The sequence below is a fragment of the Astatotilapia calliptera genome, chromosome 1 (assembly GCF_964374335.1).
Source record: "Astatotilapia calliptera chromosome 1, fAstCal68.1, whole genome shotgun sequence".
In the NCBI taxonomy this organism is placed as follows: domain Eukaryota; kingdom Metazoa; phylum Chordata; class Actinopteri; order Cichliformes; family Cichlidae; genus Astatotilapia; species Astatotilapia calliptera.
In genome coordinates, this window is record NC_137422.1 from 899362 (window position 1) to 1043229 (window position 143868).

A 143868-nucleotide genomic window follows, 5' to 3' on the forward strand; every position below is an offset into this window, starting at 1 on the left:
AAAGACAAAACTACAACCGCAGACACAGAGCACATGATATGCTACAGCTCAATCCTGGAGACAAAGTGTGGGTCTCAGACATGGATACTAGAGGGACAGTCGTGTCCATGGCAGGCTCACCGAGGTCCTACATCATCGAGACAGCAAAGGGCACGCTGAGAAGAAACCGTTACCATCTTACATGGACACCTGGGGCACCAGAGATTTCTGGCGATCCACCAGAGGCTTCACCTGAGAACTCTGTTCCAGCTGCACAGATTGTGTCGGTTCCAGACACTATCTCACAGGAGGCCAGCCAGCAGACTCCTGAAGCTGGGAGCCAAATCCAACCCAGGTCTAGGAGGCCTCCAGCATACCTAAAAGACTATGTTTGCTCATAGGGCTTGGAACTGAGTGAGCACTGGGGCAGAATAATCCCCACACTCAGGCTGAGGGCTGGGTAGTCTACCCCATCCCTCATAGAGACAATGAGAAATAAAGCAAATGGTTGCACTGTTTAAACATGTTGTTTGTAGCTGCACTGAATAGTTCAGAAATGTGCACTTATGCTTAGTGTTCAGAGTTGTATACTTTGAGAGTTTATTTTTGGACATTCTGAGTAGTCTGGTTTGAAACCAAGCGAGTTCAGTAAACAAGCTGTTACCAGATAAAGCACAAGGACATAGTAATAGTATACTTTAAAGCGTGCGGGTCTAATCTGTTTTCTTGGTTATATTCCAGCATCACATCCTATTTAGTAGGGGGGATGTAGTATCAGGTAAATGTTAAGTGGTAGGAACGTTTCTGCTGGGTTGTTGTTGTAGGGGGGGATGGAAAATAATAAAGGACACTCATGGAGTAATGGCGCGTCTCGTGTGTCTGTGAGTTATGCCTCCAGTCAAATAACATCCATAACCTCAAATAACGGAACAATATACAAACACTCGGCACTCATCCAACATGGAGACTGACACAAATTGACACTGTACACACAATCACACTCCCCAAACATACTCTATACCCCAGGTCCAGGTACCCTCACCCCTAGAGGGGGAAACCGCACCTAGACCCAGGAGATGTTACCCTTTTCCCTGGGGTGGACACAAGCAGACCACCCCTGGCTCCACAGTAGCAGGGAGGCCCTTCACTCCAGATGCCAATCGGACAGTGAGCTCCTCATCCCAGCCCCTCTGCTCCGATGGCTAACAGAGAATGGGGGTGAGTGAAGACCCCAAACCTCCCTCCACCCGCTCATATGTAGTGTTGCTGCGTGCTGTTCTAAAGTGTATTTAAAACATGGGAGGTCATGGTGCTTCCTGCCAGAGGACAACAGGTGTACTTGCTGTGTTGTCGGTTGCAATGTTAGATCACACGATCAGGAAGGGAATAAGCTGGAAAAAGGGCTCTCTTTTTACTGTTTCCCCTCCTGGAAGCAACGGGGGGCTCAGGTATCTGATGTTACCAAACAAAGACGGCAGGCCTGGATAGCAGCGGTGAGACGAGCTGATATCGAGTTCTCTGCCATCCCCAGTTTTTTGTTGGTGTGCTCCCCACATTTTCATTCCGGTAAGTTCTAAAGAAATTCATATTGCTCTTTATAGGCTTTTAGTTTTATTTTCAATGCGCCGAGGTCATAGAAAATTAGAACAAACACCCTAATGTGTGATGCAGCAGAACTATGTTCTGTTTATGGAGTAGCTTATCAACTCCTCCAGAGTAGCAAGTGGAATTTGCCTTTTTTGCGGACGGTGTGTTTATGTTTTCATCTAGAGCAATTTTGGGGGCAGCTGCTGAGGAGAAGTCAATGTTATGTGTAACCTCTGGCTGTATCTTGGTGATATGGTCAACGTACTCACAACGTGGAGGCTTAAAAACGGCCAAATCTTGTACCCAACCGTTTGTGAATTAGATGTGCGCCTCCAGCGATTTATAATTCCGAAACTGATTCGCCGTGTATGCGCTGACTCCACAGACAAGGTACGCGAAGATATCGGGATAGGACAACAGCGTTGGGTCGTCTGGGTTTCCACTCCACTGCCTTATTTCAAACGGGTCCACATTACCGATGCACACTATTTTTTCCAGTTACCGTCTCTTGGCGTCTGAGTGCAATCGGTCGTGATACAGCCCTTTTGCACCTATTATAAGCATGGTTCTGGCAGTCCTATTTCCAACACAGTGTGTTTGTTTTGATTCGTGGCCTTCTGACATGGCGCCGCGATCCTACAATGCACTGCAGCGTGACGTCAACTCCAAAGCCCTATATGTATGTGTTATGAGAGTGTGAGTAATGTGGATGTCTAGGTTGTGGAATAAAATTGAGGCACAGGCAGCCAGAAGAGGACAGAAGGGGAATGCATCCTAGTGACACACCTGCACCCCAAGGCCCTACATTATGGTGGGGATGGGGAGGGAAGAAAGGCAGGGGCCAGTTCCCCTGCTGACTCCAGTAGACACCCCTGCTCTCTGGAATCCACCAAGGTCAGGGGGCCCAGGCCCATCCGAACGGGGGCCCATGGCAGCACCGCCCTGCCCAACAGAACCTGAGGTCAAAGTCTGCCGCATCTGCAGAAAGCAAGTACTGCTCACCAACCTCTTCTTCCTCTGGCCAGCCCAGGGAATATAGTGTCCGAAGTTAAGCATTGTTTCTCCAGCTCCTTGGGGAATCACCAGCTTCAGAAGTGCGCCCACCTTGTTAGGAGATCTGGGTTGTTGACCCAGAGTTTTGAGTTCTCACTATTATTGTACTTTGATTTTGCCTTAATTTATCATTTCTAGTCTTTTGCTTTCTTTGTCAGAGTTCTGCCTTCTGGTTTCTGTTCTGTGTTCCACAGTTGCTTTCTCCCCTGTCTGCTGTTTCCCCTTGTCCCCGCGTCTCTGTGTTATGTTTCCTGTTTTACTTTGAAAGTCCGTGTCTCATGTTAATGTATCTGGTTTTGCTTCCCTTGTCTCGTTAGCCCTGATTTGTCCCAGTCATGTTTCCCTCCTGTTTCCCATTTCTTGATCGCTCCTTCTGTGTATTTAAGCCCTGTGTTTTCTTTTGTCTGTGTCTTGATCTCCATCATCCTACGCTGTGTGTTCTGTCCATTTGCCAGCCAGTTTGTATTCTCAGTTTGTTTAGTTTTCTGTTCTGCCTTGCTATCCAGCAGTGAAGCTGAGTTTGTATTCACGTTTGCCTCCGAATGTCTGCACTTTGGGTCCTCCATACCAGCACTCCTGCCTGCACACATCCCACACATGACACACCTGATGGTAAAGTATGCCATTTTGCAAGACATACTCACTTCTGTTAATGCCTGTCTCCTCTACTTGGTCCTTGTCTATTGCTTGCTGAAAACAGGAAGTTAAACTAGGATCAGCTTTTAGCAACTCTACTATATTGCCAAGAATTTGAAGCCCGAAAGGGAAGTCCGGCTTAGAGTGCACTTCTGGGAGTACTATAGTATGCTGGAACTTTTCCTGTCTCCTTTGTCTGCTACTTTTCTGAGGCTTTCCAGATGCAGCTTCCCTTTCCTCATTAAAAATGGCAAAGCACTGAAAACTTCTGAGGTTTCACTGGACTTTTGAGCTTGAAGTCTAGTAACAGCCACCAGTTGGGGTGAGTGGATAAGCAGTAAATGGTAAATGGCCTGTATTTATATAGCGCTTTACTAGTCCCTAAGGACCCCAAAGCGCTTTACATATCCAGTCATCCACCCATTCACGCACACATTCACACACTGGTGATGGCAGCTACATTGTAGCCACAGCCACCCTGGGGCGCACTGACAGAGAACAGGGGTCCGTTCTTCGTACCTCGCTTACTACATCCAAGATCAAATCATCGCGCTAACTTTGAGCTCGCTATCCTGGTTCTCCGAACACACCTGTTGTTGACGATTAGTACAGCTGGATGAAGTAATGTGAGATCACTGGGTGGCTTAACAGGGGCTACGCATCGATAGTAGAAACATTGATCGGGAACCCTCTGATTGGTCGGCGAAAATGTCAAAGGAGCGTGCTCGGTATTTTTCGGCAGCAGAGCAAGAACTGTTGATTGAGGGATTTCAGGAGTTTCTGTCAGGGCTCTGTGTGCGGGCAGGCAGAGATGAGGATCCAAATGCAGGACTCGGAAAATGGAATGTAACTCAAAAAAACCTCAGCTTTACTGCTGGCAGGAAAACAAACATGAAGTGAGGACGGAACACTGAGACCAAGAACACACAGGCATAAACTGATGGTACGACGCGACACTGAGCATGGGAAAACACAGGGCTTATATACACAGGGTAGTAACGGGGGAATCGGCAACAGGAGGGAGACACAGCTGGGAGAGATCAGGGCTAACGAGACAGGGGGAACAAAGCTGCACATACTAACATCAGACAGGAACAAGAACCTTCAAAGTAAAACAGGAAACAAAACACACTTTACTAAGACACAGACTAGACAGAGACAGACTTGACACTGACCAAAGGCTACTAAATGATAATCATAATCACAACAGTATCAGATCATAAATCATAATATAGAAAAACACCAAGATAACTGAAACACCAAGTACCAGAGAAACATAAAGGAAAATCCATGATGCAAAAGTACCAAAACATAATGAACTCAAAATACTGGGTCCAACGGACCCAGAACCGTGACAGTTTCAGAGTTTAATTAAAACGCAAGGGAACACTGCAAAGGCTGCAAAAGCAAGGAGAGAGGGCTGGCAGAGAGTTGCTGACAAATTAAACTAGTAAGTAATTTAATAATAATAATAATAATAATAATAATAATAATAATGATGGATTGGATTTATATAGCGCTTTTCAAGGCACCCAAAGCGCTTTACAATGCCACTATTCATTCACTCTCACATTCACACACTGGTGGAGGCAGCTAGAGTTGTAGCCACAGCTGCCCTGGGGCAGACTGACAGAAGCCAGGCTGCCATATCGCACCATCAGCCCCTCTGGCCAACACCAGTAGGTGGTAGGGTAGATTTATTATATTATATTACATTATATCCTCTTTCACATTAGAGCCACAACAGGACCCACTAGAACATGGGAACAGGTAAAAGTGAAATATAAGAATATTCTACAGAATGGTAATATTTATCACTTATATTGCTTTTAGTCTCTTGGAAAGAGACCCTGAAATAATCTGTTTGTTTATAACAGCAACCAAGAAAAGGGCAGAGCACAAAAAGACAGGTGGTGGTCCTGCACCCCCTCGTCAACAAGTTGGTTAAGTAAATAATACCCTCACGGGAAAGTCGATATCTCTCTATGAGCACACTGTCGCGCTGAGCTAAAGGATCCTGTCTGTCCCGCAATATACGCTGAATTCTGAGGACTCTCCTTATCAATCTTGCACCTTCCGCAATGGGTGGCTCGCGTATACGGACAGGACATGGCTGCGACAGGCTTCCCAAATCCACCTTCACTTTTATAGCCGTGGTCTCTCATCTTGATTACACGAAGTAATTTACAATTACTACTCTGAAATATGAATTACATCTGTAATAATCACATACATGTAATAGAATGATTAATATGGTAAATGGCCTGTATTTATAGCACTTTACTAGTCCCTAAGGACCCCAAAGCGCTTTACATATCCAGTCATTCACACAGACATTCACACACTGGTGATGGCAGCTACATCAGAATCAGAATCAGAAAGGGTTTTATTGCCAAATGTTGAGCAGGTTTACAACATTAGGAAATTGCTGCGGCGCTTCAGTGCAAACATGCTGTCATAAATTGCGCTTAAATAGACATGAAAAAATAAAAGTGCTACGTAGAAAGATATATACATGAGGTGGTGATCAGTGCCAAAACATGGAATCATGCAGTGAACACAGCGTAGGGTCATGAGTTAGTGGCGGGGACAGTCGTACGTTTATTGTTCATGTGTCCGACAGCAGAGGGGAAGAAACTGTTCTTATGGCGAGAGGTTCTGGTGCGAATAGACCGGAGTCCACATTGTAGCCACAGCCACCCTGGGGCGCACTGACAGAGGCAAGGCTGCCGGACACTGGCGCCACCGGGCCCTCTGATCACCACCAGTAGGCAACAGGTGAAGTGTCTTGCCCAAGGACACAACGACCGAGACTGTCCAAGCCGGGGCTCGAACCGGCAACCTTCTGATTACAAGGCGAACTCCCAACTCTTGAGCCACGATCGCCCAATAGTACATTTCCCTTTTTTTAGGAAATGACCTGTATGTATCTGTATGAAATCAATAAAAGGATCAAGTACTGCATTATCTTTAGTTACATTGATAATATGTATTTATGGTGAAACAGTGGTGGAATATCGCTGTTGCTTTCGTATAAATGAAGCGGACATACCTGCGTGGCTGCAATCTAATCCTGTTTACATAAAGTAAACCTGCTCCCGAGCAGGTTTACGCTTACGGATCTGTTGCTATGACAGCAAGTCCCGTATGAGCTTCGGGGAACCGAACGATCCAGGATCACGCGAAATCGTCAACAATCATATCCAGCTAACTTACTTGGCGAGGTACGAAGAACGGGCCCCAGACTGAACGAGTTAACGAAGGTTTAAAAAAAAAAAAAGGGTCAAACCCATTACTAGAAAAATTTAACTAATAAAGTGTCTGTTGGGCATTGATCAAGCAAAATTGAAAAAAATAGGTTGTTTTTTTTGTTTTTTTTTTGGCCATCATATTACAACACTTTTTGCCAAATGCATAAATAAAAACAGCCTTACATAAGTCTCTTAATTCAGGTAATATAGGACTTTCATAGAATTCCTAATGTACTCAGCACTTGATGACATCAGGAAGGAAAACTGCTGTCTCAAGAGGGCACACAACATCCTACAGGACGGCACACAACATCCTGCAGGACGGCACACAACATCCTACAGGACGGCACACAACATCCTGCAGGACGGCACACAACATCCTACAGGACGGCACACAACATCCTACAGGACGGCACACACCCAGGACAAGCTGCTTCCGTCTGGCAGGAGATTCAGACTGCTGAGGTTGCGCACAGACTCAAGGACAGCTTTTACAACAGGGCAATAGCCCTAATCAATGCTAACAGCTGACCTCCCTGGGCTTTTTTTCTTTTCTTTAATTTTTTTTTTAATGATAACAATGTGCAATAAACATACACTCATTCTTTTTATCTATTGAGTTACTGTGTTGTGCTGATGCAGGACAGTTTCCAATCTTGTTGTACTATTGTACTAGGTATGACTGTGCAATGACAATAAAGTTATTTTATTTTGTCTTATCTACCAAAGTGCACCAAAATACACTCTTGAAGGCACAGTACTTGTACAAACCAGACTAACTGAAGTTATCTTCAGAGGGTATGTTTGTTTATTTTGGGCAAGATAATCTAATGATGATGTAGGAAGTTTACCCTATGATTTCTGCCTATATCAGTGATTTATGTATTCAATGATCACGTCAGGCTCAGGTCACGTCTCTCTAGAAATGTGTCTTGTTTTAACTTCATCTTTCCTGCTGTTTTCATCTGCAACTCAGAGATACCTCTATAGCATGATGCTGTCTTTTAATTCAATGAGAAACTGTAAAGAGTGTTATTAAAAAGGAATGACTCTGAATACCTTTTCAATCCACTGCAAATGTAGTTGTGCAGCAACAAAGGCAGAAAAGTGTGATCAGTCAATAACATGATCAATATAAGGTTACAATTCTTAAAACTGTCAGTTTTGCAAATGTCTGAGAAAGGAAATGCACTTGCTGAGTCTTCAAAGAGAGACTTTGCAACCCATTACATGCACAATATCTTTCAAGTTGTGGTCCAAGTTATGCATAAAAAAATGTATTTTACTGTGGAAACCACTCGATGCCTGTTGGTAGACATAAAATACCACTTAAATTCAGGTAAAGCTATCCATTTCAACTTGCAGCCTAAAATACAGGTGCTGGTCATAAAATTAGAATATCATCAAAAAGTTAGTTTATTTTACCAATTCCATTCAAAAAGTGAAAGTTGTATAATGTGTACATTCAGTCCACACAGACTGATATGTTTCAAGTGTTTATTTCTTTCAACTTTGATGATTATAACTGACAACTAATGAAAACCACAAACTGCAAATTCAGTATCTCAGAAAATTAGAATATTATTTAAGACCAATACATCCTGGCCAACTGTCAAGTATGAACATGAAAAGCATGAGCATGTACAGCACTCAGTACTTAGTTGGGCTCCTTTTGCCTTAATTACTGCAGCAATGCAGCGTGGCATGGATCTGATCAGTCTGTGGCGCTGCTCAGTTGTCATGTGAGCCCAGGTTGCCCACGCCTTGCATACGTCTGTGTGTAGTGGTTCTTGAAGCACTGACCCCAGCTGCTGCCCACTCTTTGTGAATCTCCCCCACATTTTTGAATGGGTTTTTTTCACAATCCTCTCCAGGGTGCTGTTATCCCTATTGCTTGCACACTTTTTTCTACCAAATCTTTTCTTTCCCTTCACGTCTCTGTTAATGTGCTTGGACACAGAGCTCTGTGAACAGCCAGCCAATTTTGCAACGACCTTTTGTGTCTTGCCATCTGTGTGCAAGGTGTCAATTGCCTTCTTTTGGACTACAGTCAGGACAGCAGTCTTCCCCATGATTGTGTAGGCTATAGAACTAGAATGAGAGACAATTTAAAGGCCTTTGCAAGTGTTTTGAGTTAATTAGCTGATTCAATATTGAACCTTTTCACAATATTCTAATTTTCTGAGATACTGAATTTGCAGTTTTCATTAGTTGTCAGTTATAATCATCAAAATACAAAGAAATAAACACTTGTGCGGACCGAATGTACACGTTATACAACTTTCACTTTTTGAATGGAATTGGTGAAATAAATCAACTTTTTGATGATATTCTAATTTTATGACCAGCCCCTGTAGAAAGCTGGTGTTTCAAAATCAGCATTTTTCCTAAAAGACAAACATGCAAAATTTAAATATGAAAATAATACTGACGTCATTGCAGATGACTTGATTTGTAAATGTAACATTTTGGGAAACAGAATTCCACCATGCAAGACAAAGGAAAAATCTTAGCTGCACTGTTTCAACGCCAAATCCTGCATTTTATTTTGTAATAAGTAAAAAAAAAGATTCACAGTATCTCTCCCAGAACACTTAACTGCAAGTTTTTTAATTTTAAGAAAGCATTTCTGCAATAGAAATCAAACACACTGATTCCAAACGTTTCATGTATTTGCACAAAAGAAACATGAGTCACAACAAACAGATCACAATACTTTCCAAACTTTAAATACATTTAGAGATCATTGTTTAAATAAATTCTCCAAAAAATATCTCTTGTTCATGTCACATATTTACACTGATCTTAGCTTCTAGTGATTGTATATCCATGTTACTAATTCAGGACTTTATTATTCTTGCTTCCATGAAAACTTTTCCCCATTAACATGTGAAAGATTGACCTCATGCTTAAATAAGCAGCCTCACGGCTCTTTTTAAATTAGGCAATTTCAATTTTACATATTGGTGTCAATACGTAACAAAGAAAACTGGATGCTGTCACAGTAACAGATTATGACTTTGTAGGTCTCTTGTGAGTTTTATCACAAAGACAGCATTTGTCTTATAAATCCTGCTTCTAATTTACACTGATTGAGACGCTGGTCTGTGCATATTTACTTTGCCCGATGTAGAACAGAGATCATCCTTTCTCAGTGCTCGTGTGCAATGAGTGGGGCAGGATAGTTTTGTATTTGCTGAATAAAATACAGACAACACAAAGACATGACAACAGCAGAGAACTCAACTTGAAAAGGTGGTTACACTGCCAATTCTGACAAGCCATCAAATATCTTAATGTAACCTTGTTCTACCAGACACACGATGTCTGAATCTAGCCATGATTAACAGTTATGTAATTGTGACTTATGCTGGAATGACAGGATGTTGTCACTAGAACAGATTGATCAAACCAGTAATGCTATGAATGTCACATTTGAAACACGCTCAATAACTACATATGGCACAGAAACTGAGAGCCCACCTTTTAAGTGACAGAGTTTCAAGCGTTAACCTCGGTTGCAAAAGTCTATACTGGGTATATTGTTGTGTCATAATAAAGTCAAAATATGTCTGCATAGTCTATTGTTGTCCATGACAAAAAAAGCAATGTTGCACTAAATGTAATAAAAACATATTCTTGCTGCTTTTGTCACAGCATCCAGTAGAAGCTTGAAACCTTTCAATTTATTTTAAAATGAACCTCAATCTGGTTGGACAAGCAAACAAAAAACTAGCTGGTATGAAAGTTTAATTGTTTGGAATAATTTACAACTTGTTTTCATGTTTGTATAGTAGTATTCTACAGGTGGCTACTGACACGATGCTGTTAGCTATAACACAGAATCTGTATTTCCTGCCCACCTAAAGCTCCATATCTTTTCTTACTCCTTTCAAACACACCTTTCATCAATGTGAGGAATACAGCTGAGACAGGCCTGTTGTAAGGAGTGATTCAGAAATGTAAATGCAGTGCCTTTTGGATTCAGGCTCAATATTGTGCAGTAAAACAAATCAGGGAGCGCACTGGAGAATTTGTTGTTTGCTTCTTTAACAATTATAATTAGCATTCATAGCATTTTTGAAATCATTATTATCATTTTGAAATCATAATCATGATCATTGAAGCACTTTGTTTTAAACAAGGTTTAATGAGAAACAAAATGACAATCAATACACTTTGAGTATACCCATGGAGAATAGCATCATGCACATTTACAAAAAGAAAATGAAGAGTAAAAATCCTAAGTGCAGCAAGAATGTTTTCTGCAGTCAAACGAGGTTTCTCTTTTCTACAAAACCACAAAAAACAAACAAACTTGAGGTGTATCCATTTCCATTCTTGGGCAACTTTTCTTATTGTAAAAAGTTTGAATAAAAGTGGGGAAAATGTTTTAATGCACTGAGAACTAGGTGAAGAAAAAGCCCTGTGAACAAGTTCACAATTGGTTTCTGTACCTTTCCTTTCAGATGAGGATGATTGCATAGTCTCTTAAGAGATTTGTCATCTCTCCTATTCTTGTGTTATTGCTTCACACAGTGTCAAACTTGTGTTTTAAATAGTCTTTCATAACCTTTGCAAGTGGTAGATCCTCCAAGAATTTCAAGCTTTGAAGGCCAATACAGTGACGGATTTTTATTCGACACAAATCTTGTAGAGTCCGAGGTTGTCCTGAAAGAAGAATAGAAACAATGACTACACATGACTATCATTGACTCCCAGTAACATGACAGAAACAGAGCAAGAAATATCAACTGAGCAAAATTATTAGCAAGAGTAGATGTCTTGTTATTTAACAATTAATACAGTGACAGTGCTCACATGCCCCCATTAGTGCAACACTTCGAGTTTTAATTCTACTTTATCTCACAGCAGTGTTTGCATCCTACTGCATTCCAAGCATAAAATAAAAACAATAAAATTGAGAGGAAAGTTAGATAATCAATCAGGGTGAAGGTGCACATAACATAATATTAATAATATTATCAAATTTTCTTTTTCTGGAAATCAATACACTCTGCAAAAGAAAAAAAACCCTCACACACGGTCAAAACAGCCGACTGAGTCAAACAAAGGGTTAGAATAGGGAAGAAAGGTCATTCAAATAACTGGATATGGCATGGTTGTTCATCTGCCACACAACCATCTCTCAGGTTTACAGAGAATGGCCTAAAAAAGAGAAGCTAGCAGTTCTCGGTGTGAAAATACCTTGTTGGTGTTGGATAGGGCTGTGCGATATGACCAAAACCTCATGTCCCGATATAAGACATCTATCGTCCGATAACGATATAAATCACAAACATTTAACATTTGCTGTAAATTCTGTGAATCTCGGGCAGCTCGTCTTGCATGAAGTGTTTCCAGCTGCGCGTCATGTAGCTGGAGTCGAGTGTTTTAACCGATGCATTAAAATATACATTTTTAGACAGAAGTTGTAACGGCGCCGTTTCTTTGTGAGTATTTATTACACGGCGTGCTGCGGGGAGAAGCCTGTTCTAACGTTTGAGTCTAAGGTTTATTTTTTTTAGCACCTGACGGCTCTTTTTTGCTTCTCATTTGTAAACTCTGCATACTCATTCACATGATTCAGTTTATTTTGAAAAGTCTCAACGGGCTCTTAAGCTTTATTGTGAAAGGTTTATGTGGAAAACAAACCAGCGGACAGTGGAGCCACGTGATGGTTTTTACCATAATTGTTGCTAACGACAGCATGTAAAAACATGTCTGTCAGTAGTGTGGTTTTATTAAATATAAGAGAAAGAGAGAACTTTAAGGAATGAATACAGCCACTACAGTGACATAAGAACCATGAAAAAATATTGCCGTAAACAGTTTATTTTGCGACACCACGAAACAAACGATAGCTTAAAATGAAACGACAGACGTTTTTATATCGTTATATCGAACAGCCCTAGTGTTGGATGTTTTCAAATATTAAATAACCTCAAATTGGTTCTTTCACCAAGTCCAACAGCCCTCTGTGGTGTGGTGGAATAGAAGGATTTGCAGAGGACAAGTCTGCAGAAACTGTGTAATGCTATTGTGTCAGTATGGTGAAACAATGACTGAGGAATTTTTGGGAACCTTGCTGAATCTAAAGGCAGTTCTGAATAAAAAAAACAAAACGTGGTCCAGACTTGACAATTACTGATTCCTGATCATGCTTCGGTAAGAAACTTAGCTATGTTTGTGGTATGATGTGCATGTAGCGTGCTGTTATGTTGTAAATTGTCTGGATACGCTTGGGAAGAAAAACATTTTTAATTGCATAAAATGGCACTGATCACATCAGCTGATGGGGAAACATTGTTGGTTTTCCTGGAAAATTACCATAAAATTATGCACTACCCACTTAAAATTCATGAAACTGTTCTGAATATCACTTATTTGTTACTTAAAATTATTTAAGTACAATTTGTGTCTCCTTTCCTGTAACCCCCACTAGAGCTGGGCGATATGAGATTTTTTCATATCACGATATGTTTTTTTCATTTCAGGCGATAACGATATCTATCACGATATCAGCCAAATAACTATATTTGTAAGATTTAAATGTGCCGTTGCTCACAAGTAAAATGTGAAATAATCAGCAGCTTGTTTTTATTTAAATATTTATTTCCCATAATAAGTTCAACAGGGTAGATGTACTTAAGGAACATGAGACTTTTTCAGATAGATAAAGGCAAATATTGCAAACTACACAAAAGGCAGCCGCTAAAGCGTTTAAGTTTCAAAATAGAACAAACGAAACAGACTAAACTGTCAATTCCACTTAGAAACAAAATATTAATTCTAAAAATAAATCTTAGTTTGTTTTACAGAAGAACAGATAAAACTGACTAACTTTTGTCAATATCAAATAAACTGAGCACTAAAAGGAAATTCTCAATCTCTCCTTGTTGTATAGCTGAGCTTTTCAAACAGTTTTAACAGTTACGTTAGTCTGACAAAAGCCGAATGACGAATTAGCGCTTCCAGTCAGAGACCGAGGCTACGTCCACACGTACACGGGTATTTTTGAAAACGGAGATTTTCCGTTTCCGTTTTAAAAAATAATCCCGTCCACACATAAAGGCAGAAATGAAGGAAAACGCTGCTATGAACATGCCAAAGCAGCAGGTGGCGCTAGATTCCTAACCGTGCAGAAATGTTGGCCAATCAGAAGTCTAGAAGCCTCGGTGGGAAAAAGTAAACAAAGCTGGGGCATAGAAGCAGAACCAAGTGGTATGTGTGGAGGGACAGTAACTGTGTGTATATGTAAGCATTTAAACACTGCAGAGAGTAGAATTAACAGTATTGTAGAAATTCATTTCACCGAAACAATAACGTGGCGCACAGTGTGACGCATGCACCAGTTTATTGTATTTCCAGACTTGCTTTCGGCACATTTACAGTGCACGCTACTCTGTTTTTTGTCAGACTTGAAATAGCCGAAATACCTTCACACTACGGAGCTTCTATGGCTCTTCCGTTCGACAATCTCTCCGGCGTTGGAACCATCATCTGTTTTCTCTTCGGTCACGCTCATTTCCTCCATTACCCGCTGGCTGCTTCCCAAACAAACACACGTGTGGCTTGGCACTTGTGCTGTACGTAACAAGTCACGCGACGTGACGCTGCGGCTGTGATTGGTTCGGCTCTGCGCTACTTAATTTGGATTGGCTGATCTTTTTTTTTTTTTTTTTTTTTTTTAGAGGACAAGAGCAACGAGGTCTATCGCGATAGCTTAATTTCTCTATCGAGTAAAAGTTATATCGCGATACATATCGTTATCGTTCTATCGCCCAGCTCTAACCCCCACCCCCTTGTACGTATGTAAAAAGGGAAAGGCAGAGACTGTACAAAGTTGCTGAAATATACTGACCCCAAACACACAACTCCAGAGCCCAGAATGATCTCAAGACTAGAGCACAACCATAAAAAGGAGATAAATCAGAGATTAAATGCACGTGCCATGAGCCAGTTGATTAATGTATAGACAACACTGATGAGCCATTTCACCACAGTACTATAGTCATTTTGGGCCTTCAGAAGAAAAAACCCGGAGTAACAAAATCTGCATATCTAGTCGTGTAAAACATGCTGACATGTTTTGTACGCTGTCGAGTCGGTTTTCAACCTTACCTTTTTTTTTCCTTTAAGAAAAACAAACAAACAACCCAAAACTCTGGCAGTTCACCACTTACTTTTGTTCCATTGCAAGCTATTCATTGGACCTGGATGAGTTGAATTGCAATAACTGGAAAAATTGGGGTGTTCTAAAACTTTTGACTGGTAGTCTAAGTTTGCATAGCTAACTTCAGGATGGTGCTGCATGAGATAACCCATTGTTTTATTTAATGATATAAAGAAATACTTTGGTATCCCAAATATTGATACTGAATGCTATATCTATATTTGTTGCACAAAATGAAACAGGCAGAATATTGCAATACTATGTTGTAGCAATTTTCTTTCCTTCACCCCTAATTTTCTTTCATAGTTAAGAATATTTACTTTTTCCTCCTTTATGCAACAAACACAACATTGGCATATTCTTCACAATGCCACCGGACTTATATGACAAAGAGTGTGTTACTCACTTGTGACCTTCTGCAGGAAATCCAGACAAGGCCGGCTAATCCCTGACATGCTGACAGACACAGCCACCGGAGTCTGGCCCTCGTAATTCCTAGTATTGGTATCTGCTCCATACGTGTAGAGCATCTGGGCACACAACACATCATCCCTTAGAGCTGACAAATGTAAGGGAGTTTGGCCATCTTCAAGGCGTCCAAGATTAGTGTCCGCTCCCCTCTGCAGGAACATGCGGCAGTATGAGTGATTGCCTTTGATGACAGCATAGCGTAGCAGGAAGCCATTTTGAATGTCAATGTTGGCGCTGTGGTCAAGGAGGATCCGTACACAGCTGGAGCGCTCGCGGATTATGGCAAGCTGTAGTGGCGTGGTTCCTTTGTCGCTCAGAGGGTCTACCTCGGCCTTGAACTCGAGCAGCAGCCGCACGAATGAGTCTCGACCATAGTGGGCGGCCACATGCAGCGGCGTCCAGCCATCGTTACTTTTTGCATTTATAATGTCACTTCGAAACTCTGACTCCAGCATCAGTCGGGCAATGCGTGCTCTGCCATGCATTGCTGCATAGTGAAGTGCGGTGAAGCCACCAATAAAGTCCTTCACTGTGGGGTCAGCTGTACAGACGAGTGAAAAGAAAAGAAGAGTTAAATGCAGCAGACGCTTCATATTATAGGATTTATGATAAGCCAAGATAGTACAGTCCAAGAATAATCTGCTAGAAAGAATTTTTCATCAATTCGTATTTACAGTGCATTCCTGCTAGACTGTTATACTTTAAGTGGACATGAAACACGAAGCCCTGCTCTCAGAAACTGACAGATTTAACAGTCTGTGAAGTTGCATTTAGAAAATAAGTGTTCAAAGTTAAAGTTTTGAGAACATGTTGGTTGGGTTGCAGCTAATAGGTTTACATTAGTGTATGTTAGCTAACTAGTAGCTGAACCAATACCTCACTGCCCAAAAAGCTGATTCTGTCATAGCGCGGTGGTGGCAATGGGAAATCTTTCAAAGACAATGGCAGACGGCTTAAGTGGAGTGGCCAAACAGTCAACTTTTAAAAGTAGCAACAGGGTTTTACCTGACTTATTCATGTAGCAATTTAAATGTTTAGTTATGGGCAAACTGAAGCTTCGTAAAACACTGAAACATTTGAAGCATTTGTGCTGGAATTGTACTGGTTTTGAAACAATATCAAACCCATCTCCACAGTGACCCCTGCTGGCCAATTTGGATATTGCCACATCTTAAACAATATTCAGTCAAACAGTAATGCAGACAAGCCCAGCACAATTCCTAACAAGGTTTTATTTTTAATTAATTTAAAAATATATAATTAAATGAAGAAAATAAATGTTCTCCTTCTTTATAAAAAGGTAAGATTTATTTTCACAGGCTAATTCTGACCAATTATAACAGTCCATTTTATGCACGAGTTAGGACAGAGTGAGGAACCAACTTTGAGGGAGAACTGGTGAGATTGTTCTCTCCACCCCGATGATACACCAGGACAAATTCAGCAGTGTAAGAGGAAAAAGAGCTCGCTGGTGCCAGATGAGAGATGGAGAGGAGAACAGGAGAGAATATAAAGACTGTTCTCTCTTTGTAAAGGACCGCTAGAAAGGTTTAACCCTTTAACCCTAACAGGTTAGGGCTACACTGGTGGCAACGTTTCTTTAAACTACTGCAACTCTTGAATGATGTGGGCAATCTGAAAAATGGCAACCGCTCTTGAAAGCAGCAACTCTGCGCTTTTCAGTGATATTAAGAGTCATTACATTAATCCGAAGCACTGCATCACAGCAGCCCCAGGAATGCAAAGGTTGAGAGAGTGAGCGTGTGCAGTGGAGTTGTGCAGAAAACTGATGTTTTGTTGGACACTTTTCTAATTATTTTATTAGTGTGGTGGGTTTCTTTTTCAGCATTTTCTGCCATGTTTTTTCCAATTGTTTTATTTTTTTTAAGTTCTATATATGACCTATCACCCATTACAAAATATACACTGCCCAGCCAACTTCTAACATTTGAAAAAGCATGGTTGCTAGGCAACCCAACCCATTTAACAGCCTTGCACTTCTGGCCTTTAAAGCACCTGGCCTATGCAGACCAGGTAGTTTTTTGAAGGATGCGGGGCCTGAATTGGGGCACACCTTGACTCTGTGTATGAGACTCACTGCTGCTATGTTATCTTAAATCAGTCATCTGATTTGGATGCGCTAGCCCGTCATCTCCAGAGTGTATGTCCATGGTTTTTCTGATTCTAACAGAAGATGCACGATAATAATCATATTCTGGGGTGACAAAATGGTATCTGGATGAATCTTAAGTCATATGAATAATATCCCAAACGTGGATTCTGTTCATCTGGACATGGGTGAGTGAAAAAACTTTTCTCCCATTGAGAACGATAAGTCCAGATGAAAAGAATGAACTTTTGGGATTTGGGACACTTAAACATTTTTTAAGTGTTTAAGGGATATTTATCTGAATGCTATAGAAGTGACTTCTTTTCAAATTTCACCTAACATAGCTGAATAAATGCCCACTTTTTAGTAACACACTGCCCTGTAGCATTAACAGCAAAAACATTTTCAGGTCGTGGGGTTGGGGGTCTGACCTCCATGCTCCAGGAAAACTCGAACACATCTCTCTTTTCCCTTGGCTGCTGAGAAGTGAAGCAGTGTCCAGCCATTGGCATCGCGGATCTTTGGCGAGTATCCTTGCTCCAGCATTCTCCTAACAGTGTATACATCCCCTGCTGCCACTGCAGCCTGGATCTGCAGCTCTTCATGAAGCTCAGGGTTCCTTCTGCAGTGGTGGTTCAACATCCTGTCACATTTCGGAATGGTAATTTTCATCTGTACCTAAGCTCTGTTTAAAATAAATAAATAAAAATCAGTAAATATATTCAGATTCAGATGGTACATTAAGCATGACTGAAATTAAGTTCAGACTTATGGCCGTGGCTTTTAATCTGAAAAGACAACACTAAAATTGAAAAAGTAGTAACGCATTACTTGGTGATAGAAGTGGCCTAAGAGCCTGTGTCAGTTTAAGTGTTGTTTTCAATAAATTGCATGATCAAAAATTTTTTGGCCTCACTCCCATTTCTTCTTGTTGCATGCTGAAGCTCAACTTGGAACCCTGTTAATATCCAACCATGAAAAATATGATTTTTTGCCATTTTTCAAGTATGTGAATGAAGTCTGCCTACCGCCTCAGTGCAACAAAGATCTACAGTTTAAGCAGTTCATTGTAGATCTGACAGACTTGAATGGACATAAATGGCTGACAAAACACAAATCAAGCACACACAGGTGGTGCATTAAAAAAATATCTTAAAAAAAAAATCAAAATCAAAATGTTAAGTCATTTTAAGCATAAGAATAGGAATCAAAATAATACTGAAATGATGTACTAATGATGTTCAGGAGTTTTTAAGGGTTAACATTAATAATGAGCTTCCTCAAATATTGAGGAAGCTCATTATTTGATCGAGGGCTGAGTGATGAGGAAAATCTAATATCTATATCTCATGATATGTTTAAATAACCTCCAGAATCAAATGTTTTTTTCAGCAACATGAGTGCGGAAGGAAAAACTTTTTTTTTTAACAGGAAGAACCCTCCGGCAGAACCAGGCTCTGGGAGGGGCGGGGCATCTGCCGTAACCAGTTAGGGAGATAGAAGGAAGACAGGATAAAAGACATGCTGTGGAAGAGATTAATAACAAGTATGACTCAAAGCAGAGAGGTCTATTAACACATGAAGAAGAAATACTCAAAGCATCATGGGATTTGTTAAGTGTGGATAGTTAAATGCAATTGCAAGTTGTGCCTTGTTCTCAGAAGGACAGCAAGTGGACAGGGATAGGTGAGATGAGGCAATGCAAGGAGGAAGAGAGGCAAAGAGTGATTCAGAGGCAGAGCCTGGTTTATTTCCCACAGCTCGTGTAATCTGTTGCCTTATGGTTCCAAGCGCTGTCACCAATCTTTGCATTTCATTATTATCTCACAACACTTGTTTAATCAGCTACCAGCTCTCCTACAGACTTTTTAAATGTCTACAGTAGGGCTGGGCCATATTATACCGTTCACGGTAATACCGGTATAATGTTAGGCAACGATAGGAAAATGAAATATCGCGATAGAATATGAGTAAAACGCGCATGCGCAGTGCCTTTGTTTTCATACGCACATGGCCGATTGTTGAGTGAAACAGATGAACCAGAATTGGTTTGTAAAAATGGTGCAACTTCCGTGATGTGGAACTGGTTTGGTGTTTGTCCATCAGATACACGACAAAGCACATTTTTTTGCAGAACATGCAAGCGGCCGTTGTTATTGTCGTATTTGTCGGACTAAGATGCTCTTAAATCTGGGAGTAATCTGGGTCCTAAACTCCGTATGCTTCAGGTCAAACAACACTGCAGCATCACTGAGAGTTAAAAACTGTCTAAATTCTTTCATCTTTAATAAAACGATCAGCATTGCTGCTTTACCAGGTGTAACTATGAAGTTTAACTTCCAGGCATCCATGAAAACAAAAGTTATTACATTTAACGGAGTTAGAAGTTAGCAGGAAGCTAGCGGAAGTTAGCTCGCTAGTTTCGCTAGTTACCTAAGCATGATATAGCATGTTCTGACTGAGAGATTTCTGAAAAAATTCAAACGTACAGCTCTGCTATCACTTCCAACATAAATGAAGACAGGAAACTAAACAGCAGTGACGTTTGTAGGGTTACTGAAGTTGGGCTAGCTGGTATATAATGATGTGCTACGTGATCGCTAGCGACACAGCTATGTTAGCATAACATAAACAGTGAAGCTGGAGGACGAACACTAACACTTTTCCACTTATAAAAGTTAACGTGAAGGTTCTTCATGGTTAGAGACAAATGCAATCGCATGGCAGGATGCTGTAAACGGACCAAACTTCAGTCAGGAGAACAACTGAGATAATCCATCCACAATACGAGGTTAGTCATTAATATACTGCAACAACATGGGAATAGAGCAGCTGCCAGAGAATTCAACATTAAGGAATCAATGGTACAGAAGTGGAGGAAGCAAGAAGAATGAGTTTAATAAAGTTTGATTTATCTGACTGCTTTGTTTCGCTTAATGTGCCTTATAATCCCGTGCACCTCATGGTCCGAAAAATACGTACTGCACACTGCAGTTTAATGTTGCAAAGCACCTCTTTTTAACTTCAGTGGATATTATACATGGTTATGCTCAGGATATGTCAGCCCATTTCTAGTGGAAATGCCTTTTGGTTAAACTTTCAGCAAGGAATTTGCATTTGCACTGTTACATTTTTATAAAGCTTTAATGTACATAAAAACCAGCTTCTTGTTTAAGTGAAAATAAATGGAAGGTTGTCTTTTTGCGCTAGTAATGTTGTGGAGTTGTATTTTGTCTTGCATCAACTATATTGTCAGTTATATCGTTATCGTAAATTTTCAAATATATATCGTGATAAATATTTTTGGCCATATCGCCCTGCTCTAGTCTACAGTGTCAGATCAACACAGCCCTGCCCTCCAGTACTATCAGGAGCAGCAGCAACACCTCAACAGCAACATTGTACCCATCGGGTAAGAAATAGGCTACCTTTGCTTTGCCTTGTCCCCGCCTGATAACAGTGATATAAAATGATGTGAATCCATATTAGATTTTTGAAGAATGCGGGTTGTTGTTATTCACCCTGGTCCCATGTGCCCCTTTTTAACTTTCAGTACCCGCCCCTTCAAAAATCTCTACACCGCTCTGCCTGAAAAAACAATGCCGTGGTCCCAGAGTCTGCCGAAAAGCGACAGACTGAGCAGGAGGTGTATTCTTGCCTCGACACCCACCTTTGTTGTAGTGTTTGTGTTGCATATTAATTACGTCACAGGACACTTGGACGCGTTGCTATGACAATGAAAACGCACATTAGGTGGTACTCTATTATAATGGAAAACCAGTTAATCCAATTCGAGTCGTGGTGAATCAAACCGAGCAGGTACTAATGGGAAAGGAGCCCATCTGATCTTGAGCTGCTTTCCTGCTTCTCAATACTTTCCCCATCGCTCTGGTTAAAGTTAATCTTTGTTTTATGAGTCTAAAAATACAGCTTCTTTCCAGCTGATTCTGACAAAGTTGAATGTGATCTTCTTGTTCTTGAGTGTAACGAGTAGTCTGCAAATTGTTCTGTATTAACACTGATGATGTGTATTGATACAGTGTACATTGATGGGGTCTCCAAATTCTAGATGTCGACACTGATACACATGTAGAGTGTTTTTGATGAAATATTGTGAACAATGTTGTTACAGAAATAACTCTGGCACATTAGTTGTCTGCTATGGTCTTTCGGTGTTGGCTGGCTAGTGCACTAAATGTTTTTAAGGATGTACCACTGCCACTGGCCACTGCCAAATTTCTTACCATCTCTCTCTGGTTTATTGTGGGTTTTTTTCCCAGCCTAGTGATGGTGTACCTTGTGTGCACTGCCATCTGTCTGAGACTTCTATTCAAAAATGCAAAACTACAAATACAAAATCAGCTCTATGAGTCAACTTCAGGCATCTGCTTCATTTGTGATGACATAGCAAGGAAACAAGCCCCATCTGGCAATGAAACTGCTTTGGAGTCAACTGTCCAGTTAATTTTGAGCAGCTAAAAACAGGGGACTACAAGAAAAGGGTGTAAGCCGCTTCTTACTGTACTGCAGCTAGGATAGGCTCCAGCCCCTCCATCACCCTAAATTTCTCAGCAGTTAATCCAAACTCTGAAAAAACACTGACTTAAAGCTCAAAGTCTGCACTTGAACACATTTGACTTAAAATCCAGAGTGGTGGAGTATAGATGGTAAACGGACTGGTTCTTATATAGCGCTTTTCTACTCTGAGCACTCAAAATGCTTTACAAAACTTGCCTCATTCACACAAGCATACTGTACTGTTTCTATCTAAGCTTCCTATCTAACATTTACACGCATTCACTGACGGATGCATCTTGCCCAAGGATATTTGGCACGCAGACTGGAGAGACGAGGATTGAACTACCAACCTTCTGATTAGCAGGTGCTCTACTACCTGAGCTACACTTCAAAAGACCATCAAATCATTTTTTTATTAAATTATTAACAGTTTGAAAATTTGGTTGATCTCAGAATTGCACAAATAATGTATAAAGCAGCAAACAAATCTTTACTCCACGACATTCAGAACTTAGGAGTAAAAACTATAATTTATTAATTTTCTTTAATTCAGTCTTACTGAATAAAAAGCAGAAAACTTGGAATTTAAATAATATAGAGGCAAAACTATAAAAGTTGTATATATTCCCCCCAAAAATGTAATTATAAATGAAGTTATCTGAAAATGTACATGTTTGACGTATGTTCAGGCACAACAGTGGAATTTCAGAGACAGTCACTTTTTTGCTTCAGCTAACAAAGGCTTAACCATTACTTGATGAAGAGGTCTAGCAAGTTTTTTTGGTTTCCTTGTTGGGAGAAATTATGTTGATGTTAAAAGAAAAGAAACAAAAGCTAATGTTTTAGATATTAAAATGTACCTTTGGACCAGCTGAAGAGATAGGCTTCTTTTAGTCATATCAGAGCTGCTTTGCAGATGTACTGGTGCACACTGTGAAGAACTGAGAATTTGTTTCCCTGTGGCACACAAACACAGTCATCAAAAAGAGATTAGAGGCAATGAAGAGTATTGTGAACGCTAACGGACAGAGTCAATTGATTATGGATACACCCCATTTATTGCTGAAAACCACAACAGCCAAACAATAGTAACAACCAGAGAGTTAAATACAAAAAAATAATGATATGCATATACACTACCCAAAGGTAAACTTACTAATTACACTATTTTTTAGCCAACCTGGGAAAACTTTGCAAATGAATGAAAACGTAACTATCTGTCATTACCTTAAAAGTTTGGCTCGTTAGTTTAACTCGTTTGTGATAAACAATAGACATCACCGTGGCTTTATTTGCTAACATGACCAATAATACAAAGCACGCACAAGTATAACTTACAAAAGCTCGGCGGTGAAGATAGCTCGTTTCCACCACCCCAGAAAGTGTAACGACAGTAGATCCTTTTAGAATAACCCATGGTCTACGGCTGTACGTTCTTAGAAGGTTAGCTGAAGCTAGTTAGCCAGAAAGCTAACAAACTCATTCGCTCGTTTTTAATTTTATTTGGCTTCATTTGACTTTTTACACTATTATAATTGGGTAGAAATAAACCCCCAAACACAGCGCGTGTGGATATTAAAAGGAATTCTACGCCTTTATTGACAAAACAGCAGCTCTATAAAACAAAGACTTACTTGTCAGACGCTGAACCGACGTGTAACTGAGCCAATCAGCTTTCAGGTATACGGAACGATTGAAGTTGTCAAAGCTGCATTATTCCGTTACTTTCAGCACAAATACAATACCAAACAAAGAAGCTAGTGTCAAACTTTTATCCATGTCTTTGTAGGTAATGACAAGAATAATCTAACTGTTCAACACTAAGACTTAATCAAAGAGTGTCTGCGAAGAGCTTCACCAGCGTGACTCCATCAGCAAAAACAATAACACTTCCGTCTGCAGACTTTCACAATATAAGTATAATTTCCACAGCCCCAAGCACGTCAAGAACTACCATTTGCAAAGCAGACGTATGAAACTGTATTTTAGGATGCAATTAATTTAAAATAAATCAGAAAGGCAAGGAAACGTGCATATATGATGATGCTATTCTGATTAATCAATTTGCAGATTAATGATCATAAAACTAACCTCACGGCCCATTGTTAGTCAGTGGAGCTAGTTTCCATCATTATTCTGCAGTCAGCTGAGATTAAAGGAGTGGTTTGGATGAAGAAACCTTTCTCCTACAGAAAACGTCCAGTTTGACAGAATGAACTTTCTGAAACTAGACACATTATATAAATCCATGGTCATTGTAGTAAATAAAGTGCTAGTATTATATTCACTATTATATATTCCCCACAATGTAAAAACAACAACAACAATATAAAGTTGTGTTTTCATTTATTAGACTTTTTTGTTTTATTTTGGTAATGCTTCACGTATTTTGTAGGGGTACTTCCGTGTATATCACGTGGGAGATCCACGCGGAAGTAGCCGCGCAATGGAGGGCAATATGAGTTGTAAAGACGAAGACCTGTCCGTAATGACAGGGCTTTTTAACTGTTTGACAGAAGCGTACAGATGCTTTCTTGCGGGATCGTATCCCCCCCAAAATGCTGCCGATGTAGCGGGCGTAATATATTCCGGCTTTTGTGGACCTGTCCACGGGAAAGGCAGAGAAGGTTCCCCCTCAGAGTACTGCGGTGAAAACAGTGCGGAGCTGACTTGCATGTGCATGTCTTTCCTCGGGAGGGTTTCTTCCAATCTGACGTCTCAGGGGCTGCATCCAGACGTTAGGTTTTATTATGCGGAGGTCCTAAAAGTATTGCTTGAAGACATGGATCTCATCACGCACCTTGTAAGTGCTACCACTGCTCAGGGAGTAAAGACGTAAAGTTATCTTAATAATTGATTTAATTACCTTTTCCATAGGTAAAGCGGTTCCAAGCCGAGGACCACATTATCTCACATCTGGCTGCAAAGACGGCATCAAACTGTGTTTTTTACCTTATCTGCAAATCTGTAAGTAGTCATTCTTTGGGGATTCGTCTTCAGCAACGACTTTTTGTTTCCGTCTCTGAGATGACCGAAGCGCTTTAGCCTACCTACTGTAAATCACATACTATTAAAAAATATGCAACACTGTTCATTGTGTGTAATGTTAAGAATGGTGAAAAAAGCAACGTTTAAAATAACGTAAAAGGGTAAAACTTCAGCAACTGGTAGGTTGTACGACTAAGACCAGACTGGCCAGCCTGTGCACCACCTGGACTTACAAGAAAGCCTATGACTCAAAACCTCACACATGGAACCTGGAATTCATAGAGCTACACAAGATGAGCAGAACCCTAATAGTAAAAAAAGAGAGGAAAGGTAGTTACTGCAATCCTCTAAGGTCTATCAGAAGGCAACACACTGAAAATAGCCAATTGGGAACCATGAAAAGGCTACTAGGAAAGCTACAACAACCCAGCGAGTAAGGCAGGTCCTGAGAAGTAGGTGAATGGGAAGAACAAGATCAAGGCAATCGCCACCTACACCCAAAGGAGGAGATCAAATCCACTGACATCAAGACAATGAAGCTTCTTACTTATGCATCTAGCCCTCTGAGACTGTACGCTGAGCGGAGGGAAGGAGACCAAGTGTCAGAAGCACTATCCAGGGTGAAACAACAAAGAGCCACATCATTTATTGTGGCCATCAGGAAGATGTATAGTACCATATCACCCCAATGGAGCACTTTGCTCTCAGATTGCAGCTTTACTTGTGGTTACTGGGATATTTAAAAGTAGTATGGGAGGCAGAACCTTCAGGTATCAGGCACCTTGTCTGTGGACCCAGCTTCCAGCTTGGATTTGGGAGACAGAGACCCTTTCTACTTTTAAGATTAGGCTGAGGACTTTCCTTTTTCTGAAAGCTTACAGCTATGGCTGAATCGTGTGACCTTAGCAGTAGACTTAGGCTGCTGGGGTCCTCTCAAGATGCACTGAGCGTTTCTCCTTCTCTTACCCTTTTTTACTCACCATCAACGGCTCTTTCACAGCATGTCTTTTATCTGGTCCCCCGCCCGACTGGTCATGGCAGATGGCTGCCGCGACCTGGTTCTGACGGGTTGGACAACAGTGGAAAGGAACTCCCTTTTAAAATGAAGGTTGAAAGGGAGTTTTTCCTCCCCACTGTTGCCAAGTCCTTACTCATAGGAGGCTATCTGTTAGGGTTTCTCTGTAAAATTTTAGTGTCTTTACCTTTCAGTATTGAGCACCTTGAAGTGACTGTTGTTGTGATTTGACAGTTTAAAATTGAATTTGAGTGCTTGTATGCTTAAATTTCTTAGGGACTTATCAGTCCTGCCTGGCAGAGGAAATGTGAACAAGCATTTCAGAACCCGTGGCCTGGTGCTGAATTAGATGCCTGTTTGTGGTCACTGACTGAAGTCTCCAAAAAACTTCTTAAAGGAGCTCATCGAGGTAAACGGTGTTAGTAATTTTCATTTTCAAGGAGTCCAAAATCCGCGATATCTAAGCTATAATGGTAACAAAAATACAGAAAATTGTAGAAACTGCAGCCAGAACATTTTAAGATTTTGAACATTTAAATGAATTTACTGAAAGATGAGTTTATTGAAATCATTTGTTCTGTAGCTAGGCTAACTCCTTGGGGTAAGATATGGGCAGATATGATGCTTACAGGATGACGGTTGATTTTGTCTACTCTCACATTTTGAATGCCTTTTTTTTCCTTCCATTAGAGCTCATGACACTTCTGGTAGGTTTTGACCTCACTCTAAGTGTTCTATGTTCAAAACTGCTCCCTGAAGAGAAGAAACACATGTCACAGCATTCAGTGGATTTTACCAGAAGCTCACACTGGGGAACATCATTATGTCTACTGCTAGACCTGCTTGAGGTGCTGACTTCTTCTAGTTTGGTATGTGGAGCTGGTGTCCGTTTGAAGAGTCAGAGAGTAACCCACCTTCACTCGTTGGCCCTCCTAAACATCTGCTGCTCCTCAGAGTATTATGTTAAAAAGAGAGTGCTGCTTCTTCTAAAGAGAGCAATCCTCCAGAAGGCTGGAGAGGACTGGATTTCAGGCGATGTGGCGTCAGGGAGGACGTGTGGAAACTGGAGCTCTGATATGAGCATTCTAGCTCGGACTGTGTTAAAAGCAGCTTCTGACAATTGGTTACTGAGTATTCAAATGCAGTCTGGCGCTTTCTTTGGAGGAACCAGGCACATTCTGGGAGATCAGATTCAGAACTGGGATTGCATGATGCTGAGAGCTGTCAGCCTCATTATTCTCAAGTCCATAGAGCTTTGCATCCAAACAGCTGCAGGATCAGGTGAGAGTTAAAAAGAAATACCAGCGTGGTTGATGATCTATCATTTTTGCATGAGTACAATTAAAGATGTTGCTGAACTTTAAACCAATTAAATTAAAAACAAATCATTTGAAGCTCTTCTTTTTGATAACTGTGATAGTACTGGGTTTTTTTCCTCACTCAGAAATCTCAGCAGCACATTCAGTGGAAAAACAATGAAAGAGATGCTGAATGTTTTCACTCAGTGTCTGTTCTCTCCCCTGACCAGTCAAATCAAAGACAAAAATCTGGATGACAAATGCTTTGAAAATGACATTTGATATTTCAAATGTTGTGTAGCCAATGATTGTAAATCTAAAGTTATTAAGAAATGATCAGTCAAAAGAGGGTTTTCAGGAAAAACTGTTAAATGTTCAGTTTCTATGCCATATGTCAGAACAAGCTCCAGAGTGTGATTGAAGTGGTGGGTGGGTCCTTTTACATTTGGAGAGAAGCCGTTCAATAACAGATTAAATGCAGAGTTGAAGCTGCATCTATGTTTAAGTCACCCACAGTAATTATTTTATCTGAACTGAGTGTGATAAATTGGAGAGAAGCTCGAAGTGCCAGGTGGACAATAGATATCAATAAATAAAATGTTTTTTGTCCTGGCTCTCTGCCATCACCCACACCTGGTTATGCGGCAGATGGCTGCTCCTCCCTGGCGGAGTTTCTGACGGTGGTTTCGTCCTTTATGTCCTCCAATGGGCAGGGATAGTTCAGTAGGTAGAGTAGTGGCCCCATGATCGGAAGGTCGGGGGTTCGACTCCACTGAACGGCTACCCTGAGGTACCCCTGAGCAAGGTACCGTCCCTACACACTGCTCCCCGGGCGCTGCACTGGTGGCTGCCCACTGCTTCACTGGGTGAATGGGTTAAATGCAGAGGAACTATTTCCCCATGGGGGACTAACACGCACACTTTACTTTTACTTTTTTTTTTTTGAAAAGAGTTTCGTTTTTCCATTCCACTGTCGCCAAATGTTTACTCAAAGGAGGTTGTTTGATTGCTGCAGTTTTCTTTGTATTATTGTCGGGTCTTTACCTTTAATCGCTTTCTCTAAACAGGCCAGGTTTCACCCAGGAAGTTTACCAATGATCTTAAAAGCCTTTATATGCTTTCTGCTGTGGCTTAGGCGTATGATTATCTTCTCAACACAGAAGTGAAGACTGCAACAGAGGTTCATGCATACATGCAGAGTCTGTGGGGCTTCCTGAGACAGTACAGGTTCAAACAGAGAGAGGTCACTCATCTCTGCTGCTGGATCAGCATGCTGTTTGGAGAACAGGATGATGACATGATGGAGGCAGCTAAAGCTCTGCTCTACATATTTCTTCATTACAGGTAAAACAGATACCAGATTTGGGTATGATATAAAAACTATAATGGTAAAGAGGTCCTGATGTTAGTTTACCATCTTTAAAGATGCTTAAAGATAACTTCTACACATGTAAAAGTATTCAGATTTAAAATATACATGTGTGTGTTTCTGTCACTGTTTACTGATACTTCACTGTCTTTCACTTTACCAGAAGAGAAAAATTCAAATAAGCTGTTAGTGTTTACGTGATATGTTCTAATTAGATTTTTCTCTCATTTTTAGACTGATGTCTGGGATGGATGAATTTGCAGTGCTGGAGACGGCCTGTGCATCTGGCTTTAACCCTCACTGTCACTTTGTGCTTCTGCTTCAGAGCATGTCCTTTGACTATAGCATCCTCCTAGACTTTCTGATCTCAGCTGAAACCTGCTTCCTGGAGTACTTTGTGCAGTACTTGAAATGCCTCCGAGATGATTGGCAGGGCTTCGCTGCAGCATGTGGACGTATCACTATGTCAGACTGTTGTCTTTCACAGCAGAAGAAGTTAGGCGCCGATAGGTCAACATTGAAATGTAAAGGAGAGCCAGATAAAGTAGAATCTGGTTCCTGTGTTATTCCACCAGCTGGAAGGCTAGGTATGGCTTCAGAGCTTCGCCTTGTAGAGTATGATACTTCTGATGAGTCTGATTCTGAGAATACAGTGGAATCTGTCTGTGCCTTGAATGGGAAACAATATAAGTCAACAGCTTTACTGAGTCCAAGACCGGAAGGATTATTACAGCCAGTGTTGCAGAGTGAAGAAACATCACATGCAAACATGGCATCTCTGTCATGGCAGCTTACAGGTGAAATATCAGTCAGAGCAGTCCATTGTTTGTCACAGCTTAGAGAGGTGGTAACGAGGCTGCACACAAAGAAGCTCTTCCCATATAACCCTTCTTCACTCTTAAAGCTCCTAGCGCAAGTAGAGAGCTGTTACCAGAAATCACACCTGTCACAATGCAGTAAATCATGAGGATCACTAGTTTCAGTGATTTTGTTTGTTTGCTGATGTGGTGTGCACTTCCTGTTCCTGCTATTGCACATATAAAAATATTATTGTCGATATTATAAATATTCATCCCTTTATCTGTATTTACATTTTGTGTTTCACTAATTGTTTTATATTTCTAAGTACAAATGCTATTTCATTGACAGTGTTACATTTAGTGCTCAGTCTTTAAAAAATATTACCATGTCTTACTATTATCATGTCATTAAGTAAAAAACGTCAAATTGTTTCTGAAGCTATACCATAGGGTGGCAGCAGAGGACTTTTAAGTGCATTCTCAGAAGGCAATTTTAATGTCACACCGGGGTGGATGTACCTCAGGAAGTTTTGGTGTTTTGGTCCCTGGCTGATCCAGTTTGTTTGAAAGATACCAAAGTTGTTCACAGATGCATTCATCAGGGTCTAAATGTTGGATACAGAATGATCTGACTCAGGAATTGTCCCAGCTTTTAGAAAGCGCTTTGAGTGCACAGATAGAATAGAAAAGTGCCTTAAAGTCCATTTACCATTCACTCCCAGAGTTGCTATTTTTTTTTATTGTAAAGCAGTTTTGCTCTACGATTATGGCTGTCAAAGAGAACCACATTTTGTGCCATTCCGAGTTTTAATTTTTGTGCTATTTTGGCTGCGCTGAACGAATAAAACCCCATATTTGCTAGTAGATATAATTTTTTATTTTCATTTTAGAATTGTTGTCTCATTTCCTTAAATAAGCTTAAAATGGCTAAGCCATGCAAAAGCCGCCACAATTTATCTTCTGGCCAAAACATGTCCCATTTAAACAAGTGAAAATACAATTTTTGATCCCAAATCAACTAACGAATTCCTTTATGCTAAGATTTCATTTTTGACAACTTGCCTTTAATGTTTTGTTTTTATATTTGTCCAACCAAATGGGTGTCTTGCTAATGAAATGATGAACGTGTGCTGCTAATGATGTTAGATAATTTTGTGTGTGCAAGTCTTTTTTTCTTAGAAGGCCACACTGTGTGTCATAAACTAATTCAATAATAATTACTGATAGGTGACCTTTCAGAGCTTCAAAGCTATCTCAGCAGCAAGAACCAAAGCTCAGGTAATTTATGCAACTGCACTGCAGCCATGGTTAGAAGTATGAGCAGTAGTGCAGGAGCACTCTGCAAGAAGATGGCAAGACTTTACAGCACAGAGGAGCCTCTGGAAAAGACACATCATACTCCTCCGGGCTGACATGGAGGAGGCCTCGGACGTAGAAACAGACCAGCTGGAGTCCAACTCTGACTCATCTGAAGGTGAGAGTGAAAATATGGTTGAAGCAGTCACAGGATGGACTCCTTATCCCCATATTTTGGTCTTCAACAAAGACTGCAATGCTCTACTACCTCCCAGTAGCCAAAGGTTTGCACTGCTGCTGATGGATGAAATCCTGCAGCAAATTGTGGCCATGCTAAAACCTTGAATGGGAAACACTTAGTGGCTTATGTAGGGATGCTCATTTTTGATGGTGTTTACAGGGCAAAACTCTTCTTCTTTAACGGGTAAAATCCAAAAACTATAATATTTGATATTTATATTTCAGGCTGAAGTAGTTTTAAAAGACCATTGGTCATTGGTTTTCAAGATGGCAGCTTGTAGTGAGGTTGTACTAGGGAGTGCTAGTACACCAGTTCACTGATTCTACACCCATAACTTTAGAAATGCAATTTATTACAAGTTACTACAGTGACATTATCTGTAAGCCTGGGATGAGCATTAGCAGCTACTTTTTGGGACAGTCTGACAACATGCCGTGAAGGAAAGTTGTAATACCCAACACTGTGGGGGACCCCAACTTGCAGAGCGGAGAGGCAAATGAGGGAACTAGCATGGGAACTGATGCAGAGTTGAATATTGGAACACATCCATTAGTTTGTGAGGTGATTCAGGAAGTAACTGTGAAGTCATTGAAGATAAACTCGAGCCGGGTCTCCCTGCTATTTACAAGCACAAGGGAAACAACTGGAGGACCATGAGACGCACATAAAGGAAGCGGACGCCCGGATCTTGGCTATGGCGGATGTCACGACGGTGACCCTGGGCAAACTCCAATCATTGAAGAAGTGGGTAGAGGAACTAGCACAGCATGCTGATGACTTGGAAAATACAGGGTGGGCCATTTATATGGATACACTGTAATAACATGGGAATGGTTGGTGATATTAAAGTCCTGTTTGTGGCACATTAGTATATGTGAGGGGGCAAACTCCTCAAGATGGGTGGTGACCATGGTGGCCATTTAGAAGTCGGCCATCTTGGATACAACTTCAATAGGAAGAGGGTCATGTGACACATCAGACTTATTGGTAATGTCACAAGAAAAACAATGGTGTGCTTGGTTTCAACGTAACTTTATTCTTTCATGAGTTATTTACAAGTTTCTGGCCACTTATAAGATGTGTTCAATGTGCTGCCCATTGTGTTGGATTGTCAATGCAACCCTCTTCTCCCACTCTTCACACACTGATAGCAACACCGCAGGAGAAATGCCAGCACAGGCATCCAGTATCTGTAGTTTCAGGTGCTGCACATCTCGTATCTTCACACCATAGACAATTGCCTTCAGATGACCCCAAAGATAAAAGTCTAAGGGGTCAGATCGGGAGACTTTGGGGGCCATTCAACTGGCCCACGACGACCAATCCACTTTCCAGGAAACTGTTCATCTACATCATCATGTAGCAATTTCAAATATCCAGTGGCCTTGAGGTTTCCATTGATGAAGAATGGACCCACTATCGTTGTACCCCATATACCACACCAAACCATCACTTTTGTTGTTCCAACAGTCTTGGAGGGATCCATCCAATGAGGGTTAGTGTCAGACCAATAGCAGTGGTTTTGTTTGTTAACTTCACCATTCACATAAAAGTTTGCCTCATCACTGAACAAAATCTTCTGCGTGACCTGAGGGTCCTTTTCCAATTTTTGTTTTGCCCATTCTGCAAATTCTGTGGCCGATCTGGGTCATCCTCGCTGAGATGCTGCAGTAGCTGGAGTTTGTAAGGGTGCCATTTGTGAGTAGCTAATATCCGCCCAAGGGATGTTCCACTAATGCCACTCTCCAGTGACATGCGGCGAGTCGCTGTGGGCTCATGCTGAATGAAGCTAGGACAGCCACTGATGTTTCTTCATTAGTGAGTTTTCTTGCTTCCAGATTTTGACAAATCCAACACTGGTAGAATGTGGACCTTGTCATGATGATCATAGAAGTGGTGGCGTCCATTGCTGCTTTTGTCAGATTCTTGCCGCTTGCCAACAGGGTACGATTTCATAAGCACGTGCAACTGTTTTATGTTTTACAGAAGGCTGCAAGGCTTGTCATGGTGTCTGCTGTTCTTTTCATATTGAGAAACATTTTAAATGAGTCTGAAGGAGACTTTGTGGTTTTTTAACACGAGTTGAGCAAGTTTAAATATTCCATGTACAGACAGTCCCTGCGGCAGGCAATCTGAATTACACATGCCTTTGCAAACACTGGTGAAGAAGGACTGCCTGAAATGCACCAAGTTCTCAACCAAGTAGTAATCTTATGACCTGTTCAGCCTTTTGTCCTGGCCCATCGAGCAGGGGAGATCCCTGCAGTTTGAGGCAGCGCTAAGTTATTCTTTTAGTGTTTCTCTTATTGTTCAATCAAAAACTTTGAAAAAGTATAGAAATATGTTTGCACTTATTTCCCATTTGCAAGTTTAAAACCCCAAGATTTTTTTTTCTTTGCCTTGTACTATCGTACAGGGCAGTAAAGAAACTCGCCAGGACAAATTCTTTATCGCCCTGTACAATACAAATCGTGCCTGTAGCACACCCATTGAGTACCACTGTGTTGCTCAAATATCCGTTCTGTTCTCTCAGATATGCATTGAGATGGCCGAACCTGGTGGATTAACACAGGTGATGGAGAGCAAAGTCACCAAGGACTATTTATCTGCTTGGTAAGTGTGTCCCACGATCAGAAGTGAGAAAAAGAGGAAATTTATTTTACACTGTGTTTCTTCATTTTCTTTAAAGTGTCTTCATGTCTGTCTGACCTTGTGCTTCTTTCTCTCCTCTTCATAGCAGTAAAGCTGGACGTATTGAGTCGTGAGTATCTTTCTTTTTCAGCTTTAGTGGCAGAGTCAAATATACCATACGCTCCTCAAGGTCGTCTGTAGTAAACAGTTCCCAAAGATGCAAAAAGAGCAGCATGTGATTTAGATATAAGCAACTCTAGATTAGGAATTTGAAATGGAATTTCTTATTTCACATGAACATTTTGTGACAACAAACCTCTTTTCGTGGTAACCTACTGGCATCTTTGCTTTTAAATTCAGTTTGAAGAGCCTGAAACAGCGTCTGCAAGACTCTGGTGACAACCTCAAAATGAAAACCAAGAAGACCGCAGAATCGACTGATGCAGTGACCAAAGGTGACTGCCAGGCGGAGAGCCAGAGGACCGAGGAGGAAGCAGGGACCCAGCCCGATGCTGCAGCCGCCCCTGCTGGACAGCAGCCAGAGCCCAAGTGTCCTGATGACGAGACACAGGAGGGAGAGGAGAATGATGGATGGAGCATGGCCGACATTAAAGGTACAAAGAGCTGCTTTAAATCAGCAAAATACACCGCTCTGACAGCCAAAACACAGTAAAGTGAATATAAAAAGACAAGTTGTGATATTTTGTGGCTCTGATCTCATATTTGTGCTCCTCACTGTGCTACAGACATTCAGCCTGGTGGTAGTAATATATTTTATATATGTGGTGTTTAAGAAATGCTCCGTTGGTGCGATGACTATGTCCCACACCATCACCAGCCTGAGATTTTGATACAAGGCAGGATGGATCCAAGATTTCTGACCCTACCATCCTAATGTCACAGCAGAAACTGAGATTCAACAGACCAGGCAGCGTTTTTATTTTACAGCGTTGCTGAGCCTGTGTGAATTGTACCCTCAGTTTTGCGTTCTTAGCTTAGAGAAGTCGAACCCAGTGTGGTCTTCTGCTGCTGTAGCTCATCTGCTTCAGTGTTGGATGTGCTGTGCGTTCAGAGATGCTCTTGTGCATTGTAATAAGTGGTTGTTTGGCTTGCTCTGGCCTTCCGGTCAGCGTGAAGCAGTTATTTCATTCTCCTCTAAACTCAAAAATGCATTTCCTCCAGGGAACTGCCACTCACTGGATATTTTCTGTTTCAGACGGTTTTATGTAAACCCTAGAGATGCTTCTGTGGGAAAATCCCAGCACATCAGCAGTTTTTGAAATGCTAAGCTCAGCAAACATGCCACGTTTAAGTGACTTAAATTATTTTTCTTCTTCATTCTGATGCTCAGTTTAAATTTCAGCAGGTCACCTGACCATGTCTACATACCTAAATCACTAAGTTGCTGCCATGTGATTGGCTGATTAGAGAGTTGCATTAATGAGCAGTCAAACAGGTGTACCTAATAAAGTGGCCGATGAACGTTTCAGCTTTTCAAGTAAATCGAAATCATTTGTTCAATTATTATTGAGTTATAATTGAATGTTTAAATATGTTATAAACCCAGTGGCTCCTGTAGCAGATTCGTTGATGATTAACGTGTCGCTCTTTTCATTTTCAGTTGTGGCTAAACGCAGGAGGGAGCTTGTCGGAGCTGAGGCAAAGCGATCTCGCTCTCAGTCTCCGTGTGTTGTAGCAGATTTCAGACTGCCTCAGTTCAACCCTAACAGCCCCATCGGTCAGACACACACACTCTAAATTCAAATGTGTTGTTAATACTTGTCTAATCTTCCTGTTTCTGCTTCTCTGCAGGTCAGGAGTTTGTGGTCCCTAAATCAGGATTTTTCTGTAACATCTGCTCTGTTTTCTGCCTGAATGAGAAGACCGCCAAGGAACTCCACTGCTGCAGCCAGAAACACTACGACAACCTGCAGGTACGCACGCACATACATATACACGATTCAGCACACAAAATCACACTGTTGGCCTAACGATGTTTGTTTTCTCACTTTTCCCTTTTTTTAGAAATATTATGAGGAACGTCGACAAAGAGCTACAAAAGCTTTGTCTCAGACGTCTCCAGGCTCCGTTTCTGACTGATGGACCTGATCTACTGTATTTTTAACACATAACTGTGCAGAGTGTATATAGGATTAGGAGTAGCAACCGACTGAACAAAACCAATGCTTTTTGGCTTTTTCCATGTGTGAGTTTGCTCTTTGCGACGGAGTGACGGACAACTGGCAATGAGATGGCCAGTATCATGGCAATAAAAGCATTCTCGGACAGTCATGGGGACCTGATCAGGGCGCGTTTGACGCTTAGGAGAAACCCTCAAACTCCTCGCAGGTTTCGACAACGGGGCACATTCACGGCGCACAGCTGAAAACGCAACACGATGGGTCAACACAAACTCATCTGCGAGAACAGCAGCTTTAGACAACGAATCCACCTTTTGCTCATTGATATATACAACAACATTCTCTGGAAGACACGTTTTGAATTCCTCCAGCAGGACCAATTCTCTTAGCTGAGCAAAGTCCTTCACTTTACTTGCAGCTAACCACTTATCAAACAAGAGAGTCTTCTCCCTGGCAAACTCTACATGTGTTTGGTTGGCAGATTTTTCACACGACCGAAACCTCTGGCGATATGCCTCTGGAACTAGCTCATAAGCCCTTAAAATAGTGGATTTCACAATTTCATAATCCAGGCTGTCATCAATAGACAAGCTTGCACACACTTCCTGTGCTTTCCCCACCAATTTACACTGCAGCAACAAACTCCACACATCCTTGGGCCATTTCAAAGTGGTTGCGATGCGTTCAAAGGCATTAAAGTAAGAGTCAACCTCACTTTCTCTGAAAGGTGGCACTAAAGCAATTTGCCTGCTTGCATCAAATTGGTCAGAGGAGAGTGAATCAGAAGATTTACTCACAACTTTACTCACTGGGGTAGAGGTAACATTGCGCTGCCGGGAAGGATCCAGCTCCATAGCCCTTATGCGGAGATGCATAAGCTCAACTTCTTTGGACTTAGTCGCAAGCTCCACCTCTTTCAGGCGAAGGGCGAGCCCAAGATCCTCCGTAACCAATCCTGTTGATTGTCCGGCTGGGCTAACGTTTGGGATCTGAATGGCAGCAGGAGCCTCCGCCCCTGGCGACACCCGTCCACTGGGAGCTTTTGGGATGGTTGCAGCAGCTTCTGCTCCCGCATCCACCACCAAACCTCCAGTCGCCTCAACCGGCCGAGGTTTCGACTCCGCAAATACCCCCTTATCCACCAGCTGAGCTGTCAGGCACTGCTTAATTTCTGCCTTTTTAGCATGTAAAGGCACACTAACATTAAACAAATCTGCCACCAACAACAAATCCGCCTTTGTGCATCGATCCAACTTATCCACGGTGGGTTGTAGTGCAAAATCATCCACATCAAAAGTCACTGTGACTAGATCACCCCCAACACTACAAGAAAACTGCCAACCAAAAACTGCAGACAACCCACAAAATACAATGAGCAAAAAGAATGGCAAAAGAAAAAAAAAAAAAAGGACGAGCCCCCACTTTATGTTACGCCCCAGTCTAGGGGTACAGGAACGCAACACAAGTTTGAAAGAATTGCCCCGCCCTGGTCCCCAAAACCATACACAAAGGGAAACCAATTTCTTAGTGAATCGTGATTTATTTTTCTGCACTGCAAAAATGAAGTCAGGAGGAGGTGTTATCTACAACCCTATGTGAAATCAAATATCAAACAAAAGACAAGCGCTACACCTAACTCCCTAACTGAAATAAACAGGAGAAAACAGTGCAAGGAAAAACAATAAGGCAGCTCACCCCTTCTGTTGCAGTGCTATTTACAAGGCTATTTACAATGAAAACTAATGTACACACTATATACAAAACTCCAAAAAAGTCACAGGCACAAAAGTCTCAGGTTTTGGAGGCCAGGGTCAGGTCTGCTGCTGCTGTCAGTGGCTGCCCCGGGACAACTGCTGGTGAGGGATTTGAATGAAGATCACATGGCCAGGGGACCAATCAGCAGCCGTCAGCTCATCCACTCCGGGACCTGCAAAGACTTAAAGGCACAGACAACAACAGCCACCAAAACAGATTATGGACAGGGCCATAACATGTTTGCGGTTTTGTGATTTGTTTCTTATTTCCTGTTTTACTTTGAAAGTTCATGTCTTATGTCAGTGTGTTCAGTTTTACCTCTCCCCTGTCTCGTTAGCCTGATTTCTCCCAGCTGTGTCTCCCTCCCTCCCGCCCATTCCCTAATTACTCCCCTGTGTATTTAAGCCCTGTGTTTTCCTGGGCTCCCTGTCGCGTCGTACCTTCAACCTGCTGTGTGTTTGTAATGTCCAGTCCTCCAGCACCTCGCTTTAGAGTCTTGTTTTCCTTTTGTAAGTTTTATTTTGTCAATCATTCTTCCAGCAATAAAGCTGTGTTTTCAGTTTCTTCCCGTCTCCAAGAGTCCTGCATTTTTGCGTCCACCGCTTCTGCTCGCCTGCCACACAGCCAACCATGACAATAGCAGAATCTAGTATAACATGGAAACACCTACCTGAAACACAGACTTTATGTATTTTAAGTACTTGAGTAAATGTTCCCACTACTATCTGCACTCACTTCTGAAGATATTTAGACTAGTGAGAGAACTCTGAGCTCCTCCGCTTCATGTGAGATTCACTTTCCACTGTTTCCTTTCTTTCTTTTTTTAAATCCCTTTCCATTGCATTAATGTCTTGAAATACCAGGAAACCAAGCATCTGCCTCTGGAGACTTTTGACTCAAAAGGCAATAAAAACCAAAACAAATGTAAAAAAAAATGAATACAGGAAAAATTCATTTTCACAAATGTCAAAACATTTTTTAATTAAAATTAATCTTTTTTTCCTATTAAAAAGTTGTAAAAATGAGTGCAAGGCCATGATGCCATAGCAGAGGATGTACTTCCTGAGGGAGCTGAAGAAATTCAACCTGCCAACACGGGCGATGATGCAATTCTACACTGCAATCATCGAGTCCATCCTCAACTCCATCACCGTGTGGTACGCTGGAGCCACTATCAGGGACAGTGGCGGTCCTAGCCTGTTTGGCGCCACAGGCGAACACTCTCTCTGCCCAATGGTGTGCTTGGTTATCCTTTCATGAGTTGTTTACAAGTTTCTCTTTGTTCACAGCCATTGATATGTCGAAGAGGTTAACATGTTAGGAGCGGATCGAAATTGTGTTGATATCTGGTGAACGCAGTAACCGGGTCATTGCAGCAGATTTCAATGCAAGACACCCTACGAGACCACCCATCTCCCATGCTACAGTCAGCAAACTGCTTGCTAAGTTTCGTGAAACTGGTTCTACGGTGGCTGGGAAGTGCAAATCGCAACAAATTAAAAAACCGCAACAAATTAAAAAAAAACCACAACAAATTACAAAAAGCCCACAACAAATTAAAAATCCTTGACGGAAAGGGATTGTCTAAAATACCGGAAGTGACACAACGATTAGCCTAATAGGGCTTTGGAGCGTGATGTCACGGGGGTGGGCGTGTTGTGGGGGTTTTGTATTTTGTTGTAGGCTTTTTGTATTTTGTTGTGGGCTTTTTGTATTTTGTTGTGGGGGTTTTGTATTTTGTTGTGGGGGTTTTGTATTTTGTTGTGGGCTTTGTGTAATTTGTTGTGGGCTTTGTGTAATTTGTTGTGGGGGTTTTGTATTTTGTTGTGGGCTTTGTGTAATTTGTTGTAGGCTTTTTGTAATTTGTTGTGGGCTTTTTGTAATTTGTTGTGGGCTTTTTGTAATTTGTTGTGGGGGTTTTGTATTTTGTTGTGAGCTTTTTGTAATTTGTTGTGGGCTTTGTGTAATTTGTTGTGAGCTTTTTGTATTTTGTTGTGGGGGTTTTGTAATTTGTTGTGGGGGTTTTGTATTTTGTTGTGGGGGTTTTGTATTTTGTTGTGGGCTTTTTGTATTTTGTTGTGGGGGTTTTGTATTTTGTTGTGGGGGTTTTGTATTTTGTTGTGGGCTTTTTGTAATTTGTTGTGGGGGTTTTGTATTTTGTTGTGGGGGCTTTGTGTAATTTGTTGTGGGGGTTTTGTATTTTGTTGTAGGGGTTTTGTATTTTGTTGTGGGCTTTGTGTAATTTGTTGTGGGGGTTTTGTATTTTGTTGTGGGCTTTGTGTAATTTGTTGTGGGCTTTTTGTAATTTGTTGTGGGCATTGTGTAATTTGTTGTGGGGGTTTTGTATTTTGTTGTGGGCTTTGTGTAATTTGTTGTAGGCTTTTTGTATTTTGTTGTGGGCTTTTTGTATTTTGTTGTGGGCTTTTTGTAATTTGTTGTGGGCTTTTTGTATTTTGTTGTGGGCTTTTTGTAATTTGTTGTGGGCTTTTTGTATTTTGTTGTAGGCTTTTTGTAATTTGTTGTGGGCTTTTTGTAATTTGTTGTAGGCTTTTTGTAATTTGTTGTGGGCTTTTTGTAATTTGTTGTGGGCTTTTTGTAATTTGTTGTGGGCTTTTTGTATTTTGTTGTGGGCTTTTTGTATTTTGTTGTGGGCTTTTTGTAATTTGTTGTGGGCTTGTTGTAATTTGTTGTGGGCTTTTTGTATTTTGTTGTAGGCTTTTTGTAATTTGTTGTGGGCTTTTTGTAATTTGTTGTGGGCGTTTTGTATTTTGTTGTGGGCTTTTTGTAATTTGTTGTGGGCGTTTTGTATTTTGTTGTGGGCTTTTTGTATTTTGTTGTGGGCTTTTTGTATTTTGTTGTGGGCTTTTTGTAATTTGTTGTGGGCTTTTTGTAATTTGTTGTGGGCTTTTTGTATTTTGTTGTGGGCTTTTTGTAATTTGTTGTAGGCTTTTTGTAATTTGTTGTAGGCTTTTTGTAATTTGTTGTGGGCTTTTTGTAATTTGTTGTGGGCGTTTTGTATTTTGTTGTGGGCTTTTTGTAATTTGTTGTGGGCTTTTTGTAATTTGTTGTGGGCTTTTTGTAATTTGTTGTGGGGGTTTTGTATTTTGTTGTGGGCTTTTTGTAATATTGTAAGCAATACTAATTTAAAATTCAATGACATCAAAATCCTTCTAGTCCTGATGTCGAGCGCTCTTTTTCACTAATGTGTTGTTGTTGTTGTTGTTTATAGATTGTAAGAGCAGGATGGCTAAAAGAAAGGCCAGTCCCGAAAAAACGACCCCCATAAAAAGAAGGAGGGTCACTGAGCAGGCTGGTCCTTCCACCAGCTCAGATGCTCATGTGGTCAGGGGAGTCAAGCTAAAGGTCCAACAAGATGAAGCGGGGACAACCAATACAGCAAAAAAGCGTAAACTTCTTGACCATGTGAGCGGTGACAAGGGGCAGGCATCTTCCTGGTTGGACACTGGTAAAGGTAGGCTAATTAGTTGAGTGAGGGGTAGATTAAGTGTACATCTGGTTGCTAGTTTGAAGGTATTAGTGTTTGGGAGATATTTGTGTCTATTATCTAATAAGCTGACGTGCTTTTGGTGTTTTCCACATCTGCAGACTGCAGCATAGAAATTTCAGAGAGCTGCAGTAAAAACAAAAAGGCTGGCAAAAGGAAAGCTGCGGGAGACACCAGGGACCCACCTAAGAAAAAGAACGTGGACCAGGACAAAACCAAAACTGTTGCCAAAAAGTCAGTGGCTGAACAGAAACGTAAGTAGCAAGCAGCTTAGCTTTTATATTCAGGTGAAGAGCAAAATGAACATTTAGGGTACAGCAGAGAGTAATTTGTGTGACAGCTGTAGTAAAACCCAATTTGTGTTTGTCTGTTTAGGAGACTTCCAAGCGAGATACGTGGAGGAGCACCGGCTTGGAGAAGGAGGATGCGGAGCAGTGTTTGCTGGCTACCGCATAAAGGATCATTTACCAGTAAGTGTTCAGATGGTGGTAGTGAGACAGGCAGTAATGCAGATAAGGGATAATATCGTAAGCTGAGACGTGTGCTGTTTTACACCTTTAATTATGTCATACTGAGGAAATGCTCATCAATGCCCTGTGTCTTTTAGGTGGCCATCAAACACATCCCAAAGGGGAAAGTGTACTGCAAAGTGAAGGTAAATGTGCAAGACTTGCATTGTTTTTACATTAGTGGATTGCATGCAGCGTTCACCTGTGGAACGTCTGTGCCTCATCATCCACTTTGTTAAAATATTTCAGGATGACAACGGGAAGAATCTGTCGGTGGAAGTTGCCATCATGCTGAAGCTTGCAGCTGAAGCAGATGGATCAGTGGAAACATCAGCCCCAGTGTCTCTGTTGGAGTGGTTTGACTTTGGTAGAGAGCTGATCCTGGTGATGGAGAGACCTGTCCCCGCTGTGGACCTGGATAAATACATAGAAGAAAATGGAGGATTTTTGCCAGAGGACAAGGCCAAGGCAAGTTGACTTGCCTTAGAAGAGTCTTAGACTGTACATCATTCAATCAAAGCACAGAGTATTAGAGAAACATTAACCCATTGATTGGTTATTGTCTTTTTCATCGTTTCCAGGTAGGGCTGGGCTATATCACACCGTTCACGGTAATACCGGTGTAATTTTGGGCAACGATAGGAAAATGAAATATGGCGATAGAATATGGGTAAAACGCGCATGCGCAGTGCCTTTGTTTACATATGCACATGGCGGTGACACAGAAAGAGAAGAGCAAAAGTGGATCGTTGAATGAAACGGATGAACCAGAACTGGTTTGTAAAAATGCTGCAGCTTCAGTGGTGTGGAACTGGTTTCGCTTTCGTCCGTCAGATACACAACAAAGCACAATTTTTGGTAGAGCATGCTAGCAGGCCGTCGTTATTACCGTGTTGTATGGAAAATACGGCACACTTAAAATCAATCCTTTGAATTTTCTGAAAGTCGACAGCGCCCCTTATAAACCCGTGTGCCTTATGTATGAACTCTGGTTGTGTTTACTGACCTCGAAACGGTTTTATGTGCACGGCGACTTTGCTAAGCTACAAAGCTGCACCGCTCGATGGATTGTCGGAGCATTACGGCTATCGTAGGCGGAGCCTGGCGGAGTGATACGTACTGCACCTCAACATGATATTACCGTATTGTGTGTGTATGACCTCTTTTTAAGTTTTGTGGATATTATACATGGTTATGCTGAGGATGTGTCGGCCAGTTTCCACTGGAAATGCCTTTTGGTTAAACTGTCAGCGAGGAATTTGCACTGTTACATTTTTATATAACTTTAATGGACATAAAAAAAACAGCTGCTTGTTTAAGTGAAAATACATTGATGGGGTTTTTTGCACTAATAAAGTTGTGGAGTTGTAAAGTATTTTGTCTAGTGTCAGTTATATCGTCAGTTATATCGTTATCGCAACTTTTCAAATGTATATCGTGATGAATATTTTTGGTCATATCGCCCTGCTCTATTTCCAGGTCATTCTGAAGCAGCTGGTTGATGCTGCGAAGCACCTGGAGGATAAACACATCTTTCACCGGGACATCAAGAGTGAGAACATTCTAATTGAGACCGGCTCAGATTCATCAGTCGATGATAGTGTTCGTATCATCGACTTTGGACTCAGCTGCTTTTTTAAGGAGCGGTCGCAGTACCGCCTCTTCTATGGTAACATATTCTGCTCTTGCTCTTCACAGATGTCACAGTTTTCGCCTTTTGTTTTAGAAGAAATTGCAATTGTGTCTGTTTATTAGGTACAGAAATTTACTCCCCTCCCGAGTGGTACGGGCGCAGTTGCTACAGGTGTGGACCCACCACGGTATGGCAAATGGGAGTGGTTCTGTACGAAGCGCTTCATGCGGGGGACTTTGACACCACGAGCTTCCTCAAAAAGCGCCTGAAATTCAAAAGACATCTGTCCAAAAGTAAGAAAACGTCACACTTCAAGACTGACTGATGGCTTGGACCACTGGAACTATCATCTTCATGTTTTTTCTCTTTCCTTTCTTTCCAGACTGCCGGGATTTCTTGGACGCGTGTTTAACCAAAGTCCCGGAGACGCGGCCGACGCTGGAGGACCTACAGCATCACACTTGGCTGAGATAAGCCTATCACACACACACACAAACACACACAATTCAGACGTTATCATTTATGTGTGATGTATGAATTACCTTTCTTTTTTTCAGGAAATAATTTTTTTAATTGGCCCACTTTAAATTTCAGTGTTTTGGAATTCCTGTAACCCTCCCAGCCATCCCAGGAAAGGGGATCTCTCTTTGAATGGGCTTTCCCGAGGTTTCTTCCCGTCAATCTGGCCCCCCCAGGGGAGTTTTTCCTCGTCTTCATAGAGAGCTTGGGCTGGCTCAGGAGCTCCATCAAAACTGTCTTTATTTAATTACTCAAATGTAATCATATACTTTAAAGTAATCAAATAAAAAACAGTAAAAATCTAAGACTTGAAGTAAACTTCCATTAAAATAAAACTTGTTTAGTTCATCTTTGCTGAGGATACTGTGTTATTACTATTTCAAGGATTATGTCAGATACTGGTACCCATCCCTACCCATCACTAGGGAACAGAACAAACCAGACATCAATTACAACAAAAATGACACTGACCCAGCCAGCATGACTCGTCTGCCTTCAGAAATGTTTAGCAATATTACAAATTGGGTGATATGCCTTAAAGTAGCTTGTCATGTGTTCAGCATTGTCACAGGCTACATTTTAATTAAAACCACAATCTAGTAATGTTCTGTCTTTAACCTTCCTAATTTGTTTTTTGTCCTAACCTAACACTAAACTGCCAGTGAAAACAAAAGTTACATAAATAAAGAAAATTACGGTCTCACACAGGAGTCAAACCCTAGTTTCTAAATGATGTCAGTAATAGGAAATTCTATCTTTAAAAAAAACCAAATTGTTACACCACTTTCCCAGATAGCAAGGAAACATTGAAACAATGTTGAGTCAATATCAGGCTGTGTCATTGAATCAACGTTGAAGTGTGACGTTGACCTAACGTCACTCTTGCACCCTTTTTTAACGTTGAAACAACGTCAGGCTTTGATGTTGAATCAATGTTGAAACCTGACGTTGATTCAACGTTATATTTTCTAATACTGCTGACATTGAAACAATGTCAGATTCTGATATTGAAACACTGGTGAGCTATGGTGTTGATTTTCCACCTCTTTCGCATATTTGCTTTTTATTAAAACAACAGTTAAATCATGACTGGAAATCTACCTTTCTTTATAGGTATTTTAACCAATACTAAACTACTGCATGTTTCCATCAATACTTCAACCACCTAAACACATAATTGTACTTATTCCTTAAATTGGACACCCTTTATAAAAAAAACCCCAAATGTCTCACAATGTATCATGTCAATATTAATATCCTAAAATAAGAAAGCATTGCATGTGATGTAAGAGAGAAAAAAAATAAACAAAAAAAGGTCAATAGGCATGTTTCGCTTGCTAAATACTTTATTAAAAGACAGTTTCCTATTTACGTTTATATGATTCACAGAAGTTTGTAATTTTTTGCATGATGTGCGTCCTGCACCACCCAAATGATCTGGGGCGTATCGGAGCCATTTCTGCACTGCTTGTGCAAAGACTAACTCGGACATAGAGTTTGCCCCTAACTGCTGCGTCAGGCTCCAATCAAGGCAAAGCGTCTCACCTATAGACACATTTTAAGAGATGGAATTAGCGTGTCTCATGTCTTAAATGTGTATGCAAGTGCTTGTGTGTTTAACCAACAGGCCGTTGTTATGTATTTAAATCACATCTGACAGCTATTACACTTTATAGTTACAAAGTGTACATAACCTTTATATACTTACCATTGCCTTATTTGCCTCTTGTGATTGAAGAGCTGGCTCTGCATTGTTTAGCTCCTCAATGTTGTGCAAGGGCAAATCCAGAGGCAGTACCCCAGCATCTACCGATTCATTGCAGCCGGTATTGCGGATGGCTCTGACCTCCTCACGGAGTTCGTTAACAGCTCTCGTCAGGTCTGACAGAAAAAGATAAAAAAATTTTAAGTATTTAAGAATACAGACAACTTATCAAAAGTTTCCTTGTGTCACACACAGATATGTACAAAGACACTAGACAGTATTTTATTACCTGGTATTTTCACTCGAGGGGCCTGGGGAAACCATTTCTTTGTGGGCTGCTCATCCTCTGAGTCACTATATGTGTACAGGGGATTTGGTCTAAAGAAAAAAAGTTGAAAACGGTCATAAGTAATTACAAATGTGCTTTTGGAATATTTTTTCCTAAAGTTACAGTTTGATTTATAACAACACACACAGGAAACGGAGATGTGCAAGAAGGTACAGTATACAAGGAATTTTTGAAGTGCACAAGTGTACACGGCTTTGCATTTATAAAAAGTTTACAAGCTTCCACTTTTTGGACTATATTATGTGGTGATATTGCAGTATGCAAGCACCACAGATATGTATAAAAGACAAGATCATAAATTCTTAGCAATCAAAGATATGTTTGTGAAATAAAAAAAGTTTTACTTGTGCTTTCTTTTATGACTGGTCTGAGTTTCAGCTTCGGACTGAAGGTCAGACGTATCACAGTGTTCACTTAGATATTTCTGAAGACTGCGTTCTGCTTCGTGAAATGTGTCTGGAAGTACAAACACAATGTATGGCCAGACATAAATTAGGACACGAAAAACTTGTTATTGTTACATTTATACAACACCAATCCAGATGATACCCACCATGGCTTATTAGAAGTCGGACTGGTGCATAGGTGAGCCATGTTGCACCAGGATGAACTCTCCTCTTTACTGTGTCGTGGATCCTGAATGTGTCTCACGGAGGATATGGAGGCCATGACAATTTCTCCCCATTTATCCATGATCTAGGGACTATTTCTGTACCACCAGTGCTAAACTGCACAATGCACCAGTCTTTCATTTTTATCTTTTTTTTAATTTGGAGTCCTTTTTTGCCCTGTCTAGGATAAACAGGAAACAGATAATTACAATATATTTCATAGTCACTACAAAACTTGATCTATTGATTGAACTAAATAATAAATAATAGCTTAAAATGTATATAGGCAACAATTACAAGCAAGCCCGTATATGTAAGCATTTAAACACTGAAGATAATAAAATTAACAGTATTTTGTCTAAGTCTGCCATTGTAGGAATTCATGGCACCGAGACAAAAACTTGGCGCACAGTGTGGCGTCAAAATAGGCGCACACCTTTGACGCTGCGTTTTCTCCGTCTTCCTCGTCCACACATAAATGCTAAACGCAGTTTACGTGTGGACAAAAGGTGCAAACGCAAGTTAGGTGAGCGTGCAGCGTAAAGTTAGGTGAGCGTGCAGCGTAAAGTTTGAATTGAGTGCGAATCGAAGCGGGTGCTCTCCAATCATTAAAAGTAACAAAGTCATTGAACACATTTATACAGTTACCTTTACGTTTATCAATCATATATCACAGATTTACAATTTTTTGTAGTACTATGCTAAAAAGCAACTACAGAGCGAAAGTCTGGGTCAAGCGCCGAGGTGACGGCAAGAACAAAGGAACCCTCGAAGCGTTAAAGCTAGCTTTGTAAGGGAATATAACGGAAAAGTATGAAACGAAAATGTTTTCTTTGTTGATAGACTTTGTTTGCAGTGCAATTTATTTGTTGCCGGATTGTAAGATGAAAGTAGACACAATTTCGGGCTCCCACATTTTATCCGAAACTTTACATTAACAAGTTTTGTTTTTGTTTTTTTACTGTTATCCAAATGCAACCGTGGAAATAACGAATAGAACAAAAGTCATTCATTCTTACCTTATACTAATCGTGGTGCAGGCCAGTGCAGTGCATGAACTGATGCCTTCTCCGGTCAATTCCGCTGAGAGTAAATCTAATGTCCCGCTCTACTGTACAAGACAATGGTTACCTGGAGGGATGTACCACTGAGAGGGGTGCTGCGGAATAGTCCAAGTGGTAGCAGCTTTAATTTCCCGCTCAACCATAAATCGATGGTTTTTCAACGTGATTGTTGTCACCTTGTCAACTATAAATAGATCAACAATCAACGATGACAGAACAACAGTGAATCAATGTTATTTCAATGTCAGTGTCAGGTTTCATCAGTATTTCAATGTTGTTTCAACACTGGTTTTGTGTTGACATTTCAATCCTGACGATTCTGATGGTTCAGATGGAAAATCAACATCTGTTCAATGTCTCCTTGCTATCTGGGTTGTCAGCCTCGCTGGCGTCAAGAATCATTAGTATGATGCTAAAGCTTTAGTAGAAGTTGCACATCAGTTGGTGTCCCCGCCCCTTATCCCCCTTAAAATCCTAACTTGAAGATGCAGAATTTGCTTCCTAGTAATATGGATGTCATTCATGAAGGTAATACCCAAGCAAATAGCAATTTTATTATGATCTGTGCTGCAGTTGCCTGTTAAAAAAAAGAAGATAATCTTCTCACAAACTGGTGTTTGATTTTGAAACAGGGAAAAAAGTGGGGAAACAACTGAAAAGACTAACATTTGAATAAAACCTGAAAGCAAGTAAATACTTTCTATGCTGCCTTAGGGTAAACTTTGGTAATATTGATAAAGAACAACACTGGCTGATGATGAAATACAGTCAGCTGGCATGGTGACACTGCCAGTATTAACCTGCAGGGCTGGACTGGGACAGAAAATCGAGCATTTTGACTACAGACCGGCCCACCAGGTATTAAAGCCATAAAGCCTTTGAATGGAAACAGATGCTGTTGTGACAGTGATGTACAGTCTTGTTGGTATATGTATGATTTCTATACATTTTACGTCAGATAAAAACTTTGGTTGTAAGATTCAGATAATTATTTAATAACAGTGAGACATTTTAAATGAGAATAAGAAAGTACAGTATTTCTTTGTGCCCCCCTCTCCCTGTTAATGCCCTACCTGCCCCCCTGGCAACACTTTGCTAGACCCGCCCCTGCACAGTTACCAGCTGTCAGCTACATAAAAAAAGGATCCTGGTGTTATTTGTCTCTCAGAAACAGTTCATAACTTCAACTCATTCGTGTCACCTAAAAGGTAAACCTGTTTCTCCATCACCTGTTCAGCTCTGATGATTCAGTAAGGACTAGAGATGGACCGATCCGATATTACGTATCGGTATCGGTCCGATACTGACCTAAATTACTGGATCGGATATCGGAGAAAAATAAAAAATGTAATCCGATCCATTAAATATCACGAAAGCACCTCGCAAAACTTGCAACACGCCGTAACTCACCTCAGAACGTTAGCACTCGGAGCAGTATGCATCACGTGATAGAGCGGCTGTGGCATGCGGGACCTGTCGGTGGTCTGGATAGCATTTGGAGCTTCGCTAGCAACCTGGCATTTCATCTCCGACAAAGTTATCCCCGAGAGAAGTAAAGCAAGTGTGTAAGTCCATCTCTGAATGTTTGTAAAGCATTCCCACGTTAAGCTTAACGAGCGACTGCCTCTCGCTCTCCGGCTGCTACTTCAATCATGAAACTGCTTAATGATCAGCTGATCGGCTTTTCTGTTGCGAGTCCGTGTCTCTAGTTTGTTTTTGGTCCACTTTGCGCCAGAAAGAGGAAACCAGCGGCTGAACAACAGCAGCACGTTTAAGCTTGATAAGCTGTTGTTACAATTTATTTATTATTACTTTCTACTCGAGGATCTTTTTCTATGTAGCTGACGGCTGGTAACTGTGCAGGGGCGGATCTAGCAAAGTTTAGCCAGGGGGGCCGATAGGGCATTAACTGGGAAAAGGGGGCACAAAGACATACTTTTCTTTCTTATTCTCATTTAAAATGTCGAGCTTTTAATAAATAATTATCTGACACCCAAAGTTTAAATTTGATGTAAAATGAATAGAAGTCAATTACTGCATATAGTAACTATTAAGTCTAATATATATACCCTAGTAAGCTATAGTACTTTTTCCTTTGGGAAGGTACCATCTGTGCAGTCTGCAATTTTGTTGAAGAAAGATGTTGAATCTATTTAATATTTCTTGAAAAGTAATTGATTTCTGTGCATTTTTTTTCACACTGCATCAAATTAAGGTTGATTACGTCGATTAAGCATCATGAGGTGGAGCGTGAGGGGTGGTTCCCTATTTTTTATTTATTTATTTTTGTTGTTGCTGGGAGTTGGAACCCTATTAGTTAGGTTGCTTAATATTTACGCTAAGTACTCTTTAAAATACCAGAATAGGGAGGATGGTGTAGGTTTAAGTTTATTAGATTGATCAGTATTGCTGAACTATGAAATATTTTTTTTTGCATACAGGTATAACAGAATAGCTTTAGTGTAGTTGTTGTTTTAAACTTGAGTATGAACTTGCAGACTTGCAAAATGCAGCAAGATATTTTAAAAAACAGTTTTGTTTATTAAAAAACACTATATCGGATTCATATCGGTATCGGCAGATATCCAAATTTATGATATCGGTATCGGTATCGGACATAAAAAAGTGGTATCGTGCCATCTCTAGTAAGGACATCTCCTGGTTTCATCCTCATGTTTCCCTCTCACCACATATCCAAACCAACATCATGACCAGCAGCTTTACAGCTGTGGCTCCAGCAAACATCAGCTGATACTAGAAATTAATATTAAATATATTCTAACAACAGCTGATCAAGCTTAAACGTGCTGCTGTTGTTTAGCGCGACATCCGCTGGCAAAGTGGGCGATAAACAAACAAGAGAGAAAAGCTGATCAGCTGATCACTGATCAGTTTCATGATTGAAGTAGCAACAGGAGAGAGAGGGGAGAGGATGAGAGAAGAAGAGGCAGCTGTGCAGCGTAAACACAGAATAACTCCAGCTTTGTGTCTTTTTTCATTATAGCGAAAGCCCGGGACAAACAGCTCAATACGAAACGTGTAATATTTTCTCTGAATGAGGGACCATTCCATTTTTTTAAGGAGCCGTTGGAAACTCTACTAACTAACCTTATGAATAAAATAAAGTTCACTATCAGTAACATCATAGCACCCACCCAGCTGTACTGTATAAAAACTCCGTCCTGCTAGCTAGCACGCAGTACGAGTTATTGTAACTGACAGTAAAAAGTCAGCATAACGAAAATAAACTCCACCTAAACTTGGTTTATATCTGACCCAGATAGACTGCAGGTCATAACTTCTTACCTGAAGTTCAGTTCACCTGACACTCGGACTGGCGGCTGCCTCGGGGCTCTCCTCCTGCCTCCCCTTCCCTCATCCACCTGCTGGCCTCTGTGGAAGCCCCGCCATAGCCACCACCAAACAACGGAGTTATTTCTACACATCGACCTGCATCTGGCCAATCCACCACCTCTCATTGTTCATGCCATTACAAAATAAATAAAAAATAAGTCACCGGGCATATGCCCGGTATGCCCGATGGCCAGTCCAGCTATGTTAACCTGCAACCAAATCTGCAGCTCCATACAGCAATGTTACGACTTAGATTATATCTTATAACTCATAACTCTTATGTTAGCTGCCCTCAGTAGCATACTGTCTGAAATATTCGACGGCTGCAATAATTCTTTAAGTGTTATTTTTTTCCTTGGTATTCTAATTTCACCGAAGTTTACTAAACTCAACAAACTTAATATTACTTACCGGGACATTTATTCTGTCCTCATTTTCTTTCACCGAAAATAGTTTCCTGCAGTGCGTCTTTCTGCTTGGCTCTCCTACCTTTGCTAACGTGTTAGCGCAGAAGCCGATGCTGCATTCACTTACACTCGGATATCTGAGCTTCACCGTGAAACCATAATCGTACATTTGATATTTGATTGAATTTTATTGTTTTGCCTTTGGGGTGGCACCTGGGGTGGCCAGTCTGGTTGGGGGGGTGGCCTGTGCCCCCCCAGGCCACCCCGCCTGGGGACACGCCACTGTCTGCTTTGACCCATGGTCAAAAAGTTTTTGGCAACCGTGACTTCCTCTGACTGAAGTTCAATATGGTAATGCAGTGCCAGGGCTGACAACCCAGTTTGTTTTGCAGACTCTGTATAGCAGCTTTAATATAGGGAGAACACAACTTCCAGATTGTACGAGTAAAATTTGTTGTTCTTTTTCTTTGCCAGTTTCATTCATTCATTTCATTCATTTATTTGTTCATTTCCAGGCACAACAAATACCTATATTGAACATAAAATGCACAAAACAAAAAACAAAAATTGCCTGAAAAAGGAGTGGGACGAAGAAAACTTATTAAATCCCACCCCTATACTCACTCATCAACAAAAAAACAAAAAACAAAACAAAACAATAAACTTCCCGCAGCTACGCCCATCATTGCATACAGTCCCATCAACAGCCCCGGGCACATACAAGCATCTAAGCGGCAGCTCGCAAACAACAATTAGAGCCTTCATAACTGAATACAGAATATATAAATTATAAATTACATTACCACAGGTAACAGGCAGTAATAACTACAAGTAACAAACACACATACATATACATACATATATATCTACACACACATGTACATATATGCACATACATGCGCACACTCTTTTTTTTCCTTTTTTTTTGAATCCATACCAGCAATGGTAAGAGAACAGACATTACAGAGCACACTAAAAGCATCATTGAGTATACTGTGACCAGACCAACTGTTTGTAGAGAAATTTAAATCTATGAATATTTTTGCATTGTTTCAATTGTAAACTCAGACTGTTCCAGATTTTCACACCACATACAGACACACAAAAGCCTTTACGGGTTGTTCGAGTTCTGGGTAATTTGAATTCTCCAAAGCCTCTCACATTATAAACCTTTTCTCGAATTTCAAATCTAGTTTGTAAATTTGCCGGTAAAAGTTTAGTAAAAGCTTTATACAAAATTATGGATGTATTGTAATTAACCAGATCCTGGAATTTAAGTAACTTTGCCTGAAGAAAGAATTTGTGAGTATGATCTAGATAACCAGCCTTGTGAATAATACGCAGTGCTCGTTTCTGTACTGTGACTAATGGATTAGTTGTGTTTTTATATGTGTTTCCCCACACTTCCACACAATATGTAAGATATGGAAGAACCAGGGTACAGTGCAGAGTATGAAGTGCATCTTTATCAAGGAATTGTTTCACTTTGTTCAAAACTGCGAGGCTTCTGGAAATTTTGGTTTTTATGTGTCTGACGTGGGGTTTCCATGAAATTTTGTTATCAATTATAACTCCCAAAAATTTGTTTTCACTCACATTATCAATTGGTACACCTTCAATGATAATTGGTAATTCTATATTATATTTTAAATTACCAAAAAACATTGCTTTAGTTTTATTTATATTTAATGATAATTTATTTATGTCCATCCATTTTTTTATTAATTGTAGCTCCCTGTTTACGGTCATTACAAGATCAGTATAATCATCGCTACTGAAAAATATGTTGGTGTCATCTGCGAACAGTATGAGTTTAAGTACTTGAGAAACATCAAAAATATCATTTATGTATACATTGAAAGGTTTTGGTCCCAACACTGACCCTTGGGGAACACCACATGTAATACCAAGTTTCTCTGAATGGTAATGCCCTATGCTAACATATTGTTCCCGACCCGTTAGATAACTTTTTAACCAGTTACCAGCTTTCCCTCGAATACCATATCTTTCCAATTTATCCAATAAAATTGAGTGATTAATTGTGTCGAAGGCCTTTTTGAGATCAACAAAAATACCAACTGCATATTTATTTTTGTCCAGTGCATCAGTAATTTCTTCTACTGCCTCAATTAGATTAGATTAGATTAGATAGAACTTTATTAATCCCTCGGGTGGGTTCCTCTGGGAAATTCGATTTCCAAAAAAGCACAGCACCAACAGAAGTTACAGAGTTACAGAATATTTTATTTTTATATATATATATATATATATATATATATATATATATATATATATATATATATATATATATATGTATATAATACACACACACACACATATATATAAATACAGAGAGAAAATATAAATAAAATATACGAAGGGGATAAATAGAATAAATAGGAATAAAAATACCAGTGAATTGCACATTTCAAGTATTGAGTCTATTGCACTGTTGACTATTTACAAAAGTATTGCACAAGGTATTGCACAGTGAGGTGAAGAGGCACTACAGCTTAGTTGTTCCCCCCTCCTTTGTCCTCCTGTCTCCCCTCCCTCTCCCCTCCAGAGAGGAGTTAAACAGTCTGATGGCGTGTGGGACAAAGGAGTTTTTAAGTCTGTTAGTTCTTGTCTTGGGGAGAAGCAACCTGTCACTGAACAGACTCTTCTGATTGTTAATGGCCGTGTGCAGAGGATGCCCAGCATTGTCCATAATGTCCATCAGTTTCTTTAATGTCCTTTTCTCTGCCACTGTCACCAGAGTGTCCAGCTTCATGCCGACCACAGAGCTAGCCCTCCTGATCAGTTTCTCCAGCCTGCATGAGTCCTTCTTTGCTGTGCTGCTCCCCCAGCACACCACAGCATAGAAAAGTACTCCAGCAACCACCGACTGGTAAAACATCCAAATTATCGCCATTGAGGTGGTTCTTTGTGTTCTGAAACCATACTGACCAACATTTATTATTTGATGTTTTTCAAGGAATTTTCTAATCTTGAATTAAAAAGTTTTTCTAGAATTTTTGAGAATTGAGGCAGTAGAGAAATAGGCCTATAATTGGTAAAACTGTGTTTGTCATTACTTTTATATAGTGGTATTACTTTCGCAATTTTCATTTTTTTTGGAAAACAACCTGACTGAAATGATAAATTACAGATATATGTTAAGGGACTAGCAATATTCAGAATAACCTGTTTAACTACAGACATATTTATGTCATAATAATCCATTGAAGACTTACTTTTACATTTTAATGTGATATTTATTTCTTCTTGCTCATTTGTAGCTGAGAGGAACAGTGAAAAGGGATTTGATTTTATATTACTGATATTTCATTTTTATGACACGGGATGTCCGCTGCTAGTTCAGGGCCAACATTTATGAAGAATTTATTGAACCCATCGACAATATTACTCATGTTGTGATTTTCACCATTTGCATCAGTAAAATATTCAGGATATGATGTTCCAGAAGATCCTTGTTTAATTAAGTTGTTTAACACATCCCAAGTTCCTTTTATATTGTTTTTATTTTCATATAATCTTCTTCTATAATAAAGTTGTTTGCTCGTTCTTATAATATCAGTCAATTTATTTCTATATGCTTTATATCTTTGTTCCACTTCTTTTGTTTTTACTTTGATGAACTGTTTATACAGATTGTTTTTCTTTTTGCAAGCATTAATAATTCCTTTTGTGAGCCAAGGACTTTTTATCTTTTTTTTCTTTGTCATGTGTTCGTTTACAGGACAATGTTTATTGTACCACATAGTAAAAATATCTAGGAAATTGTCATAAGCCTTGTCCACATCTGACTCTTCATACACCGAACTCCAATCTTGTTGTGCTAAATCGAAATTGAAGGCATGAATTGCTTCTTCATTTATTGTTCGCTTTGCTATCATGATCTTGGTATCTATTTTTTTTAAATCACAGTCACACAAAGTAAAAACTGGTAAGTGGTCAGTTATATCACAGACAAGCAGACCACTATTAATTTGGAAATCCATGACATTAGTAAAAATGTTGTCAATAATAGTGGCGCTATGTGAAGTTATTCTGCTTGGCTTTGTTATTGTTGGATATAGTGATAAGCTGTACATCGTGTCAGTAAAGTCATCAATGGCTTTTAACCTTGTTGGATTTAGCAAATCAATGTTAAAATCACCACAGATAAATAGTAATTTTTGGTTCACCGAAGCAACGTTTTTTCTATCCATTCATTAAAAGTGTCAATACTTGAACTGGGTGTCCGATATATACAACTTATTATAACATTTCTCTTTTTTTCATTCATGATCTCAATAGTCAAACATTTCAAAATTCCATCAATAGCCATAGACATAGTTGTTACAACATTATAGTTTATAGAGTTATGAACATATATAGCAACCCCGCCGCCCGCCTTATTTAATCTATTCATGTATTTTAAATCATATCCATTCAAACAAAAATCTATTCCTTTATCGACATTGAACCAAGTTTCAGTGATGGCTATAACACTAAAGGGGCGAGAAAATTGTTGCAAATAGTCCTTAATGAAATCAAAATTAGAGTACATACTTCTGCTGTTAAAGTGAATTAATGAGAGCTTCCCGTCTAGGTTAATTTCTTTTTCATATTGTTCCTGAGTGAAATAATTACAATTTTTAACAAAAGTAGAGAGAAAGTTACTTCCAGAATCTATTTCTGGATCTATTATATTATGCTCCTTATATTCACAATCTAGATCAATTACTTTCTGTTGAAGAATTAATTTCAACGTGTCCATGTCATTTCCTGGTGTAATTAGAGATGTTGGTGTATTTATCATTTGATTGTCATTAGAGTTATATATTACCTCGATACATTAGTGTCAGTTGTACTTGTCCAGATCCTCCATGTTCCTCACTATCAGTACTTTTGCCTCTTCTGGTGTCCCGTTTAGCTTAATGAAAATCTTACAGTTTGTTACCCATGTATGTTGTATTTTACCGTTCTTCTTCAGTTGCCTTGCCTTCCTCGCGATGTCTGCGTTTTTTCAGTTTAACAGTTTATGTTTTGCCTGTTAGTATTTCCTGTCTGTTTTCTTACCTGGTTCTTCCTGACCTTGTACTTTCTCCTCATGTTCTCCTCTCTCCCTCATTGGACTGACAATCATACACAAATAGATTGTATTCAATTAGATTAAAAAAAAACAAAACTATTAAGATCACTAATAAAAAAAGTCCTCTTAGTGTACTTTCAATCAAAAGGCAAATAACCAAACCACATGTACATGTAATAAAAGATATAAATATTGAAACACTGATCCAACATCCTACACTTTAACCTGAATGTGGCTCCTTTTTTAAAACAACAACAAAAACATATCCATTATGAACCTGGCTGTCTCTCTGCACACACACACACACACACACACACACACACACACACACACACACACACACACACACACACACACACACACACAGCAGGATTTATAAGGTTGATGGGCATCCAGTCAGTTAGCTAGTAAGTACTTTGGGTTTAATAAGATCAGGCTTCAAACTTTCCTTTTTGCTAAAGCATATAGTTAGGGCTGGACCAGGTGACCCTGAATCCTCCCTTAGTTATGCTGCAATAGACGTAGGCTACTGGGGATTCCCATGATGCATTGAGTTTTTCCCTTTCCAGTCACCTTTCTCACTCACTGTGTGTTAATAGAATAGACATTTTCATTCAGCTCTGTCTTTTGCAACTGTGATCGAAGCAGTCTGTTCTCCTCCAGCAGCCGGTTTATTTCTGCTCTGCCCTGTTCACTGCACACACAATCCTTCGTCTGCCCTTTAGCTTCCGTGACGCTGTCTGTCTGATGACCACTGTCCACATTTGCAGCTGGTACCTCAACCTCCACTTGTCCACAGCCTCCACGACATGGTGATTTTGTTGTTGGTCTTCTGTCAGATCTTCATCTATTACTTCTGCACGGGGCACACCTTCAGACTCTGCTGCTGTATAACGAAAGCCTGTAAGATAAAATTAGTGCATACACATAAGGTAAATGTACACCAGTATTCCAGGTGCGTGATTCATCTGAAAGTTATGTGCAGATTAGCGTACAATGAGAGCAATTTGGTACGTTTGGGGGGGGTTTACCTCCGATGGGTGCTCTTTTTCACTTTCGCTGCATTCGCCATGCGTGCAGGTCCGAGTTTGACACAGGTATGTCGCCGTGCCCCATGGGCAGCGTTGGAGCCCAGTCTGGATTTGTTACACCCATTTCATATGCTGGTTTGCCTGCAATAATGCCAAATAATAATAAGCTACTCCGTCAACATGACGTGGTTCTGCAGCATCCCACATTAGGATGTTTTATCTAATGATCTATGACCTCAGCGCATTCAAAATAACACTAAAGCCTATTAAGAGAGATATGAATTTATTTAGAACTCACCGGAAAGAAAATGCCGCGAGCAATGCAACAACAAAAAAAAATTGGGGATGGCAGAGAAGTCGATATCCGCTCGTGTGAGCGCTGCAATCCAAGCCTGACGTCTTCGTTTAGTAATATCGGATACATGAGATAACTCCCGTTGCCTCCAGGAGGGGAAAGGATGAAAAGAGAGGCGATTTTCCAGCTTCTTGCCTTCCCTATGGTGTGATCTAAGGTTGCAACCGACAACACAGCTGGTAGGAAGCATAGCTGAGACTTCCGTGTGCTTTGTTTGGCCTGGTGTCATGGCGGGAGGGGGCGTGGGCCGTGACATGACGCTCCTCCGCCCTATAGTAGACAGAGCGTGAGGGAGTTTAAGTTGGGTGATTAAAGTGGTTGGGTCCCATTTTGTTGTAGGCAAGAAACAAAACAAAACACACTTTTCTTTTCTGTTTTATTGAAACCACTTTACAGAAAGTCTAATTGTTTCCAATGAAGAAAGAAGTAGGTAGCTTTCCATGTGTAATTAGTGTGTTATTGCAGAAGAAGCTTAATGTGTACTTTGTAAAAACAATGAGAAAAAAAGCTGGCTGAAGAAGAAATGATAAATGTCCTTTTTTTCAAGCCTTCTCTGGCCGGCCGTTTGGCGTATGACATGTGGTGGAGGACTCTGCTGCAGAGCGCCCCTCACGAACTCAGTGCCACGGCCCTCGCTTGGGGGGCGGGGAGACGTGCACTGGCGTTTCCTTTTTGCTTTTTCCTGCTCCAGCCAAGTCCTCCGCCCGCTCTACATCTCTCTTATTACCCTTTATTACCTTACACTCATGCCTTTGCCTTTCACCACTTCAAAACTAAGCCTACTTCAATATTACCTTCATACGCTGGCTTTGCTTTTCGCCTTCCTCACGCTGTGTACTCACTCTTGCTAAGTACATGTGAACAGATTTTGAATAAAAAAACCCAAAACAAAACATACTTTTCTTTTCTGTTTTATTGAAAGCACTTTACAGAAAGTACAATTGTTTACAATGAACTGTACATGCAACACAGCAGTTTTATGAATATTCAACAAGAGCAAGTTACATTTGGCCCTGGTTTGACAACCACACTGGGGCACATATTCACCAAAACACAGCACACCTTGACAATCTTATCAAGCAGTGCTGTCTTCATCCTCACATGATATGAGTAATCGGATTGGCATTGTAGAAAAATGACACGCGAAGCTGTCAAACACTCTATTTAAAAACTATTAAAATAAGATATTTCTGCTGATGAATACACTGAGCTGGGTTATAGTGCTGTGGCTTATGTTGAAATCTGCTGTGCTGTAGGGGAACAGGCTGTGTTGTCTTGTTGTGTGCATGTTTGAGTTGTGTTTCTTTTGAGATGGTATATTTTTTTCTTAACAGAAACAGACTGTGTCCAGGGTGAGAAGGGTCAGCTGTGATCTGAGCTGCACGCCCCAGTGTCCTGGAGGTGTACAGGTCCTGCAGAGATGGGAGTTTGCAGCCAATCACCTTCTCAGCAGAGCGCACAACGCGCTGCAGTCTCTGTTTGTCCCTGATCAGTAGCGGTTTTTGATACGGGCGACACGGACGGTTGCCCGGGGCGGCATCGTGGTGGGGGGCGGCATCAGGGGCATCGGCAAAAAAAAAAAAAAATTGCTCGTACTCATGCTGCCCCGACATCAGCCGGCGCATATTGGGAATGGTACAGGCACTGATCGGCTTTCTATCGCCCATTTGCTGGGAGTAAGGGCGCCCTCCGTTTGCGAGGTGCGCCTGCTGCTTGCGGCACAGGGAGGAGAGGGCGGGGCGGCGGGGAGCAGCATCTAATAACCAACTCGCAAAATAAAACAAAATAAAGGCAAAACAACAAACACGAAAACACCAGACATTATGATACAGACTTATAATTTGCACCGATGTTTTTTCGAAATTCTATACACGAAAAGTGAGCGCGAGAGCCCTCGGTGCGCCTGCTCGCTGCTGAAGTCAAAGTAAACTTTATTGTCATCTCCGCTACATACAGTCCAGTATATAGAGAGACGAGACGACGAGGCTCCAGCTACAGCAGTGCAAGTAAACAAACAATAAATATAAGAAGAGTAAGGAAATAAATATAAAGGGTGGCCATTTATATGGATACACTGTAATAACATGGGAATGGTTGGTGATATTAAAGTCCTGTTTGTGGCACATTAGTATATGTGAGGGGGCAAACTCCTCAAGATGGGTGGTGACCACGGTGGCCATTTAGAAGTCGGCCATCTTGGATACAACTTTTGTTTTTTCAATAGGAAGAGGGCCATGTGACACATCAAACTTATTGGTAACGTCACAAGAACAACAATGGTGTGCTTGGTTTCACCGTAACTTTATTCTTTCATGAGTTATTTACAAGTTTCTGGCCACTTATAAGATGTGTTCAATGTGCTGCCCATTGTGTTGGATTGTCAATGCAACCCTCTTCTCCCACTCTTCACACACTGATAGCAACACCGCAGGAGAAATGCCAGCACAGGCATCCAGTATGTGTAGTTTCAGGTGCTGCACATCTCGTATCTTCACACCATAGACAATTGCCTTCAGATGACCCCAAAGATAAAAGTCTAAGGGGTCAGATCGGGAGACTTTGGGGGCCATTCAACTGGCCCACGATGACCAATCCACTTTCCAGGAAACTGTTCATCTACATCATCCTGTAGCAATTTCAAATATCCAGTGGCCTTGAGGTTTCCATTGATGAAGAATGGACCCACTATCGTTGTACCCCATATACCACACCAAACCATCACTTTTGTTGTTCCAACAGTCTTGGAGGGATCCATCCAATGAGGGTTAGTGTCAGACCAATAGCAGTGGTTTTGTTTGTTAACACCATTCACATAAAAGTTTGCCTCATCACTGAACAAAATCTTCTGCGTGACCTGAGGGTCCTTTTCCAGTTTTTGTTTTGCCCATTCTGCAAATTCTGTGGCCGATCTGGGTCATCCTCTGAGATGCTGCAGTAGCTGGAGTTTGTAAGGGTGCCATTTGTGAGTAGCTAATATCCGCCCAAGGGATGTTCCACTAATGCCACTCTCCAGTGACATGCGGCGAGTGCTACGCTGTGGGCTCTTGCTGAATGAAGCTAGGACAGCCACTGATGTTTCTTCATTAGTGACAGTTTTCTTGCGTCCACATTTTGGCAAATCCAACACTGAACCAGTTTCACGAAACTTAGCAAGCAGTTTGCTGACTGTAGCATGGGAGATGGGTGGTCTCGTAGGGTGTCTTGCATTGAAATCTGCTGTAATGACCCGGTTACTGCGTTCACCAGATATCAACACAATTTCGATCCGCTCCTCACATGTTAACCTCTTCGACATGTCAATGGCTGTGAACAAAGAGAAACTTGTAAATAACTCATGAAAGAATAAAGTTACGTTGAAACCAAGCACACCATTGTTGTTCTTGTGACATTACAGAGCGTTCTCACTCCCGAGGCGTAACATGTCGACGTTTTGTCACGTCCCGCGGCGTTCCTGAGGAACGCGAAAGGAGACCTTCGGCGTTCTTATGGTACGCGGCGGGTTATGGCTGGAATCCAGTGCAATGACGCTCCCGCGGTAGTAGACGTTCCAGCCCTGTATTCCAGCCCTAAACCTAACCTTATCCCTAGCCCTGACCATAACCTTATTCCTGACCTTAACCAGGACTTTAATGATGTTAAATAGCGTGTTTCTAAGCGATTTGAAGAAAAAGAGCGAACATGTGTAGGTTCAGTCCAGACGGTTCTCATATTTCCTCTTTTTCCGAGGTCGTCATTTAGGAACGTGGTGGGTAGCCGAAAACGTAATATGGTGACGATTTGTCACCTAGCGTAAAATGTTACGCTTTGGGAGTGAGAACGGGTTGGACATTACCAATAAGTTTGATGTGTCACATGACCCTCTTCCTATTGAAAAAACAAAAGTTGTATCCAAGATGGCCGACTTCTAAATGGCCACCATGGTCACCACCCATCTTGAGGAGTTTGCCCCTCATATATACTAATGTGCCACAAACAGGACTTTAATATCACCAACCATTCCCATGTTATTACGCTGTATCCATATAAATGGCCACCCTGTAGAAAAACCTGACTATATAACATTTTTGGTGGCATTGTGTATCCTTAGGGTAAAAAGAGACTCAGTTTTTTAAGAGTCATCTGAATGTTAAAATTTTTTTTTACATTTTCCTTTGTTATCCTAAATGTTTATGTAGGAAAATGAAAAATGAGATCATGAGATGGCTACAAATGAATAAAAAGCAAATAATATCCTCAGGAAATGAGCTGTGGGTTTATGGCCAGGGGATATTATCTTCTGTATATGTAAATTGGAATAAAGTCAGTTGAATTCAGTTTTATTTACAGAGCGTCAAATCTCAGCAACAATTGCCTCAAAAACCAGTGATGTCTCTGTAGCTGAAAACCAGAACTTATGGTTACAAAACACCTCTTTGTTTGGGAAAAAGTTTTTATATACCATCCTCAGGCTGCAGTGGAAGTCTTGTACAAGACTAACTTGCTCTGTTAATATGTCTGTATGTGTGTACTGACCTCCCTAACAGAACATGAACATTTGGGTGTTTTTGCACAAACTTAATGTTTAAAGGTGTTTGTTTCATTGTATTTGGTCCTAATAGGAACTTTTAGGTACCTTTTCATTTTTATGTTATGTTAATGATTAATTTAGAGTCTCATCAAAGCTCTCTATTGGTTTTAGCTTAGTACAGAGTCCTGGTGCTATTTGTTCCGTCTGTACACACACACACACCCTAAAGTTTAAAAATAAAACATAGGTAAACTTTAGCAAATATTCTTTCTTTCTTTAGTCTTTCTTTTTAAAGAAATATGTCTATTATATACAGTATCTGGGATATTTTTACATTTTCCAGTTTCTATTCCTGGAGGGTTTGTTCTGTCAGAGAACTTGTCTTTTGTATTTTATCAGGAGCACAGTACAAACAATGTTATTAGATCCTTTGAGGGCAGAGAGAAAAAAAAAAGCCTGTGTGTTGTGGCAATCCACTAGCCTACCTCCACTTCCTGAAAGCCCTTCCCAGATAATTGTCGCTGGGTGGGTGTGACCCTAAAGAATATCAAACAAAGACAAGAGTGGCTGATTGCTTGTCATATGGTGGGGGTGGTGGTGGTAAGGTGTGTGAGTGTGTTTGGGGATGGGGTGGGGGCAACGTAGGACTTTCCCATCTGTGTTCATATTCCACAGCAAACACAAGCAGTCAGCTGATGTGGAAAAGTTCCCTTACCTGTTCTATCTGGCTGTGAAAAGGTAAGCTTTTCTTTTACTGTGACCTTGAAATGTGACTAGCAAGCAAATTGTGTGTCTTCCTTTGAATATGAGTAATATTTCCAAGTTTTTGCTAGATATCTATTGTGTTTAAACTAGAACTGTGGGCAGGAGGAGATATTTGATCCAGGCTTTTCTGCAGTAAGTGATGTGGTTTGTAACGAATCGATTCTCTGTTCTCAGCAAGATCACAGTAAATCTGAGTTATGTGGTTTGCCTCCTTGAAATAAAAAAAATAAATAGCGGTAAGCTGTTTAAGAAGCTATATTTGTCTAAGGTCACTTAAAGGATCTGTATAGCATATCACATTTATAAAACCAGCATCTATGAAGAAGGGTAATGGCTTTGACTGTGAAATTATACTTTGACTAGAGGCAAATTTCCTAACCCTAATGTCACTTGAAACACTAAACAAACAGCTAACAGACCAAGCCTGAGCTAATGGGTGAACAAAGTCAGGTGATTTAAAAGTTTCATTTAGTTTTACTTTGACATTATTATACTCTTTTTACTTTTCTGCACATTTAATACATATTCTTACATTTTCTGTTAGTGCTGTGTTTATTAAAGATAAACTTTATAAATGTGTTAAAGTATTCAAAACTACTCTACGTTGATGACAAAACAGCACATTTAGAGATATGTGTTTGTAGCATGCAGGGTGAACATGTCATGCACACCGAATCAATTCTCAGTAGATTTCAGCTGAAGTATTTATAGAGGAAGTAACAACCGTAATGAAAACTATTGTCCCCTTATTGACTGGGGGTTATAATGCGAAGCCTCCTTAACAGTGTGCTAATATGGCTACAGGGAACTGTTGTAAAGATAAATGTGATGCAAGTGAATCTACAGTAGGTTCGTGGGCATTGACACAGTCAACAACGTTTTCTTTGTGAAAGGTTGATCTTCATAGGAGTATCCTGCCAAGGAAGGTCAATAGCCAAGCTTTATTTGCTTTACCTGAAAAACCCAGTAGGATATAACAGGTATGATGTTAGTTATCAACTCTCTCTGTTAAGCTGGGCTTTCTGCTGAGAGGTTTTGTGCAGGCTAACATTAAAAGAGGGTTGTGTTGCACAAAGTTTCAGCATCAGAATAAGCTGGCACTGAAGCTTTCTTAAAATGATCCCTGTGAATGCAGCCAACTCTAAACGGAGATGTTATGAAACACTGTTGAATGAAATGAAACCGTTTGGTGATGGCTTGAAATCAACTTTTCAGCTTCTACAGTAGAGAAGAGTAGATTACACAGTCCTTTTCAGAACTATCTTTGAAATTCACATTATTTTATTATGTGATTATCATCACTTTATTTGGACTTTATTAAAAAAGTGCTTTCAAATGTAATTATATGTTGCCAAGTTGCAAGTGAGGCACTCCTTGCCTGTTTCAGCACTCTTTCTTTCTGTGTTTAGAGAGGCCTTGTTGAAAAAGTGTGGGAGTGATCTCAGGGAAAGGATCAATAAGTCAATATTTGTTTTCTGAACAGATCTGTATGTAGACTTTAGTAACTGTAACATTTTACCATACTGCTGCCCATGTAAGGTAAAGGAAAGTGTGTGTGTGTGTGTGTGTGTGTGTGTGTGTGTATATATATATATATACACATACATACATAGTATATAGTACTACATGACTACTAATATCATGACCTTTGCCTCTCTTTTGTTTGTATAACCTTTTGGCTCCCTTAGGGAGGAGGGATGTTTGACACACTGTATGAATGCTTCTGGTCAGACAGTCTATGGTTGCCTGTGGGCCTAACATGGGCTGACCTGGAAGACAAAGAGGGCCGGGTCTATGCCAAAGCCTCCAATCTTTATGTGACTCTCCCCTATGCCTTAGCCTTTTTACTCATCAGATACCTGTTTGAAAGGTAAGCTCCAAATTGTGCACCTAAACCACCTAACCCTACTCCAGTAGAGGAGTGGGTGGTGGTGGGTTAACACTTCACTTACTTGCTTTTCATTAATCGTTCATCGTGAACCATCAACAGTGTTTGCTGGGAGTAAGCACAAATGTAACCAGTCTTCCTGGTTGTGACAGGTGATACTGTGGCTGGATATAGTTATTGCTACTATAGTTCATTTTGTGTTGCTATGGAAAAATTCAGCTTTAACTTGGAGTGTGGCTCTGATAGATTTGATCCCAGCACAACCATCCAGCACAATCGCTACTGCACACACACATAAAACAAAAAGAACAAAACAAACAAACAAAGCGCAGCCATGGCTACAGACAAAGTAACGGCCCAATATACCTGTTTTCCTTAAAATGTCATTTTCCATCATGTGCTGAATTTCATTTTGCTTATGTCTATGGTACTTCAGATGGATAGCAACACCACTTGCAGTTTCTGCTGGAATCAAGCAGAGAGTCTATCTGAAAGCTGAGGAAAATTCTATCTTGGAGTTCTACTACACTACTCAGTGTCGAAATCCTGCTCAGGTAAACCAAGTCACACACCTTTAGTCCTGACAATCAAAATGTTGTTGTTTACCTTTGGTATTGTTAGGTCTGAAAAAATAATTGTAATAATTGTAAAATAATCAGTTCTCGAGTATGTAGAGTGGGGAGCCGAGAAGGATTAGCATCTCTCCAGATGTCAATAAATACATATTATAATAATGCAACTTATTTTCCATTTTTGCTGTACTATATATGTGCTTTAGAAATTTCTAATTTGGATAGCCTTATATTCATGTCCCCTCCACATATCAGCATTGCTTCAGTTTCAGATCAGCTCAAACATGAGCTTATCGAAAGCCCAGTCATTCCTATAGTTGTGTATATATTGGGGGTAGTGAGTGGAAAACCATCAGTTCTCCATTTTACCAATACATATCGGATCTCCCTATCCCTTATATCAAATAAATATTCAAAACAGATCTGTTGTGATATTAAAATTGCTAAATCTCTACAGTGCCCAGATCTCTGTGATAATGAATAGGCATAGTAACAAAAACCTTGTTCTAGTTTTTTGTGTTCTTTATCTGACAAACGCGTCTGCTGTAGGAGGGCTGCACGAATCATTTCTTTCTTTACCTTAAACAGTATGTTGGACCTTTTTGTGGGCTGACTATTCTATTTACATTAAAGGAGAGGATATTAACAGTGTTTGCCATTTTTAAGATGGAACATTGTTGTCAAAATAAACATAACAATACCGCTTCTCCAAACTGCTCAGAACCACAGTTAACAAGATAACAATCAAACAGATAATAAGAAAATAAAACAGGATTTTCAGGTCTGTAAGACCTGATGTAATAAGTCAGGTGTGGGCTGACCCACACACTTCGGAGTGGGGCCCAGGATTAGAAGTCCTCCTCGCACAATTCTTCCACACTGCACATGAACCACTACTCCTTGCATCTCGATTAAGCCAAGGCAATAGTTCTAAATATTACACATTTGTCTTGTCTCATAACTCAGAAAGCGTGCAGTAATGGACCGAGTAGTGGGAGCGCTTTTCTCTTCATTCCCAACTTTAACCTTCGGTGATTTGTCACTTGAGTTTGGATTGTAGTTTTAATAGCTCCGTAACAGCATCCTGCATTGTTTGAATCTGCTCCTCCATGTCCAAAATATGATTATCTGCTTCCTTGAGTCTTGCGCTGGTTTTGCACACTTTGGCCTTAACTTCTTCAAACTGTTGCACATTTTCTTTTCCGATTCCCTAATTTCCATAAGTATCGCCTTAAAGTGATGAGTTAATATTGACGTTCTCCTCCATTTCATTCTTTTTTGCTAGCATTAGCCCCAGCACTAGCCAAAATGTCGCCATCTTCGTTAGCTTCACTTTCTTCAGTATACATTGCAGTCATAGTTATCACCCTTCTCTTGGTTTTCACCTTGCCGTGTTTGTCATTCACCATAGCCCCATCCTAGTTAGCTTTTTATCTTGTTAGTATTTCGAGCCAGAAGCAGTAGTTCTACGTAGCTACCTCCACTGTGCGACCTGGAAGTCCTTTCTCCAGCATATTTAACACTATACAGTCCCCACTACTGAGAGACTAGTTGTTGCAGATGGGGCTGGACTCCTGGTGTCCTCAATAGCGAACCTCACACAGTTTGTGAGGCTGAGAGACTGCACCTCAGAGACCGTGGTCAGCAGCATTGGTGACCTAAAAATGCTCTCTCAGTGCTCTCTCCTGTCCTTTTTGCCCTGTACATGGCTGACTTCAGCTACAACTCTGCAACATGTCACATGGAGAAGTTTTCTAATAACACAGCTATAGTTGGGCATATCATGGATGGACAGGAGGGAGAGTATAGGAGCTTGATTGGACTTTGTAAACTGACGTAAGGTAGACTTCCGCAGGGCTAGGCATTCTGCACTACCTGTATCAATTGGAATTTGTCAGTACCTACAGGTACCTGGGACTCTGTCTGGATACCACACTGGACTGGTTAGTGAACATAGATATACTCTACAAAAAAGGGCTGGCTGAGCTTCCTGAGGAAATTGGGGTTGTTTACCATCTGCAGCAAATTCTTGTTTATATTTTACCAGTCAGTCATCACCAGTGTCCTCTTCTGTGCGCTGGTGTCCTGGTGAGGCAGCATCCAAAAGAGAAAGAGAGATGCCAACAGACAAGCTGGACAAGTTGTGAAGAAAGCTGGCTCTTTACATTGGTGGCAGGGAAAAGGACCCTGAACAAGCTGCTGTCCATCATGGACAATGACCAACACTTAATCTTCAACAAGCAGAGAAGCTAGTTCATTGGCAGACTCTTGTCACTCTACAGACATGCTAAGGAAGTCCTTTGTTCCAAGGACTATACATCTAACAAAGCAGTCAGGCGCAGGGGTAAGGTGGACTAATGGGCCCCTTCACAACCTCGCCCATACACACTCAAGGACTGTTCATTTTTGCTGGTCGTACATTTCTGGTGGTTAGACTGTCATTGCACTACAGTTATTTACTTATTTCACTTATTTTGGGATAGTTCATCACTGCTCCACAGCTATTTACTGTATTTTAGTTAGGAGGCTAGGTTTGTACAGCTCTTGTACAAATGCTTGTCTTTTCTTTTTTGTAACTTGGTGTAGCCAGTTTGCTTTCTGTTAGTGTATTTGGTACAGTCGTCCCTCATTTGTCGCAGGAGTTACGTTCTAAAAATATTCCGCGATAGGTAAAATCTGCAAAGTAGCCAACTTTATTTTCTACAGCTATTATAGATGTTTTAAGGCTGTAAAACCCCTCACTACACACTTTATACACTTTTCTCAGACAGGCGTGAACATTTTCACACTTTTCTCTCTTGTTTAAACTCTCAAAGTTCAAACCTTAGTAGAAAAATAAGTCCAGTATTAAAGAATGAAACCAAAGGCACCCACAGGGGCCTCTGACAGTGCAAAATCCAGCCACAGGAGACACGGCACGAGATTGATTGATAATTGTCTACAGCCGATCAGGACGCAGAACACAATGCGAAACAGTGAGACCGTGAAAGGTGAACTGCGTTATAGCGAGGGACCGTATATGTGTTTGTGTTCAATAAAGTATCCCTCTACCTACCTACCAACCACCCCTCCCTCTTGATGCATGTTTTTGATGCAATCTCATGTTCCCGTAGAGAGTGGGAACATGAGACCAGACCGGATCTGAACCATGGACTTTCTTGCTGCAGTGTGTACCACTCCACCACTGTGCCACCTTCATTATGAACAAATGTCCAAATATAACATATTTGTTTTAAACTGTACTGGTTTGAGTCAGCGGACATGCACATTTTCCATAAGTGATGTACATTATTAACAGATTACCAAATCACGACAAATTACATCGATACATTTCTGGAGTTCTGCTGACTGCAAGCTACTGTTTCTCGCAGTGAAAGTCAAGGATGTCTCAAAGCTTGCGGATATATTTCTGCTCTTTAATTACCTTCAACAGCCTGAAGTGTGACTCCACACTTTCCAGCGTTTGTTTGCAAATGTGCCTGAGAGATTCCTGCAGTTTTGACAAAACTACATTATTTATGTATCTGAAACGAGCGGGCTAGAGATATACATTTAAGCACCTACACGATACACATATACAAACATGCATGTGTTTTTGTGTCTGTCTGCATGTGTATTTAATACCAGGTTGACATTGATGGGTTGTCTAAGAAAAGCAGTCTGTCCACGAGACAAGTGGAGCGCTGGTTTAGAAGAAGACGCAGACAGGACCGCCCTGGAGTTCTGAAGAAATTCACAGAGGCCAGGTTACTACGCTCTGCTTTTGTGAGTGTGTGTATTTGTGATTATTCTGATATTAACAGCAACTTTATTGTGTCCCAACAGCTGGCGATTTGTTTTCTACCTGTCTGCATTTATTGGAGGAATGGTAGCACTGCATGATGTAAGTAACATAACCATTTCAACATTTTTCCAACTCAAGGCAGTGATGGTTAAATGATTAAGTCTCTTTACTCATTAGGCTTTTGTCTGAACAGCTCTTTATAAGTTAACATTTCACCACTCTTCTTTATTTTGCATTACCTGTACAAATATAATACCTTTTTTTTCTGCAGAAAGAATGGCTTTATGATACTAGGGAAGTATGGACAGGTTTTCCCAAGCAGGTTTGTTGCATACTCTCCCACACCACATGCCATAATCATCAATCAATCATCAAGAGCAAAAACACAGAAAACCACAAAACCACTGAGGAAACATACGGAAAACACAGGCAAGGGCAATAACAAAAAAGAGTAAAAAACAAACTCAGAAAAAAAGAACTCAGAATTCTAACAATTATCCATCATCCAATGGGATGATGGATAATTGGATCCATCATCCAATGGGATGATGGATCCAATTATCCAATCATCCATCCCACACTACTTATAGATGTCCATCTAACATCCGGTTAGGTCCATAGATTTTTGGGCATCACACATTTTTGTAATTTCTCTTCTGTACACCACTACAGATGTGAAGTTCAGCAGACATTCAGACAAAGCAGACGATACATTTATTTATTTTTGCAATCAGTACAAACTGAAAAAACAGGGCTATACTTTGTGAAAGGATTGTAAACCTGCCATGTTTCTTGCCATGTGGGACTTTAATTACTAGTACTCAGATTTCCTTTTCTTTCAGTGTTTAACAGAAGCATCAACCTGTACTAGCATTTACGTGGAAAGCTGCAAATTGGTGTAAACAATAGATTCCTCTGCAGCTTATTTTTAGCCTTAAGGTCTAGGGGAAAAAACAGAACCTTATGGGACAAACCTTTTGTCTGTATAACTGATTATAATTTTGTCCCGTCTTCTTGAATCTGTCTCTTTGTCTCCCTGTCTGCAGACCATGCTAGAGTCTCAGTACTGGTATTATATCTTGGAAATGAGTTTCTATGGCTGTCTTCTCTTCAGTGTTGCTTTTGATGTCAAGAGGAAGGTAAGTAGTGGTTCTTAGAGACCACAAACTTCAATTAGGTTCATTCATCTGCTTTCTTTTTTTCTTTACATAATATGTAATGTATAATTTTAACCATTTCTAAATATGTGAAAGAGTATTAGTATTAAAAAAGGTAGTATTATTTTTTCGAAACTTCAGGCTAATATTAATATTTGAATCTCAACAATACAATACTCAACAAATGCAATTATACATACTGCTCAAGAAAATAAATGAAGACAGCAGACTCGTACTCGTATAGACTGGGTAATTTGTTGGAAAGGATGCTATATTGTTGAAACTGAAATTAAAATGATTAGCCTACAGACACCTGAATTCAAAAGCAGAGAATCAAATTGAAAAAGCGGCAGCGGCAGGCTCGTCCATTTCCCAACATTTAATTGCAGCAACTCAAAGTGGTGCTCAGTGTTCCTGCGTCTCTGGATCTTTGAGTTTGTTGTGGACTCGCGATTCTTTCTGCTGCATCTAAGAGATGACTTAAGTGCTAACTCTGTATAGTTTAGTTTTCTCTGTTGGGTCTGCGTTTATTTCTAGTTTCTGGTTTTTGTTATTCCTAATCTCATCCATGTGTCTTGCCATCAGCGTCTCCTTTGTAGTCAATCTTTTCTTGGTGTCACAAGTTCACTTTCTGTTTCCTGTTTTATTCTGATAATCTCTTGTCTTGTCTGCCTTACGCTCAGTTGTATTGTTACAGTTTTATATATTACACTTCTCTCTCTGCAGTGGGGCTATGAGTTGTGGTGAGAACTACTAGGAAAGGTTTTTGTGTGTCTGTGTGTGAGGTTAAGCACAAGCAATGTCCAAATGTCCACAAATTTAAATCAGTGTATAAAGATGTGGTTTTTATGCAGTACAGGGATGAGGGCAGCATTAAGCTACAAGAGGTCTTTTCAACATAGATATTTCTCGTGTGGTAAATTATCATTGTTATATAATGTATTACATATACTCAGGAAGCAGCTGCTCAGCTACATGACTGAACTATAAATATCTGAAGAGGGTGGGAGTACATAAGTGTTATTTCTTCCCACTCCTCTTCAAACACCTGTTTCACTAGAAGACAGACCTAACCAGAAGACTTCACCCATACCTGGGTATCACTCAGCTCCTCCATGAGGTGCAACCTGGCAGTGTTGGATAAACTGAAACATAATGCCTCAAAGGTGTTCTATTGGACTTAGGTCAGGCAAGCATGGGAGCCAGTCAGTGGTATCAATTCCTCGATCCTTCAGGCACTGTCTGCATACTCTCACCATTTGAGGCCAGGCATTGTCATGCACAAGGAGGAACCCAGGGCCTACTGCACCATGACTTAGTTCAGGAGGTATGGGAGGTTTGGAAGTTTGGTGGTTTGATCGATGGCTGCTCCAGTCTGCCAAGCCAAGTATACTTGGGCAAGATACTAACCCTAGGTTGCTCTCCGATGCATCCACATGAGTATGAATGTGTGTGAATGTTAGATAGAAAGCACTTCTGTGGAGAAATAAAGCATAGAAAAAAGTGCTTGTATAAATAGGTGTCAATTGATAAATGAGGCAAGTTGCATGAAACATTTTGTGTGCTCAGACAGAGTAGTAAAGTGCTATATAAGAACTAGTCCATTTACCGTTTAGCCTGTAGAGGTCTGTTTGTCTCTCCATGGATATTCCTCCCCACACGATCGCTGATCCACCAGCAAACCAGTCATACTGAACGATGTTACAGGTAGCTCAGGTAGTGTTCTCCACTGCTTCTCCAGACCCATTCATGTCTGTCACATGAACCTGCTCTAATCTGTGAAAAACACTGGGCACCAGTGCAGGACCTTCCAATTCTTGTATTGTATGGTGAATGCCAATCGAGCACCATGGTGCTGGGCAGTGAGCACAGGGCCTTCAGGCCACCCTCATGAAGTTTGGTTCTGATTGTCTGGTCAGAGACACACACAAGTGGCCTGCTGGGGGTCATTTTGTTGGACTCTGGCAATGCTCTTCATGCTCCCTGCACAAAAGAGCAGATACTGGACCTCCTGATGGTTGAAGACCTTCTACCAGGGCTCCTAGAGTAACAGCCTATCTCCTAGTATCTCCTCTCTTGAGACTTTGCTAGGAGATACAGCAAACCTTCTGCCAATGGTACATATTGATGAGCCATCCTGGATGAGTTGAAATATCTGTGCAACCTCTGTAGGGTCCAGGTATTGCATCATGCTACCAGTAGTGATACTTATCCTAGCCAAAAGGAAGTAGCAGTGAAAAAACAATCCGAACAGATGTGGAGGGAAAAATGTCAGTAGCCTCCACTTGTAATACCATTGCTACTTTAACTGATCAGTCATAGCAACATGGCAAAGAAAACAGTCCAAGCATCTATTCAATCTAATTTTATTACCTTTAAGACTCGGTGCTTGGTCCCTTTCTTTCCAGTACACACTATAGCCCTTCTGAAGACATATGAGTTGTCTTATCAATGCTACCTGTTGTAGAGAAAGATAAAAAAACAAAACAAAATAAAACATGTTTAACCTATTGTGATCAGGCATGTGAAGAAGTTTCCCTTTCTTTCTAATACATGAAACCTCCTGACAGGGTTTTAATAGTTTTGCAATTTTCATTAGTTTTTATTTTTATTTAGTTTTGACTTCAGATTTTCAAATTTATATCAGTTTTAATTAGTTTTTACCATTTGTTTGCTAGTTTAGTTTTTTTTTTTTTTTTTTTTAGTTGTTTGCAACATTTAAGTGTAACAAAATCCCAGTTTCATCATATCAGTCATGCTCTTCTGCTCATCCTTGGGTATGTTGCTATTCCAGCTGCCATACCCTGCACCCTGGACAGGTCGCAGGGCTAACACGCAGAGACAGACAACTCACATTCCCACCTATGGGGAACCTCTGGGTTCTTAAAAAAAAAAAAAAGGCCAGATGAACAACCATTGATAGCAGGCAACTATAAAAGATAAATCTTGGCCCCAATGAGACTATTAACTTTTGCAGCACCAGGTGTTCGTAATTTTGGTTCAAGTGAATTGCTAAACTTTTTGAAGGCAACTGACTCACACAGTTATGTAGATGTCCCCGTCTCAATAAACATATTCATCAACGCTTCCTCTCGCTTGTGATGTTCCTGCAAATTGACCAACCAGCAGCCATCGGCTCGCTGTTGCAACCACTGCATTAATGTTTTTTGTGGAGTTGTCTCGGGATGCATCACGCTGCCTTGCCCGGGGTTAGCTTCTGTTTCTGGGGATGAGGGTTGAGTGTGCTCCCTTACCTTCTCAAGGTAAGCTAGGTTAGCCTTCTTGTGCAAGCTTTTTTTTTTTTATTTTTTTTTTTATTAATTAATTAATTAATGAATGAATTTTTATTGTATATATGTGTGAGCTTTTCAAGTGCACTTTAAGGTTTGTGGGATTTTTTCCCCTTTAGAAATGTCCCTCATAATTTGTCTCTTTCCACTACAAGACACTTGCTTTATCCAAAACACAGTCATATTCAAAGTAATCCCAAATTGGATTCGACTAACGTGCTGCCACCTGCTGGCATAATGTGACACAGCAAGAAAAAACCCTGAAAACTACACTTCATTTTCACCCTTGACTATTGTAGGACACGCACACATCAATGAAAACTAAACACATTTTCGCTATAAATTTAGTTAATTTTAGTTAGTTTTGTGAACACTCATTACAGTTTTAGTTGGTTTTCATTTTTTTGCAAAGTCTTGTTTTTATTTTTATTTCCGATAACGAAAATGATTCGTTCTAGTTGTTATTTCGTTAGTTTTCGTTAACGATAATAACCTTGCCTCCTGTTAATTAGATTCTGTTGGAGTGTACAAAGATAACTATTAGAATGCAGGAAATGGGGAAAAAGTTCTTCCTGTCTTTTATGGTATTTTTTATATTTCAAATCAAATCAAAATCAAATCAAATCACTTTTATTGTCACATCACATGTGCAGGTACATTGGTACAGCACATGTGAGTGAAATTCTTGTGTGCGAGCTTCACAAGCAACAGAGTTGTGCAAAATACAATAATGTAAACAAGCAAAATACAAGAATGGCTACATCTGAAACTAATAAATATATGTACATATTTAATGGTATTATTATAATTGATGCATTCTGAAACTTGTTCCACTATTATGAAAAGTGTAAATAACGTTAGAAATGTTTATTTATTTATTTATTTTAACTTGGCAGAGTCAGCGCTGTTTTCTGCGTCATGACTTTCTGTATTTCTCTCTCTCTCTCTTTGCTTTTCTTGTCCTTCTGTCATTTAACAACATGTACCTTTTTTTAATATGCAAACATGATTTGTGATGAAACAGTACTCCCTGTGTTGATTGGAGTTTTCTTTGTGTGTTTTTGTGTGTTTCTTATCTCCATCAGGACTTTAAGGAGCAAATCATCCACCACTTGGCCACTCTGGTCCTCTTATCCTTTTCCTGGTGTGCCAACTACATCCGTGTAGGAACACTGGTTATGCTTATCCATGATGCTTCCGATGTTTTCCTAGAGGTCAGTCTCGGCCACATGTTTGGTGGCCACATGAAGGTATAGATTAACCTTTAGTAACTGGACACTGCTTACAGTTCAAAATAAATCCACCTGGTATTGCAGGTAAATGAAAATAGTTGTGACACAAAAGGAATCTTAGCTCAAAAACGAGCAGCATGGGTAAAAATGAGACCTCACCTAAGCAGTAACGTATTCTGAACAATGACCACATGGTGATATTTTTCAAAAATACACTTTTTGAAGTTTTCTCTTGTGAATTGTCAGAAAGCAGATAAAACATGCAAAGTGCCAATACCTGTTTCTGTTACTTTGTGGTGTGCCACATATTAAAGAAAAGAAAATATTTGAGATCTAGAATATGATGGAAGTGTTTCTACTTCACTGAACCCTTTTCACTCTCCACCAGTCGTGGGAGATGGCTGACCTGGTTCTGCCAGAGGTTTCTTCCTGTGAAAAGGGAGTTTTTCCTTCGCTGTCACCAAGTGCCTTCTCATGCGGGTCAACTGATTGTTGGGACTTACTGGGTCTTTATCCTACATAAAACCTGCTGTGTGTATATGTGTGTTGTTAATTAATGGTAAAACTCATTTTTCTTTTAGTCTGCCAAATTATTCAACTATGCCAAATGGGAGAAAACCTGCAAAACTCTCTTTGTTTTGTTTGCCATAGTGTTCATGGTAACACGACTGATCATCTTTCCATTTTGGTAAGCCGATAAATAAGACTTAAGTTGTGTGTTTTTTTCTTCAAATTAAGTCTAAAGTAACCAGTGAACTAAGTTTATTGGTCTTTGTTCATTCATACTCAAGCAGATTTCCTATACATGTATTACATTTAGTATGTAACAGATTTTTACATTTTTGATATGCTTGTGTTTCAGGCTGATCCACTGTACTTGGGTCTACCCTGTTCTCTATTACCCTGCCTTCTTTGGTTACTACTTCTTCAACACAATGCTGGTGGTCCTGCTTTGTCTGCACATTTTCTGGGCCTACCTCATTCTACGCATGATCAGGAAATTTATGTTTGGCACAGTAAGTCTGCTGTGACAGTATTTATCCACGTCTCTCTTTACACCCCACACTCCTAAAGAACACCCACAGGATACTCAGAGGGCCATAAAATACATGTGGACTGGGTGGGCAAACTCGAACGTCCTTGAGATGATAAAGAGCTGGCCCAGTGTTCCCCAACCAGAATTAAAACATGTACCCTGCGTTCAAAGTTTGACTAATGAACAAACTCTGCGATGTTGCAGAGGCATGTCAACCAAGACAGCCCTACAACATCCAGAGCCTTCAAGAACTCAGGTAAAGGCCAGACCATCAAGTAGGTTTTAAGTACCTTACTGACCTAGTTTCCCAGTGATGTAAGAAAGCTAATAAAACATGCAATTTTCAATGAAATACTCCAAACATACCACAAACATGTTTCAAAAGGTTAGTTAGTAACTCAAACCAACACGCCTAGCAAAAATGGATCTTTTAAATAGCAGGTATGTGGTTCTTTGCATCCTATAAATGCAGATCACTCTTACGTGGTAACTTTAAAATGCATCATTTCGTCCAAATATGTCACTACGTTGTTAAAAAACCTGCATTGTGATGAGCAAAATGTTAATATCCAGGCTTCAAAATGCTCAACAAAGCTTTGTGTTTTACATTGAAAGGAAGCCAAACTGCTACCCAGAGTTCTCTGCTGCATCTCAGATTTCAAATCTGCTTTCAAGTAGACATTTTGTCCTCTTTGGCGGCTTTTTTCTAAATACAGTCTCCTTTTCTGTTGATTTTCCCATCATGTTTTTCATTCTGTATTTTTACTGTAATCATTTCATTCAGCTAACCAAAGATGAAAGAAGTGACAATGAAGAGGAAGATGGGGACGAAAGCAGCTCAACACAGGATGAAGTTGAACAAAGGCACAAGCCTGCCGGATCACTGGTGGCTGATAAGAAGTATGACAAGAACGGAGGGTCTAGATCCTTATCTCCACCAGAGAACATCTGCTGGTCAAAGACTGTGTGCTGACTCGTATTCACGACTCTGAGTACAGGAGAATAATCCTGAAATAGACTTTGTGTTTTGCTTATCAAAAAAGTCCAGCGAGCCAAACATATCACATATACATGCATTAAGTAACACAGCCCAACTGTTGCCCTCCACAGACAAGAAAGCTACACTTAAACATTGTTTTCAGATTTTGAAACTCAAAAAGCTCTGACTATGCAACAGAATTCGAGTTTGAAACATGCCTCATGTGAGCAAAACAGACTCTTACACAGAGCACCTCTGCAAAATCGTGCTGTAAATGTGTTTAAAGCTATTTTAAAACAAAAAATCTGGAGAATATCAGGAGAATCAAGTTCCACAATTTTACCTTTCTTACATGCAGAATACATTAGAAATAGCCGAATAAAAACCAGTTTAGGATAGTGTTAAGACAGCATATCGAATGCAGGAGGCACAACAAAAACAGAAATCAGGGAAGAAGCAGGGAGCTGAAAAATTGAAGATTCAGAGCTGTATTTATGTCTGAAAACAACTTCAACACGAACACATGACCAGGTTTAGATGTTTTCAGATTTAAGTTAATTATTTTCCCTTCTTAAATGTATCTATTACAATCCAGTTTTCTATTAGACTTTGCAATACCTGCTTTGGTCAACCACACAAAGATTGCATTATAACAAAAAAGTTTTAAAATGATTCCCATATTCAACTTTTTTTTATTGTACTGGTACTGTGTTTTTAGAAAGCATGAATAGAATGCTGATAATGAGCACATTTGTATCACATTTTTTCTTTTCTACCAAAATGAAACCTGTTTGTTTCCATTCCAAAGTGAAAAAAAAGAAAACAACCAAACAAACTACTCCCACTAACACTTGGAATGATGCTTAAACTTGGGTTGATAACTGCAGTAACTGTCACTGACCAAATCAACTTTGACAACTGTCAACTTCGAATCCTAGCATGTTAGGTATTCATTCAAAACACAGAGAAATCCCACAGTCACCTGATTATGGTCATAACAACATTTTAGTGTAAGTTTACAAGATGAGCTGTAGGGAAAAAGTAGCATCCTTGTTGCCTCTATCAGCTTTTCAGATGTCATGGTCTTCCTGGAAACATAAGCAGCAAGTTCACTGTCTGAAAGAGGCAAGTTACAGAAAAGCAGATGAGTTTTGAAGCATGTGTGCATTAGTAACTCAGGGGAACTGAAATAGTTTGTTTGGGACTGATGTTTTACTTCTTTAATTTTATTTGTCGTCTGTCTTTTTTTTTTAACATCTGGTTCTTATTCAGCGTGACAGTAAGACAACAATGCCACCATGAGGCCAAAGAGAAGCATCGTGCTACTTGTTGCTGTTTCTCCAGTGACTAAAAAAAATAAAAAGTGTTATAGGTTTTAGACAGCAAAATGAAAAAGCTTTTTTTTTTATTTATATGGTCAAAACCCAGTTGTGAGGAATTGTCATTGTCACATTTGTCACAATTTCACCCCAAACCAGAATTTGTCCATAAACTGTTGTGTTCGTTTTCTTTTCTTAAAGGAAGTACATCTTTTAAAAGATGGAATTCGCTTCAGCAGTTGAAATTATAACTTACAATGTGCTGGACCTTGATGTGAACCAGCAGTCTGCTCCACAAAAAGGATGACCCTTAAAGCAGGCGATACAGTTTTATACTACAACAAAAACAAGTATTGATACGTCCTGTACTTCATTCTCCTCTTCCTCTGCCCATCAAGTTTGTTTTGTGCTGTAGCTCATATCGCTGTCACTTCTGTACCCTGGACTGTTTTTTGACATTTGTTGACTATAGTATTCATAGTGTTCTGTATTGTTCAAGAGAGCATCAGCAAACTTGTTAAATTAAATTTCTGGACATTGAAGATTACCTGGCTGATCAGCTGCATATCAGTGTTACTGTATAATGTCAGGAGCCAATGGGCTTTCCAAGTGCAAAAGAAAAAAATCTGATAAAGTTTACTCTTACATTATCCACATTGTGTAAGAGAATTATTATTATTATTTTATTGTCACTGTTTTTCATTTCAAAACTATTTAATTCTATATATTCTATATAATTCTAGGACACATTTCATTTACCTGATCTCACACATATACAGTGTTTTTAAAAGCTCTTTTCCTAACTTTCTCACACATGCAGTAATACTTGCAAAGCAATGGGGTAAATAAGGGTTTTAAGTATCCTTGGGCGAGATATTTAAATCTATTGCAGGAGCCGGGGATCATTTCTGCAACCTGTGGCTCAGTTGACCCACTCAGGTGGCACAATGAGTTTCTGAAAAAAACATTACTTGATTTGAAAAATCTCATTCAGAATGAAAATAAAATGATGAGTTTCTGCCTTTAAGTTCATTAATACTTTTTCAGGGAAATTGCTCTGACTCCAACTCTGAGTTCAGCTAACAGCAAATCCTACTAGACTTTGCCCTTTTTGGGGGTGGAGGGTGTTAAAAACAACTTCCTGCTCTATTTGTTTTGTCAAATCTGGATGATCTCTAATTTCCTGCTTTCAAATTCAGATAAAACTGGGTTATTGTAGCTTTCAGTTTGGATTTGTGAGACTGACACCATCTCTACTTTCACAGTTTTTCCCCATTGTTTGACAGGCCACTGTACTGTCTGTAGTAAGTGTAACACAAAACAAAAAAAGGCTTACAGTAGTCATTATGATGACTGGAGAAGAAATGGTCATAGTATTTTACATTAAGCACATCAGTGTTCAACTGGTGATGGGTTGTGTGTGTCATTTGAAAACAAAATACCATTTTGAGAAGAAATTACATTCTCCAAAAGTTGGTTCTGTTCATCTGGACGTAGCGTTTTCAGTGGGAGAAACATTTCATCATCATCAGGTGACGTCTTCAGTCTCAGCTGACTGCAGGTTTCACCCTTATAAACAGCACATTTGCATAATGACTGAAACCAGCGAATGAAGGAACAATGGGCTGAGAGGTCAGTTCCTTATTCATAATTATGCAAATTCTCATGACCACTGATCAAAGCCCACTGATCAATGGCCATGAGTCCCACTCACAGAGAGCTGGGGAATGGCTGCAATCACAGCAGTGTAAGATGGTGACAGATGTACCCTTAGGCCCCTCCTCCATTCAGAGATGGTCTTTCCCTTTTCACGTAAATGGCCTCCTTGACTCCGCCCTCAAACCAGCGTTCCTCCCTGTCCAGGATGTTACATCCTCATCATTGAAAGAGTGTCCACTGGCCTGTAGGTGTAAATAGACTGCAGGTGACTCTTCTGTGTTGTAGCCAGAGGTTGTTTGGTTTCCCCGACGTATAAATCCTGGCAGTCCTCCTGCACTGAACAGCGTACACCATGTTACTCTGTTTGTGTCGGGGGACCCGATCCTTGGGGTGCACCAGTTTTTGGTGCAGCGTGTTTTGGGGTTTAAAAGCCACAGAGACCTGGTGTTTAGAAAAAATGTGTCTCAGCTGCTCCGATAGTCCTGACATATACAGGATCACTACAGGTTTTCACTTGGGCGGCGGTTGTCCTTCTCTCCTGGATCAGCTGGAGCTTTCTTCAGGTGCCTTCCCAGCTTTGACAAAAGTCCAGCTGGGATAACCACAGTTACTCAGGGCCTTCCTGATGTTCTTCTGCCTCCCTGGCTGCTGTGTCAGTAGGGATGGTGTTCGCTCTGTGTTGTAGCGTCCTGATGACGCCCAGTTTGTGCTCCAGTGGATGATGAGAGTCAAACCTTAGATACTGATTCGTATCCGTAGGTTTCCTGTACACATCAGCTTTTAGATGTCCCCCATTACTGATGGAAATCTCACAGTCTAAGAAGGCTAACCTGCCTCTTTTCATATCCTCCCTGGTGAATTTGATGTGTCGGTCCACCGAGTTAATGTGATCCGTGAATTGTGGTATGAGATTTGATTTTCACCCCGGTGTCATCCACATACCTGAACCAATGGCTTGGTGTTGTTCCAGGGGAGGATAGCAAAGCCCTCTTTTCCACTTCCTCCATGTACAAATTGGCCACGATGGGTGAAACTGGGGAGCCCACGGCACACCCATGTTTCTGCCTGTAGAACTGACCCTTGTATGTGAAGTAGGTGGAATGAAGACACAGTTCAAACACACTTGGTCGGTGCTGAGAGCGGTCCTGTTGCTGAGGTTGGTGTCATCCTGTAATCTCTTACGAACTACCTCCAACACTTCCGTGACTGGGATGCAAGTGAAGAGAGATGTAACGTCGTACGAGACCATGGTTTCATCTGCCTCCATAATGACATCTCTCACCTTCCCAACAAAATCCAGGGTGTTCTGGATGTGGTGCTCAGAGTTGCCCACCAGCGGGTTGTGTCACGGTCCTGGGTCTTATGACCCAGTGTTTTGAGTTTCAGTTCTTTTGATGCTGTTAGTGTATGTTCTAGCTTATTATGTTTCCTATGTGCATCTGTTTATCAGTTCCCCCTTGTATTGTCATACCCAGTGAAGTCTCCCTTGCCCTTCGCTTCGTGTGTTTCTTATCTATGTGTCTTATGCTGTCAGGTCTGCGTTTCATTAGATTTCCTGTTTTATTTTGAAGGGTTCCTGTGTCCCTAGGTTCGATGTTGTTAATGTTACGCTCCCCTTGTCACGTCGTTATGTTCATGTGTGTCAGCTGTTTCCCCATGTGTTCCCACTTTCCTCATTATCCTCCTGTGTGTATTTAGTCCGCGTGCTTTCAGTCATTCCTGGTCAGGTCGTCTGCTCATCCATGTCTCATCTCCAGGTATCTCTGTCAGTTCACTATGCTTAAGGTTTTTCATGTTTAGTTTTAGTTCACCCAGTTTAGGTTAGTGTTTAGTGTTCACCAATGCCCTATTATTTGTACCCTCGTTGCTAGCCTCAATAAACGGCTTGTTTTTGTTAATCCACGCCACGTTTTGGTCTGCGTTTGAGTCCTCTTTTGCAACACATACAGTCTGCCCCAGCCAGACTGTGACAGTACGACCTGACCAGGAATGACTGAAAGCACGCGGACTAAATACACACAGGAGGATAATGAGGAAAGTGGGAACACATGGGGAAACAGCTGACACACATGAACATAACGACGTGACAAGGGGAGCGTAACATTAACAACATCGAACCTAGGGACACAGGAACCCTTCAAAATAAAACAGGAAATCTAATGAAACGCAGACCTGACAACATAAGACACATAGATAAGAAACACACGAAGCGAAGGGCAAGGGAGACTTCACTGGGTATGACAATACAAGGGGGAACTGATAAACAGATGCACATAGGAAACATAATAAGCTAGAACATACACTAACAGCATCAAAAGAACTGAAACTCAAAACACTGGGTCATAAGACCCAGGACCGTGACAGGTTGAGGATTGAAGCCAGAAACTTGGAGATGTTATAGGTGACAGAGTTGATCATACAGACAATCGGTCTTAAAGGTGCACCCTGTTTATGTAACTTTGGTAAACCTTTCAGACTTGGTGTAGACCCCCCTGGATATAGCCTGTGGTATGAGGTCCGGTTGATAGCCTTGTCTTGGTCTAACTGCTTCAGACAGTCTCCCACCCTCTTCTTGTAGCCACTTCCTGGGTCTCGTTTCAGGGGCTCATAAGTATTTTAGAATAGAATAGAATAGAATAGAATTCAACTTTATTGTCATTGCACATGCACAGGTACAGGGCAACGAAATGCAGTTTGCATCCATCCAGAAGTGCTTTAGCCATGATATAGATATATTACAATATATATTATAATATAGATATGTGAGTATATTACAGAAATGGGTCTATTATGGTATGTTATAATGTACACGGTATGAAGTATGTTGTGAATATTCTATAACTATAAGTATGTACAGGCTGTAGTGAGTACAAGCTATGTACAGGATATGAACAGGATATAAATATGAAAAACTATACAGAATATGAAATAAATAACTTTACAGAATCTGAGATATACAGTTATACAGAAATGGGAACTATGCAAGTTGTAAACAGTTGTAGGATTAAAGATTATTGAATGTACAGAATGATTATTTACACAGAGCTATACAGTAGTGCAGTTAAGATAAGTGAGGGTGTAGATAGTTTCTACAGAGGCTATATAAAGTGCTGGTGGTTGTGAGTGGTGATTCAGTCCATGTTATTATTGTGTTTGAGGGTACAGTTGTCCATTGTGGGTGTGTGTATGTTCAGTCCATGAGTTTAATGTGGGTCAGATGTCAGGAGGCAGAGTTCAGGAGTCTGACAGCTGTGGGGAAGAAGCTGTTCCGGTACCTGGTGGTCTTAGTCCGGAGGCTCCTGTGGCGCCTCCCAGAGGGCAGGAGGGTGAAGAGTCCATGTGATGGGTGACTGGGGTCTTTGATGATTTTCCCAGCCCTTTTCAGACACCGCTTCCTGTAGATGTCTTTTATGGCAGGAAGTGGTGCTCCGGCGATGCGCTGGGCAGTTTTCACGACCCTCTGCAACGCCTTCCGGTCCGAGGCAGAGCAGTTCCCGTACCAGACTGTTATACAGTTGGTCAGGATGCTCTCGATGGTGCAGCGATAGAAGTTCACCAGGATGTCTGAGGACAGGTGGTTCTCATGATAGTCTTTTTGGTTTAGCAATACTGTGCACCTACCCTTGTCCGCCAGAAGGATGATAATGTTGTTGTCATCACTAAGTGATGTGAGTGCCTTCCTCTCCTCCATGGTGATGTTGGACACTGGGGGCTTTGCATTGCTGAGACAGGCTAAAACTTTCGTCCGTAGTTGCTCTGCTTCCACTTCTGCAATATTGTTATTTCAAATTGCTGTTTCTGTGGCTGTGATCAGCTCCACTAGCGGGATTTGTCTCAGCGTGACAGCAAAATTCAACCCTTTAGCAAGGATGTTTTTCTCTGTTTGGGTGATCTGTCTGTCAGACAAATTCTTCACCCAGTTGTCCACATCCTCGGTATCATATCCTCCTCTCTTCTGGCTGTTGAGGACACTCTCCGTATTTTGCTGTGGTTTCCGACGTACAACAAGTCAAACTTATTTTGTTGCCTGGTCTTAGACTTCTTGTAAGAAGAAATTACATTGTTTTGAATGTAGAGTTTCATTTTGCAGGACAATTGAAGGGTTTTGCCCATTGTGTGTGTTTTTTTGATTTGTGTGTAGTGAGGCATGCTTTCAAAAAATGTGTGTAAACAATTGGGAAAAACTGTAAAAGCTGATTAAAGGCTCAATTATAGAAAAGGATTAGGGCCACTGGGGAAAAAAAAGTCTTTGTTTTTTGTTTCTTTTCCAGAATTCTGAGAAAAAGTCTGAATTCTGACTTTTTCCCCAGAATTTTTTTTTTCTCAGAATTCTGATTTTAATCTCAGAGTTCTTGGAAAAGAAGAAAAAAAGACATGCCCACTTTTTTTCTTTTTGTGCCCCTAATCCTCTTCCATACTCAAAAGCTCAATGTTTGCTGATGTTTCAAATGCTGTCTGTAGCGCATCTGCAACCACTTAGAACTGAAAGAGTAGGTTGAAGGAAGATTCTCTCTATTAAAATACATTGTAAAATGAGCTATCCAACTGAGTCCCAGCAAATTGTTGGGTTCATTTTCCTTATGAGAGGAGACAAATAAACTCAAAAGCTTTCAGAGTTTGTTAAGTGGTTGATGTTTTGATGTTAAGTTAGTTTCACATGGTACAATGGAACTCTCCTTTAACAGAGTTTTTATAACATGGTGGATGTTAGAATTATTATTATTATTATTATTATTATTATTATTATTATTATTATTTGTAATAGACTCCAAAAATGTACAGACAGCTAATGTTTAGAATGGAGTTAATATTACTCCCCCCCCCCCCCCCCTTTTTTTTTAAATTTTATTTCCATGTACAACAACATCATGCTTGACCAGATGTTTCTGTTTCTGGTGAAAATGCTCGAACTTTGCTCCTGGATTAAAATATTGTCAATGTTAGCTTTAATAAATTGTTAAAATAAGAATAGCACATTACTACACCAAGCAGTTAGGATGAGCAAAGATTAATTTCCAAATTTACCGACAACTCTTGAGTGAGACATTAGGGTTCAATAAAACTAACTTTAATCTTGGCTATAACCGATTTGCTCGGAATCAAATAAAATACTGAAATAAACCAAACATTATTTGTCAGCAATAATGTTTAATTTCCACTGAGTGTTGAAAGCCAGTGGGGGTTTTGAAAACAATGTGCTGGGTCTCAGGTGTTCTCAGCAGGTATCATGCGGCTTAAAACAGCTGGAAACCTGTGTGCTACAGTAAATACAGCAGTCTTTTCTCTGTATGTATTACTTTATAAATTGAGTTATCGCTCACAATAACTCGCTTATTAGCTTGTCAGAAAATACTGAGATGAGCTGGTGATTCACTAATGAGGTAGGTCAGCAATCCAGCGAGGAATGACCCTCGGCCACTGTCTTAAGTAGGGGGTAGTGACTGCTTGTCAGAAACAGGTGGGTGTCGATCCACAGGTGAGGAGGGTGGGGACCTACACATGACAACTGATAAAGAGAGAGACCGCTTTGGGCACACCTGGCTAAACAGCACACTATTTATTTTAGGGAACCATTGCACTGGAAAATGTGCTGTGTATTGTGGAGATAATGAGACAGTACAGCATGCTATACTACACTGTCGAGAGGCATGAGGAAAAAAGAAGACAACTGGTTCAAAGCCTAAATAGAATTAAACTGAAACTAGATTTAACTGAGTTGCTTGGAAATAACTCAAGAAATAAAAGTTATCACACAATACTTAAGACAAACACATTTGTATGATTGGATCTAATCCTTATGCGACATCCAGTCCACACTCCACTCTAGTTGGTGGCAGTAATATACCAATTCGTTGTTTGTTAAATGCCAATAAGCACCAAGAAGAAAAAAAGGTAATAAAGGACGAATTCAGCCTTTATCACTCTCCTCCGCCATTGCTGCGTTTCCGTTTTGGACGAAATGCATTCTGGGATATTTGACTGCATCAAGTCTACACCAATCAGCACCGAAGCGTGCTCGACAGAATGGGAGAACACATAGCAGGCAATTTTTGTTTTTTGTTTTGTGCATTTTATGTTCAATATAGGTATTTGTTGTGCCTGAAAATGAACAAACAAATGAAATGATAGCGAGAGCACATCCGGGAATTTTGAGCGTACTTGGCTACTTGACGCATTCTGGAACAGTACTTGGTCCGCGACTGATGACGTATCACAAGTCCACGAGAAGGCAAATACAAACGGCCCTAGTCACTCAGAATTCTTAAACACCTATAAATTTCCAGCCACGCCCAAAGAATATGCCATATTATTTGATGCAATACCTACGGGTATTATAATGCTTTTTAAAGGTATTCAACCTTGCATATCATCTGTTTCTCTCCCCAACCCTTTAGATTCACACATAGGAAGAATCTGTCTAACAAACCACAGTAAAAGTAATAAGAATATTCGTGCTTTGTTCAGGACAGAATCTCTAACTGTCCCACATGTGGTCTCTTATTGGAATTTCTTTGTCAGTGACATTAACTGGAAAAGAGTATGGACAATTCCTAACAAGTATCTGGTAACGAATAAAGTGAAGGAAGTCTCATTTAAAATACTGCATGAATTTTATCCTGCTAATCATTACATGACAAAGTTCAAAAGGGACATAAATGTGAGCTGTGGATTTTGTGGAAGCCATCCTGAGACTGCAGCACCTCTGGATCTGTTCATACGTTAGAACATTTTGGAAAGACTTCAGTAGATTCATTGCTGGACATCTCTACAAAGACTTTACTGTGAAACGGGAAAATCTTGTATTTTGTTTCTTTCGAAGGCAAAAAAAAGAAGATGTTTACTTTATAATAAACTTGTTAGTTATCTTAGCTAAATTTTATTTTCACAAATGCAAATACAGTAACAAAAAACCTAATTTTAAACATTACTGTAATGATGTTTTATGTTACATAAAATTGATTAGTGGATCACTTAACAAAAAGGCTATGAAAACTATTACTATTTGTAGTAATTACAAATTATTTGAATGTTTGTAATTCTTTGTATTACACCCCCTGGCATATGTTAATTTTGTTCTGATTGTATACATGTTCTGTATACTGTTTCTTAATAAAGTTTAATATTTTGGAAAAAAACAAAAAAACAAACAAACAAACAAACGGCCCTAGTCAGCCCCAAGCAATCAAATTGCATAGATTTTTAGAAGAGTTTGATTTTTCTTAGCCCCTTATTTAAGTTATGTGTCTTGTTTATGGAACCTCACTTTTAGAGATTTTATGATCCCCCTTGTCGTCTTTATTTCTGTTCCTTGTTTTTCATTCTTTTTTTATTGTTATTTATTTTTGTATTGGTTATTCGTCTTTTTATTTTATTATTATGTAGATGTGTGAATATGGATGTGTATGTATGCATGTGTATATGCATATATATGTATATATATGTGTGTGTGTGTATGTATGTTTACTTTCAGTTATTGTCGATTTCATTGTGGTGTACAGGAGATGTGATTCTGTTCTGATTGATTTGTGGCTTGTCTCTTTGAGATTGTCATTGTTATTGTTCTAAATAAAGTTCATTAAAAAAAAACGGCCCTAGTCGATAGTGGCCACGTCATCAGAAGTATGCGCGCGCACCCTTATATGTCGTCACTGTTTAACTGTAAGTATAAAAAAACGCAGTGATGATGATATTCCAACACTCGTGGGGGCAGCAACGTGGCAAAAACGAGGACGAAGTACGTTTAAAATACAAACGAAGAAAGATGTTCGGTAGTGGTGTCCACCACAGCTTTACTGTAACGTTTACGGATCTTTTACGGTTCAGGGCCGTCCTGATTTTACTTCGTTTACTCGTCACAGTGCCAGTCTTGTGTTGATAAGCCTATTAGTGTTTAATGTTGGGACAGTTGCATGAAGCAGAATAGATGTCGAAATCCCGCCTGTTACACAACTCGGCACCAAAGGTTTTGCCAGTAGACGTGCTCAAACGCAATGTAAATCATCTCTTTTCCTTTGGCTTAATTAAATGTTAGAATGGCCGCATTGCGAGCAGCAAAGCAAGCCCTGAGGAAAGAAGTAAAGCGACGGGTTGCCACAGTGACGGACGACGAGAAACGACGGCAGTCTCTGGTCGTTTCACAGAAGGTAAGGAAATGTTCATGGAAATGTTCATGGAAACCAGTCTGTGTGTCTCAGATGTTGCATCCCCAGATTCTAACATTTCTGCGAGTATTATAAAGACTTCGCCGAAAAAGAAGATTGCCATTTTTACATATATGCAAAAACATGTGTATACAGATGTGGCAAAAGCACAGACATGCTGTACTTAAGTAGAAGTAAAGATGCTAGTGTTAAAAAATGATTCCAGCAAAAGCTGAAGTACTTATTCAACGTCTTTACTGAAGTAAAAGTGAAAAGGTGCAAGCTCTGAAATGTACAAAAGTAAGAAAGTTTAAAAAGGACACTTCCACCAACTACTTTCACGCACTGGTAGCTAGACCTTCTCATATATTACTGTAAAACAAAAATAATGTTTATAAGAAAATAGAACTGTTATGTAAATCTAAATTCTAATGCTAATGAATGTACTTATTTTGAAACGTTTATTTATGACACAAGCAATAAGGGAATAGAAAAAAATAGTTGGGGGTGACTTTGCTTCCACACCTAAACAGGAAAATGACAACAGTCATCAGATTTAGCAGGTGGAGTAACACAAAGATCTGTTTTAGTGGCTCAGTGTGGGGAACATGCTAACAGCTCACAATCATTTCTAATGTCAGCTACAGTCGATTTTCTTAGTGGACAGGCTGTGAGCCGCTAACCTGCCGCTACACACGGATCGAGTATCTGTTTAAAAATTATGGCCTTCCAGGTCATTTTAATTGGTACACTTGATAAATTGGTAGTTTATCAAGTGTCACTGAGCAGTCTTTACGTTACATCCTTCACTCCTTTCTCTGTCTGAAAATTCAGCAGCTGGACCTTTATCTAACAATACACTGTGCAACAAACAAACACAAAATGCAGTTTGTAATAAAGGTGTTTATTATTAAGGGGGGGGGGATCCAAACTTACATGGACCTGTGTGAAAAACTGCTGCATTATCCAGAAATGGCTAAAACATGGAACCTGACATGGAGGTCTGCTCCGGGGCCTCCTCCCAATGGGAGATACCCGGAAGCCTGGCCTTGGCCCTGGCTTGGCTACACCTAGAAATTCTGTCTATAAAAATTATGAACAGAATCAGTGACAAAGGGCAGCCTAGGCGGAGTCCAGCACCCACTGGAACAAGTCCAACTTATTGCTGCCAATGTAAACAAAGCTCTTGGTTGTACAAGGACTGATTTTTTCTCATAGTAATGGACAACACACCCAAGGTGAAACTCATCCCATTCTGCAACTCTGTAGGCCATTTATCTGCGTTCACACTTTTGTTTTTACTACATAATTCCATATGTGTTCATTCACTGTTTTGATGACTTTAGTGAGAATCTACAATGTAAATAGTCCTAAAAATTAAAGAAAAAAGTGTCTAAACTTTTTACTGGCAGTGTATCTTAGACCCAAAAACCTTCTAAAGATTACTGCTATAGGAGTGAAATAAATAAGTAAAATTAAATGATATAAATGATAGTAGCAAGTCCTTATTTGCAAGTCGCAAAGAGTGGCCCAACAAGTTAAGTTGGTCAAAAATAATACGTTGAATTAACTCAAATGTAAGAAAATGTTAGATAAACTTGAGCTTTTTGAGTTTTAAAAAATAATTTCACATTAGTTAATTTATTTAATTCTTTTGAGCATTCAGATTTACAGGGTATTTTCAATTAAATTAATAAATTAATTTACTCATGGAAGATTAAGGATTCAGAACCTTGATTTTCTCTTCATCTGCATTTTCTTTCAGTTGTTCAGTCACCCCAAGTACATGTCCTCTCAGCGGATTGCTGTGTTTCTGAGTATGAAGGATGAATTAAATACTCAGGAAATCATCAAGGACATGTTTAAGTGTGGTAAAAGCTGCTTCATTCCTAGATATGAGAGCACTAGCAGTCATATGGACATGTTGAAGGTCAACAGTCTGCAGGACATAGAGACGCTGCCTCTGACCTCCTGGAATATCCGACAACCTGCTAAGGAAGATGACAGCAGAGAGGAAGCATTGGCTTCAGGTTAGCATGCACACACACAAGACACTTTTATTAATAAGAGCAATAGGGGCAGACACACCTTAATACTAACCAATTGTTACACTGAATGTGGGTGGTCTAAAATTCAACTTTCAAATCAAATTCTCTGTTACACTTGATGTAACCTAACCCCGACCATACATATACCATATATATATATAATGTTCTTCCCCCCCCCACTATATTTGCACATGTCGAGGAGCGTGTCAGGTTACATTTCGATGTGTGTTATACTTGTATAACTATGCATGTGACAAATAAAGAACCTTGAACCATGAACACCACAGCCACTGCACACCAGTTCAAGACAGTGCTTTACTTTGAATTCACCACAGTATTGCAAGCTAACGTGTTTATCCTGCTCTAAACCACAGAGTATACGTGGTTTGAGTAACGCAGTTTATTTTGCAGGGCATTTCAGAACATTATATTAAGATCTAATATCAGATTTTTAAAAATCAGGACATTTATGTTTATGTTATGTATTTTCGTTGTTTTTTCCTATCAGCCTACCTTTCTGACATGTCTCCCCAATGTGATGTTTGTGTAAAGTTGGTCAGAAGGTTCCTTTGTAAGTGCGCATGCGCCATTAGCGTGCTGCCTGCTGTAACCCTAATTTCCTTCGGGATTAATAAAGTATTCTGATTCTGCAGAATGTACTATGCAAAACTATACATTACTGAAATAGAAACAGGAAATGGAAATGGCAAAACCAAAATAATTTCTTTGCTTTTATAGAAAAGGGAGATGCGCACCACTTGTAACAAGTGATTAGCGAGGAAGAAACAGAAACAGCCATAAACAGGATGAAAACAGGGAAAAAAGTTGCACCAACTGATGTATATAAAAAAACTAAATTGCTTACCCCGTTCCTAGAGGCGTTGGCCTTCAAAGGTTATCCTTTACCTCCTTCACTATTTACTTTAGCAACTGAACCCTTTGCAATTCGATGCACAACTACGATGCAATAAAATAAAATATATAAAATAAAAAGAGGGACTAAAACAAGAAGACAATAAAAACAACCAAAACAACAATTACTAAGTCTGTTAAAACGAAAAATGTTTGGGTCAATGTGTGCTGAAAGCCTACATTTGTCTTCAGTAATGATTCAAAAAGTTAACCAAACGCAAAAAATTAGTTTTTGGTTGTTTTTTTAAGAGACTAATGAATCGACAGATCTCAAGCTTAGGGGAAGGGAAATCTAGAGTCTGGGGGCCACAGTGGCAAAAGCTCTGTCTACCTTAGCTCTCAGCCTTGTAACAAGTAGGCCCTGATTACATGATCTCAGGGCCCTGCTAGGGACACAGAGTGTAGAATTACAATAATGTAAGCTGGTGCTTGCCCACGAAGAGCTCTAAAAGTCAGAACCAGAATCTTAGAATGAAATGTGAGTTCAGGGTCCATTGCTGCAGCATTTTGAACAACCTAGAGGGAGTTTTTTCTCAGAAAAATCAATATGAATTACAGTAATCCAGATGTGATGAACTGAATGCATCAATACCAATCTACAGTTCAGTGTGTGATACAACAGGACTTGATTTGGCAGTGTTTCTTACGTGATAGAAGCAAAACTGAACCAGAGACTTGACATAAACATCCAACATGAGACCGGAATCAAGGGTTACCCCAAGTTTCCCGACAGACGATTTAGCAAATGTTGAATGGGGACCAAGAGCTTTTATTATCTTGGGCATAAATCTGTCAGGGGAACATACAAAGACTTCAGTTTTTCCTTCCTACATACAGATTAAACAGGAATTTATGAGTTAGGATGTATATGTACAGACACAATGAGAACTTTAACAGTAATTATACTGTCTACTTGCACAATCCAGGAGGTCTGGACCTGATTCTGATGCCAGGGCTGGGCTTTGACCGCGCCAGGAACCGACTGGGACGAGGGAAGGGTTTCTATGATAACTACCTGGAGCATTGCAAAAAACACCCCAAAGGCAAGCCCTACACAATTGCCTTGGCCTTCAAAGAGCAGCTTTGTGAAAAAGTACCTGTTGATAACCATGATGTGCCCATAGATGAAGTACTGTATGAGGATGAAAAATAGCTAGTTGTCACTAGGGCTGGTCTATGAACTCAGGAAGTCCACTAACCCTTTAAACATGGCCTTTCCATTCAACACCAGGGTTTTGTAATTGTTAGAGTGGATGAAATTCGAAGGATGTCGTAATTAATGCCGTTATTATCAATGTTATCACTTCAGTCTGTGGTTGTCCTGATATGAGACAAGCTAAGGTAATATGCTCAAGGCTACAGTCAAGAAGTAACGTGTCATTTATGAGATGCATTGTCTGGTTAGTTTGTTCTTCATTCAGCAGCTCTCTCCAGTGGACTTAATTTCCAGCCAGTTTTCCGAGATGTTGTAGAATGTGATCAGATGTGGAATGCTCATCTTCAATTCAGGTTGAACTGAAGTTCACAGTGGACCGACTTTGTCAAATGAAGTCACCAGGCTGTTTATCTTGTCATAAAAAGCTTTTAAAAGGTATTTTATGTAATACTGTCTAAAATTAAATATTAATTTCCAGATCATAATAAATTGAAAGCAGCAGCAAATAAAGATGTTAGAAAATGTTTTCATGTTGCCTTCTTATCAACCAGTATTTTATATGATGTGTGATTAGCTTGGTTATCTGGTCACTGTCTCCACACAGGCTCACTGAGACAACCACAGTAGTGGGTGTCAGCCAGCAGTTCTGAGGGAAAAGTTCACAAAACATCGTTTCAACTAATTCTTAACATAAAAAGGTCGAATGAATTAATGTGAGCATCATCACACTGTGTGTTTCTTAACAAAAGTCATTGAAATTAATGTAACTAAATAACTTGTCATTGTCCTCCATGATATTATTCCTCACTAACTACTGTTGTTAACTGGATGGAAGCTTTAGCAGTGAGGGAGCACATGCAAGTTACTTGAGAAAAAGGAAAGTATGAATTGTATTTACATTTTTGTAGACTTATTAACTATTCTTACCTATTTACAAGCTTCAAAAACATTAGCAAATGTAACTTAAATCGCTGGATTAGATAGAGCCCACATTTCTTTGCTTTGTATTTGTAAATAGACCTTAACATCTTTTTTGCACACGCACAGTCTAGATGCACAAACATAACATTTTCAGATGTTTTGGTTTACAAGGTTGCAAAACTCGGTTCATAACTACGCAGTCTGATGTACAAGTACAAAATATTTATGAGTTTTTATGAAGTTTGAGCCCATACACCTCTTTCTCCCAACAAGGTTTAAGTGTTTCCTGTGTGAGGTGATCCTGTCCATGCCCTTGCAAATTCACTCAGTAATTTAATGAAAATGGTTTTCTTCTGATATCAAGAGGCATTTCTCACATTTCCATCTGAAGTGTAGCTGTTGGGGTTGATTTTGTTGCACCTGTACCTGGTTCTGGATGCACTCTAACTTTTTAAAAAACAAACTTGTTTCTGCGTCTACTCCACGTTGTGATTCAGGTCCTATTTGAATGATTTCTTGATTGAGAACAGGTGTGGCAGTAATCAGGTCTGTGTGTGGCTAGAGACTCGATTTTCCAAAGACAGTTCATCTATGTTATAACAAGATGGGCAATCAGCTTTTCACGCAGAGCTAGGTTTGAATTTTCTTTCCTGTTAATAGTAAACACATTCATTCAGAAAACTGCATTTTGTATTTACTCGTGTTGTCTTTGTCTAATATTTCAATCTGTTTGATGATCTGAAACATTTTAGTGTGACAAACATCAAACTCAGCACCGTGGGATACCACAGATATACAGTTCATGCTTTGAGCCATTTGTCTAATTCAATTAAAATTTTAGCCTCAGTCTTACTGCAGTTTTTCACCTTACATTTAATGGAAATTAAATATGATTTCTGAATATCATTCAAGTATTTCAAAAGTATAGTGTCATGTCTAAAATATGACCACATGTATTTTGGTAATTTTGCTCAAATTGCTTCTCTTTTGTTGATGTACTAAAACAAAAGTTGGACAAAACCATTTCCCGACCCCCCAATTCTACTAAAAACCCCAAACCAAACAGAGCACAACTCCCCCCAAAAGGCAACGGACATACTAAAATGTATGTTTTTTTTAACACGCTATTGTCTGCCTATTTTCATACTGCAATATGATGACGTCAGCCTGCTTTTATTAAAACATTCTGATGCATGACCTTTAACTTAAGACCTTGAATCATTACAACTCAAAAAATCTATTTTATTATCTTTGCCCAGACTTCCTCCGTGAATTGTGACCCTATTGTAGTGAAGGGGTTTATTTGTTCTTGTTGTTTTGTTTTTTTCTCTTGGACAAAAATACAGGGGAAGAAACCCTTTGTGACCTCAAAGATAAATAAAAGTCATCATATAAGTACAACTATTTTACTGTTCCTTGTGATGTGAGGAATGGAAGAGCTGCACTTATATAAATTCCCTTGGGGTTAATTAAGATTATTTGCTGTTTCTAAATAAACTTTAAAGGGGGTAATGAAACCAGACTTTTTGTCACCAGCATGGCCCAATAATTAACTGGGAGAAAAATGTGTTGGGAAAACTACAGCCTGTTAAGGAGAAATATAAATTTTGACATTCCTCATTGGAGCTTGTCACAAAGTCTCCAGCAGCTGGGAAACAGAATTGTATGGGGAAAGGGAAAGGCCATAAAAACAGGCAGACAGGAAGACTTAATGATCTGAAAAGGTCACAACATTTTAACTCGGACACAAAAGAGGTAATGGGAGGAGAAGTAGGAGGAAAGGGGGGCGGCAGCACTGCTGCACATTGGTAGCAAAGCACATGAATAGAAATGAAGTAATGTCATCCGCTGGCTTGTATAACATTGCATAAACCTAAATAGGAATGCCAGCTGTGCACAGACATTACAAAGCATGTTGCATTTAAATTGAATAGCCCCTGAGACAGAGCAGAAATGCTGACACAAATGAATATGGAATAAAGCAAAGGAAGGCTTAAAGTGTGTACTGTCGTATGAACCTGCAGTAATGAAGTAGCCGAACCATTTGGACAGATGAACAGCTTCAGACGCCTACTGCTGAAAGATCACTGGACCAGCCCTTTATCTTCTCAAGCATATTTGAGGGTGCATGGGAGTTTTCCTGTGATAGAAGGAATCCAACACATGCAGCATTACAGGCACTTGAACATTTTCTGTCCAGTGTTTTTTCACTTTTCTGCTTGTACAGTTTGCCAGCTGCCTCTCTAGTGCAGCACACCACCCTGCTATCAGGTCCCAGCATCCTGTTCATACAGGGCAAGCATGTTACAAGAAGGCACATGGGTCAGGTTCCCCTGACAACCCACTGCTCCACCCCTCCCCTGTAGCTGAGCCACAAACCACACCCTGCCACATACCCCCATTGCCCGAGTTAGGCTGGGGAGCCATCTGTCCTCCTGCGAGGGACACAACCATGTAGGAGTGTGATCTGAACAGAGGGTGAAAGAGCAGTCCATGAGGTAATAACAAAGCTAGTCGACGATGTGAGTGAAGTTGGCCCCCCCACCTTCTTCAAATCCAACAAAAGTGGTATCAAACGTTTGTGCTGCAAAAATTTTCGTTTGTGCTGCTTCTGTTTTAAAGATATTAATAAAAATTTCTAGAGGTCATCAGAGGTCAACCAGCCCCCCCATATTAATGGAATCAAACAAAATTGATGTCAAACGTTTGTGCTGCAAAAATGTTTGTTTGTGCTGCTAACATTTTAAAATGTTAATAAAATAACGTCTTGATGCGTGCTTAATCATCCAGGTAAGTAAATTCCAAAAGGTTGATTCTGTCCATCTGGACATTTTCAGTTGGAGAAACGTTTCATCACTCATCCAAGTGACTCACAACTCTTTTCCAGAATTTTGGACATAAAAGAAAGTTTAGAAATTGGCCTGCAGTTAGAAAGAGCATTTGGATCAAGAGTTTGCTTTTTAATAATGGGTTGCACAACAGCATGTTTGAAAGCATCTGGTAATGACAGGGAAGCATTAGAAGTAAAATACTAGGCCCAATAACGTGAAGAGCTTCCTTGAAAAGGTCAGAGGGAAGAATATCCTGTGGGGGATTAGAAGGTGATCAATGACTTCCTGTAAGACAAAACAAAGTCACATGCTCAAACTGCTGAAGAACATCAGAGCACTTAGCAGGCAGAGGTCAAACACTGCCTGTGAATGTGAGACCTTAAAGCAGAGTTTTCTGGCCCATGCCCACACACACATCACCAAAATAAAACTTAAACAATAAACAAGCATTTCTAGCACTCAAACTTCATCTCTGAATTTTATATGTATCAAACTTTGATTTTGATTTAGCTTTGATTAAGAATAAAAATGCTTTATTATTAGGAAATAGACAAAAGCTCTGTGTTAGCAATCTGATCATTTTTAATCACAAAGGCTGAATATTAATGCCTTTTACGCTCTCTTAGCTGTGATGTAGCTGTGAACTAAGGCATTTGCTTGATTACTTGAATATAAAAATGTTTGGTTAATATAAATATATGATGTTCAAGTTTGTTACATGATTCCTTCTTGTTGGTTGTATTTGAATCAAAGAAAATTCAGAGCAACTAGATCTATATGTGTTCACCCAATAAGTACTTGAAAACAGTGACTCTGTCGTTGCTAATGATTGTGCATGCTCCACACTCCTGAAAAAGCTAACTAATCCTCAGAGCTACCATTTGCAGAAATACTTTTTTGTATCCCTGATGCCAAGGGTATAGCTATAGACCTGAATGTATTTATTTCTGTAGGAGTGAAAAGTAAATGTAGTTATTAAAGTTTTGTAATTGTATAGTTAACAAAGCTAGCTCAAACGTGTGCTTTGTTGTTCTGTTTTCTAGTTTACTCCAGGTATTTTTTCACAAGTGAATAATAAAGAGAAAGACTTTGTGTGGAAATCTATTTGTATTCTCTTGATTAGCTACTGTTAGCCTCTGTGCTATACCTGAGACTTGGCGGGGACTGTTATGGTCACCAGCTTCAAAGGCCAAAGCCCCCCCTCCGATCCTCCTTCCCCAACCCCTGACACACTAGCAGAGGGGCTCAACAGCTTCTTTGCCTAGCTTGAGACCATCCCTCCCCCGGACCCATCACCAGGGTCCAGGGGAGGGATGGAGGGCGAACCAGTTTGGTGATAAAGCTCATCTTTATCACCAAACTGGTTCGCCTTCAGATCCCCTCTGCCATGCCTTCAAACGTTTGAAATGTTGCTACTCTTATGAGTTAGACATCAATGTCTTCATCCAGGATGTGTTGGTCCTCACTTGTTTGTTAGCAATGCCCAGGTGTCTGGTCTGAATAGAATAGAATTCAACTTTATTGTCATTGCACACGTCACAAGTACAAGGCAACGAAGTTCAATGAAATCTGCAGTCACATCTGCTTTAGTTGCAGTTGTTGCAGTTGTTCCCTCGCTCAAAACAAGCATAAAAGTTGTAGTGGTGTTTTGCGTTTTTTAAGCTCCTCTTTAGCTTAGCCCTGGCTGTATGGTAGGCCTGTGCATCCCTGACCTGAAGGCGTTATTGCGGGTCCAGTTCATCCAAAGCTTCTGGTTGGGGTACATGGTGATCTGTTTCTGGGTGGTGACACTGTCTGTAGTCGTGGAGATGTAGTCCAGTACAGATGAGGTGTACTGGTCCAAGTCTGTGTGGATGAACGTATTCCAGTCTGTGGTTTTGAATTGGAGCACGGCATCTGTCCCCTCTGGCCACACTTTAATTGTCTTCACAGCAGGTTTCACGCATCGGATGAGTGGTGAGTACTGAGGTGTGAGGAACAGGGAGAGATGGTCTGTTGTTTGGACCTGAGCCATCCACCAGAGCTCAAACACATGTTTGAAGTCTTGCAGAGGATATTTTGGAATCTTGATGTCATCCAAGATACATCCTCTCAAAGGCTCTTTCTCACCTGTTTATTAAACAGAATTTTACCCCCTCATTTTCATGTTTTTCTCCACAAATGTCTCTTGTAACCAAAACTACAATCTCAATTCAGGTTAATGTGTTAAACCCACTTGATTAACTTGTTTATTTTTATGTATACAAATACAAAATATTTACCTTACACCAGTCCCTTTTATATACAGTATAACTTGTAACTAAATTCTGGTGCCGTCCAGCTTCCAAAATATGTTTGTGGAGGATTGTTAACACTGTGATTAACCTGCTTATTTTTGCACTACCAGTCAAGAGTTTGGATACATGTTCTCACTGAATGGTTTTTCTTTATTTTTACTACTTTCTAGATGTAGATACATGCTGAAGACATCAAATATACAACAATATATATGTGGCAAAGAAAAAATGGATGAATAACTCTAAATGTGTTTTATACTTTAGCCACCCTTTGCTTTGTTGACAGCGTTGCAAACCCTTGGCCTTCTTTCAGTGAGCTTCATGATGCAGTCACCTGAAATGGTTTTCACATCACAGGGGTGCCTTGTCAGGGTTCATTTGTGGAATTTCTTTCTCTTCCTCATCCGAGGGAGCTTTACAGCAGCATACCACACTCAGTGCTACTTCCCCTTTCTGACGACTCTGCAATTTCGTATCCAAAGTAGTGCAATAAAACAAAACAAAGTCCAAAGTTTATTTCTGTGTTTTTTCACTTTTACTTCACTAAAGATGTTCAATGAGTACTTTTCCCAGAGTGCTTTTAACACAATGAACTATTCTTCTTCTTAAGTATAGAATTTCTTTTCTTTTGCCACCTCTGGTCATAGGTTTGCATAAAGTCATCATAAACACAAATATAATAGTAATTTGGGGGCTTTTAATTATTTATTTGAAGTGTTCTTTTGTGTAGTTCATTTTTCTTTAATTACTTAAAAAAATCGGATGTACAAGTTAGAATTTATTTAGGATTTTTTCTCTCTCATATGCATACTGTGAAATGTATACAGTCTGAAATATACATACTTGATACCCCCAATAACCTCAACCAGCTTTTGGTAGCCATCACGAAGCTCCTGGTGCAAATACTTTTCCCCTGTCTCATTTCTCATTAATACATATAACTTAATTTATTGACATCTATCATTGGATTTCTTTGCATATGCAGACGGGTTGTTACCATCATCTGGTGAGAATTTCATTCACATTTTAAACACTGCATAGTGTTGTCTTGTTATTTTGTTTATTAATTGACCAATGAAGGGTTTCTTTCAGTTCAATCTAGCCCGCCTCTCGTTGTCTGTGTTTGGGTCCTCCCTAACACTGCACATGGTCTGCAGCATCTACAGATGCTGTAGTGTCTTCCATTTGGGTAATCTCAGTCTCTCACTGAACATGCTCTTGTGACTAGCCAGCATGTCATGGACTGGGTGGGAGGTATTCTCCAGCATTGTCCTTATCTTGGACAACAACAAAATGTAAAACTGCCCATTTCTAGCATAGTGGTAACACTACACACCTTGACAAAATGTAGTTAGAGGAAACAAAGAGAGGGAAGGTAGCCAGAACTGAGCGGATTGTGCTATGCTAAGAAAGCTACAACCACCAAGTACCTGCAGAGGGTCAGGCAAGTTCTGAGGAGTCAGCTGAACGGCAAGAATGAGATCCAGGCTATCAACACCTACACGCTGCCAGTGGTCAGATACCTGCTGGGATAATAAGCTGGGCAAAGGAGGAGAGGTGGAGATAGAAGCCACCAACATTAAGACAAGGAAGCTCCTGACCATGCATGGAGGGTTTCACCCCAGGTCCATCACCCTGAGGCTGTACGCTTAGCAGAAGGAAGGAGGCCGCGGACTGGTGAGTGTCAGAACCACTGTCCAGTATGACACAACGGACATCCATGAATACATCAGGAAGATGGCCACAACTGACCGTGTGCTAAGTAAATACCTCTGGTAGCAGAAACCCATGAAAGAAGTGGAGCAAGAGGAAGAGCCATAAAGGGAGGCAGGCCCCTGCACAGTATATAACATCAGCAGAAAGAGGAAGTGGCTGACGTTTAGAAATCCTACCAGTGGCTGGACAAAGCTGGACTGAAAGACAAGCACAGAGGCACTAATCATGGCAGCACAGGAACAAGCTCTGAGCACAAGAGGGCAGAGGTCTGCCCCAGGTACAGCGTCTGCACAGCCTTTGACCCCAGGCAATAAAATAAACACATTTAATATATCTCTTACACTAAAAGAGCTGCACTATGTCCATTCTATAAGAATTGTTAATAGTTGTACGTGTTTATGAATTTGTGCAATATTTGTCTGCACGATAGGAAAAATTCCAGCTATGCTGTTAAAGATGGTTAAAAATATATCCTGGTGAATTGCAATGGTGCTAATAAAATAGACAAAAATCTGAGAATGAGCTATATCAGCCTTTTTCAAAGTTTCCTCATTTTATGAAGAATGTAGTTTAACTGGTCCCCAGCCTCTTCGTTTTCCAAATGTGAGCCTCAGCCAAATGAAGTCGAGTATCCCTGCTCTGCTGTATGTGATTCTGTATGGACTGTTATATGTGAGGAATGTGATTCAGCTTTACCAAGTCTGAAAGCCAAAAGGAAAAGTTTGTACCTAATTGTCGGTAGCAGTAGTGAAGTTGTGGAGGTGTTCTGAAAGTCTCAATTCAGTTCAGTTCAGTTTTATTTACACAGCGCCAAATCACAACAACAGTCGCCTCAAGGAGCTTTTTATTGTAAGGCAGACCCTACGGTAATACATACAGAGAAAACCTTACAGTCGTATGACACCAAGCATTGCTAACACCAAAATCATGTATGTATTATTTAAGAATGTCGTAGTGTCTGCCAGGTCCTTTGACTCATTGCTCTACTGTGCCTGTCAATTTCTGGATTAAGTAACAGGTTGAAATCTCTTCCAGTTCAAATAAGTGTGGTGTCAGACTGATCCAAAAATAAAGTGAAAAGGGCATTAACAAAAGGAGGGATCACCAAAATTTATATTAAGTATATGAACTACACATTTTGTAGTGTTGAGTGTGTGTGTAAAGGTGTGTGTGTGTGTGCCTGTGCTTTAATTGTGCAATAACTCACACAGTCCAGCCACCCAAGAATACGTCTGAAATGATCTCAAATCAACAGCAATAACAACAGGAAAAGGCAGATATGTCTATAATAGACACGAAGAGAGAATTAGAAAAAGGCGTTCGACACAGGATCAGCACAGCCATGGAGCGGTGTTCTGGTCACGATAAAGTTGACTTTAACATATAGCGTATCAACTGCAATGACATCATGAGAGCCTCCTTGGACAACTTATTTCAAATCAGGACCGTGCGTTGCTCCAGGATCCCCTTAGGAAACTGGTCGTTGAAGTCCCTTCCTCTCAGTTCCTGGCTGTGGTCTGGGTTTGTGTCAAAGCTGAACAGGTTTTTATCTATAGATTCCAAAATATCGACCATGTCACTGTCTGTGGAGAGAGACCAGTTCCAGGGAGTCTTCCTGGGGGCTTTTCTTTGTGGATGGAGTACCTGTTCTTTTGGAGGGAGTCTCTGTCTTGTTTGGTTTCCCCATGATGACGCACTCAAAACACTCATCAGTATAAAGCTGTAGACTGTCCAGATCATATGTTGTTATGTTTAAAGCTGCCTGGCAGAAGACTGTTGGTGAAAATTAGTGACAGAAATGTTTTTTGGTGAGTATGTTCAGTATGGCCAAGATTCCCAGTGGGTCTCACATTACTACAGTACAGCATCCTGTGCAATTCAACTTTGACAGTTCTGCCTCAGCACAATTTAAAAGACGAGTAAAGGCTGTGTAATTGTGTTGGTGGAAGCACGCCATTTTGACAGGAGGGATAATTTGCTTTTGAGAAGAATTTCCTCTTTAGTGGCGAAGTGTTCTCGGGTATGAATGCAGTGTAGGAATAAGAAAAACACAGATCCATTAACAGTCAGAAGAATTTGTTTTTATTACAATAATTTTTCAATTAACACTTCAAGCTGGTTCAAATCTCAACAATATTTACAGACTTTCACAGTTTACTGCAGCTCCGAGTTCAAAGCAATAGATAGTAAAAGGAGAGAGAAACACGACACAGTGGGTGCCTGCTTAGAGCTGGGTTTCCAGCAGATTGATATGGTTTGCATTGAGGATCTAAAACACAACCATTTATTTAGAAGTATTTAAGAATGGGGAAACTGATGTCCTGATCACTGACAAAAGTAAAGCCAGTTAGCCAGAGGGGTCTGTTGAGTAAACACCTATACAGAACATGAATACTGGATATGTTCATTTTGTGTCTCTAAGTAAAAATAAATAGTTTTTTCTTTTCATATTTTACTGAAAGTGTCAATGAAACTGTAAAAGTTGCTATCATGGCGCGCAGTATGGACATTTCAGCACATATTGTGCAGTAATATATTATCTGTCTGCCCGTATGGCTACTTTTAGAGGCCGTGGAAAAAGCCATTCAACGGGTGGATAACATTCAAATTAAGTTTATAGTTTCAAACAAATGTGAGGGTATTGCATTGGAATGCATTCATTATTAATCCATTTGTGTAATAAATGACTAATATTTTACATATTTACAATAAATTAAATGAACAGAATGTACAGAATTAAAAAAAGTGTAAAGTCAAAAGTAGACTGATAATTTCATCTGTAGTAACATGTATCTGGCAGAATAGCTTGGGTCTAAGACACTGAGTGGAGATCAGTTGGATAGGAAGTTGGAACAGATTAGCGAATGTATGTGAATTGTTTCAGTTGAAAATCTAGCAGAACTAATGTTCTGCTAGATTTTCAACTGTTCAATAAGTTGAAAATCTGTAATGCAATGTTGTAGTCCAATGAGCACCTACACAGCTCATTGGACTACAACATTACAGCTGTTCTGTTCTGTTTACACATTTGGCTTCACTAAAGAAGCTGGTCCAGTTAATTGTCCAGCCCATTTAATCCTCTTAGGTGAGTTCGCTAGCTAGGACACTGATGTAGAAATATTCACTGAACAAATGCCTGCAAAGAAATGAACAAAGCCACAGTTTCTTTTTTATTTAAAGGACATGTGCTTTTGGCTGGTTACAATTCAGAAAAAGAGGAGGAGACTGCAGCAACATTCAAATGTAATTCTCATTCTTCACAAGTAGGCTAAAAGTTATCAATACATTCACATTGGCTGTACAGTCATACTGTACATAGTCATACATCTACTTTGGAGTATAACTGTACTTAGGCTAAAGGACATACATATTTCTATTTAGAAAAATGTGTAGCATAAATGTCATTACTCAAAATGCTTGTTTTTATTGATAAAGATAAATTCTCACAACTAGATAATTAATCAAAAAATAACTTTGAACAAAATAAAGTACAGTAATCATATGAAAAATAAAAAATATATACCCTATCATAAGTTGCTATATGTTGGCTAAAATTACAACAGTTTTGTTATCATGTGCTGTAGTTGTTTAAGATGGACAATTACATCAACTACCTTCCATCTAGCATTACAATGAACTAGAATTGTTAAAATAGATAGATAGATAGATAGATAGATAGATAGATAGTAGGGGTGCAACGATACACAAAATTCACGGTTCGGTTCAATACTTTGGTGTCACGGTTCGAAATTTTTTCGATACAAGAAAATGTTCATGCTTTTTTAATTTGTCATTTATTAAAATTATAAATATATATTTTAACTCAAAAGTACAGTTTTTAAATTTAATGTTGCTGAAACAACAAAATAAAAAAAAAAAAACTATCTGATTGAGGAATCCCTCATCTTTGGAAAAGAGAGTTTATTACAGAGAAATGGCTCTTTCAAAATAAAAGCTATACTATACGCTTCTTCTGGGCTATATTCTCAGCAGCATATTAAACATATCAGGTCCCCATAAGGAGAATCCTGTGCTAACGGCTGTCTAAACGACTCGGCTAAAGTTTGTAGCATGCGTGCTTGTTGTTTTTGTCTGCTTCCACTTGTCTTTGCACTAGGATGATGTCGGAGTAAATGTGCAGTCATATTCGTTGTGTTCCCACTAGTGCTGTCAGCGTTAATCTCGTTGAAATGACCTTAACGCCACAACACGGCAAATCTCTGTTAACGAGCTACCACGGATCGCCCCGTGTGTGGGGCTGGATGGCGTCAACACGTGAACGAGCTAACTGCGCTAACGCACTAGCTCCCACCCATGTAATTGAGCATTGCGTGGCACATCCAACATACTGTTTTACTTTAGTTCATGACTCGCTTACCTTCAGGGTCATACGTCACATGAAGACCAAAATAGTTCCAAACGCCAGATCTGAATGAGGGTGGGGGAGGTTCAATTTGCCATGTTGCAACGAGCTTAGCTTCTGTCTTGCTAGCTTGCCCTGCGCTCAGTGAATCTGTGCTCGACAGTCTAGGCAGAGTAGTCGAACGCAGATCCACTGAGCGCTGAACACAGACAGCATCGTCCGAAGAAAAGTTGATAAAATAAATTAAAAATGTTGTATTGTTCGATACATATGCGTACCGAACCGAAAGCACTGTATCGAACGGTTCAATATCAATACGAGTATCGTTGCACCCCTAATAGATAGACAGATAGATAGATAGATATTATGCACTTGCTGATTTTATAACCTTAATATTTCTACATTGGCAATACTCCCAGATGTAAACACCATAAAAACAAAAAAAACAATGTAAAGTCGTACATTCTCATGCTGTCACTCAGTTTGCTTTGCACTTACTGGTCCACAAAAAGAAAACACCTACAGGTAGAAGTATAACATCCATTGTGCATGGCTACCACCTTTCTCATTTATTCATGATTTCATGGTGCAAATTGGAACAACAATAACCAGGATCACAGTGCAAGTAGCAGCTGCAATCAGTGCTCCAATCTTACACGCCTTGGCCCTCCTAAATTCTGCCTCTTTCCTCTTGAGCAACGAGTCATAGCCTGGGGTGTAGATGTCCTCCATCCAGTACTCCAGATTATTGGGGTTTAACGACTCCTGGGTCTGATGAAAGACACAAAGACTATAAATAACAATTAGGGATGTTTTCCATTTGGCTTTTAAAAAAAACATTTTTTAATTAAATGCTGTGTTGAGGCTGTTATTTTTAGCATCTGCATGGATGTTAAAATCACCCACAATAATTGTTTTATTGTGGGTGAGAAGTCAGACAGAAACTCTGTGTGAGGTCCAGGTGTACCATCGGTGGTAGCAAAGCTGGGGCGGAGGAGGCTGAGCATCAGGCTTTCAGATGAGTCTCTAATTCAATCATCCTGGTATCCAGAGCTTCCAATAGGCTTATTACTATAAACGTCTGAATGAATAGTGAAAAGCTCATATTCTTTAAATTACTTACAGAGTGAAATTATGTATTTTAAATGTCTAAACTCAAGAATTTCAAATGAATAACCAGAATATCTGTTGTGTGTGTATGCGTGTGTTTGTGTGTGCGCATGCATGTGTGTCTGTGCATGCGTGTGTGTCTGTTAGTGTAAGTGAGTGAAAGTGGGGAATTGTTATCAAATGAGCAGGAAAAAAAGTTTTATTTTAAAACTGTGTGTTTGTGGGGAGATAAACTATGTCTGATATCAAAATTATCTGTCATTACCATACATTTAAATTCACCACCCATTGCTAATTAAATAGGTCAATCAGGAGCTGGAATTCCAACCGGACCATGCAGCTTGCCTGGTTGGAATACACCCAAAACTGCATGACCTGCTGGTCAACTGGTCTGCTACCTTTTGAGGCCTCCATATGTTACCAACATCCACTCTGGAAGACCACCCAAGCAGCCTTCCTTTGGACGAAGGAGCAAAATAAATGGCTGCCTGACTGGAACAGGACTACTGCACTTCCCTGTACTCGTCCACCTCGGCCTTACACAGAGTTTGTCTGATTTCTCAGACTTTTTATCTGATTTAGTGCTCAGCTCAGTTAAAACAATTATTGTGGGTGATTTTAACATCCACGTAGATGCTAAAAATGACAGTCACTCTCCCCCTTTCTGGTAATCGCACGGAACAAATCAATTTTTGCCTGTTCAAAGCACAGCACACACCTCTTTTTCTGGGTCACCCCTGGGTACGATAAAAAAACACTGTATTAACTATGACAAGGATTGTATCTCGGGTTGGAGTAATAGCTGCCTTAAGTGTGCCCCTCTATACGTCCAAAGTTGCAAGACCTCCTCGTGTATGGTCTTAATTTATTTATTTGTCAAAGTACTGTCCTTGGTGCTGAAGACTGAAGAAGTCAGTTGATGAGTGACCAAATGTTTCTGGAAACGCTACATCCAGATGAACACAATCAACTTTTTGGGACTTGGTGCTGAATATAAATGGCCAGGATGGATTCTTGGCTCCTTTTGGACAATATCATTGTGTGATTGTATTACGAAACAAAACAACAATTAGATACTCCAACAGATTTCATTACCCACTACTTCTTGTTGCTTTTGGTGGGATTGAAGTGAAATGGTTTCAATAATACATGCATATTTTTGTGAAGATTTTAAGTGATAAGTATGTAAAACACAAACTATATGAGATAGAAGACAGAATTTAATGAGTGACAAGAGGTGAGTGGAGAAAAAAATGCTCAGTGGATCATAGAAGGACCCCCAGAAGCCTGAATCTACAGCAGCATGACTAGGGTATGGTTCAGAAATTAAGTTGCTCGACATTTCATAATATGCAATATGTATGCAGAGCCCAGAACTGTACCTGCAGGTCAAGAGCAGTGAGCTGCTTTTCCTTCTTTCCTGAATTGCGTTTGTATTCCTCAATGGTCCAGGATGGCTGGCCACGTATCCCAGCTGATGGACTGGTGAGCCTTACATCAGCGTACAGAGAGCTGTCTTTCATATGGGCCTTGACAGAAGGGTTGAAGTGATGCGGTGAAAAAACCTGCTCAGTCAGGTAGGAATCCTTTGATTGTTTTTGGAGTCGTTGCACTTGGGGAAGCTCATATTGACGCTTTCGATCTGTCTAAGAAAACAGCGAAGGATAAACACAGCAGATTTTAATCACCGCAGAGAAATATTTACAACCATCTCACAGATATATCATTACGTCCAGATACTTTCAGCACTACTTATGTTCTTTTAAACTTGTTCCTGAGTTAACTTCAATATTCACTCCCTCCAAATGATCGATTTTTAGACACCATTGCTACAAGAATGCTCAGAAAAGTCCTATTCACTTTTCAATTAAATTCAATTTTATTTATAAAGCACCAAATCACCTCATGGTGCTTTATACTGCACGGTCATGACCCCACGATAATACAAAGACAACAGAAAACCCCAACAATCACTTGATCCCCCTTTGAGCAAGTGCTTAGTAACAGTGGAAAGGAAAAACCCAGCTACACACACACACACACACACACACACACACACACACACACACACCCAAGAAACACCTGATTCCAGGTCTCTCTTGGAAATTAGATCTCAATGAGATTTTTACCTGGCTGAATAAAGGACTAATAATACCCACGAACCCACTAATGACACACAAAGACACACACGCACACACTGACAATCCCCCCGGCGGTGCGGTAAGGAGACGTCCCTCTGAAACAGCAAGCCAGGACGCAGCCACAGCGCCCCACAAACGACCTGTAGACCCCCGCACCTGGCAGAGTGTGACACAGTGTGCTGTGGAGTGTGAGTGTATATACGGGATGACTATTACTGTATGAAAACTAGAGTGCTGTTGGGTGGGGGACGTGACACAAACACCCCACTGCTGAACAGCAATACTTACACACATCCCCCAGCCGATGAGAAGAACTTTAAATTGTATTCTGGATTTAACAGGAAGCCAATGAAGGGAAGCCAACACAGGAGGAATCTGCTCTCTCTTTCTAGTCCCTGTCAGGACTCTTGCTGCAGCATTTTGGATCAGCTGAAGGCTTTTCAGGGAGTTTTTTGGACGTCCTCATAATAACAAATTACAGTAGTCTAGCCTAGAAGTAATGCAATAATATGAATCCTACAAAAATGAATACTTCAGTTTTGAATATGATTAGTCTATCTCTATTACCCCCACAACCTCACCTGCAGTCAGCCTGGAATCCAGAGCCACACCACTGTGCCAGCCTCTCTCTTCACATGTTGCCTCCTGTGAGATTCCTGACACCCCTCCCCCACCCATCACCTTCACTCAATACCAGGTTGAGATGCAAATGAGGTGACTTCACTCAGGCAAGTCTGCTGGACCAGACGGAGTGAGTCCCCTTGTCCTCAAGGCCTGTGCCCCCCAGCTGTGTGGAGTCTTTCATAAACTGTTTATGCTGAGTCTGAGTCTGCAGAGGGTCCCGGTGATGTGGAAGACATCATGCCTCGTCCCTGTACCAAAGACGCCACGTCCCAGTGGCCCCCAGGATTACAGGCCCGTGGCATTGACCTCCCACATCATGAAGACCCTGGAAAGGCTCATCCTGGACCAGCTGCGACCCATAGTAAGACCACATCTGGATCCCCTTCAGTTCGCTTATCAGCCTCGTCTCGGAACTGAGGACGCCATCATCTACCTGCTCAATCGTGTCTACACCCATCTGGACCAGCCGGCGAGCACTGTGAGGGTCATGTTTTTTGACTTTTCCAGTGCTTTCAACACCATCAGGCCGACCCTCCTGGGTGATAAGTTAGCAGCGATGCAGGTGGATGCTTCTCTGGTGTCCTGGATTGTTGATTACCTGACAGGAAGACCACAATATGTACGTCTCCCACAGTGTGTGTCTGACAAGGTGATCAGCAACACAGGGGCACCACAGGGGACTGTCCTCTCCCCCTTCCTCTTCACCCTCTACACCACAGACTTCAGCCACTGCACAGAGACCTGCCATCTTCAGAAGTTTTCTGATGACTCTGCGGTGGTTGGATGCATCAGCAGGGATGATGAGACAGAGTACCGGGCTGTGGTCGACTCCTTTGTCACGTGGTGTGAGCAGAATCATCTGCAGCTCAACGTGGCAAAGACCAAGGAACTGATCGTGGACTTCAGGAAGACCAGGAAACACTTGACCCCTGTTTCAATCCAGGGGGTCAGTGTTGACATTGTGGAGGACTATAAATACCTTGGAGTACACATTGACAATAAACTGGACTGGGCTAAAAACACCACAGCACTTTACAGGAAGGGCCAGAGTCGTCTCTATTTTTTGAGGCGACTGAGGTCCTTCAACATCTGCCAGAAAATGCTGAGGATTTTCTATGAGTCTGTTGTGGCCAGTGCGATCCTCTATGCTGTTGCATGCTGGGGGAGCAGGCTGAGGGTCGCAGATGCCAACAGACTTAATAAACTGATCCGTAAGGCCAGCAATGTTGTGGGGATGGAGCTGGACTCCCTCAAGGTGGTGTCGGAGAGGCGGATGCTGTCCAAGATAAAGACAATGTTGGATAACACCTCCCACCCACTCCATGACATGCTGGTCAGTCACAGGAGCTCGTTCAGTGAGAGACTGAGATTACCCATGATGCACCACTGAACGACACAGGAAATCATTCCTGCCTGTGGCCATCTCCCTGTACAACGCATCCACTTAACACACTGTTTGCTGCTACAACTACACATGTTTCTTTTCCAACTATTTATTTATGAGTGACTTATGTATGTATGTATGTATATATATGTATATATTGTACTATTCTTAGTTAGCGTATTGTCTGTCTTGTCTTAATGTTGGTTTAAAATGGAGCACTGTAACAAAAAATAATTTCCCCCAGGGATCAATAAAGTATTCTGATTCTGATTCTGATTAACAGGCTGCATACTACAGGCTTTTAAGCTGGCAGTAAACCATTGCATAAAAAGTGTCTGTGAAGGTTCTCAGTCATCCAGGTCATCGTAGTCAAAGGAGCTTGCAAAGAAAAGCGTCTGGACTTCTTTAAGTTGCTTGAAGACGTTTCACCTCTCATCCTTGCATAAAAAGCCATCACTTGACCCAGTGTCTTAGCTGATTATAGACCAATCTCTAACCTTCCTTTCTCAAAAAATCTCAAAGATTCTTGAAAGAGTACTTGTAAATCAGCCAAACTGATAATCAGAAGAAATAGTATATCAGAAAAGTTTCCCAATTCTTAGTTTCCAAATTATAGAACAGAAACAGTAAAGCATACACGTTCTAACGAGCTACGGTGGCATTACCTTACTCTGCAGCAGCACTGTGAGGAATCTTGGAGTCATTTTTTAACCAGGATATGTCCTTCAATGTGCACATTAAACGAATATGTGGGGTTGCTTTCTTGTATTTGTGCAATATCTCTAAAATTAAAAAAACATCCTAACTCAGAGTGAAGCTGAAAAACCTTCATGGGAGAATTCGAGGCTATATGAAAACCTTTCAGGTGATTTGAAATGCTGCAGGCAAAGTACTGACAGTGACAGGAAAGAGAGCAAATGTCTCTAATGCTGGCTTCTCTTTATTGGCTACCTGTTAAATCCAAAATCGAATTTAAAATGTTTCTCCTCATACAAATTCTTGAATAATGAGGCCACATCTAATGTTAAAGACTTCATAGTAACATATCACATCACCATATCATAGTACCTACACCTTGCCAGTGATCAGATAATCAGCTGGCCAAAGGTGGAGACAGAAGACACTGACATCAAGTGGCTGGACGAGGATGGACTGAAAGACAGCTAAGAGACACTGATCATGGCAGCACAGGAACAGGCTCTAAACACAAGATCCACAGAGGCTGGGGTCTACCACACCAGGCAAGACCCCAAAGATGTGCAACATAACTGGGTGGCCAAAATAATATACAGGAACATCTGTGGTGTTTCCTGGAAGTCAAGGTCAAAATGGGACACGTCCTCTAGTGTGGTTGAGAATGACAGAGCTAAGATCAGGTGAGACTACAGATACAGACACAAACTGGTGATGGCTAACCAACTGGACATTGTAATGGTGAACAAGCTGAGGAAGACAGTGATCGATGTAGCTATCCTGAGTGATAGCAACATCAGGAAAAAGGAACATGAGAAGCTCAAGAAGTACCCAGAGCTGAGAGATGCCAGCTTCTTCCTCTGCAGCTCTGCCATACGTTCTGTATTCCACTTACTATTAAGTCATTCATACTGCAATAGCAACTTCTGTTGTTTGGAGATATTAGAAAACTCTCCTGACATACAACATAGAGATTTCTTAATCCCCTCAATCTCATCCTCAGAGACTGTACCCATCTTTGCTCAATTAAGATATAAACAAACACAGTTAACCTGTTTAGTTGTTGCTTAGCAGGAAGTTGACAGTTGGCTTCCACAATTCACAGTTGTTAAGGAATGCTAGATGTGTCAGCACTAGAGGGAAGCAATAGAAACCTTTCCCCTTTTGATTGTTACGCTAGTCGGACACCACAAAAGTGTGTTACTTGAGAATGTCAAGCAGATTGTTGATATTAGCCGACCTTGTTGGTTTGTGACGCCAATCAGTTGATAATGTGCAAATGACAAGGCACAGGAGCAAAACATAAGGTGCTTTGTGAAGGGAAAAGTAGGAGCATTCACTGTCCACAACCCTAGACAGTCTGTCTTCTGCAAAAATGGCTGGAGGCTAATAAGGAAGCCTGGTCCTGGGCTATTGAAGCCTGGTTGTGGCCTGGTGGCTGAGCTTGGTGACTGCTGGAGGATCCTGGGCCTGATGTTGGATAAGAAGGCCTGACTCACGGTCTCTGCTCTGACTCATGCCAAAGGTGTTCCATCAGTTAGAGGTCTGTCCAGGCCAATCAGATGTTTCTACACCAGGGTCACCAGTAAGACACAACACACAAGCTTGTTAAGGTGACCAAAATGCAGCCAAGACTAAAACAATGACTGGTTTCTTATACTAACTCCAGTTCAGCATAATGCATGATCTAACATCACCTTCACAAGAAGAATGACAGATACAAATAAGAATGTGCATTTAGTTAAGTAGACGAATATCAGCAGTTATACTTATAAACCTACTGCCCCGATATCTCGTCTGATCATACAAGTGATAACTCCAGGACACAATATACATTCCAGATTGTTTCCCTTTAAAAACTCTCTCATGCTTTGTGAATACAATGTAAAATGATTCCATAAAATCTACAAGTGCCATGCAAAATTCTTGTTACTGAATTTGTGTTTCTTTATACAAACACACACACACACATACCTCTTTAACCTTCCGATGCCTATCCTTGTCTCTGTCCTCAGGGTGACAGGAGTAGGACACAGTCCCCCGGTCCTGTAGAGAGTTGGTTATGCTAGCAACCTTCGACTCGGTAGCCATGGGCTCCTCGTTGAGTGAACAGGAAGACCTTCTGAATAGCATGCCTTTCTTCACAGCCTTAATCCCAAGAGTGTTGCTATTACTCCCATCTGAGCAACACCACTCTCCGACATATCCATTGTCTGTTTTCACATTGTGACCAGTGGTGTTGCACTGGTAAACATGGGGTGAAAGAGCAGTACTGTTGAAATGTGGATGTGGGTAGGGTTGAGCCTTTGTCGGTGTGGCATTGGACCTGGATGATGATGATGATGCTTTCTCCCCGTGCCTCCCATTGGCCTCAGGCTCCTGGATCTTTTCATCCAGTTTGTTGAGCTTGGAAAGTACCTGGGATATTTCACTGCGAACCCCCGACAAAGACTCCAACTTCTTCTCAATCTCACCAATTCTCCTCACAAGCTTACACACACTTGTTTTGAGCTCATCATCAGTGTTTTCAAGTGAATGGAACAGGCGGTCTACCTTAGACTTGGCTAATTTGACTGTGTTGCATTCAGGGGAGCTGTCACCTTCTGACTTTACCTGAGACAGAGACCCATTACTATTGTAACATGATGACTGAACAACACCCAGAGAGTCACAAACACTCATATCATCCAGAAAACGAAAAATATCACTTATGTCATCACTAATGACCTCACACTCCTCAACTGAGCGTTTCAAACCGTGCCTTTCGCTGTCGTTATACTTAGATTGGTATTCTTTCAGCTTCTTCTGTTCAATCCGCTCAGTTTGTGTTCCAACACTAGAGGCGCTTTCCCCTTCTTGAAAGGATGCATTCTTCGTATTTTTGTCCCCAAACCTTTTGGCTACGTCTCCATTGTCCAGACCTCCGGGTCCCCTACCCATCAGTGATATATCCTTGGGTTTTATTTCAGTACTTTTCTTTGCAAAGCCAGGTGACGCTGATACCTTTTGCATCGGGGTGTGAAAATATTGCTCACTCTCAGTGGTAATAATGTTACACTGATGGTTTTCTTTGAGTGGTCTGCTGCTTTGAAAAATCCTTTCTGAAACAGGAGGGCCCTCTTCTGCGTTGAGACTGAGGCTCTTCATGGGCCATACTGGCTGTTTCCCTGCTTTGTTAATGTGCTTCTTGCTACTAACACACTCAGAGACGGTGGTTGGACCAAAATAAGTTGACACCTGTAAGTCATCCAGGCTCTCGTGCTTCACCCTCCGTCTGTCCTGTAGGGGGGAGTTAAGTGGCGGTTCAAAGTAGGGGTTACTGTAGGGCAGTTCGAAGCTACGGTTGAAGAAGGTAGCAGGCTTACGTAACTCCCTATTGTGGTAACCTTCAGCAGCCTTACTGCCCTGTTTGCACTCACTGGTGATGACCTGCAACAATAACCAAGACAAAGATGGAGTTGGCTTAAAGGCACAAAAATGCAGCAATTATCAATCATAACTCGGGGATTAAGAAAGTTTAGAATTATGAAATAACACAATACTACAGAGAAATCTGGGCAATAACTGATTTATAAAATACAAATGGACTAATTTGATCTTCGGTGTAGAGAATCTAGTCACATCATCCATTATGTTACTATTTTTTAGCACATCAATCAACTTTAATTACAAGACAATAGAGGTGTCAGGAACATCTGTATCAATAAACTGTACAAAACCGTATACAAAACATTTTTATTATACTATGTGTGTGTGTTATTGACAGGACATCGAATCTTTCATGTTTAGTTCGTTTAGAATATTTGGGATGTGAGATTATTAAGATAACACTATTATTCACTAAATCAAAGCAGGTATTGATAATAGTGGGAGAAAATAAGTAAATATTAAAACACTCTCGTGTGTGTTGTACACAAGGTGCCACTTTAGCTCAGTGGGTGAGCAGGAAACCACATGACCGGCGGGCAGCAGCCCAGGTGTATGACCTGTGGCCTTGTGCTGCATGTCCACCCACTCTCCCACTTTCTGTCTGTCTTTACTGGTTCACAATTCTAAAAGAAGCAAAACATTTTCGACACGGTCAGTTCAGGGAGCCAGCATATGATTAAGGGTCGCAAAGGGGAAAATGCACTCACTCAGTACTTGCATATTCTTTATAATTTGTCTGTTCAGAAAATGGAGGCTTAGGTTAGCACTTGTTGTTTTTGTGACAATGAATATTTCATTGGGTGGCTGTTACATTTCCTGACACCAGCTGTATTTGTCAGTGTGAGGAATGTTTACTTTGCTAAAGCAGAAGAGTCAAAGTTGAGGAGAAATACTTGTGGTGTCATATCATAGTATTGTGTTGTTTGGCCATCAAACTAGTGAGCAGCAAAACACATGATCAAGGCCACCGGCCTGTGGGTCACACTTTAACAACCTTGTATTATTGTTTTTTTTTCATCACTGCATTTCAGAGGACGTAAATAAAATGCCCATAACATTGCCTTCAAATTTTTAAAAATGTTTTACATATATGTTTACGTGTTTGTGTGCATTTTTGTGTGTCTACAAACACGGGTTAGGGTATAATTTAGTATATTTAAATTATGAATCTCCAATAGACTATTCAACTCAAATGAAACTCAAATTTCCATTTCGTTTACTAAACTTGTGTACCATCTCATATGTCACCTGGCCGTCTCCCTATAGACATCTGTCTCAGTAATTCCTTTCAACAGCACCCTAAAAACACAAACCTGTGGTGAAAAAGCCACAAAATTGTGAAAATCCTTCTTAAAATCGTTTCTCTTCTGGATGGAAGTGTGAAGAGAGAAGGGCTCTGGATGTCCCATGTTCTGCAGGGACTCCTGGTCAGTGGTGGACTCGGTGTCTATGTCCATAGGAAAGTAGGTGCTCTGCATTTCACAAGGTGGTGATGGTGGACTGCTGCTAGAGTACTGAGGCAGATGATGCAGCTTGTCCAGAGAGCCTGCTCTACATTTCATGTCTTTCCTTATGCCCAGGAGGAAGTTTGGTCCTGAGGAGACAAGAAAGCGCTGCTGGCTGTTGCAATCAGAGGAATTAGCACAGGGAGGGGCGTTCTGAGCCACAGGATGCTGCTGAGAGTGGTGGTGATGGCGCCCTTCCCTGGGGTGATCCATGTGCTCATAACCAATCCCCCTGTCACAGTCCTGATACTTAAGGTGATCACTGTCAGACCTGCAGAACTCCACTGACTGACTCTTGTGAAACGTGGCTCTTTGAACTATAGGAAGCTTATCTTTGGCTATTCCTCCATTCATGTGGATCAAATTGAACATGGTGACAATGTCCGCTGCAACCATGAGCTTTTTGGACAGCGGGTCCTCAGTGGAACAGCGCATCTTGTCCTTGAAGAGGGTGGCTGGGAAGGCAGGGTCCAGGCAGGCTGTGTGGAAGAGCAGGCTGCGGAGCTTGGCCAAGTGCACCAAGTCAAAGCGAGCACACAGAGACTTGCACAGGTCCTGGTAGGACATGGTGGTGTGCTTGGTGTCCAACTCTTCCAGGATCCGAACCAGGAACAGAGAATACTCTGGGAGGGAGTCCATGGCTGCTGGATGGCAGGAAGAAAGAATCGGTTCTTCCTCAGGAGAGGCTTGACACCTGGAAACAACACAGTCAAATGTTCATTCTGTGCTAATCTGGTTTTCTGTGAAATAAGACACATAACAGAATCAAACAGACACAATGCAGACAGGCCACAGTCACAACAACGAATATAATGGACGAAAAAGTTAACACAATTCCTTCCCATCCAATCGATAACCTACATTCTGACAATAACAGCAATAGTGACATGTCTGTCAAAATCAATAAATACAAATCAACATTTCACGTTTTTAGTTGTATTCAGGGGCGGATCTACTGCGGTGGCAACTAATCTCTTGTCATCCTTGTGCCATTGTAGTTTTGCATATGACAGTGTTGTCTATTGCAGTGAGATTTTAGATTTCAACACTGTAGAAATGGAATGAAGGTGTGCGGTATTAACCCTCTGGGGTCTACGGACACGTCATCGCCTCCAAATCACATGACATAGCAACAAGATGCAGACTGACTGAGTCGTCATTTCAATTTCAATTTCCTTTGACAGTTCAGACTTCAAACTATATAGTAGTTTTTAAATTGTGTTAATACGCCATGTGAAAACAGAGTTATATATATATAGACAATGCTTTTTTCTGAATACTATCGTCACGTTTTGTGCAAGAAGAAATTGTAAAAACTGCATTTTCTAAGGACAGCACAAAACAACAACATGAACAACAACAACAAAACGTCACTACTTTCCTATTGGTGGGAAAATGTACCATGTCGACCTTAGGAAGGTGAGAGAGCTTTGGGAGTGACGATGGTGAGAGCAAGTGAGCGAGAAAGAGGAGACATCAACAGTGTGGTTTGAGAGATTTGTGACATTTAGCGTGTTTGGAGTGTACAGTTAGTGTATAGTGTAGTCATTGTTTTGTTTTGTGTGACACTGAGGGCACTGCTGGATGTCACAGTCGCTGCCAAAAAGTCATCAAAGGCAGATTGCAGTGTAAACGCTGTCTCCAGGTGGGAAACAGGAGTGATACACTTCCTGTTGTCATACCTGCAGGTTTCAGGAGTGTGATGTGCTCCTCTGTCTTGTGGTGGACAGAAACTATTTTTTGGAGTGGCACAAATAATTTGTGTGGCATCTTATTGTGACACAAAACAGTGAAGAAGGCGCAGCAGCGCCTCTTCTTTCTCAGGAGACTGAAAAGATTCGGCATGAGCCCCCGCATCCTCAGGACCTTCTATCACTGTGCCATTGAGAGCATCCTCACTGGATGCATCACCACCTGGTACGGCAACAGCACCGCCTACAACTGCAAAGCTCTCCAGCGAGTAGTGCGGTGCTCTAAACGGATAATTGGAGGTGAGCTTCCCTCCCTCCAAGACATCTACAGGAAGCGGTGCCTGAGGAAAGCGGGGAGGATCATCAAGGACTCCAGTCACCCCAGCCATAAACTGTTCAGACTGCTTCCATCAGGAAGGAGGTTCTGCAGCATCCGGTCCCGTACCAGCAGACTGAGAGACAGCTTCTTCCACCAGGCCATCAGACTGCTGAACACGTCATAGACACCTCAGCTTCACTACTGGAACTTCAACATTATGCACTCCACACTGTATATAAATGCCACTTGTTTTGCACATATTCAACTCTGTATATTTTATATATTTTATTATTATTATTATTATTTTATTTTATTTTTTTTTACTATTTAATTTGTAAAAATGTGTATACACACACACACACACACACACACACACACGTAGGAAAATATTTAGTATACACATCCAGAAATGCATACACTATTATATATTGTACATATATTTATTAGTTTCAGATGTAGCCATTCTTGTAATTTGCTTGTTTACATTATTGTATTTTGCACAACTCTGTTGCTTGTGAAGCTCGCACACAAGAATTTCACTTGCATGTGCTGTACCAATGTACCTGCACATGGGATGTGACAATAAAAGTGATTTGATTCGATTTGACTTGTATAATTTTAGTTTTAGTAGTAGGCTCAAATAGTTGTACAGAAAACACAGAGGCCTTGGCTGCATCTTTAGAAAAATAGTTGTTTATAATTTTATTGTATGCAAAAATTGTGCATAAGTTTTTAAAATTCACAGTTTTCGCTAAACATGTTTGTGGCTTTTACAGTAACAAAATACAACTTTCTTCTACTCAGATTTTGTGTTTTTTGTGTGATTTTAGATTATTGTGCCCATATTATACTATGACAGTATGCCAGTGAAAACATAACTGTAAATTCAGATTGTGCTGAAATAAAAGATAGCACACAAGACAAGGTAAATAATTTTTAAAAGTGAAATACAAAGGTAAAATGAAAAGCAGTCAAAAATGGCCAGTTATACCCTGGCCCTCAATAAATTATGACAAATTAGGTTTAAATTTCAGGTGAAAAATCTTTTCATGACAGTGCAGATTTTGTGTAAATGTAACCTTGTAACCACGTGGTTATTTCTAATTTAACTAAACCACCTCATGTTGTGTAGATTTCTGAATTTTGTACTTATTGGGCTATGTTTATTTATTACACAGGCTATACAGTACATGAAATCTACATTCACTTGTTTTATGTAACAGATATTTTCCATTTGTTTGGGCTAAAGAAAATAAGAACCTACGAAACGTGTACATTTACTGCGTTTGACGTATTTTAACCATATATAATGCATATTACAGAATGTATGTAAAGAAATTGCTTTGATTTTGCCACCCCATTTGATTCCTATGCCACCCTAAGAAAATTTCTTTAGATCCGCCCCTGGTTGTATTTGTACAAAAATCACTTACACGGACTCACTGTGAACAGAGCTGAGAATCATCTGATCAGCTGGGTGCGGGATCGAAACGGCACGGCGCTCGTTAGAGCCAAAAAACGGGAAAATGAATGGAGGATCATCTGGATGTGAATCCGCAGCGCGCACCCCGCAGCATCCAAAAACGCCTTCAGCCCGTTACATTATCCGCCAGCCTACAGAGGAGCAAACCAAACCCACACGCATGACCACAGCGAACTGTGAACACAATGACATTTAGTGTCCCGGTTGGTTTAAACGTTAAACACGGATCCACGCTCCTGCCCACGCAGAGCGGGCTGTAGTGAATCCATTGACCTACGTTTTCCCTCCTGGTTTACTGCTGACTACAGCTGTGGGTCTGTCGCGAAGGGCCTGGGTGGAAATTCAAACTGCCTGCTGTGCGAAGCCTGAGTACTATCAAATTAACTGGACACCAACAGCACTGATTTCCGCTTTCAGAGGAAAAGCTTGAGAAGTAACACAAACACAAAAACACGTTTTCACTTAGAAGCAACAATTCTGATCAGCAGCAAGAATTGCATCAGCAGTTTGATTTATCTTATTGCTTTCCAGCAACGTCATCAGTGTTTTTAATGCATTCATCTATTTGTTTGTTTGCATTTCAGTTGAACTTTGCTTAATTAGAGCAGATTTTATCTGCCAGACACCCATCGTTACAGTATTTAATCGCTTCCTTCATGTTGTTTTGCAGTAACAACATCGCTTTGACATGTAATGTAGCACCCGAAGAACCGCGTTGAAAAGATGCGGGCATTTATTTTGAAGGCGGAGAGTCGTATTTCCGTTCACAGACTGGGTGATGCTGCGGGGTCGCTGCGGTTCTTTGTTTCTACTCAGAATGATGTAACTACACTTAGCATCCGACACAATATGCCGTCTGCGATCTCACACGCGCTATTATTTCACAGGATGCTACACTTGACATCTGTGACTGCTGACCAGTAATCAGTGTAGAAAAATGAATCATTATACAAACAAAAGTGTCATACGTATCTCATTATTATTGAGAAATAGTGCGTTTAGGTTGTTTGTTGCTGTTTTGATTTTTTGCTTTGATTTTAAATCAGTGTGTGACTAACTTTTGTTCCTTAACCATATGCAGTGTACATTTGATCTGCAGTGGGCTGGTCCAGTAAAACCATTGTACATAACCAATAAACATGAAGCATGCTTGAACAGGAAAATAAATAATATGTATTTTGTGCCGTGCAGTGATCGACATTAGGGTTTGATTAGCACGTAATGTTAAAAACTAAAGTTCTTGTTCTATATTTGAAGTATTTATAAATGTACAAATATTTTTACTTTCTCTGAATTCTCTTTATTTAAATTAGTTTGTACCTTTTAAGATGTCAGTAAGCATAAAATCATCTATTTATTTAAGCTTTTTGCTATTTATGGAGGACAACATGACTGCGGTATGACACAAATGTGGGTGTGTCCTCATCTCCCAGAGGAGTCCAAATTGTCATCAAACAGACCAACAGACAGAAAAAAACATTTGAAAATAAACAACCAAACTATGAGCTGTGATTTAATTACTTAATTACTACTTGATTTAATTACTTTATGATCTCTGTGAAAATTTCTTCCACATCATTTACTGTATATTTCACAGCACTGTAGGTGCAGTGAATGCTTAAACTGTACTGACTGGAATATACCTGACATTCAGTGACATTTAGTATACTTTGTTGGGATTTGGCTGGGTTTTGATGAATTCATCATCCAACTTTTGAGTATTACTTTTCAAACTGAAGAAATAAAGACAAGCATCATGTAAAAACATAAAATAAAACCACACATTGTCTTTGATCATCATTTATGAATCTATGCACTCACATATTAAATAAATTAACTTAAATCAGTAGTGCCATCTCCGGTCTTGGCAGAGGGCAGTGATATAAAGAATAGGAGAACTGACAGCTATTCTTAAAAAAATAAAAATAAAAAATCCATTTACCTATTTTGAAAAAACGATTTTGGAAATCGGAAAATGGTTTTTGAAACGAGGTTTTCATTGAGAGTTTAATTCTTTTTTGTGAAATTAATTAATTAATGGATCAATAATTCATCCTTGTGTACAGGAGGTAAACAACACAGACTCAAACACAGGCTGAGATAACACAACTAAGATCACTGAGAACTAAAGAAACCCAAAAACATGAACAACAATAATTAAAGAATTACAAAGACTGAAACACAAATACTGGATCGCAGTTTCAGTACCGTGAGAGTAACAGTGTGTTTTAAACAAGACTTAAAAACAGCCTGGCACTTTTCTGTCACCAAGTGGGTCACAAATCTGGGACACTGTTAACATAAAAATCACACAGCTGCTCAGAGTGATGTCAGGATGCAGGATGGTTGTTTCTCTTTTCTGCTCTCAAATCGTGTACACGTGATGGTGTACCTGTATCTTAAACATTTCTCCCTATATACTCATTGTGTTGACCGACAGCGGTGTCAAGAAGTGTTTGAACCTTTCCTGATTTCCTATTTTTTATATGTTTATCACACATAAATTGATGATCAGCAAAAAATGTAATTGTTAGACACAAGTCAACACAAAATGCAGTTTCTACCACCAGCATATCTCACTGTTTATAAGTGAATTCTAAATTTACGTGGCGAATTCTAAAATATGAAAAAATGTCAAATTTCAAGATTTACATTTAGTCTTAAAAAAAGACCACTTTCTAGGCTTTTCCAGAATTTTCAGCTGCACGTCACAACCTTTTAATCAAGTTTCAGGCAAAAATGTTCATAAATATAAGAGATACTTAAATCACAGCATAAAATATTTTTAATACTTACATACAGTATTCTTCATAGAAAGTATAATTTTCATTTTATTAAATTAACCATCTATGACACGTCTTTATGCATGAATATACAAACAAATGCATGCATACACAAATACCCAGCTCTCAATCAGCACGGTGAAAAACACTTACTATTGAAATTTTATTAATCAAACATGGTGTATGTGCAACTAACAAAGAACAGTACAAGAATAATAAAGAATATTTATACCATAAGAAAAAAAGTATTGTCAAAACAATGGTATCAATCCACCAACAAATAAAAGCAGACAGCCATTAATTGTAAGGATCATACACGGACATAATCTGAATTCCACAAATGTGAAACAAGTTATAAGATAGCACCATTCAACCAACTGTAAAACACGTTTATCATATGATGATATACACACCAACACGCATGTGTTCTCCCTGACTGTATAAGGGAAATGAACTGGCATTCATACAGCACCTTCTAGTCTTACAGCTAAAAGCATTAAAGACCCCATAAAATTCATCAAGTATTACATTTTTTGGCCATTTGAGAAAAAATATTATATCTGGCTATTTTATCTGGATAGTAATCACACTAGTAACTGATGTTCTTTTGAGCACCTCATACTGAGGAAAATAAGTGCTTATAACTTTTGATTGGCAGTTTTAAAAGAGGAAGAAGCAGCACCAGTGAGGTTTGAACAGGCTGAACAGAATTGTCAGCTGTGTCTACAACAAATACTGGTTCTGACTTGTGTTTAGCTGTATATGCAACTATACAGGTTAACTAGCTTCAGGTCTTGGTGCATCTAATCAGATACTGCTAGCGAAATAGTTATATTCTTGCTCCTGATCACTACAGGCAGTTTAAATGATTGAACTGTAAAATCTTACTATCAAACTAAAAAAGATTAGCTGACCTAATTCCTTTGCACAACTTTATAAAAACAAAAACTACCAGGATCAAAATTGACAGCAACTGCTATCACAACTAGAGATCAATGAGGTACATGAACGCTACGGCAAGGGGAAGCCAGGACTTTAGGTCAGGACGAGATATTGTGATCCCCACCCTCTGAGATGGATACCAAGCCCCCCCCAAAAAACTGATGCGTTCAAGGTGTTCAGTATGGCAGCTGGAAAACTGGACCCTTTTGGTCGATTACCAAGAATACGTGAAGTACGCTCCCAAGGTGTGACCACCACCGAAACCAACCAGCTCTGAATATCTCAGGCGGCAGTAACTTGAGAAAGAAGAAGAGCAAGTAGAGGAACCATTTTGGAAGGCACAGAGGCACTAATCATGTTTGCACAGGAACAAGCAAGATTGATAGAGGCTGGGATCTACCACACCAGGCAAGACCTCAGGTGCAGGCTGTGCAAAGAGGTCCCAAGATGCTAGCAGACAGGGCATGGCTGGCATAGTATACAGGGATATCTGTGCCAAATATAGCCTAAAGTCCCAAGGTCAAAATGGAATACCCCCCTTAGGGTGGTGGAGAATGACTGAGTGCAAACCAAACACTACCAGAGCCCCAGAATTTGTTTTCATCGTTATCTGCTACATGAGCTTTCCACACCCGAGTAAGATCAGTGTGTCTTCTATTATAAGCTGGAGTGATTCAGTAGAGTTCTACAGTATTTTACAATGGCTCCTGATCATAGGCACATATTACAGTAATTTATTAATACTTACATAATGTTACTTAAACATTAAAAAAGTGACCAATGATTTGAAATTTGCTATATAACAGAAACAATACAAAAGAAGGAGAGGGGAAAGTTCATGCTTACTCTGAATCACATGTTATTTAGTGGACCTGCCAGGTTATTATATAACACACATTTGTCAGTTGCTGTGTACAATAAAGTTTGTTCTTTGTTTTTGTCTACAGCAAGTAAAATATCAGATATTTTCTAATGTGCATTAAAATTACAAGCTAAATATTCTTGTTTCCAGTATACATTTATGTATACTTACCTTTTTTGTTTTAAATAAAAAAAAACCCAAAGAATTTCTGTAGATTATTTATCAGTATTATATAACATTTAAAAGGGAGTATGTGCTTTTGGTTATTAGCGCTTGTGCAGTATTTTGTTAGCATAAAAGACCCGACAGGTTTCACAGCATCGTTGGTACCACCTCATGTCCTGACAAAGGTCTTTATCCCGGATCACATGACAGTACACTGTCCACCTGTCCCCCAAGCACTTGTAGGTCAGAGCAGCTGTTGGGGTGGAAGAGAAGAAAGCAGCAATTCAGTATATTTAGCAGATGTGAGAGTCTTGTTAAATGTTAATAAAAGTGTACTTCATTAGCAATGACTTCCCAGCAATCAATCGTATCTTTTTACCAGTGTGACAAATTGAGTGGGATCATTCCATTTTTGTTCTAACAATGTCCTCCTAAGCATTTCTTTTAATTCCCCATTATACTACTTTTTCTTGTAATTAAATTATATTGCCAAAAATGTTAACCCACCTAAATAATTGATGTTCTAATCACTTCCACATAACCACAAGCGTGTAAAGTTAAGCAGCTAGGCATGTAAAATGCTTCTACAAACAGGAGTTCATTGAATTCCAGCATGGTGCTGTGATGCGATGTCACCTGTGCATCCCATCGCAGGTGGCATCCCATCACAGCACCATGCTACTAAATATTCCACAGTTAGTGGCAAAGCAGAAGTGACTGTGAATGATAGCAACTCAGCCATGAAGCGGTAGGCCAGCATCCAAGGTCAGTGGATACTGAGGCACATAATGTGCAGGGGTAGCCAATTTTCTGCAAAGTTGCTACAGACCCCTAAACTTCATGGGGTCTTCAGATTAGCTCAATAACAGTTTGGGTTTCTATGGTCGAGCCTTACACCACCAAGTGTAGAGCAGTAGAGGCGTGTTCTCTGGAGTATTGAATCACGCTTCTCCATTTCAGGTTACCAGCTTTGTTGGAACAGTTTGGGAATGCCTCCGTCCTGCTCCAACATGACTGTGCACCAGTGCAAAAAGCAAGGTCTATAGAAACATTCGCAGAGCCAGTTTGGTGTGGAAGAACTTAACTGAGTCCTGACATCAACCAGACAGAACACTTTTAGGAACTAGAGCATATACTGAGAGCCATGCCTTCTGTTTGATCTGAAAAATGAGCTTCTGAAAGAATAGTTTAAAAATTCCCATAAGCATACTCCTATACCTTGTGGAAAGCCTTCACAGAGGAGTTGAAGCTATTATAGCTGCATAGGGTGGGTCAACATCGTGTTAAATAAAGAATGGACTGTCACTCAAGTACATATGCATGTAGAGATGGAATTGAGAACCGGTTCCCAGTCGTCCAACTCCTTGGAACTGCTATCAATCTTATTTACCGGTTCAATTTGCATATGCACTACAATCAGCTGATTTCAATTCTCACTGGCTCAGGCTACAGTATGGATGGGGACATAACTTTCATTTTTATTGCACAAATGGATAAGAGCATGGTAGGTGGAAATTGCATCCAGGACAGAAACAACTCCATTATGCTGCAAACACACATTTGGCTCGTTGCAAGCATCTGGACAGGCAGCATGCTAATGCTAAGTTAGCCAGCTAGCATGCTAACGCTTAGCTAGCCAAGAACCCAGAGTGACGCTAGAGCCGAGTGTTTGCTGACACTAGCCCAACAGCCAGACGCTGAACTTCACCAGGTAACACAAATAAAAGAGCAGTCAGTTGCAGACTCTTTATGCTTAGAACTTTCCTTTTTGCTAAAGCAAATAATTAGGGCTGGATCAGGTAACTCTGAATCCTCCCTTAGTTATGCTGCAACAGGTGTAGGCTGCAGGGGGATTCCCATGAGTATTTCTTCGTCAGTCACCTTTCTCACTCAAAATGCGTTAATACAGTGGTTCCCAAACCTTTTTTGCTAGGCCCCCCTTTGTTTTACAAGAAAAATGTTCGCGCCCCCCACCACCTGGGAACATATTTGGCGATGCTTCATCTCCTGCTTTGCTTTTGTGTGGGAGCCCCGTCAAAAAACCTGTCAATTATGGTGACAGTGTCCTCATTTTTTTTTCTTTTCATACCGCGCCCCCCTGCAATGGCTCTGCGGGCCCCACACTTTGGGAACCTCTGCATTGAATCGTACTTATTATTAATCTCTGTCTCTCTTCCACAGCATTACTTTTGTCCTGTCTTCCTTCTCTCACCTCAACCAGTCATGGCAGATAGCCCCGCCCCTCCCTGAGCCTGGTTCTGCCGGAGGTTTCTTCCTGTTAAAAGGGAGTTTTTCCTTCCCACTGTCGCCAAAGTGCTGCTCATAGGGGGTCATATGATTGTTGGGTTTTTCTCTGTGTGTATTATTGTACGGTCTACCTTAGTGCCCTGAGGTTGTTGTGATTTAGTGCTGTATGAATGAATTGAATTGAACTGAACCACACAGGGGGTGGGTAGAATGGGGCTGTCATGGTGGGAGAATGAATACACACACTGGAATATATTTTGGTTTTTTTTGTGAGGACCTTCACTGAGATTCCTCTTACCCCTAGGTTTCACTAAGAACAAACAAATACTCTAACATAAACAACCCTAGCATAAATCTCATTCTAAATGTTATCTTAACACCAGGCTTTAATCGTCATACATGAGTAAAACCTGGTGAGAGCCAGTCATAAAGTTCTTTTTGCATCTTGCATTTTTAGCATCTCTACAATAACTGATGTTTTGTTCAAATCAATTTTATTTAAACAGCACCAAATCACAACATCAGTTGCCTGAAGGCAAGGATGGTATTATAACCAGTTATTATAAATAAATAAATGTTGCAGTGAACACAAACACAAATTTCTGTTTATTTTTCCAAAAGCTATCATAATTAATCTATGAAACACATTTACATGCAAGTTTAATTCTGACTTTTCTGTATATTTATTAATCAAGCAAATTACTCAACAGACCTTAATCATTTGTAAATTGAGCTTGTGCCTCGGAGAAAGTGTTCCAGTTCTTTAAATTACAAAGCAGCTGTTTTCTTAGTGTTCTACAACTTGAGGAAGCTTTAGCTGTTCAGTAGGTATAGGTGAATCTGTACTGTGTGCAAGATTTCTTTATCCGTTAAAAATGCAAACTGCAATTGCGATCAGTGTCTCACCTAGCCTAGGGGAGGTGATGGTATTCGCATTAATTTTCTCATCACAGTTCCCACTGTGACAGGATCGATATGTTGGTGGTCTCAGTATCACAGAGCAGTTGTTACCATGTCGACCGGTCACCTTGTGCATACACTGAACCACCCGTGACTGCAGTCCCTTTCCACAGGATGATGAGCACTGAAACAGCAAATGAAAAGTGCCAGTTTGCAGAGGTTTTACTAAACTTGGTTGATTTTTAAATGGAACAGTAAAATTATCATTTTACAGGTGAGAACTCTTAAGAGCAAGGAAATACTACAGTAGGAATTAATTTATTCATCTTTTAACAGCATTGTTTTAAACAGAGGTAGATTATTTCAAACACTTATTCCCGAAGCTATAACACAGGGTGAATAGTCTACACACATTCTACCATGGGAGAGATTCATTTGGCAATGATTTATGTACTTCACTGCAGAAGTATATCTGTTGTTGTCATTTTCATATATACACATATTAACCTTGAGCATGATGACGAGGAATGAGGAATAATTTCCTTAGGGATTAATAAAGTATTCTGATTCTGATTAAAAATGTAAAGTGCATTAAAATTATAAATGAAAATCAGGATAGAGTCAAGAATCAAGATTTAGCCAACTTCAACGTTATACAATAATAAGAATATTAAGATTAAGAACCGGTTCACAGCAGTTGTAAGTCTGCTTGCCTATGGATCCTACTTATAGGTTCCACTTGTGCTAAAATCAGCTGATTTCAGTTTGTGAGCCAGAAGTGAAAACTAGTGGTGCAGTCTACAGCGTGGATATAGACATCACTTTACAAAAGGATGAGAGTACAATGGTAAATTGCAAACTGTCCCCAGAACAGAAACAACCACATTATACTGCTATAACTTTAGCTCTTTACTCCAAAAGTTGATTCTGTTCATCTGGACATATATATATATATATATATATATATATATATATATATATATATGTATATATATATATATATATATATATATATATATGTATATATATATATATATATATATATATATATATATATATATATATATATATATATTAGGGGTGCAACGATACACAAAATTCACGGTTCGGTTCGATACTTTGGTGTCACGGTTCGATATTTTTTCGATACAAAAAAATGTTCATGCCTTTTTAATTTGTCATTTATTAAAATTGTAAATATATATTTTAACTCAAAAGTACAGTTTTTAAATTTAACCCTAACCCTTGTGCGTGTTTTTTATTTTGACAGTGAATGCGCACCTGCGGACCACTTATGTGCAGCCCTGGTTATTTAGCTCGTCATATTGCAGCCACAGAAATTCTTTTGTCCATGAAACCATAAAGCTGCACTTTCTTTTTGCCTTATAGTCTGATTTGTCATAACTTCTCCGTTTTGTGGTAAGCTTTTCTTTGGCTGTCACTTCTTCACCCTGACCTGTCTTATTTGGCTCAGCAGAACTGAAATATATATCTGTCTGTGAAGGTTCTCAGTCATCTAGGTCATCGTAGTCAAATATAAATCCTGCTGCTTTTACACATGCACTCACATAAGCTCAGCGATTCTCTGCGCGATCAACCTCTCACATGTTTAAGCTGCGGGAGATTTCACTTGTCATGTTTGCATAGTAAGCTAATGATTAATAAGACGATGTCAGAGGAATTGGTGCACAAATTATCATCACTCACAGATCAGTGCTGTCGCTCTCTATACACAGTTCGCAGGATTGCAAAGTGAAAGCAAAAAAACAAGCGCAAATTCAAACGCGATTTCAATATGTCACATATTGACAGTGGCTCACCGATGCCAATGACATAATTACCCAGCTACATTTCTGAAAGAATGCAAAAGCATTGACATATATTTTTCCTACAATAGCCCGACGGGCAGGGCAGAGATAGATTTTGGTAGCCCGACTGAAAAAAATCGCTAGCTCCGGGACGTCGGGCTAGCGATATTGCGAGCCCTGTATCTGATTGAGGAATCACTCATCTTTGGAAAAGAGAGTTTATTACAGAGAAATGGCTCTTTCCAAAATAAAAGCTATACTATCCGCTTCTTCTGGGCTATATTCTCAGCAGCATAAGGAGAATCATGTGCTAACAGCTGTCTAAATGACTCGGCTAAAGTTAGTAGCATGCTTGTTGTTTTTGTCTTTGCACTAGGATGATGTCGGCGTAAATGTGCAGTCATATTCGTTGTGTTCCCACTAGTGCTTTCAGGTTAATCTCGTTGAAATGACCTTAACGCCACAACACGGCAAATCTCCGTTAACGAGCTACCGCCGATCACTCCGTGCATGGGGCTAGACGGCCAACACGTTAACGAGCTAACTGCGCTAACACACTAGTTCCCACCCATGTAATTGAGCATTGCATGGCACATCCAACATACTGTTTTACTTTAGTCCATGACTCGCTTACCTTCAGGGTCATACGTCACATGAAGACCAAAATAATTCCAAACGCCAGATCTGAATGAGAGTGGGGGAGGTCCATGTTGTAAGGGGAGCTTAACTTCTGTCTCGCTAGCTTGCCCTGCGCTCTTCCTTCTGACGATGCTGTCTGTGTTGAGCGCTCAGTGAATCTGCGTTCGACTACTCCGCCTAGGCTGCACTGTCGACCCTAGGCGGAGTAGTCGAACGCAGATTCACTGAGCGCTCAACACAGACAGCATCGTCAGAAGGAAAGTTGATAAAATAAATTACAAATTTTGTATTTTTCGATACATATGCGTACCGAACCGAAAGCACTGTATCGAACGGTTCAATATCGATACGAATATCGTTGCACCCCTAATATATATATATATATATATATGTATATATGAATTTGCTTTTGTCATACCTTGGACCAGTCTCCGGTTTTCCATTCGTAACATTTGGAGAAGTCCTCACAATATTCTTCTTGAGTTGGCTGGGATAATGGATCACACAGACCCTGAGGGTTTGTACACAACACTGTACGTCTGCGGACACCTTGACCACAATTTGATGAACACTGGAGAAAAGAATAAGAAAGAAATGTCTTGATGCAGTCTCAATCATCCAGGTAAGTAAATCTCCAAAAGTTGATTCTGTTAGATTAAAATCCAAGGGTTTTTTGATCCTACGCTACTTAAAGGAGCTGACATGAACATTTGCATTCTTGACACTGCAGCAAAATTACATCTGAAGGAATCTGGCAGATGCTTACAGAAAAAGGGCGCATCATACACCAAATGACGTGACTTCCAAATATTCTGGGTGAGGAATTTGATTCAGTTTTCAAATCAGTACACCTCTTACAGGATGCCCTTAATCTTACAGATTAAATACATCCGGTATACTCTTAAGGGCTCTTCTTACAGTTTCATGTTTTCTTAAAATTAAAGTACAGAAAGTGTGCATGTGCCATACCTTGGACCATTCTGAAGCCTCCCACGCTGTGAGGCAAAGGCGGCCCTCGCAGCCCTGTAAAACAGGAGGTTTTCCTCCTTGGCAGTACAGGTCCCTGGTGTGGATGACTGAACCATTCTGTAGGTGGTAAAGACACAACACCTCCCTCTGCTGATGACCTTTACCGCAAGTGACAGAGCAAGGCCCCCACTCACCTGTCATCCACCTGTGAAAAATATCAGTTGTTTACATTTTGAGTTCAATCATACCAATGAATGGTAGAACAAACAAGGATGTAACTTCTGTGATGTTATCCACTGGTTAGAGCAGTGTTTCCCAACCTTTTGGAGCCACAGCACATATTTCACATTATAAAAGTCACAGGGCACAGCATCAAACAAAGATGTCACAGAAAGCATATTGATCATTTTTCCCTGTGCACCAGGCGTAGCGGATTTGGTTCGGTTTGTCCCCAGTATACCTTTTTTGCTTTCTTCTGACCACTGCTCATACTAGGGTCTTCATCTGAGTCAGTTTTCTCCAGGACTCAGGTCAGACTGAACACTTTTTCTTTTCAAATACAGTGGAACCCCAACTTACGAAATGAATTTGTTCCAGAGGGTCTTTCGTAAGTCACAATTTTCGTAAGTCGAAGCACCTTTTTCCGTCGCCTTTTGAGTGAGGCGATGCTGGCTGAAGACGAAGTTCTTGGTGGAGGAGGAGGTGGCAGAGGTTGAAGAAAGCATACGTATACATGCATACATACGTACGTGTACATGTACATAACATTATTGAATTTAATTAATTTATTTATTTATTTTCTATTTTATCTATTTCATTACGCGGGCATATTGCCGTTCAGTGCCTTCGTAACTTGAATTTTTCGTTAAATGGGGTCTTCGTAAGCCGGGGTTCCGCTGTATTTATCTATTGCTATTTATCTATCTACTGCGTCGTCTTACGGCGTGACTCATTTAATTAGAACAGGTAGTTGTACTGCCCTCTAGTGGAAGAGAATGTAAGTGTTTTGCCCATCACGCTGATTGCTTACAGTAGTAATCAGGTGGAACCAGATGATCTTCCATGGCACACCTGATCATGTTTCACGGCACACCTACGGGCTCTAATACTGGGTTATAGAATATCCATTGTGAAACCTTGAACTGATCATTTCTGTCATCACTCGGGTGAAGTTATTTTCCTAAATTACAAAACTGCCAGCAGCATCTAGTGCTCTGAAAATGCAATTACAATGACACCTCGGTGGAGAAAAAAAGTAGATTGTGTTATCTCACCAGGATTGGGGCTATTGGGCCCCACCGTGAATAAGGGTCAGACTCAGGGTAGGGACTCCATTGTCCCCAGTTGGGTCACTTTCCTACTGTGGGATTTCCATGCGAATGTGGGAAATAGCCCCATGGTTAGTGAGGGCACACTGTGAAAGTCTGGAAGAGACCCTGGTCTGTGAGAATTCCCACTTCTAGCAAAGCTTCAACAGCATGCAAGTTGGGAGACTGGGGCCATTGAGTCTGAGTGGACCATGATCCATACCTGCACTGTCAGAGCTCTGTCCCCAAGCTCTATAGAGCTATAACGGTTAGTGATGGTGATGGAATCGAGAACCGACTTGCCAGCCTATATCTATCCTGCTTATCGGTTCGTGCACTCTCGCTACGATAAGCTGATTTCAGTTCGCGTGTCGGAGGAGTACAATAACTGCGCGGTTTCCAGCATGGATATGGACATTACTTTTTTTTATTGCACAAATAACAAACAAAAAAACAAAGTGGTAAAGTGGAGACTGCTTCAGGACAGAAACAACTGCATTATACTGTTAACAAAATTTCGGCTCTTCGTGAGCACCTGCACAGACAGCATGCTAATGCTAACCTAGCCAAGAACCCAGAGTGATGTTAAAACTGAGTAAATGCTGAGCCCTGCCCACTACTGTGATAAAGTGAGCCATCCATCTAAAGTCGAATCACCATGGTGATCGCTGTGAAGTCTCTTTGTCATCTTTGAAAACAAACAGGACACAAAAAGAAATTACTTCATCTTATTGTGCTTCATAGTGCAATGAATGCTCCTAAAACCCCCAAAACATTGACCTATTGATAACAAACTCTGTATAGCACTTTGGTCATCCTGTGTTGGTTTTTAAATCTGCTTATAAATAAATTGTTTGATTGACTGAACGAACTACAGTCTGAATATGGCCTAAAAATGATTGAGAAAATGAAGTATGACCCGAGATTTCGTGTGTGTACTGAGTTTTGTAGGGAAGTATACGTATTTTGTTATTTGTATCTTCTGTTATGTTATTATTACAACTACATCATCACTGCTGTAGCAAAAGAATTTCTAAAAATGGGCTAAATAATGTATATGTATTATGTCATACTGTATCTATTCCAATGGCTATTTGTTTGTGTGTGTGTGTGTGTGTGTGTGTGTGTGTGTGTCTCACCGGTACTGGCAGGGGTGAGTGTTGCAGAGACGTACTTGCGGTTGCGGTCGGTTTTCAGGTTGACAGTAACTATTGTTGACAACCTCCATAGTTTTGTTGACTATCCTCATACATGAAACCACTGTCCTCCTCTCTCCTGTACAAAACACACACAGACACACATACAAACACACATATGTGTAAGTGCTATACCTTATCCCACCCGTTATAAAATACCAGAAAAGAGCAGGGAACAAGAATTTCTTTATCCCATTTCTGCTGAGGTACCCATAAAAATCAGCGTGGCTGAGAGAATTGAGTGAGGGACTTAAGGGGGAAAATGCAACACCTTTTTAATAACACCATATTAACTACTTTATATTATAAAGTAGTGTCTGAGTTTTAACTAGTTGGACTTAGTGCTTACTGCTTTTCTAGTCTATTGGAGCACTCATAGTGCTTTATGCAAGATGCCACATTCCCACATTCAATGCAGGAGAGAAGAAAGACAACTGCCATCACAGTGAAAACCCTTAGTGATCCCGTATGTGTCAGGAGTATGGGAACAGTTGAGTTCATTTTGTCTAAACACCGGGTCTCTGTGGCTTTCAAACCCCTAAACATGCTGCGCCAAAAATTGGTCCACCACAAGGATCGGGTGCCCCGACACAAACAGAGTAACATAGTGTACGCTGTTAAGTGCAGGAGGATTGCCAGGATTTAAACATCGGGGAAACCAAACAACCTCTGGCGAAGCGAATAGCACAACACAGAAGAGCCACCTCGTCAGGCCAGGACTCTGCAGTCTATTTACACCTACAGGCCAGTGGACACTCTTTCAATGATGAGGATGTAACATCCTGGACAGGGAGGAACGCTGGTTTGAGGGCGGAGTCAAGGAGGCCATTTATGGTAAAATGACCTTCTCTTTAGAGTAATTAAGTAACATATTGCATTGCTTTTAAGGAAAGTGTAATATCTGTACTACGTAAATTTTTGAGCAGTGACCCTAACACAGATCACAACAACATGGGGAAATACCTCCAACATGCACAAACCAAATAAGCCAGTAAGAACCAAATGAGAATCAAAGGAATCAAATCGAGAGGTGATTTCAATAATTGAATCGTTATTGCTAAATTCTTATCAATTTCCATCCCTACCTGCTCATCTGTTTCCTATTTCCAAATTCATCTCACAACATTTCTAACATTGGCTACAAGTTCCACTTATTTCTCTTCTGGCCTGCTTCTAATTAATGACCTGCCTTTTTGGATTCATCCCTCTGGTTATTTTTGTCTGCATCCCCGTTGACAAAACTCGAGCCAGTTTTTTATCCTTCCAATGTGTCCTGCCTAATTTGGGTCTATCAAGTCTACAGTACACACATATGTTGTCATGGTTGTGAAGGTTTACGCACTGTCTGGTTTTGTTTTATTTTGAATTAATTTGGAAATGTATTTGTTAATTGAATCGTGTTTTTGTTTTCCTTAGTTCCTGGTTATAGTTTTGTTTATATAGTTCTTTGAGCATTTTCCTGATTAGTTATATTCCCAGTTCCTGGTACTTTGGAGTTTAGCTTCATCCTTTTGTGTCAGTTCCCCTGTATTACTTCATTTTTGTTTGTTTCCACAAAGGAAACCAAATAAAGCAGAGAGCTTACCTCCTCCACAATGGACATTACAGTCTTGCCAGCTGCTATGTGTCCAGATGTAGAGATACTCTGGTTCCCTTTGTTCCTCACTGCTCCTGTTCTGACCTGTGTTTAAAGACACTGTGTACTCATAGTGGATCCCATAGCTCTGGTCATGAAACAGCAGTACCTGTTAATATGACATAGAAGGGTTGAAAGACAAGGGAAGTTGTACCTATAGCTTACCAAATTTCTCTACATTTGCTTTTCTAGCTGTAAAATATTGTTGATAAACCCAGTCAAGTGTATAGCTGTTCTTTAAACGTTTCTTTTCTGTTCTTTAAACTTTAATAATAAAGCGCGTCAGAGATTTATAGCTGCACCAGAAGGAAGGTGGCTATTTAAAAAGGTAAAACTCAAATGCCTAATCCATTTCAATAGAGACATAACTTATATCTTTAAAAAGACTGACAAAATCTGAGGGATGCAGATTGACCGGCTGATGGACTGAGATAGGACCACCATAGTCAAAAGAAGACTGCTGTTTCCGTTTGAATTGTTTAAATACAGTAACAACATGGCTGTGTTCTGGGTAGCTGCCCTTCTATAAAGTGGCTAAAATGGTATTTATAATTGTTTATTTGCCAAGTTGTCTGTTAGGGTTATAAAACTGGTCCAACCCTGGAGTTGGGTGCCTTTTTAATGCTTGAATGAATCACAGGTGAGGATTAAGTGGCTTAATAAAAAAAAAAGTCCTCTGATTCAGTGGTAGATACACTGAAATATATATATATATATATACATATATTGTGGAGGTAAGCATCAACGACACAGCTCTCAGTTCTCACTCCTTCTTTATTCGTCTCCAACATCAACTGCACATATCGCGCCACAAAACACAGGAACACACTTCCTCTACACTGGGTGTGAGTGGAGCCCTCTATTGGTCCACCACACATGCCCCCCCCCCCCCCCCGAACACCCAGCAGAACTAGTCCAGGACCCGGGGCTTAAGCAAACGGCCGGAGCGGCTGAACTGGGGGGGTGGGGAACTGACAGAGGGCAACCCAGCCCGGGAGCGAGGCTGGCACTGGCGGTCAGAAAAAGCTGAAGACGACTCGGACTCCGTTGATTTCGGGTCGCTCCTGGGGGAAAAAACAGAATCCATCAGCCCGGTGGCAGGTGGGCGGCCGCGGCGAGGGGCCTGGGCCGGGACCACCTGATCCTCTTGCATAACATGTGCAGGCTTAAGTCTGTCAACAGAGACAACTTCCTGCCGACCGCCAAAGTCCAAAACGAAATGTTTGTTGCCTGGTTTAAGAACCCTGTATGGCCCGTCATATGGTGGACGCAGCGGAGTCCTATGGGCATCGTGCCTGACGAAAACGAAACGAGCAGAGTCCAATGAACTCGGAACAAAGGTGTCAGGCAGGCAGTGGTGCACAGGACCAGGAACAGGAAATGAGTTTCTTGGGGGGCGAAAAGGCAACAAAGAGGTATCGAAACATGGGGGAGGGCTCTCAGGTAAGAATTCCCCGGGGACCCGGAGAGGCTGGCCGAGGACCAGTTCAGCCGGGGAAACCCCGAGGTCTTCTTTAACCGCGCTACGCAAACCCAGCAAAACCCACGGAAGACGTTCGACCCAGTCGCCACTTGTCAAGGAAGCACGGAGCGCGGCCTGAAGTGACCGGTGAAACCGTTCGCACATCCCATTAGCTTGCGGGTGGTATGCTGTGGTGCGGTGGACCTTGACTCCCAGGCCGTCAGCCATAGCAGACCAAAGCTCGGAAACAAACTGGGGGCCCCTGTCCGAGGTAATGTCAGCAGGGGGGCCGAAACGTGAAACCCACGTTGACAAAAATGCCCTGGCCACCGTCGCCGCTGTCGTGGACGCCAGGGGTACTGCCTCCGGCCACCTGGTTGTGCGGTCCACCACAGTCAAAAGGTGCGTGAAACCCTGTGACTGCGGCAAGGGACCAACCAGGTCCACATGAACGTGATCGAAACGCCTACCCGGGACACGGAAAGGCTCGAGGGGTGCCTGTGTGTGCCGGTGGATTTTCGAGCGTTGGCATGGGATACAAACCGCCGCCCATTCTTTCACCGTCTTGCGAAGGCCCGGCCAAACAAACCTGGCGCTGACCAGCTTGACCGAGGCCCGGACGCCGGGATGAGAGAGGGCATGCACCGAGTCAAAAACACGACGACGCCACGAAAGGGGAACCACCGGGCGGGGGCGGCCGGTGGAAACGTTGCAAAGAAGGCGCGGACCGCCGTCCCACACCGGGGTGTCCTCCAGCACGAGGCCCGTTTTTGTTGACTGAAGGGCAAGGACGTCCGGGTCAGCACGTTGCTCGGCGGCCATGGCAGCGTAGTCGATGCCGACATACACCGGAGAAACCAACACACGCGAGAGACAGTCAGCGACGTGATTGGACTTACCAGCCACATGCTGAATGTCTGTGGTAAACTCAGAAATGGCCGCCAACTGGCGCTGCTGGCGTGCGCTCCATGGGTCAGAGACCTTGGACATCGCAAACGTCAAAGGTTTGTGGTCAACGTACGCAGCAAAGTTGCGACCCTCGAGGAAAAAACGAAAATGCCGTGTTGCGAGGTGCAGGGCCAGCAACTCCCTGTCAAAAACACTGTACTTGCGTTCAGCATCCCGGAGCGTACGACTGAAAAAGGCGAGCGGTTGCCAGAGACCTGAAACCCGCTGTTCCAACACTCCGCCCACTGCCACGTCCGAGGCGTCGGTGGTCAACGCGATCTCCGCCGACGGAAGCGGGTGGGCCAGCAGGGCGGCGTCAGCCAGCGCAGACTTGGCTGCGGAAAACGCACGGACGCGTTCAGGCAGCCAGTCAACCGGATCTTTGGGCTGTTTTACCTTTTAAGGCAGCATAGAGTGGCTGTAGCAGGTGGGCAGCTCTGGGGAGAAAGCGGTTGTAAAAATTTATCATCCCCAAGAACTCCTGCAACGCTTTAACCGACGTGGGACGCGGGAAAGCCGAAACGGCCTGGACTCTGTCGGGCAACGGAACCACACCTTCAGCGGAAATGCGGTGCCCGAGGAAATCCAGAACAGGCAACCCAAACTGGCACTTGGAAGGGTTGATGATCAGGCCGTGCGCTTCCAAACGCTGGAAAACCTGGCGCAGATGGGACTCGTGCTGGCTCGCTGAGCAGCTGGCCACCAATATATCGTCCAGATAAACAAAAACGAACGGCAGCCCACGCAAAACGGAGTCCATCAGCCGCTGAAAGGTCTGGGCGGCACCTTTCAGGCCAAACGGCATGCGCAAAAACTCGAACAAGCCGAAGGGGGTAATGACAGCGGTTTTAGGAACGTCTTCGGGGCGCACGGGAACCTGGTGATACCCCCGCACCAAGTCAATTTTAGAAAAAATCGACGTTCCGGCGAGATTGGCAGAAAAATCCTGAATGTGGGGGATGGGGTAACGGTCATTCTCCGTGGCATTATTTAAACGGCGGAAATCTCCGCATGGCCGCCACCGACCGTCCGATTTGGGCACCATGTGAAGCGGAGAGGCCCATGCACTGTTCGAACGCTGTACAATGCCAAGGCGCTCCATGGCTGCAAACTCTTCCCGAGCGACGGACAGTTTCGCGGGGTCGAGGCGGCGCGCGCGCGCGAACACCGGGGGCCCGACCGTGGGAATATAATGCTCAACCCCATGCTTCGTTACCGTGCTAGAGAAATTAGGGACAGACAGCGATGGAAACTCTAAAAGCAAACGCTGAAAAGCATCCCCGGAGGTCACTACATTAGCCCGAATCAGGGGCTCGGCGGCCCGAGTAAAACAGGGTAGCGAAGAAAACGAGAGAGCATCGATTAAACGTCTGTTAGCGACATCGACAAGTAGTCCATGAGCACACAGGAAATCAGCACCCAAAATAGGTACAGAGCTAGCAGCAACAACAAAGTTCCACTGGAAATCCCGGCCATGAAAACAAACAGTCACCAACCTTTCCCCAAACGTTTTGATGGGAGAGCCGTTAGCTGCAATGAGCTGCGGCCCACAGTTCGCTGCTAGTCCGTCGGCAGCGGTAGGGGGAAGGAGGCTCTGCTGGGAGCCGGAGTCCACGAGAAAACGTCTCCCGGAGCGCGAGTCCTCTATGAAGAGCAGCCTTTCTGTATTGCCAGCGGTCGCGGCTGCTACGGCGCGCTGGCGGGTCCGTTTCCCTGGGCCGTGAAAGCGCAAGGCGGCAGGCAGCGACGCGCTCTGTCGCCAAAACGCTGATGGTAGAAACAGATGCTCTTTCCGCGGTGCCGGCGTGTAGCAATCCCTGCCGTCAGCAAGGGGGCGGATGCTCCGGGGGAGGCAGGTGGAGGCGTGGAAGGTGCCGCCGGCGTGTCCGTAGCCAGGGCGTGAACGTCGAAAGTGCGGCTAGCCAGGAGAATGCGATCCGCTTCTTCAGCCAGGGAGCGATAATCCTTCGCAGGCAGAAGCGGAGAGTTCGCGAGGACAGCTCTCACGGCGGCCGGTAGTTGGCGAAGGAAGAGGTGCACGAAGAGGAAACCACCGTCATCCGGCCCGAGCAACGATAGCATGTTCTCCATGAGCTCGAGCGCGGTACCGCCACCCAAGCCTGACAGGTTGAGGAGCTTTTCGGCTCGTTCGGCGTCGGAGAGGGCATAGCGCCGAAGAAGCAGCTCTTTGAGGGCGGCGTATTTCCCTTGGGCGGGTGGGTCCCGGAGGAGCGCCATCGCGCGACGGGTGGCCAGCGGGTCGAGCGAGGTCACCACATGGTGATACTTCGTGTCGTCAGCCGAGATGCCGCGAAGGGCGAACTGAGCCTCCACGTGTACGAACCATGACGGGGGGTCATGGAGCCAAAAGTCCGGCAGTTTCAGCGCCACAGCGAACGTAGCTGCAACAGGAGGCGGAGGTCCGGCGGCCGCTGATGCATCCATAGCGGAGTGTGCGTTATCTACGGCCCGTTGCATGCTCGAGTCAGGGGTCACCAATGTGGAGGTAAGCATCAACGACACAGCTCTCAGTTCTCACTCCTTCTTTATTCGTCTCCAACATCAACTGCGCATATCGCGCCACAAAACACAGGAACACACTTCCTCTACACTGGGTGTGAGTGGAGCCCTCTAGTGGTCCACCACAATATAAGTAAAATATGTGAATTCAAGATATATGAAATTATGAAGCAAAGAATAAATGAATAAATAACTCTGAATATTCCTGAAAGTAGCCACCCTTTGCTTTGTTGACAGTGCTGCAAACCCTTGGCCTTCTCTCAGTAAGCGTCGTGATGTAGTCACCTGAATTGGTTTTCCCTTCACAGGTGAGCCTGTCAGGGTTCATTTGTGGAAGTTCTTGCCTTCCTAATGCAGTTGGGAACAGAAGTCAGGTCGGTACACAGCTGACAGCCCTATTTGATAACTGTTAGAATTCATATTATGGCAAGAACCAATCAGCGAAGTAAAGAGAAACGACAGTCCATCATTACTTTAAGAATTAAAGGTCAGTTAGTCCAGAAAATTGGTAAAACTCAGAGGTTTTTTGTGTCCCCAAGTGCAGTTGCAAAAACTATCAAGCCCTACACTAAAACTGGTTCACATGAGCGCCGCCCCAGGAAATGAAGACCACGAGTCCCCTCTGCTCCTGAGGATAAATTCATTTGAATTACCAGCCTCAGAAATTACAACAGCACCTCAGATTAGAGCCCAGATAAATGCCACACAGTAGCAGACACATCTCTACATCAACTGTTCAGAGGATCCTGTGTGAATCAGGCCTTTAAGAAATGTCGACTAAGGAAAAGCAACAAGCAGAAGAAATTTCTTTGGGCCAAGAAACACAAGGAATGGACATTAGACCAGTGGAAATCTATGCTTTGGTCTGAGGTGAGGATGGTCTCTCTACATGCATGGTTCCCACCGTGAAGAGCGGAGGAGGAGGTGTGATGGTGCGGGGGTGCTTTGCTGGTTGGGGATTTATTCAAAACTGAAGGTACACTGAACCAGCATGGCTACCACAGTATCCTGCAGCAACATGCCATCATTGGTTCCGGTTTGCTTTTAATTGGACCATCATTTATTTTTCGCTGTGGACAATCACCCCAAACACACCTCCAGGCTGTTGAAGGGCTATTTGACCAAGAAGAAGAGTGATGTGAAGTGTTGCACCAGATGGCCCGGCCTCCACAGTCACCTAAGCTAAACCCGTTCAAGATGTTTTGGAATAAGATGGACCGCAGAGTGAAGGCGAAAGGACCAACAAGTGCACAGCATCTCTGGGAATTCCTTCAAAGCTGTTGGAAAACCATTTCAGGTGATGACCTCATGAAGCTCATTAAGAGAATGCCAAGAGTGTGCAAAGCAGTAATCAAAGCAAAGAGTGGCTATTTTAAAGAATCTAAAATCTAAAACATGTTTTGAGTTATTTCAGACATTTTTATTTATTACATAATTCTTCTATATGTATTCATTAACAGTTTTGATGCCTTCAGTGAGAATCTAAAATTAAGAAAAAACATTAAATCAGTATATGCGTCTACCTTTTCAACTACCAGTCAACTTTTTACTGGTAGTGTATCTGTGTGTGGGTGTGTGTGTTTGTTTCCATGAGTAGCAATACAAATCAATTTACCATTAGATATAAAGGAGTCTTAGTGGGTCCCTTGGCAGACATCTTCTCCCATATTCCTCTTCTAACATAGCGCACAGTGGTTCCAGCCAGCTCAAATTCTCCTGGAAGTTCAATTTTCCAGTCATTGTTGATGGACCTCTTACTTGAGTCTTTGAGAGCTATAAGTAAGATACAAGAAGTTACACACACACACATCTATCTATCTATCTATCTATCTATCTATCTATCTATCTATCTATCTATCTATCTATCTATCTATATATATATATATCTCTATCTATCTATCTATCTATATATATATATATATATATATATATATTAGGGGTGCAACGATACACAAAATTCACGGTTCGGTTCGGTTCGATACTTTGGTGTCATGGTTCGATATTTTTTCAATACAAAAAAAAATGTTCATGCCTTTTTAATTTGTCATTTATTAAAATTATAAATATATATTTTAACTCAAAAGTACAGTTTTTAAATTTAACCCTAACCCTTGTGCGTGTTTTTTATTGTGACAGCGAATGCACACCTGCGGACCACTTATGTGCAGCCCTGGTTATTTAGCTCGTCATATTGCAGCCACAGAAATTCTTTTGTCCATGAAACCATAAAGCTGCACTTTCTTTTTGCCTTATAGTCTGATTTGTCATAACTTCTCCGTTTTGTGGTAAGCTTTTCTTTGGCTGTCACTTCTTCACCCTGACCTGTCTTATTTGGCTCAGCAGAACTAAAATATATATCCTGCTGCTTTTACACATGCACTCACATAAGCTCAGCGATTCTCTGCGCGATCAACCTCTCACATGTTTAAGCTGCGGGAGATTTCACTTGTCATGTTTGCATAGTAAGCTAACGATTAATAAGACGATGTCAGAGGAATTGGTGCACAAATTATCATCACTCACAGATCAGTGCTGTCGCTCTCTATACAGTTCACGCGATTGCAAAGTGAAAGCAAAAAACAAGCGCAAATTCAAACGCGACTTCAATATGTCACATATTGACAGTGGCTCACCGATGCCAATGACACAATTACCCAGCTACATTTCTGAAAGAATGCAAAAGCATTGACATATATTTTTCCTTCCTACAATAGCCCGACGGGCAGGGCAGAGATAGATTTTGGTAGCCCGACTGGAAAAATCGCTAGCCCCGGGACGTCGGGCTAGCGATATTGCGAGCCCTGTATCTGATTGAGGAATCACTCATCTTTGGAAAAGAGAGTTTATTACAGAGAAATGTCTCTTTCCAAAATAAAAGCTGTACTATACGCTTCTTCTGGGCTATATTCTCAGCAGCATATTAAACATATCAGGTCCCCATAAGGACAATCCTGTGCTAACGGCTGTCTAAATGACTCGGGTAAAGTTTGTAGCATGCATGCTTGTTGTTTTTGTCTGCTTCCACTTGTCTTTGCATCTGAATGAGGGTGGGGGAGGTTCAATTTGCCATGTTGCAAGGAGAGCTTAACTTCTGTCTCGCTAGCTTGCCCTGCGCTCTTCCTTCTGATGATGCTGTCTGTGTTGAGCGCTCAGCGGATCTGCACTCGTTGCACCCCTAATATATATATATATATATATATATATATATATATTAGGGGTGCAACAATACTCGTATCGGTATTGAACCGTTCGATACAGTGCTTTCGGTTCGGTACGCATGTGTATCGAACAATACAAAATTTGTAATTTATTTTATCAACTTTCCTTCTGACGATGCTGTCTGTGTTGAGAGCTCAGTGAATCTGCGTTCGACTACTCCGCCTAGGCTGCACTGTCGAGCGCAGATCCGCTGAGCGTAGCGCAAGCTAGCAAGACAGAAGCTAAGCTTGTTGCAACATGGCAACTGCCTCAATGCTAGCCAAAATTGAACCTCCCCCACCCTCATTCAGATCTGGTGTTTGGAACTTTTTTGTTTTTCCTGTGAAGCATGACCCTGAAGGTAAGCGCGTCATGGACAAAAGTAAAACAGTGTGTCGGATGTGCCACGCAATGCTCAATTACATTGGTGGGAACTAGTGCATTAGCACAGTGAGATCGTTAACGTGTTGACGCTGTCCAGCGCCACGCACGGGGCGATCCCCGGTAACTCGCTAACGGAGATTTGCGGCGTTATGGCGTTAATGTAATTTTAATGAGATTAACGCTGACAGCACTAGTGGGAACACAACGAATATGACTGCACATTTACACCGACATCATCCTAGTGCAAAGACAAGTGGAAGCAGACAAAAACAACAAGCATGCATGCTACAAACTTTACCCGAGTCATTTAGACAGCCGTTAGCACATGATTCTCCTTATGGGGACCTGGTATGTTTAATATGCTGCTGAGAATATAGCCCAGAAGAAGCGTATAGTACAGCTTTTATTTTGGAAAGAGACATTTCTGGTATCTAATGTCTCAGCGTGTCTAAAAGTGAGCGGCATTGTTGAGAAGAACCACAAAGTCATCTGGAAAACACAAGCATCATTACCCAAAAAACTATGTGAAGGTTTGTCCTCCACTACTCTGATCCTTCTAGCTCCTGCAGGGATCACCACAGCTTCGATATAGCCTGATAGAGACACAGAAGCAGGACAGAAAAACTATCAGAAGCATAAATGGTGGGCAAAAAGGGATGGGCTGGTTATTTCTGTCTACATCGGAGTTGTCTATTTAAAGATAAATTTAGTTGTTCAAAATCCCACAAGGCTGGCCGACATGACAGACGGTTGGCAGGGCTGTGAGTACTCAGACTGTGTTTTGAACGCAATATGGATAACATCTTGGAGAAGAACAACGGGAATTGAGAGAATTGGTGACCAGTGATAGACATTAGACCAATTGTAAAAATTGGATGCAGTTGTTTGCACTAAACCCAAATCATTCATCTTCACTCATGCGGCTATCCCACTGGCGCCAGCTGAAGGCCTGCCAAGGTCTAAGCTGACTGGAACAACAAAAATCTCCATGATAACAGGATTGTTGTCAGAACTCTTTGTTCCTCCTTCAAGGCCGTCCGCGTTGATCGAAGATTGTTGACTTTTGCTTAACCGGGTGAAGGGACACTTTCTCTCAGTTGACACGGAACACACAGACACACACGCGCATGTACACTGACACAGACCTACACTCACCCCCCCAAACGCCTTCGAAGCTTATGTCATCTATGTTGTGAGATGTGATGATTCATGTGCTGAGGTGTTTTTTTTCTGTTCTCAAACTGATCTCCCTGTTGGAGCTCAGTCTAGGGCAGACCTTCCCAAAGTGTGGGGCCCGCCCCCTATGGGGGGTGCAGAGCCATTGCGCGGTATGAAAAGGGGAAAAAAACAACAACAAAAAAAACAAAACAATGCTTGGACACTGCTAGCACGGGGCGCCCACACAAACGCAAAGCAGGAGATGAAGCGTCGCTGAATATGTTTCCAAACCAACTTCATTCTAAGCCAAAGACTAGAAAATATGGTGAAGCAAATCTGCCCTTTGGCTTCACCTGCACAGGTGCTGAGGTAGGTC

General features: G+C 40.9%; 8 protein-coding genes and 1 long non-coding RNA gene across 12 annotated transcripts in view; 5 read left to right on the forward strand and 4 right to left on the reverse strand.

The window, feature by feature from the left end:
• Positions 1-10636: 10636 nt before the first annotated feature.
• Positions 10637-23679, reverse strand: asb7 (ankyrin repeat and SOCS box containing 7). The gene is made up of 5 exons (XM_026182485.2): positions 23416-23679; positions 22642-22738; positions 17695-17948; positions 15089-15694; positions 10637-11177 (listed from the first exon to the last, which is right to left on the reverse strand). Exons 3-5 carry the CDS (start codon positions 17933-17935, stop codon positions 11038-11040), a joined length of 987 nt encoding a protein of 328 aa, XP_026038270.1. The 5' UTR covers positions 17936-17948; positions 22642-22738; positions 23416-23679; the 3' UTR covers positions 10637-11037.
• A 510-nt stretch (positions 23680-24189) lies between these two features.
• lins1 (lines homolog 1) lies at positions 24190-30115 on the forward strand. The gene is made up of 6 exons (XM_026182602.2): positions 24190-24584; positions 24659-24748; positions 26061-26193; positions 26475-27065; positions 28243-28426; positions 28686-30115. The coding sequence occupies exons 1-6, from the start codon at positions 24228-24230 to the stop codon at positions 29416-29418; spliced, it is 2088 nt and encodes a 695-aa protein (XP_026038387.1). The 5' UTR covers positions 24190-24227; the 3' UTR covers positions 29419-30115.
• A 147-nt stretch (positions 30116-30262) lies between these two features.
• Positions 30263-37879, forward strand: LOC113030896 (uncharacterized). Its single transcript, XM_026182720.2, has 7 exons — positions 30263-32732; positions 33322-33401; positions 33526-33549; positions 33780-34033; positions 35041-35157; positions 35232-35353; positions 35445-37879. The coding sequence occupies exons 1-7, from the start codon at positions 32667-32669 to the stop codon at positions 35517-35519; spliced, it is 738 nt and encodes a 245-aa protein (XP_026038505.2). The 5' UTR covers positions 30263-32666; the 3' UTR covers positions 35520-37879.
• On the forward strand, positions 36430-43802 carry LOC113031021 (serine/threonine-protein kinase pim-1-like). The gene is made up of 9 exons (XM_080304018.1): positions 36430-36505; positions 40545-40787; positions 40922-41074; positions 41196-41290; positions 41428-41475; positions 41579-41797; positions 42809-42998; positions 43085-43255; positions 43345-43802. Exons 1-9 carry the CDS (start codon positions 36430-36432, stop codon positions 43434-43436), a joined length of 1287 nt encoding a protein of 428 aa, XP_080160144.1. The 3' UTR covers positions 43437-43802.
• Positions 43803-44809: 1007 nt separating this feature from the next.
• Positions 44810-47499, reverse strand: LOC145422319 (uncharacterized). Its single transcript, XR_013903675.1, has 6 exons — positions 47166-47499; positions 46089-46327; positions 45880-45991; positions 45476-45564; positions 45190-45362; positions 44810-45026 (listed from the first exon to the last, which is right to left on the reverse strand). It is a non-coding gene; the product is annotated as an uncharacterized LOC145422319 (long non-coding RNA).
• Positions 47500-62534: 15035 nt separating this feature from the next.
• Positions 62535-78616, forward strand: cers3a (ceramide synthase 3a). Of its 2 annotated transcripts, XM_080294251.1 has the most exons (12): positions 62653-62682; positions 63603-63689; positions 64398-64579; positions 65034-65151; positions 68797-68915; positions 68995-69052; positions 69225-69275; positions 70000-70092; positions 74486-74614; positions 75214-75320; positions 75495-75648; positions 76453-78616. In XM_080294251.1, exons 3-12 carry the CDS (start codon positions 64407-64409, stop codon positions 76639-76641), a joined length of 1191 nt encoding a protein of 396 aa, XP_080150377.1. In that variant the 5' UTR covers positions 62653-62682; positions 63603-63689; positions 64398-64406; the 3' UTR covers positions 76642-78616. The 2 variants fall into 2 exon arrangements, with proteins under 2 accessions (XP_026038953.1, XP_080150377.1); XM_026183168.2 differs by lacking the exon at positions 63603-63689 and having other exon boundaries at positions 62535-62682.
• An 8631-nt stretch (positions 78617-87247) lies between these two features.
• On the forward strand, positions 87248-92408 carry mthfs (5,10-methenyltetrahydrofolate synthetase (5-formyltetrahydrofolate cyclo-ligase)). Its single transcript, XM_026184025.2, has 4 exons — positions 87248-87360; positions 87658-87769; positions 89532-89796; positions 91653-92408. Exons 2-4 carry the CDS (start codon positions 87659-87661, stop codon positions 91877-91879), a joined length of 603 nt encoding a protein of 200 aa, XP_026039810.1. The 5' UTR covers positions 87248-87360; position 87658; the 3' UTR covers positions 91880-92408.
• A 9277-nt stretch (positions 92409-101685) lies between these two features.
• On the reverse strand, positions 101686-118739 carry minar1 (membrane integral NOTCH2 associated receptor 1). 3 transcript variants are annotated; one of them, XM_026183781.2, is made up of 5 exons: positions 118329-118739; positions 114684-115569; positions 111916-113370; positions 106482-106745; positions 101686-104760 (listed from the first exon to the last, which is right to left on the reverse strand). In XM_026183781.2, exons 2-5 carry the CDS (start codon positions 115512-115514, stop codon positions 104563-104565), a joined length of 2748 nt encoding a protein of 915 aa, XP_026039566.1. In that variant the 5' UTR covers positions 115515-115569; positions 118329-118739; the 3' UTR covers positions 101686-104562. The 3 variants fall into 3 exon arrangements, with proteins under 3 accessions (XP_026039566.1, XP_026039396.1, XP_026039647.1); XM_026183611.2 differs by having other exon boundaries at positions 118319-118739; XM_026183862.2 differs by lacking the exons at positions 101686-104760; positions 106482-106745 and adding an exon at positions 109518-111509 and having other exon boundaries at positions 118319-118739.
• Positions 118740-122804: 4065 nt separating this feature from the next.
• The window catches only part of adamts17 (ADAM metallopeptidase with thrombospondin type 1 motif, 17), a 91708-nt gene continuing 70644 nt past the window's right edge, over positions 122805-143868 (reverse strand). Inside the window, exons 16-23 of the mRNA XM_026183405.2 lie at positions 142847-142927; positions 140368-140525; positions 133772-133931; positions 132130-132265; positions 129684-129888; positions 129133-129285; positions 126274-126451; positions 122805-123373 (exon numbers count right to left, since the gene is read on the reverse strand). Of these exons, the coding sequence (XP_026039190.1) occupies positions 123222-123373; positions 126274-126451; positions 129133-129285; positions 129684-129888; positions 132130-132265; positions 133772-133931; positions 140368-140525; positions 142847-142927 (1223 nt within the window). The 3' untranslated portion in view covers positions 122805-123221. The remainder of the gene's footprint in view (positions 123374-126273; positions 126452-129132; positions 129286-129683; positions 129889-132129; positions 132266-133771; positions 133932-140367; positions 140526-142846; positions 142928-143868) is intronic.

Bases quoted from the DNA above. Each gene is read 5' to 3' on its own strand.
- cers3a (XM_026183168.2), top strand. From the start codon at position 64,407: ATGTTTGACACACTGTATGAATGCTTCTGGTCAGACAGTCTATGGTTG. The intron at 64,580-65,033 runs GTAAGCTCCAAA...ATGGTACTTCAG, and splicing joins ATCAGATACCTGTTTGAAAG to ATGGATAGCAACACCACTTG. The intron at 75,321-75,494 runs GTAAGCCGATAA...CTTGTGTTTCAG, and splicing joins CTGATCATCTTTCCATTTTG to GCTGATCCACTGTACTTGGG.
- LOC113031021 (XM_080304018.1), top strand. From the start codon at position 36,430: ATGCATAAGCTCAACTTCTTTGGACTTAGTCGCAAGCTCCACCTCTTT. The intron at 40,788-40,921 runs GTAGGCTAATTA...CCACATCTGCAG, and splicing joins CTGGTTGGACACTGGTAAAG to ACTGCAGCATAGAAATTTCA. The intron at 41,291-41,427 runs GTAAGTGTTCAG...TGTGTCTTTTAG, and splicing joins GCATAAAGGATCATTTACCA to GTGGCCATCAAACACATCCC.
- lins1 (XM_026182602.2), top strand. From the start codon at position 24,228: ATGGAGGGCAATATGAGTTGTAAAGACGAAGACCTGTCCGTAATGACA. The intron at 26,194-26,474 runs GTAAACGGTGTT...TCCTTCCATTAG, and splicing joins TCTTAAAGGAGCTCATCGAG to AGCTCATGACACTTCTGGTA. The intron at 27,066-28,242 runs GTGAGAGTTAAA...TTCTCAACACAG, and splicing joins CCAAACAGCTGCAGGATCAG to AAGTGAAGACTGCAACAGAG.
- minar1 (XM_026183611.2), bottom strand. From the start codon at position 118,350: ATGATTCTCAGCTCTGTTCACAGTGAGTCCGT. The intron at 113,371-114,683 runs GTTTGTGTTTTT...TTATTGTTGCAG, and splicing joins TTGTGGCTTTTTCACCACAG to GTCATCACCAGTGAGTGCAA. The intron at 104,761-106,481 runs GTACAGTTCTGG...GTCTTTCATCAG, and splicing joins TCACTGCTCTTGACCTGCAG to ACCCAGGAGTCGTTAAACCC.
- LOC113030896 (XM_026182720.2), top strand. From the start codon at position 32,667: ATGATGATCATAGAAGTGGTGGCGTCCATTGCTGCTTTTGTCAGATTC. The intron at 33,550-33,779 runs GTGAGTATCTTT...TTTTAAATTCAG, and splicing joins AAAGCTGGACGTATTGAGTC to TTTGAAGAGCCTGAAACAGC. The intron at 35,158-35,231 runs GTCAGACACACA...GCTTCTCTGCAG, and splicing joins CAACCCTAACAGCCCCATCG to GTCAGGAGTTTGTGGTCCCT.
- mthfs (XM_026184025.2), top strand. From the start codon at position 87,659: ATGGCCGCATTGCGAGCAGCAAAGCAAGCCCTGAGGAAAGAAGTAAAG. The intron at 87,770-89,531 runs GTAAGGAAATGT...ATTTTCTTTCAG, and splicing joins CTCTGGTCGTTTCACAGAAG to TTGTTCAGTCACCCCAAGTA. The intron at 89,797-91,652 runs GTTAGCATGCAC...TGCACAATCCAG, and splicing joins AGAGGAAGCATTGGCTTCAG to GAGGTCTGGACCTGATTCTG.
- asb7 (XM_026182485.2), bottom strand. From the start codon at position 17,935: ATGAAAATTACCATTCCGAAATGTGACAGGATGTTGAACCACCACTGC. The intron at 15,695-17,694 runs GTCAGACCCCCA...TCGTCTGTACAG, and splicing joins AGTTTTCCTGGAGCATGGAG to CTGACCCCACAGTGAAGGAC. The intron at 11,178-15,088 runs GTGAGTAACACA...TTCTTCTTTCAG, and splicing joins TTTCCTGCAGAAGGTCACAA to GACAACCTCGGACTCTACAA.